At 35.2% G+C, this 122,948-nt stretch overlaps 2 protein-coding genes across 8 annotated transcripts; both read right to left on the bottom strand.

Moving 5' to 3' along the window:
* Positions 1 to 20,686: 20,686 nt before the first annotated feature.
* On the bottom strand, positions 20,687 to 42,822 carry LOC148947957 (uncharacterized). 4 transcript variants are annotated; one of them, XM_089095608.1, is made up of 4 exons: positions 42,759 to 42,822; positions 25,834 to 26,007; positions 24,130 to 24,207; positions 20,687 to 21,868 (listed from the first exon to the last, which is right to left on the bottom strand). In XM_089095608.1, the coding sequence occupies exons 2-4, from the start codon at positions 25,874 to 25,876 to the stop codon at positions 20,877 to 20,879; spliced, it is 1,113 nt and encodes a 370-aa protein (XP_088951734.1). In that variant the 5' UTR covers positions 25,877 to 26,007; positions 42,759 to 42,822; the 3' UTR covers positions 20,687 to 20,876. The 4 variants fall into 4 exon arrangements, with proteins under 4 accessions (XP_088951734.1, XP_088951732.1, XP_088951733.1 ...); XM_089095606.1 differs by having other exon boundaries at positions 42,660 to 42,793; XM_089095607.1 differs by lacking the exon at positions 42,759 to 42,822 and adding an exon at positions 36,904 to 37,080.
* A 15,825-nt stretch (positions 42,823 to 58,647) lies between these two features.
* LOC148947958 (uncharacterized) lies at positions 58,648 to 115,419 on the bottom strand. Of its 4 annotated transcripts, none has more exons than XM_089095603.1 (5): positions 115,377 to 115,419; positions 86,881 to 87,010; positions 84,483 to 84,653; positions 83,553 to 83,723; positions 58,648 to 63,197 (listed from the first exon to the last, which is right to left on the bottom strand). In XM_089095603.1, exons 2-5 carry the CDS (start codon positions 86,921 to 86,923, stop codon positions 61,873 to 61,875), a joined length of 1,710 nt encoding a protein of 569 aa, XP_088951729.1. In that variant the 5' UTR covers positions 86,924 to 87,010; positions 115,377 to 115,419; the 3' UTR covers positions 58,648 to 61,872. The 4 variants fall into 4 exon arrangements, with proteins under 4 accessions (XP_088951729.1, XP_088951727.1, XP_088951730.1 ...); XM_089095601.1 differs by lacking the exon at positions 115,377 to 115,419 and adding an exon at positions 104,358 to 104,471; XM_089095604.1 differs by lacking the exon at positions 115,377 to 115,419 and adding an exon at positions 98,233 to 98,298.
* Between the last annotated feature and the right edge of the window lie 7,529 nt (positions 115,420 to 122,948).

The following is a 122,948-nucleotide window of genomic DNA, read 5'->3' on the forward strand; positions in this document are numbered from 1 at the left end:
ACGAAGTGCCCTGGTCTAAAACCAAACAGAAAGTAAATAATACTTTGTGTTATGATTTATTTGTTTAACTACTGTTTCAACTTTTAGTTAGCATAATTTTTTGTTTTTACTTTTCTATGTTTTTCCATTGCAACTAATAGTTTAGTACTCATCTTTCGTCTTAATTTCGAATTTTGTTTGCTTTCTATCATTTTAATCCCCGTGCCACAGCTGTTATCCTTAATAGTAAACTTTGACTCTGACAAACTCACTCAAATGGTACCGATTTCTATCAAATTTGCTATTCCATTCGGAAATTGTCCTGGGTCAAGTATAAGCTGAAATATCATACAAACTATAATCACTGTTTAAATATCAAAAAAACTTTAATCACTGTTTATTCCCCTGGTTGCTTTGATGAGACCCCCTGCTCTAGTCTGTCATCTAGATATTATTCTTTGTAGATATCATACACGGGGCAATAGCGCTGCCTAAGTAAAGAGCTATGTGCACACATTGAATTTTTTTCAGGTCAGGGCACTGTGTAAAGGGAGTTGTTGTAAAAGCTTCGAAAGAGATTCATTCGATTGGAAATATAAAGTTTTAGTACTCTTTATAATAATCGAAAGTGATAAGAGGGCAACCAGCCTACCCCATTTCCATCATTTCCGCATTACATCCAATAAAACATATTAAGATAGCTATTCTTTTAAGGTAGTTGAAAAGTCGAGTAATTATGTCTTTGAAGGGAATCCTCCCAACAACCCCCAGGGCAAGGGTTGCGAGCTATTCCCTGGGGGCATTAAAGGTTCTTATGGGAATCTTTATAGTTTCATTCATGACGCCCTCTTTTCCCCAAACAGACGCGAAAGAAGCTGTGAGAGAACCATCTTGTTCACAATAGGCTAAAGAGCAAATAACAATGGCTCCAATGTGGAAACATCCCCCAGGGGCAAGGGGTGTAAGTTATGCCCCGGGGCATATAAGGGTTTCTATGGAACAGATGGTCGTATTAGCTTCAGATTCGATGGGACTGATTTGACTGGAAGTTGGAAATTCTAATGATCTTTTTAAGTATCAAAAGTGAATGGAGGGTAACCAGCTCATTGACCACAAGCATATCATTCCTCAAAACACATCTAATCAAACATTAAAACGCTTAGTATTGTGGAAAAGTCCAGTAAATGTATTTGGGGATGTCAACCTCCCCGCTACTCTCGAGGCAGTTTTTGTAAGTTAGGCATTAGTAGTAATCAAGGTTCCATTTTGCTTACTCTATGTTCCATCCTGTGTTATTTGTCCCACTTTACATTCCATGGCACCTTTCCAGTGCATGTACCTATGGATCTGGTTTGGTGGGTATAATCTATTTCATGGCACCTTTCCAGTGCATGTACCTATGGATCTGGTTTTGTGGGTATAATCTGGTTTGGTGGGTATAGTCTGGTTTGGTTTTTCAAAGAGAGTGAGTATTTGACATTTTTGCAAAAAGAGATAAGGAATTCGCAAATTGGACTCTATGAACGATATTAATTAATGTTTTGAATAATAGGAGTGTGAATGATTCTAATTAGTGATTGGATTGTATGACGGTGGAGAAAAAAAAGGATTAAACTGATTAACAGTTAAGGTAACCCCGAAGGGGTTGTTAACTCAGGTAAGTTGTTACTTGACCTAGCTTTACCTCTCCGATGTGGTCTGTATAATACACAAGTAACGTTTGAAAAGTATTGTCAATTTAAAATAGGATCTAACGTTCCCTTCGTTTCCCCATTTCTGAGGGGCAGGGGAGGGTAGGAGAGGGGGAGGGGGATTCAATTTTGGAGGTAACACATTCTAAATGAGAAATCGTAAATACCCGAGACAATGAACAAGTCCCAATATGGTAAGTATTTAGTTAATATAATGCTTGGAAGAGAAATTAAGTTTTGAGGGGGGTGTAAAAATTACTCAAAAGAAATTCATCAGGATTAATACCCCCGTTAAACATTTGACTTGAAATGCTTCAGGAGAAATAGACTATTGCTTCTTTCTGAACTGTCTGGGGAGTGGGTGGGGGCAAGTATTTAGTGAAAATAATGCTAAAAAGGGGGAAATTAAGTTTTGAGTGGGGTGTAAAAATGGCACTTATTTAATATCCCGGTAAACATACGACTAGAAATGCTTGAGGAGAAATAAGGGAGGTGTAAAAATGCTACTTATTTAAAACCCCGGTAAACATTTGACTTGAAATGCTTCAGGAGAAATAGACTATTGCTTCTTTCTGAACTGTCTGGGGAGTGGGGGGGGGCAAGTATTTAGTGAAAATAATGCTAAAAAGGGGGAATTAAGTTTTTAGGGGGGTGTAAAAATGGTACTTATTTAATATCCCGGTAAACATACGACTAGAAATGCTTCAGGAGAAAGAGACTATTGCTTCTTTCTGAACTAATCAATATTCCTTGACAAATATTTATTTTTATTATTACTGTATTGCTATTATTCAAAACATTGCATTGTCTATTCCATATCAAAGTAGCGAATAACTATTGTGGCTTCTTAGGGGTTCAATTTTTTTTCAGTGTAATTAATAACATAAAAAAAATGATGGAATTTAGATTTGGCTAAGCTCTATTTTGACTACTTTATATGAAGTGAAGGGGTTGGGGGCAAGTATTCAGTTAATTTAAAGCTAAGAAGGGGGAAATTAAGTTTTGAGGGAGGTGTAAAAATGCTACTTATTTAATACCCTGGTAAACAGTTGACTTGAAATGCTTCAGGAGAAATAGACTATTGCTTCTTTCTGAACTGTCTGGGGAGTGGGTGGGGGCAAGTATTTAGTGAAAATAATGCTAAAAAGGGGGGAAATTAAGTTTTTAGGGGGGTGTAAAAATGGTACTTATTTAATATCCCGGTAAACATACGACTAGAAATGCTTGAGGAGAAATAGACTATTGCTTCTTTCTGAACTAATCAATATTCCTTGACAAATATTTTTTTTAATTTTTACTGTATTGCTATTATTCAAAACATTGCATTTTCTATGCTACATCAAACAAGCGAATAATTATCGTGGCTTTTTAGGTGTTCAATTTTTTTTCAGTGAAATTAATAACATTAAAAAAATGATGAAATTTAGATTTGGCTAAGCTCTATTTTGACTACTTTATATGAAGTGAGGGGGGTGGGGGCAAGTATTCAGTTAAAATAAAGCTAGGAAGGGGGAAATTAAGTTTTGAGGGAGGTGTAAAAATGCTACTTATTTAATACCCCGGTAAACATTTGACTTGAAATGCTTCAGGAGAAATAGACTATTGCTTCTTTCTGAACTTTCTGGGTAGTGGGTGGGGGCAAGTATTTAGTGAAAATAATGCTAAAAAGGGAGAAAATAAGTTTTGAGGGGGGTGTAAAAATGGTACTTATTTAATATCCCGGTAAACATACGACTAGAAATGCTTCAGGAGAAATAGACTATTGCTTCTTTCTGAACTAATCGCAATTCCTTGACAAATATTTTTTTTTACTTTATTGCTATTAATCTTCACGATTACATGAATATACAGTGTATTTTCGAAAATACAATTCTCTCGTTCAAATGTGAAACTTAGGTCAATTCTCTGGTTCAAATGTGAAACTTAAGTCCAGTTTTGGATACTCATAATAATGAGGACTGATGGTTCTAATTCAAAATCTTTTTTTCATAAAAATATACTATTTTTTTTAAACTTCGAAATTATTGAACATTATTTTTTTTTTACGTATCTTAAAATGACAAAATATGCTTACGGCTCTAACAATTGTACTCTGTGATTGGTCAGAGACACAATGTCGCTTTCCCACTGGTATTTTATGTCCGGATATCGACACTGCCTAGTCTATTGCATGTATTAAATCAGTATTTTTTACGCAGTAGAACGATAAACACATAAGTCATATCTTTTAAAAAAGTGAAGATGGAGCATTTTAATAAAGTGTGTTCACATGTCAATGTTATTGTAGCCTTGAATGCTGACAAGGAGAAGTATTTAAACTATGAAACAAGTAAAAATGGTAGCACTATTGGAAATGTATGTGTGCATTGTCATGACAGTAAGGAATATAATTTCTTTGGAGTACCAAAAAAATTCAACTATTCTTATGGTGGATATGCAAGATTGAGATACCCAGAGATGATAGCACTCAAAGAAAATGCCAATATAAAAATAATAGTTGATGAAGAGGGACATCTTCTTGCCAGTGCTTGTGGTAACATGCTACCTCTTGTTGCACCCCATTGTCAACTTTCGGGTATTAGCATTCAACGGAAGATCAAAAGAAGACATGCATACTATTCTACTAATATCATAAACCATATCTTGTCGACGTGCCGAAACTGTTATCTTTGTAAAAATAATGTTGTATTAGACAGTGAAATTGCCGGAAAAATAAAAAGGCCATTGTAATAAAATATCACTAAGGAATATAAAGACGAATCAATGAAAACAAAAGTGCCAGCAAACGTCACTACCATTAATCAAACAATTAATGAACCAAATAATAGCAAAGATGAAGTGCATATTGAACAAGTGGATGACTTCCCATTAGAAATGTGTTCACATGTTAGTGTTATTGTAGCATTGAATGCTGACAAGGAGAAGTATTTGAACTATGAAACAAGTACAAGTTGTAGCACTATCGGAAACGTATGCGTGCATTGTCATGACACTATGGAATTAAATTTCTTTGGAGTACCAAAAAAATTCAATTATACAAAAGGTGGATATGCGAAAGTAGCATTTCCAAAGATGTTAGTACTCATAGAGAATGCCAAAATAAGAATAACAGTTGATGAAGAGGGGTATCTTCATGCTAGTGCTATAGGTAACATGCTACCTATTGCTAGAACCTTTCGTCAGCTTTCAGGTATTAGCATTCAAATGAAAGCAAAGAGGAAAAGAAAGGCCTACTCTGCTACTAATATCGTAAACCATATCTTGTCTACGTGCCAAAACTGTTACCTGTGTAAAAATAATATGATAACAGACAGTGAAATTGCCAGAAAAATAAAAAGGGTATTGTCAGAAAATATCACTATGGAATATAAAGATGAAACGATGAAAAACAAAGCACCAGCAAACGTTACTGGCATTCATCATACAGTCAATGAATCAAATAATACCAAAGACGAAAAGCATATTGAGCCTGTTCATGAGACACCAGTAAAAATTGTTAATGCTTCAAAATTGAATAAAGATTAGTCTACTGATTACTAAATAAGAGAATACGATAACTAAAAACTCCAGAGAGAACAGGGTGAACTATTTCATTGAACAGATTCAAAATGTCCAAAGTTAATCAGTTATAATAATAATGTATCATAATATATTTTTGTATTAAAATTCTACATAACATTATTTAATTAAAAATATTTCATTGTTATGTGTTCATTATTTTTTAGAGTAAGCTAGCATATCAAGCGTTTAGAATGTCTATTAAAACATCGACGATGTAAGAAAAGGAATTTGCGTACATCTATTGTCAGACACACGGGATAACATTGTTAAAATCTAGGTATCAGAATGAAAAACTGTAGGTAAGTAAGTAAGCAAGTAAGTAAGTAAGTAAGTAAGTAAGTAAGTAAGTAAGTAACAAACTCTTTCTTGAATTCACCTCTTGGATACACAATACAGAAATTTACATGCACACAGAGACAACCCACACACACACACACGCACAAACACAGATGACACACACATAGCGACGACACACGCACAGAGACGACACACACACACAGAGACGACAACACACAGAGAGAAGATACACGCACAGAGACGACACGCACACAGAGACAACACACACACACACAGACGACACACACATAGCAACGACACACGCATAGAGACGACACACACACAGAGAGAAGACACACACACAGAGACGACACACACACACACAGAGAATACACACACACAGAGAGTACACACACAGAGAGAGAGACAAGACACACACACACACACACAGAATCGACAAACACACATAGAGATGACACACACACACACAGAGATGACACACACACACAGATATGAAACACACATAGAGACAATACACGCACAGAGAGGACACACACACATAGACAACAAGCACAGAGAACGACATGCACACAGAGATAACACACACACACAGAAGACACACGCACAGAGACGACACACACATAGAGATGACACACACACAGAGACGAGACACATACACACACATAGAAACGACAAACACACATAGAGACGACATACATACACAAAGAGACGACACACACACACTTATACAAAACACACATAGAGACGATACTCGCAAAGAGAGGACACACACACAAACACAACAAGCACAAAGACACAACTCACACCCAGACAACACACACACAAAAACGACACACATCGCTACGATCCGCGAAAAAATACGACACACACATAGCAACGACAAAACAACGTGAGATTACACATAAACAGATAAGACACACACACAGAGAAGACACACACAGAGTTGACACAAACACACAGAGACCACACACACATAGAGACGAAACACACATAGAGACGACACACGCACAGAAGAGACGACACACACAACATAGAGACGATACACGCACAGAGAGGACACACACACGAAGACAACAAGCACAGAGAAACCACGCACACAGAGACAACACACACACAAAAAACGACACACACATAGAGACAACACACTCACAGAGACGACACACACCCAGAGACGACAACACAAAGAGAGAAGACAAATGCACAGAGATGACACACACACACAGAGACGAAACACACACAGAGATGACACACACACACAGAGACGAAACACACATAGAGACGACACACGCACAGAGGAGACGACACACACATAGAAACGACACAATCACAGAGATGAGGCACACATACACACACAGAGAAGACACACGCACAGAGATGACACACACACACACACACCACACACACAGATACGACACACACACATAGAGATGACACACGCACTGAGACGACACACACACAGAGACGACACACACACACACACAGAAGACACACACAGATGTGTGTTTGTCATCTCTGTGCGTGTGTCGTCTCTTTGTCCTCACTCAAAGTCCTCACTTTGAGTTTGTCGTCTCTTTGTGTGTGTGTCGTCTCTGTGTGTGTGTGTGTCGTCTCTGTCTGGGTGTTGTGTATCGTCTCCGTGCGTGTGTCGTCTCTATAGGTGTTTCCTCTATGTGTGTGCGTCATCTCTGTGTGTGTCTTCTGTGTGTGTGTGTGTGTCGTCTCTGTATGTGTGTCGTCTCCGTGAGTGTGTAATCGCTATGTGTGTGTGTCGTCTGTGTGTGTGTGGGGTCTGTGAGTGTTTGAGGTGTCTATGAGTGTGTGTTCTCTGTGTGTGTGTGTGTGCGTTGTCTCTGTCCGTGTATCGTCGCTATGTGTGTGTCGTCTCCACTGTGCGTGTGTCGACTCTATGTGTGTTTCGTCTCTGTGTGTGTGTGTGTGTCATCTCTGTGTGTGTGTCGTCTCTGTGTGTGTGTGTAGTCTCTGTGCATGTGTCTTCTCTCTTTGTGTTGTCGTCTCTGTGTGTGTGTCGTCTCTGTGCGTGTGTTGTCACTATGTGTGTGTCGTTTTTTGTGTGTGTGTTGTCTCTGTGTGCGTGGTGTCTCTGTGCTTGTTGTCTTTGTGTGTGTGTCCTCTCTGTGCGTGTATCGTCTCTATGTTGTGTGTGTCGTCTACTCTGTGCGTGTGTCGTTTCTGTGTGTGTTTCGCCTCTGTGTGTGTGTGTCATCTCTGTGTGTGTCATCTCTGTGTGTGTGTCGTCTCTGTGCATGTGTGTTATATCTGTGTGTTGTCGTCTCTTTGTGTGTGTCGTCTCTGTGCGTGTGTTGTCACTATGTGTGTCGTTTTTGTGTGTGTGTTGTCTCTATGTGAATGTTGTCTCTGTGCTTGTTGTCTTCTCTCTGTGTGTTCTCTCTGTGCGTGTTTCATCTTTATGTATGTGTCGTTTCTGTTTATGTGTGTGTCGTCTCTTTGTGTGTGTGTGTCGTCTCTATGTGTGTTTGTCGTTTCTATGTGTGTGTGTGTGTCTCATCTCTGTGTGTGTGTCGTCTCTATTTGTGTGTGTGTGTCGTCTGTGTGTGTGTGTGTTGTCTCTGTGTGTCTGTCGTTCTCTGTGCTTGTTGTCTTTGTGTGTGTGTCCTCTCTGTGCGTGCTTCGTGTCTCTGTGTGTTTCGTATCTGTGTGTGTGTAATCTCTTTGTGTGTGTGTCGTCTCTATGTGTGTTTGTCGTTTCTGTGTGTGTGTGTGTGTCTCGTCTCTCTCTCTCTCTCTCTGTTTCATCTCTGTGTGTGTGTCGTCTCTGTGTGTGTGTGTCGTCTCTGTGTGTATGTCTTCTCTCTGTGTGTGTGTGTCGTCTCTGTGTGTGTGTCTTCTCTATGTGTATGAGTCGTCCATTTGTGTGTCGTCTCTGTGTGTGTGTGTCGTCTCTGTGCATGTGTCTTCTCTCTGTGTGTTGTCGTCTCTGTGTGTGTGTCGTCTCTGTGCGTGTGTCGTCACTATGTGTGTCGTTTTTGTGTGTGTGTTGTCTCTGTGTGCGTGGTGTCTCTGTGATTGTTGTCTTTGTGTGTGTGTCCTCTCTGTGGGTGTATCGTCTCTATGTGTTTTTCGTATCTGTGTGTGTGTGTGTCTCGTCTCTTTGTGTGTGTGTGTGTCATCTCTATGTGTGTTTGTCGTTTCTATGTGTGTGTGTGTGTCTCGTCTCTGTGTGTGTGTGTCATCTCTGTGTGTGTGTCGTCTCTATTTGTGTGTGTGTGTGTCGTCTTTGTGTGTGTGTGTGTTGTCTCTGTGTGCGTGTCGGTCTCTGTGCTTGTTGTCTTTGTGTGTGTGTCCTCTCTGTGCGTGTATCGTCTCTATGTGTGTTTCGTATCTGTGTGTGTGTGTAGTCTCTTTGTGTGTGTGTGTCGTCTCTATGTGTATTTGTCGTTTCTGTGTGTGTGTGTGTCTCGTCTCTCTCTCTCTCTCTCTCTGTGTCATCTCTGTGTGTGTGTCGTCTCTGTGTGTGTGTGTGTCGTCTCTGTGTGTGTGTCTTCTCTCTGTGTGTGTGTCGTCTCTGTGCATGTGTCGTCGCTATGTGTGTGTGTGTGTGTGTTGTCTCTGTGTGCGTGTCGTCTCTGTGCGTGTGTTCTCTCTCTGTGTGTTGTCGTCTCTGTGTGTGTGTGTCGTCTCTGTGGGTGTGTCGTCGCTGTGTGTGTGTCCTCTCTGTTTGTGTGTGTGTGTGTGTGTGTGTGTGTGTGTGGGTTGTCTCTGTGTGCATGTAAATTTCTGTATTGTGTATCCAAGAGGTGAATTCTACAAAGAGTTTGTTACTTACTTACTTACTTACTTACTTACTTACTTGCTTACTTACTTACCTACAATTTTTCATTCTGATACCTAGATTTTAACAATGTTATCCCGTGTGTCTGACAATAGATGTACGCAAATTCCTTTTCTTACATCGTCGATGTTTTAATAGACATTCTAAACGCATGATATGCTAGCTTACTCTAAAAAATAATGAACACATAACAATGTAATATTTTTAATGAAATAATGTTATGTAGAATATTAATACAAAAATATATTAAGATACATTATTAATATCAATGATTAACTTTGGACATTTTGAATCTGTTCCATAAAATAGTTCACCATGTTCTCTCTTGATATTGTAGTTATTGTCTTCTCTTAGTTCGTAATCTGTAGAATAATCATTATTCCATTTTGAATCATACACAATTTTTACTGGTGTCTCATGAACAGGCTCAATATGCTTTTCGTCTTTGGTATTATTTGATTCATTGACTGTTTGATCAATGCCAGTAACGTTTGCTGGTGCTTTGTTTTTCATCGTTTCATCTTTATATTCCATAGTGATATTTTCTGACAATGCCCATTTTATTTTTCTGGCTATTTCACTGTCTATTATCACAATATTTTTACACAGGTAACAGTTTCGGCACGTAGAAAAGATATGGTTTACGATATTAGTAGCAGAGTAGGCCTTTCTTTTCCTCTTTGCTTTCATTTGAATGCTAATACCTAAAAGCCGACGAAAGGTTCTATCAATAGGTAGCATGTTACCTATAGCACTAGCATGAAGATACCCCTCTTCATCAACTATTATTCTTATGTTGGCATTCTCTTTGAGTACTAACATCTCTGGAAATGCTACTTTCGCATATCCACCTTTTGTATAATTGAATTTTTTTGGTACTCCAAAGAAATTTAATTCCATAGTGTCATGACAATGCACGCATACGTTTCCGATAGTGCTACCACTTGTACTTGTTTCATAGTTCAAATACTTCTCCTTGTCAGCATTCAATGCTACAATAACCCGAACATGGAAACACAATTCTTATGGGGGTCATTCACATGTTCAATATGCATATAACCTGTGCTAGTATGGGTCTAATTAAGTGTTTGTTGAATGATAGTGAATTTCGCTGGTGCTTTGGTTTTCATTTATTCATCTTAATATTCCTTAGTGATATTTTCTGACAATGCCCTTTTTATTTTTCCGAAAATTTCACTGTCTATTACAACATTATTTTTACAAAGGTAACAGTTTCGGCACGTCGACAAGATATGGTTTATGATATTAGTAGAAGTGTATGCATGTCTTCTTTTGATCTTCCGTTGAATGCTAATACCCGAAAGTTGACGATGGAGTGCAACAAGAGGTAGCATGTTACCACAAGCACTGGCAAGGAGATGTCCCTCTTCATCAACTATTATTTTTATGTTGGCATTTTCTTTGAGTGCTATCATCTCTGGATATCTCACTCTTGCATATCCACCATAAGAAGAGTTGAATTTTTTTGGTACTCCAAAGAAATTAAATTCCTTAATGTCATGACAATGCACACATACATTTCCAATAGTGCTACCATTTTTACTTGTTTCATAGTTTAAATACTTCTCCTGGTCAGCATTAAATGCTACAATAACCTTGACATGTGAACACACATTACTAAAATGATTTACCCTAACTTCATATAGTGATACGAATGCTGTGTTTATTATTCCACTGCGTAAAAATTCTTATTGGATAAGTGCTATAGACAAGGTAGTGACGCAATCTAGTAACAGAATACAAATAACACAGTATAACTGTGTCTGTCGCAGTTCGCAGAATAAAAATGTTAATGTTGTAAGCATATTCTGTCATTTTAAGATACGTACAAAAAAAATAAAGTTGAATAATTTCGAAGTTTAAAAAAAATAGTTTGTTTTTATGAAAAAAAAAATATTGAATTAGAACCATCAGTCCTCATTATTATGAGTATCCGAAACTGGACTTAAGTTTCACATTTGAACCAGAGAATTGACCTAAGTTTCACATTTGAACGAGAGAATTGTATTTTCGAAAATGCACTGTATATTCATGTAATCGTGAAGACTAATAGCAATAAAGTAAAAATAAAAAAATATTTGTCAAGGAATTGCGATTAGTTCAGAACGAAGCAATAGTCTATTTCTCCTCAAGCATTTCTAGTCGTATGTTTACCGGGATAGTAAATAAGTACCATTTTTACACCCCCCTCCTCAAAACTTAATTTCCCCCTTTTTAGCATTATTTTCACTAAATACTTGCCCCCACCCACTCCCCAGACAGTTCAGAAAGAAGCAACAGTCTATTTCTCCTGAAGCATTTCAAGTCAAATGTTTACCGGGGTATTAAATAAGTAGCATTTTTACACCTCCCTCAAAACTTAATTTCCCCCTTCCTAGCATTATTTTAACTTAATACTTGCCCCCACCCCCTCACTTCATATAAAGTAGTCAAAATAAAGCTTAGCCAAATCTAAATTTCATAATTTTTTTATGTTATTAATTACACTGAAAAAAATTGAACACCTAAAAAGCCACGACAATTATTCGCTAGTTTGATGTGGCATAGACAATGCAATGTTTTGAATAATAGCAATACAGTAAAAATAAAAAAAAAATATTTGTCAAGGAATATTCATTAGTTCAGAAAGAAGAAATAGTCTATTTCTCCTCGAGCATTTCTAGTCGTATGTTTACCGGGATATTAAATAAGTACCATTTTTACACCCCCCTCAAAACTTAACTTCCCCCCTTTTTAGCATTATTTTCACTAAATACTTGCCCCCACCCACTCCCCAGACAGTTCTGAAAGAAGCAATAGTCTATTTCTCCTGAAGCATTTCAAGTCAAATGTTTACCGGGGTATTAAATAAGTAGCTTTTTTACAACTCCCTCAAAACTTAATTTCCCCCTTCCTAGCTTTATTTTATCTAACTACTTGCCCCCAACCCCTCACATCATAAAAAGTAGTCCAAATATATTTTAGCCAATTCTAAATTTAATCAATTTTTTTATTTTATTAATTACACTGAAAAAAAATTTAACACCTAAGAATACACGATATATATTCACTAGTTTGATGTGGCATAGACAGTTCAATTTTTTGAATAATAGCAATACAGTAAAAATAAAAAAAACATTTTTCAAGGAATATTGATTAGTTCAGAAAGAAGCATTAGTCTATTTCTCCTGAGGAATTTATAGTCGTATGTTTACCGGGATATTAAATAAGTACCATTTTTACACCCCCTCAAAACTTAATTTCCCCCTTTTTAGCATTATTTTCACTAAATACTTGCCCCCCCCCACTCCCCAGACAGTTCAGAAAGAAGCAATAGTCTATTTCTCCTGAAGCATTTCAAGTCAAATGTTTACCGGGGTATTAAATAAGTAGCATTTTTACACCTCCCTTATTTCTCCTCAAGCATTTCTAGTCGTATGTTTACCGGGATATTAAATAAGTACCATTTTTACACCCCCCTCAAAACTTAATTTCCCCCTTTTTAGCATTATTTTCACTAAATACTTGCCCCCACCCACTCCCCAGACAGTTCAGAAAGAAGCAATAGTCTATTTCTCCTGAAGCCTTTCAAGTCAAATGTTTACCGGGGTATTAAATAAGTAGCATTTTTACACCTCCCTTAAAACTTAATTTCCCCCTTCCTAGCTTCATTTTAACTGAATACTAGCCCCTACCCCCCACACTTCATATAAAGTAGTCAAAATAGAGCTTAGCCAAAACTAAATTTCATAATTTTTTATTTTATTATTTACACTGAAAAAAAAAAATTGAACACCTAAAAAGCCACGATAATTATTCGCTAGTTTGATGTGACATAGACAATGCAATGTTTTGAATAATAGCAATACATGAAAAATAAAAAAATATTAGTCAAGGAATATTGATTAGTTCAGAAAGAAGCAATAGTCTATTTCTCCTGAAGCATTTCTAGTCGTATGTTTACCGGGATATTAAATAAGTACCATTTTTACACCCCCCTCAAAACTTAATTTCTCTTCCAAGCATTATATTAACTAAATACTTGCCATATTGGGACTTGTTCATTGTCTCGGGTATTTTACGATTTCTCATTTAAAATGTGTTACCTCCAAAATTGACTCCCCCTCCCCCACTCCTACCCTCCCCTGCCCCTCAGAAATGGGGAAACGAAGGGAACGTTAGATCCTATTTTAAATTGACAATACTTTTCAAACGTTACTTGTGTATTATACAGACCTCATCGGAGAGGTAAAACTAGGTCAAGTAACAACTTACCTGAGTTAACAACCCCTTCTGGGTTACCTTAACTGTTAATCAGTTTAATCCTTTTTTTCTCCACCGTCATACAATCCAATCACTAATTATAATAATTCACACTCCTATTATTCAAAACATTAATTAATATCGTTGATAGAGTCCAATTTGCGAATTCCTTATCCCTTTTTGCAAAAATGTCAAATACTCCTCTCTTTGAAAAACTAAACCAGACTATACCCACCAAACCAGATTATACCCACCAAACCAGATCCATAGGTACATGCACTGGAAAGGTGCCATGGAATAGATTATACCCACCAAACCAGATCCATAGGTACATGCACTGGAAAGTGCCATGGAATGTAAAGTGGGACAAATAACACAGGATGGAACATAGAGTAAGCAAAATGGAACATTGATTACTACTGGCATTTCGTTCATTGTTTAGCCTACTTATACTAAATGTTATTCCTCGTCATCAAGGTTCCCTTTATTACTTGTTATTCCATGAATTTCTTCCTCGTCACAGCTTGAACTTGGGCTGACCGTGTTAAAAACAAAAAATTCATAGCGAATTCTTCAAACTGATCAGTTGAGATTCAAATTTATGAAATCTAAAAGTTGGTAGAATTTGTAAAAACCACGTAAATATGATCAATAGTTTTTAAATGAGGCATTAAACATCTGTATACAATGGTGTATCAGCTTGCTATCGCTGCTAATGTTGCTGTAGATTGCTAGTGAAAAGAAATTTAATAAATCATAGTAAGGGAGGTTGGAGGGAGAGTATACTAGACGGGTATTTGTAAACCTGCAATTAATAGTTTTGGATTATAGCAATTACAATAGTACCGTTTCATACTTTGAAGCTTATCTACTTAAGAAGTGGCACCATGAGTTTTGATTTTTTTTGCCATTTTGTACTTGCAGATGGTGGAATTTAAAGCAGAAACGTTGATATGAGTAACAGCTTTTATATGAGCTGTACGATGTTTTCGGTAGCCCGCTAGCCCCACCCCTTGAGAAATTATAGAAAATTGCAATTTTTAGGGCCATATGTATTTGTATATTTTGGAAATTATAAAAAGCACGTATACATGAGAAAGAGCTTTTAAATAATCTATTAGACGTCTCTCAATAATGCGTGTATAACCAAAAAAGCGATTTCCTTTGATGTTAAAGGTGGGGGACTGTATTTCCACAATCAAGGTTTTCAACCATGTTGATTCCGTTGATATACTTTCCATATTGATTTGAGGCCAATTTTGAAGTTTCAGGCCTTTTTGAAATTAATATAAATTTCCTTTTGCAATAATTTTTACTTTAAGAGAAACAATATAATAGTTTCAATTAGTGAATAAGCAACAGTTGTTTTATTTTTTTTCACTTGGTAGTTTTTTTTTATCAAAGCGTCTCTTATAACTTTCGGTATTATGGGATGTGGTTCTCTATTTTCCAGGTTGCGGCTACTGTTGCAAGAATGACAAAGACTATGGAGTTTTTTAATAGAATCAAGCGTCTTAGATGTGTCAATGGTTCGGCAAGCTAGCGAGTGGCTAGTTTAAAACCAATAAAATGAATAATTTCTTGCAAAGTTTTACGCAAAACGCCGTCTATTCAATATACAGTGTAAATAATATGAATCCTGTGTCGGTTAAGATTTTACCCAAGGTGGTTAGCACAACAGGAAATTTCAAAAGCTTTAAAATTGTTAAATGATACCTCTTTTGAGATTACTTTTAATGTTTTTCAATCAGGCATGCTAGAATATTATTCAAGGCACGCTTGAGTTCTAGGACTGCCCGTTCCTAAACTTCAAAAATAAATACTTCAAAAATAAGGATTTATTCCCGCTTGAACTGTTATTTAGATCCATGGAAAGGTAGTGTGGTCTTTGAAAATGCCTATGCAAGTTTCATTTAGTATGATTATCTCTATCTCAGGTAGAAACCGGGAGAACTTAAATTGCTTTTCCTTTTGGTTTAGCGGAGATCTTTACTTTTCTTTGAAAAACTTATTTTGTGTGGAAAAAAATCTTAAACTAATCAACAAAAGAAGCCGATTTTTAGATTTAATGTTATCAATATTTAAGTTCCTATTCTTTCTTTATTGATAAGGATCGTTATTTACTTACTATTCATTACTGAAAAAGATTTAATTTTTTTTATTCCAACTAAAGCATACAAAAAATGTTTGAAAAAAAGGAGAGGGGTCATTTAGTCACAGATTAAAACTCATATTGCCTCTATTAAGGTCCAAAAACTATTGGCGGGCAGCCAACTATAGGCTAACACACTTTTTTTCCATTGTTTTCCTCTACCCTGCTCTCTTTTCTTACGTTTGATCATAATCACTTGATAGACCCCGATTTCCAGTGGAGTGGCCACGTCCTCTTCCCCTGCCCTCCTACTGCTTACAGTCAAAATGTGTTAAATTATTTTAAACGTATTATATTAAATTTATTAAATATATTAAAGTCAAAAATGTGAAAATGTTTCCTATGTATTTTGTTTTCAGTAAAATACATATTATGTTATGGTCTAGAGATGGCCTGGGGGTTGTCAACCCTTCTCATGTTAATTTTAGGTCGTTTTGAGTTTGACTCGTTTATTTATTGTAATTAACTTAAAAATATTTTCCACAAAATAAGTTATAAAAAGAAATCCCAGTACTCAACTGATACTGTTAATTTTCTGGAAACATGGCAATACCATACAATCAATACTGAAATGACAAATCTTAAAACAATTCACTTTAACTGAAACTCCAAAAGGAAAATGTTATGGGAGTAAAAAAGAAAATAAATTTGTCCATATACTCTAATAATATTGCTATTCTTATACAAATTACAAAGGGGCCAACTAGCCTACTCCATGGGACCTAATATCTACGTTCTGAGTATAAGTTCATCAGTCACGAAAAATTAGCTCCAACTCGGCGCAAAAGGTCAGTCTCCATTTGGCGGATCCTGCAAATATGCCATCTTGCAGAAAAAGCAACGCCGAAGGTTCCAGTATCTGCAAACTGCCAATGCGGAGCCGGAAAAGAAGTCTCCACTGAAATAAAATTTGCAGATTGGCGGTGCAGATTACACCCCAGAGGAAAGGTTGCTCACCTTCAAAATAAATAGACAACAATTTGCCCCTAAATCGTCAAACGAAGTACCTCTTATCCAGAAGCTAAGAATTTTTAATCAATCCTTCAAATTTTCCAAATGACCGTAGAAAACAAAAAATTGCACAGTATCGTAATTTTGTAATAAAGCTGTGACAATGATAGTTTTTAAGGTATCCAACATTTGTGCCGGCTCTAGTCCACTCACTTTACCTAGTATCCAGGGTAATTATATAAAGATACAGCAGCTAGGCCGCACTGTCCGAAACAGAAAAATAAATTTGAATTCGCGGGTATTTCAGTAAAGTTTGCAGGCTACACTTTTATGGGTTAATATTAAAAAAAATAAGACGCCTTTAAGCCATAATTAAACTAAATAAGACGCCTTTAACCTATAATTGTCCAGTCGCCTTTAAGCTATAATTAAACCAAATAAGCCGCCTTTAACCTATAATCGTCCAGTCGCCTTTAACCTATAATTAAACCAAACAAGACGCCTTTAACCTATAATTGTCCAGTCGCCTTTAACCAATAATAAAACCAAACAAGACGCCTTTAACCTAAAATTGTCCAGTCGCCTTTAACCTATAATTAAACCAAATAAGAGGCCTTTAACCTATATTGTCCAGTCGTAGATCAGCAAAAAAAACCAGCAACGATATCCCCCTTCTCTAGGAAAAATACCTTCAATCAAACTGACAAACTCCACTCTGACCATCTTCCGAAACCTAAACTGGGTTGAGGAATAATCACACATAATAGCCTACACAGAAATTCTAATCTTTTAATTGCAAAACCAAAAACAAGAAAAAATTTCAACTTAAAAACAAACTAAAAAAACAAACTGAGAAATAAATAAAACTGCTTCTTTCGCTGGCAAAGTAGATGCAAAAAAATCAAGGTTAAGGGTGAAATTAATGGTTTCAACCAGTTACCATATAATAATTTAATAATTTTACTAACACGCTCTCAAGTTTTGGACTTATTTATATCAAAATAGTACGTGATGAAATGACTTAGAATTACATAATATAAGATTGGATACATTAGGCATTACTTTTGATACATAATTAAAGGATTAAAATTTTTCTCAAACCAGAAATTTTAAAGACCAAGGATAAAAAGAAAAGAAAAAAAAAGAATGGTATGCTATCATGTCCAACAGAAAACTACACAAGCTAAGAGCAAAGATATTGAAAGGAATAACAAGCCATTATTTTATATTATTTTGCTCCTGGGCTTCAGCAATTATATTTGAACTGTAAGCCAAATTTTGATTTTCTTTTATAAAGTGTTTCCTGTAGAAAAAAAGACAACTATGATTTTCACCCTTCGTAGTATTTTTATGAAATTCGTGGTAACAAACTGTAAGTAAGGATCGACCCGGCTCAATAGTAACCGAGACTCTAAAAAACGGAGTTTTGATACCAATAGATACATAAAAAAAATTATATTTTAATTCTGATTTCAAATATACAAGTTTCATCAAGTTTAGTCTTACCCATCAAAAGTTACGTGTCTGAGACAATTTGCCTCATTTTTGAAAAAAGAGGAAAACACCCATTAAACGTCCAAAAACTTTAATGAAAATCACACGATCGGATTCAGCGTATCAGAGAACCCTACTACAAAAGTTTCAAGCTCCTATCTGCAAAAATATGGAATTTTGTATTTTTTGCCAGGAGAAAGATCACGGATGCATGTTTATTGTTTTTTTCCTTTTCTGCGGGGGGATCGTATCGAAACAGCTGTCCTAGAATATCACGAGAGACCCCATTCGAACGGAAATTAAAAGCTCTAGTGCTTTTTTTAAGTGACCAAAAAAATGGAGGGCAAGGCATTTTTTTCCCAAAGTCAACCGATCAAAATTTTGAGATAGTCATTTTTGTTCAGTATGATCGAAAAATACAGTAACGATGTCTTTGAGGATGACTTAATCCCCCACAGTCCCGGGGGGTAGGTCTGCAAGTTGTGAATTTTGCCCAATGTTTACATATAGTATTTGTTAGTGGGAATTATAAAAAAGTTTTCAGTGGGGATTTTTTCTGGTAGTTGGGGGGGGGGGGGGGTTACGTGGGAGGATACGTCCATGGAGGAAGTTTTCATTGGGGAAGAGACAATGCTATGAAGGGGGCGCCGGAAAACCAAGCATTATTTTAAAAAAATATCAGAAATTAAATAATACAAAAACAAATTTTTCAACTGAAAGCAAGGAGCAACATCAAAATTTAAAACAAACAAATATTATTACGTATATGATTGGGTTCGCCCCCTATTCATTACCTCGCTCTTTACGCTAAAGTTTTTTTTGTACGGTCATAAGAGCTATTTATTCTAATTAACGGCCTTTGTTATTAAGGGTCCAATCTTAAAGAATTGGAACAAAATTTGAAGTTTAGCGTAAGGAGTAAGGTATTCACTAGGGGGCAAACCCTCTAATTAAAGTAATAAAAATATACGAATATAGAAGTTATTTACGTAAGTTAATTTGTAAGTTACGTCAGAAAAAAATTCCGAGAAAGCCATTTAGCAAAAAAAAGTGCAAATTTTGTTTTAGTTATTCATGTACGGTGAGCCAAAATCAAAGCTGCATTAATTCAAAAACGTTCAGAAATTATATAAGAAAAGAAGTTTTTTTAGCTGAAAGTAAGGAGCGACATTAAAACTTAAAACGAACAAAAACTTTTCCGTATATGAAAGGGGCTGTCCCCACCTCAGCACCTCGCTCTTTACACAAAAATTGACTCTGTCATACAACTTTATTTCTGAAAACAATAAAGAATTGTTTTTAGAATATCTACCCTCCTTAAAATATCTATATACCTCAGAATATCTACCCTCCTCAGAATATCTATCCTCCTTAGAATATCTATACTCCTCATAATATCTATCCTCCTTAGAATATCTACACTCCTATACTCTTTAGAATATCTATCCTCCCTAAAATATCTATAGGCCTACTCCTATGCTCCACAGAATATCTATCCTCCTCAGAACATCTATCCTCCATAGAATATCTATACTACTATACTCCTCTGAATAACTATCCTCCTTAGAATATCTATACTCCTATAAACCTCAGAATATCTATCCCCTTCTTAGAATATCTATACTCCTGAGATTTTCGGCGTATCACCTTTAAATTTGGTGTTGTTTTCTTAGACCACAGACGTTCTAAGACGAATAAATAAACTTTTAAATGGGGATAAATCCATGTATTTAGACAGTGAAAAAACAGGTACAAAATTCCAGATATTTTGATCACATATACAGCGACCGTCTTCAGTGGAAATACTAAAATAATAAAATTAAAACTAGCATATCCTCCTTAGACCTCCTTAACTTCCGGATTATTCACTAGATTATTTTAAGAGAGAATTCATTGACAAAGTTCATTCAAAGTTGTTGATGTAAAATTTTCTTCTTTAATCTTGCCTAATTGTAAAACAAACTTCCAATGAAAGTGGCAAAGCCCTCCGTGTCTTCTAATTGCAAATCAAATGTTGAGTTTATAGATGTTTAATGAGTTTTTCCCCATTTATTCGACATATTTTCGACGTAACACCTTTGAATTAGGTGTTTCTTTTGTTTCATTGGAAATTTGTTTTACATTTGGGCAAGATTAAAGAATAAAGTTTTATATCAAGACCTTTGAATGAACTTTGTCAATGAATTCTTTCTTAATATAATCTAGTGAATAATCCGGAAGCTCATTATTTTGTGAATGACACGAAAAGTTATTTATTTTTTTGTAAATAAATGTGCTAGTTTCAATTTCATTATTTTAGTATTTCTACTGAAAACGGTCGCTGTATATGTCATCGAAATATCTGGACTTTTGTACCTATTTTTTCACTGTTTAAATAAATGGATTTATCCCCATTTGAAAGTTTATTTGTTATACTCCTCAGAATATCTATATATCGATATAGTATAAAAAAAAGACGACATAGGAGCAAAAAGAGTAGAATGGTATCAAAAATTGATATAGTATCAAAAAAATAAAGACGAAATAGGAGCAAAAAGAGTAGAATGGTATAAAAAACTGATAAAGTATGAAAAAAATAAAAACGACATAGGGGCAAAGTGTAGAATGTTCTTCATACGAAAACGTCAGAATTTTCCGATACCTCAGTGCTGAGCTTTTTCCTGCACACATTAGACTCTTACACGCTTACAAAAGTAAACGGCGTTTGGTCTGTATGAGTTTTTTGGTGTCTAGATAAAGCAGAACTAAAAGTAAAACTTTTTTCGCACATAACACACTTGAAAGGCTTCTCTTTACTATGAGTTCTTTGGTGTTCAGATAAATTGTAAATACGATGGAATCTTTTCTTACATAGATCACATTCAAAGGACTTTTCATCTGAATGCGTTTTTAAGTGTTCAGATAAATTAAAACTTAGATTAAATCTTTTTTTACATATTTTACACTCAAAAGGTTTTTCCCCAGTATGGGTTATTTGGTGAGTAGATAACCCAGATCTAAACTTAAAACGCTTCCTGCATATATCACACTCGAAAGGTTTTTCTCCAGTATGAACTCTTTGATGATCATATAGGTGGGCTTTTTGACGGAATGTTTTATTACATATGTCACATTCGAAAGGTTTTACACCAGCATGAGTTCCTTGATGACAGGATAAACTGGCGCTAGTGGCAAACATTTTCTTACAAATATCACACTCAAAGGGTTTTTCCCCTGTATGAGTTCTTTTGTGTCTAGAAAAACCGGAACTAGAAGCAAAACATTTTTCACACACATCACACTTGAAAGGTTTTTCTCCAGTGTGAGTTCTCTGGTGTTCAAATAAGTGAAAAGTTTGAGCAAATTCTTTTTTACATATGTCACACTCAAATGCTTTCTTCCTATTATGACTCCTCATATGCGTATACAAATCATCCCTTTTTTCGAAAGTTTTACAACACACTGTGCACTTATACAAATCTTCTCTTGGATATATATTCAACAGAAAACTTGTGCTTTCCTGTTCAATGACATTCGGTTCAGCAAATATATGAGACTCACTTGGCAGTTCACGGTCACAATCCCAGTCTACTTCTTGCTTCAGATATATACTCGTAAGAGAAGGCATACTAGGGGTTGAATATGTTTGTTTAGAGGGATCATTGTCGTGCAACGATGCTACAGGTACAACTGAAATAAATTTAAATAATTTAAATCAAATTAGTAACAGCTATGTTTCTTCAAAGTTATTTTATATTAGAAAACCAATATAGATTTTTCTCTTATTTTGCTTACAACGTAACAATAAGATCAGTTTTCGTGACATTTCCCTTGGTGAAAAATCAATCAAATAGAATTTGATATTTTAGGGGTATTAAAGTCAATTTGTTATTAGAATGACAGCTTTTACGAATTTACATGCATAAGGTTTTTCAAAAACTTAACAAAATATGGGAGAACAAATCCATAATTTTTTTTTTCAGGCGATAATAGCTAGAAATTTTGCCTTAGAAGTTGGTACTCAATTACAAATAGTTTTGTTTTGCAGCAGTAATTAGCAAACTTTTTTGTTTAAAGAACCAAACAGCCTTTTTATGACTGTATACATCCAATGAAGAACCAGAGGTAGAGCATAAAATATGGTCAATGAAAATGAATGCGTTGTTCGTTTTTAAAAATGACTTTCAGTTCAATATCTAATCAGCTAATCAATACAATATTAAATATTAAACCAAACCAATTAATAAAACTGAGTTTTTTCATCTTAATTGGGTCCATGTCTTATTTGATTTATCATTCTTTGTCTTAAGAATGAGAAAAATGAGAAGTCCACAACCAGTGATAGCTTTACTGGTGGCAATTTTTCCTTTGTTTTTTCGTTGTCTAACGTTCCCTTTTATTGTCATGCCCAACCAGTGTTATCTCAGAACTTGCTTGTAAAGCAAGTAGTTTTGATTAGTATTTTATAAGTAGCGATGCTGCCTCTAGTGGACTGTATCACTAGGTTTCGTTAACGTGGTAACGTTTTTCTGGATTTATTTAGTCCAGTGTTCTAACAAAAAAATCTTCAGCAAAAGATATTTCAAATTATAAGAAATATTGGTACTGGTGAATTATGTGGACACCGCGAAGAAGTCAAGCTTGGTTAATGCTAATAAAATAAAATAGGATGAATATATAATAATTAAGAAACAAATTTGAGCTATATATTTGCATATTAGGGGTGGGGGGTAAAGCATAGCATATATCAAATACATAACCTAGCCTTGGTACCTTTCTCCCTCCTAAACCCCCCAAAAAAATCGTTTAAATAAAAAGAAACCGCGCTTTGCCATCAATTTATCTAGCAACTCACTCGTTGTCTGCTAATAAAATAGCAGTTTGACGGGTTTTGCGACCGGTTTCTTTGATACAGTATATAGCGATGCCCGCATAATGCACCAGTACAGAATTATTTGTAGGATTTATTTTTCAAAACTGTTTGTATTATAGATTTTTAACTTGTGGCGAAGGTTTTTTATTCTAAATTACAAAGAGAAAATATATCATTTTGCACAAGGAGAGGAAGATAATGGAGAAAATTTGATTAATGGGGATATGGAGTCTTCTTTCCAAGAAGACTCCACAAATTTTAATCTATTACACCAGCCCACATGGTGGGATGAATACAGAGAATCGTCCACATGTCTAATACTGATTAAAGAGATCGTCCAGTAAAATTTGCCTGTTAGGCATTGGGCTTTGGAGAGTTCTCCTGAATATTTTCATAACTTTTTACTTATTAACCTATCTAATGGTGCTTTCACTACCTGCATCGTTTTAGACCACGTAATAGAATAAAATGGACTTAACAGAATGATAGTTTAAAAGCAAGAAGGAGAGAAAAAATAGCCCCCGGAAATATTGGGATCTAAAAAGGCCCCGTTTTAAGCTTCTCTGCAGGAAGAATCCCCCCACCCCACCTAAGAATTGGTTTTGTGAAAGTGTTACTTATAGTCTGTTGTGTTTGTTCATAGCTTCCAAGTTTTTCTTTATCTATGAATGGAAATATAATTTTGTGTTTTAGATCAATGAAACTTCAGTAGTTGTTCCATCATTCTACAAAAAACCTGCACAGGACGATGAAGAACCAACACAACGAATTCCAAAGGATCAAAAACGAAGAGAAGGCAAAACGAAAAAAAATAGGGTTAGGGTTTTAAAAGGGTTTTAGAGTTTTCTCCTTGTATCGAGCCTTACTTGAAGTTGCACATGGTTCAAAAGCTAGTTGAACTTCTCTCTTCCACTTCCTATTATCATTTGAATGTAGAATGAGACACAACATATTATTGTCGAACGAAACAGATTCTACAAGATATATCACTATCCTTAATTGCAAATGTTTAAACCCAATTTAAGTAGACATCAATCACGTTCTAGCTGGGTATAGAAGTCTGGAGAAAAAAGATTACCTTCATGTTGAGGCGATGAAATCAAATTTATACTTCTAAACAGGTCTTCGCTAGCATTTGGCAAGGTCTCTTCAAGTTCTAAAAATAGATGAAAGATAACAAACCAAATATGATTGTTACTTGATGAATTAAGGAGAAGTAAAACAGTATGAAAAAGATCTTTCCAGAAATTAAAAAGGTTTTCCAAGAATTTTAAGCAACAATCTTAAGTTTTCCTCAAAACACAGTTGAACAACTTGTCACAACAAAGGCAGTGATGTATTTTGAGGGGATCCATCCCTCCCCTCGAAATTCACAAATAAAAACTCAAGAGTTTAATATCTTGCTCTCGACAATTCCTTTGAAATTTTTGTTGCATACTCGGATGGAAGTGCATCGAAGCAATAAGATTTCTCTCCTATAAATATCTTTTATATATGTCTTGGCATAGGTCCTACATTTAAACATCTCTCTTAAGTCCTTAGCATAGAATCGTTACTCAATGGTCATCCCATCCCTCTGTTCGAGTCTCTGAAAAGTTGGAGTACTAGAGTGATTTGTGGACAGAGGGATGGGATGACCATTGAGTAACGATTCTATGCTAAGGACTTAAGAGAGATGTTTAAATGTAGGACCTATGCCAAGACATATATAAAAGATATTTATAGGAGAGAAATCTTATTGCTTCGATGCACTTCCATCCGAGTATGCAACAAAAATTTCAAAGGGATTGTCGAGAGCAAGATATTAAACTCTTGAGTTTTTATTTGTGAATTTCGAGGGGGGGGGATGGATCCCCTCAAAATACACCACTGCCTTTGTTGTGACAAGTTGTTCAACTGTGTTTTGAGGAAAACTTAAGATTGTATAATAATATTAGTATTAATAAATCTCTCTCCCGTTTTAAAAGGAACTTTTATCATCCTTTCGTTAGCATCATTGTTCGTATTAATGTAATGAAGAGTTTTTTTTGTCATGTATTTGAATTTTCAATGTGTGTTTGTGTCCTTCTTTTTCTTCTTTTTTTCTTTTTTTTTCTTTAGTGATTACTCCGTGTACTGTACCTTTTGTACCTTTTTTGACGAACAATAAATGAATAATAATAACAATAATAAAAATTGCAGAAATCTACACTTTTTGCGCCAATTTTGGTGCAAGTCAACCCTATTCTTATATTTTACTGAAACTATTATCACTCCCAGGGAGAAAAAATACATCCTGCCATAAAACTTCTCAGGATTAAGTCAAATTTCTTAATTTCTGAAAATAATGCTAGTTTTTTTCTGAATGATCCGTTTTAACAACAATGGCACTAAAATTGTACAAAAGAAAATAAGAGGAAAAAGTATGTTGTGTTGCTCTCCTGGTTGTTTATTGCTTTCCATAACTCTAAACTTAATATTTTTTTTCAAATTGGCCAGGGGTAAATTCTCAACATCCTTTGAGCTACAGAGGCGCATCCTAAGTTGTTTTTTTTTTTTTTTTTTTTTTTTTTTTTTTTTTTTTTTTTAAGCTTTGTTTATGAGGAGAAAATCCCATAACCTCTCTCAAAAGTTTTTAGTTTTCTGTGATTTTGTAATATACAAGCAATGATCCATCAAATTATATATAGGCCATACAAAATTACAATTAACAAGACATTCATATAGCATTGATTCTATTCAACAGATTATGAATAGCCAAAATAAGTGGAATATAGGCTCAACAATACATAATAATGATTACCTTGCTTAACAGTAGCACAGACAAGGAGGTTGCTTTTGTCCATGTTTATAAAGTTATTCAAAATTCACAGACAGCTTTCTTGACTGTATTATTCCTTCAAGTAGTTAGAAATCTTCAGACTGAATAATCAATAAATACAAACATTATCTTCAAGAAGTATACATACAACAAAACCTAGAAAAATAGCTAGTTGAGAGAAAATAGCATAAAAGACAACAAACCCTAGATCTTCAAAACTTAAAATTTAAATTTTGATTTATGTGATCTTTGTAAGGGTGTGATTTCAACTAAGGCTGATATTTTGTAGTATTTGACTCAAGCTCATCACTGTTACCTAAACTGCCAATTAACAGCTGATGATTTGTGCTGGCGCTTTGCATTATATAATCAATTACAATTGCAAAGAGTATACACAACAAGACACAGCCTAGCTTAACTCCTGACAGGATGTGGAAGAAACAGAGGTGGTCATTTGGTGTCTTTATACAGCATTCATTGTCTTTATAAAGAGCAGTAACATGCAAAACTATCTTTTTGGGGATTTTGTAGTGTATTAAAACCTTCCAAAGACTCTGGTGGTCCATTGAGTCAAATTCCATCTCAAACCAATGAATATCATATACATTGGTTATTCATATTCATATTACTTATTTGTATATATTTTTTTTTACTACAAGCAAGTTTTTTCAAGTCTATTTTTAGATAAAACTTCTGCTCATGGTGACCACCAAATGGAATCTTCTTTCATTTTAGAAAAATCATCAAAAGGTAAATTAGTGGTGAAAAACAGTAGCATAGCAACTACATCTATTTCTATCAAACAAAGCAATTAGGATACTTGTTTTTTTTTATAAACCAACTGGCAGGAAAGTAGCAGTCAGAGGTAACACTAGCGTTGCCTATAGTAAAGGCCATACGGCTCCAATGCTTTATTATTATTTTTTTTCCAGAGGCACTTCATAAGGAAGGGGTCGTCGTAGAAACTTCAAAAGGGGCTCATTCGATTGGAAATCGACAGTTCTAGTGCCCTTTTTAATAGTCGAAAATGATTAGAGGGCAACTAGCCCCCCCCGTACGCCCATCATTCCGCCCATCATTGTTCAGCATAGTTGATTTACAGATAGAAAATATATTTTTGAGGAGGATACTCCCCCACAACCCTCAGGGCAAGGGTTATAAGTTATGCCCTGGGGGCATATAAGGTTTTTATAGAAGGCGTTGTTGTAGAAACTTCAAAACAGGCTCATTCGATTGGAAATTCAAAGGGCTAGTGCCCTTGTTAATAGTCGAAAGTGGTTGGAGGGCAACTCGCCCCCCCCCCAACATTTCCCCAAACACATCCAATCAAAATTTTGATATAGCCATTTTGTTCAGTGTAGTTCATTTCTAGATAGAAAATATGTTTTTGAGGAGGACACTCCCCCACAACCCTCAGAGCAAGGGTTTTAAGTTATGCACTGGGGGCATATAAGGTTTTTATAGAAGGCGTAGTCATAGAAACTTCAAAAACGGCTCATTCGATCGGAAATTTACAGGGATAGTGCCCTTTTGAATAGTCGAAAGTGATTGGAGGGCAAATAGCCCCCCCCCCCCGCGCCGATCATTCCCCCAAACACCTCCAATCAAAATTTCGAGATATCCATTTTGTTCAGCGTAGTTGATTTCCAGAGAGAAAATATACTTTTGAGGAGGAAAATCCCCCACAACCCACAGGGCAAGAGTTTTAAGTTATGCCCTGGGGGCATATTAGGTTTCTATAGAAGGCGTTGTCGTAGAAACTTTAAAAAAGGCTCATTCAATTAGAAATTCATAGGGCTGGTGCCCTTTTTAATAGTCGAAAGTCATTGGATGGCAAATACCCCCCCCCACGCCCATCATTTCCCCAAACACAACCAATCAAAATTTTTAGATAGTCATTTTGTTCAGCGTAGTTGATTTCCAGCTAGAAAATATGTTTTTGAGGAGGACCCCAAACCCTCAAGGCAAGGGTTTTAATTTATACCCTCAGGGCATATAAGGTTTTTATAGAAGGCGGTGTCGTAGAAGCTTAAAAAAAGAATCATTCGATTGGAAATTCAAAGGCCTAGAGCCCTTTTTATAGTCGAAAGTGATTTGAGGGCAACTAACCCCCCTCTCACGTCCACCTTTTCCCCAAACACACCCAATCAAAATATTGAGACAGCCATTTTATCAAACGTAGACAAAAAAAAAAAGTTCAAAGATCACATAACAAATATTCCGGTGTTGACACAACCTTCCAGGGCCCGGGGGCAGGCGTTGTAAGTTATGCCCTGGGGGCATATATGGATCTTATTGAAGGAATGCTCGTATAAAATTCAGAGGGCTCATTTGATTGGACATTGAAAATTCGAGCTCACTTTTTAATAGTCAAAAGAGATCCAAGGGAAGCTAGCCCCCCCCCACGCCTTCTTTTTCAAAACACATCTGATAAAAATTTTGAGATAGACAGCTTGTTAAAAAAAATAGTTCAAAGGTCGCATTAGAAAAACTCCGGTGTCAGTACAACCCCCCATGGAACAGGGGAAGGCGTTCTAAGTTATGCCCTAAGGGCATGTATGGTTCTTATGAAAGGGGTGCTCATATAAACTTCATAGAGGGTTCATTTGATTGAAAATTGAAAGTTCTAGTTCATTTTTTAAGAGTCAAGAGAGTTAAACTAGCACCCCACGCTCTTTTTTCCCCAAACCCGTCCGCTACAAATATTGAGATAGCCAGTGTTTCTGAAATTGTTCAAAAATTAGATAACAAAAACGCCCCACAGAGCCCTGGGGATGGACATTGTAAGTGTTGTCCTGGGGCGTATATGGTTCTTATGAAAGGCATGCTCGCATAAACTTCAGCGGGGGCTCATTTGATTGGAAATTGAAAGTTCTAGTTCAATTTTTAAGAGTGAAAAGGTATCCGCGGGCAACTAGCCCCCCCCCCCACCCCACACCCTTTTTCCCCAAGCCCATCCGATAAAAATTTTATAATAACCATTTCATTAAAAATAGTTCAAAGGTCAGATTAGAAAAATTCCTGTGTCGACGGAACCCGCCAGCGCCCGGAGACAGGCGTTATGAACAATGCTCTAGGGGCATGTATAGTTTTTATGGAAGAGGTGTTCACGTAAAATTTGGAGAGGGCTTATTTGATTTGTACTTGAAAGTACTTGTTCACTTTTTAAGAGTCAAAAGAGATCGGAGTAGGGGTAGGCGTTGTAAGTTATTCCCTGGGGGCATATATGGTTGTTATAGAAGGGATGCTCGTATAAAATTCCTAAAGGACCCATTTGATTGGAACATGATAGTTGTAATTCTTTTTTTAAGAGTCAAAAGTGATTGGAGGGAAGCTAGCCTCCCCCAAAACTCCATTTATTTTTTTTCCCAGGGGCACTTCATATAGAAGGGATCGTCGTATAAACTTCAAAGGGGGCTCATTCGATTGGAAATCGAGAGTTCTAGTGCCCTTTTTAAAAGCCAAAAGTGATCAGAGGGCAACTGACCCCCTCCCCACGCCCTTTTTCCCCAAATACATCTGATAAAAAATTAGAGTTAGCCATTTTGTTAAAAATAGTTCAAAGATCATATAACAAAAACTCCTTTGCGTATGGTCATTTCGTTAAAAATAGTTCAAAGATCAGATAAGAAAAACTCTTGTGTCCAACCCCCCCCCTCAGGGCCGGGGCAGGCGTTGTAAGTATTGATCTGGGGGCATACATGGTTCTTATGGAAGGTATGCTCGTATAAACATCAGAGAGGGTTCATTTGAATGAAAATTAAAAGTTGTAGTTCATTTTCTCAGAGTGAAAAAAGATCAGAGTGCAACTAGCCCCTCTCGTCCTCCACGCCTTTGGGTGTATCGGAAGGATAAATCCATCCGATAAACATTCTAGGTGACCATTTTGTTAAAGATAGTTCAACCATCAGATATTAAAACTCCAGGGTCGACAAAAACCCCCAGGGCCCAGGGATAGGCGTTGTAAGTTAAACTCTGGGGACATATATATGGCTCTTATAGAGGTGATACTTGTATAAACTTCAGAGAGTGCTCATTTGATTGAAAATAGAAAGTTCTAGTTCACTTTTAAAGAGTCAAAAGAGACCGAAGCTTAATCTAGTCCTCCCACGCCCTTCTTCCCCAAACCAACCCGATAAGAATTTTGAGATAGCAATTTTTTTTTAAATAGTTCAAACATTAGATAATAAAAACTCCAAGGTTCACACAAACCCATTTTTTCACTTTGATAATGTTACTTTGATATCAGTTTGATACTTTGATGAATATTTGATATATTTTTTTTAAGTTTGATTTTGAAATATGGAATTTTTAGAAACTTTAAACTTTTTGCGATCATAACCGAATAAAAATTAATTAAAAAAAAACCTTTCCAAAAAACAAGTTTTTGAAAGAAAAGTAAAGGCCATTTTAAACTTAAGCTCAGCATAGAAGGGATGGAAGGGATGCTCGTAAAAACTTCAGAGAAGGCTCATTTGATTTGATATTGAAAGTTCGAGCTCACTTTTTGATAGTCAAAAGAGATCCGAGGGAAGCTATCCCCCCACGCCTTCTTTTTCAAAACCTATCTGATGAAAATTTTGAGATAGACATCTTGTTAAAAAAAAATAGTTCAAAGGTCGGATAAGAAAAAACTCCGGTGTCAATACAATCCCCCAGGGCCCGGGGGAAGGCGTTCTAGGTTACGTCCTAAAGGCATGTATGGTTCTTATGAAAGGGATGTTCGCATAAACTTCATAGAGGGCTCGTTTAATTGGAAATTGAAAGTTCTAGTTCACTTTTTAAGAGTCCAAAGAGTTAAACTAGCCCCCCCCCCACGCTCGTTTTCCCCCAACACGTCCGCTACATATTTTGAGATAGCCAGTGTTTTTGAAATTGTTCAAAAATTAGATAACAAAATCGTCCCCTAGAGCCCTGAGGATAGGCGTTGTAAGTGTTGTGGGGTGCATATGGTTCTTATGAAGGGGATGCTCGTATTAACTTCGGAGAGGGTTCATTCGATTTGAAATGGAAAATTCTAGTTCAATTTTTAAGAGTCGAAATATTTCCAAGGGCAACTAGCCCCCCCACACCCTTTTTCCTCCAAGCCCATCCGATAAAATTTTTAAAATAGCCATTCCATTAAAATAGTTCAAAGGTCAGATAAGAAAAATTCCTGTGTCGAAGGAACCCACCAGGGCCCGGAGACAGGCGTTATGAGTAATGATCTAGGGGCATATATAGGTCTTATGGAAGAGCTGCTCGTATAAACTTCGGAGAGGGCTCATTTGATTTGAAATTGAAAGTTCTTGTTCACTTTTTAAGAGTCAAAAGAGATCGCAGGGCGACTAGCCTCCCCCCTTTCTCCACACCCTAAATACATCAGATAAAAATTTTGAGATAGATATTTGTTAAAAATACATCAAAGTTCTGACAACAAAAAAATCCGGTGTCAACACAGCCCCCCAGGGCTTGCGGGTAGGCGTTGTAAGTTATGCCCTGGGGGCATATATGGTTGTTATGGAAGGGATGCTCGTAAAAATTTCCTAGAGGGCTCATCTGATTGGAAATTGAAAGTTGTAATTCACTTTTTCAGAGCAAAAAGTGATAGGAGGGCAGCTAGCCTCACCCCACACTCCATTTATTATTTTCCCAGAGGCACTTCATATAGAAGGAGTCGTATAAACTTCAAAGGGGGCTCATTCGATTGGAAATCGAGAGTTCTAGTCGAAATCCCCCCTCAGAGCCAGGGCAGGCGTTGTAATTATTGCTCTGGGGGCATATATGGTTCTTATGGAAGGTATGCTTGTATAAACTTCAGAGAGGGTTCATTTGAATATAAATTAAAAGTTGTAGTTCATTTTCTCAGAGTGAAAAAAGATCAGAGGGCAACTAGCCCCTCCCGCCCTCCACGCCTTTGGGTGTATATGATGGATAAACCCATCCGATAAAAATTTCAGGTGATTATTTATTTAAAAATATTTCAACCATCAGATATTAAAACTCCAGGGTCGATAAAACCCCTTAGGGCCCAGGGATAGGCGTTGTAAGTTATACTCTGGGGATATATATGGTTCTTATAGAAGTGATACACGTATTAACTTCAGAGAGGGCTCATTTGATTGAAAATAGAAAGTTCCAATTCACTTTTAAAGAGTCAAAAGAGACCGAACCTTAAACTAGTCCTCCCATGCCCTTCTTCCCCAAACCCAGCTGATAAGAATTTTGAGATAGTTATTTTGTAAAAAAGAGTTCAAAGATCGAATAATAAGAAATTCAAGGTGGACACAAACCCATTTTTTTACTTTGATACTTTTGCTTTGGTATCAGTTTTGATACTTTGATGAATATTTGATTTTTTTTTTTAACTTTGATTTTGAAATAAGAAATTTTTAAGAAATTGATTTTTTTTGCAATCTAAAACGAACAAAAATTAATTAAAAAAACAGTTTCCGAAAAATACATTTTTCAAATAAAAGTAAAGGCCATTTTAAACTTAAGCACAGCAGATACAAATATCTTTTAAAATTCAAACTCAAAACGACGAGAAATTACTATTAAAGAATAAATGAAACCCAAAACGAACAGAAATTAAATAAACAATCATAGCTAAAACATACAACAAGTAATAATATAAATGAATAAATAGATCTTAAAGCGAGTAATGGTTAGACTGAATATAAATATCAAGCTTAAGACGAAAAGAATATTTTCCTATTGAAGTATAAATGAAATTAAAAACGAACAGGAATTAAATAAACAATCAATGCAAACAAACATACAATAGATATTAATGTAAATTAATAAATAAATCTTAAAACGATTGAAACTTAAATTGAATATACAAATCAAGCTTGAAACAAACAAAAATCCCCACAAACAAGAGTTTGGGTATGACCTCCTTCTCTCAAGGTAAAAGTCTAAGACCTACTGCATCATTGGCACTTAACTGAAAACTATATGCGTCTTGAACAGTCTTGGAAAGTATAAACAACATCAAATTGAATATTAGATGTATAATGATATTAATTGTTGGAAGATCCATCATTTCAAGAATTTATTTCACTGTAATTGTATTTTTATTTTCAATACTGTAAGAACTGGAAAATAAATATTTGTAATATAATCCGTTTTCAGTTAAGCACCGATGACGCAGGAGGCTTATGGTTTTTATTTACAGTTAGGAAACGAAGCAGTATCCAAACACTTGTTTGTAGGGAAACTACATTCGTCTTTAACAACTTTAAAAAGAGCTAATAAATTAAACTGAATATTTGATGTATAATGATATTAATTGCTGAGAGCTCATCAGTTCAAGATTTTATTATAATTTTAATGTTTATTTTCAATGTTAAGTACGAAAGAAAATATTTGTCATAAAATTGGTTTTCAGTAAAGCACCAATGACGCAGTAGGTCTTAGACTTTTACAGTGAAAGAAGGAGGTCATATTCAAACTCTTGTTTGTGGTGATTTGTGTTTGTTTCAAGCTTGATTGTTCAAAACTATGATTGTTTAATAGTAATTTCTGGTCGTTTTGAGTTTGAATTTTAAAAGGTATTTGTTTCTGCTGAGCTTAAGTTTAAAATGGCCCTTACTTTTCTTTGAAAAACTTATTTTTTGGAAACTTTTTTTTAATTAATTCATGAAAAATCAAAGTCGTTTGTGTTGCTTTCCTGCCTGTTAACTGTTTTCTATAAATTTAAACTTAATGTCTTTTTTCGGCATGGTCAGGGGATAATTTCACAACATCCCTTGAAATTTAGCTGCAGTTTTCTCGGAAAGCTTCTTTTATAGAGGGGGGGAGTCTCCCAACCTCTCTTGGGATATAATAAATTTTCTGGGGTTCATTAATTTAAGAGCAATGATGTGTCTAAATAAATAAAAGCCATACATAATTACAATTAACAAGACACTCATACAGTGTTGATTCCATTCAATAGATTATGTAAATTCTTTGTAATATTTTAAGATATCATTTTTTGGAAGTGGGTTTAACTGATTTCAAATTTGTTAGAGCATTTTTGGGGCAACACTAGCCAAACATATTGACTAAAAACAATTCATAATAGTTACCTTGTTTAACAGTAGAACAGACAAAGAAGTTGCTTTTGTCATTGTTTTTACAGTTCATTAAAATACTTACCAGCACTTTTACCTTCATTATCTAAGCCTCATGAAGTAAATTTCACTGGAATGGAATGCACATTTTCCCTTGAAAAGGAAAAAGAAAAATCATTTCAAGAGAATAAATTCCACTTGAATGGAATGCACATTTTCCCTTGCAAAGGAAAAAAGCATTTGAAAAGAATAAATTTAAATGTTTCTATGCATGTAGCCTACTAGAATCTACATTAGTGTAATATCTCACCAATCATCTCAACAAACCAATGAAAAATAGAAAATGATTTAACATTAGGATATTTTATGTTCAGGAACAGAACATCTAGGGACAGTTATCAACCTTGTTCTTATAAGGTATGTCAAATTACAGGACAAAACTGTAAATGGGAAATAACTGGATACTGTCCAGATGTTGCATTGATATTTAGGCTACATGTCAGGGGAATTTATAAATGCCATTGATCCCTACTAGTCTCCAAAAGACAGGCATATTATTTTGCCAAAAACTTTTAAAATGCCAAATTTATGCTTAGACATGTGTGACAATGTATGATATTGCTGGTCCTGTTAGCACACTATTTGCAAGAGCTTTTACTATGAGCAATATTGCGAGCAGTTTTGCCATGCCAGACATATTCCAATTTGACAGAAATGCACTTCCTAATCATATAATTTGTTTCATGTTACTGATTATCAGGATGCAGAAGAAGAGAAAAGTCTACTACTGCAATTGGATAGCTGCATAGCTAAGAATGATGTTTTCAGTTATGCAGGACCCAATCCTGCATGTTCAGATGATGTTTTTCCAGAGAAGCTCCACTCTTTTTAGAAGGCAGGTGCTTAGCTGGCTAGTAAGAACATCAGGTCTTGGAAAAGGATGAAGAACAGGATATTGATTGAGACCCAAGAGAAAAGATCAACTTGAAGCAGATCTTGTGGGCAGACAAAAAAAGGATGTAATTCTAGAAAGGGTAAGAAAAGAACCCCACCTAAGAGATTTACATTTGCTGCTACTGCATGAAAAGCCCTGTTTCACAAGGAATCTTCTTCATCTGAGAGAGCTTCAGCTAGATAATGATTCTGAATTTTCATTAGAAGATATTACAGAATATTCAATGGAAATCAAAGACAATTGTTACGTTTTAACAAAAGTGTCATCATTAAAGGGAAATTAATTAAGTTTTTTATTGCCAGATTATTTCTCTTGTTTCAGCAAAGTAAAAGTGAAGACATTGTCAGTGCTGGTGAGGAAGATTTAGAAGTTGAATTCTTGAATAACAACTCTGGCAGATTTGTAACAGTGGCAAGCCTGCATCATTCATCAAAAGAAAGAATATTGAGCTAGTGCCACCTTACCTGTAGCAGTTGTACTATATAGTATTTATTTAGTACTGAACTATTTATTTATTTACTTACTAGAAAAGCTTATGCTTATTTTGTAATTGCTAAATCCTTGCTTGTGCATGCAATATTATTATTTGCTTATACTTGCTTATTTTGTAGGTGCTTGGGTCTAAATAAATTGGTTAATTGGACATCCTGTTTCCAATTTCTGCATGGTGTCAGAATGGACAGAGTCACACCACCTTCAATCAACTGGGAGACGGGAAATCTTGAAGTTGAATGGACAAAATTTGAAGAGTTAGATTTCAAGAAAATGAGAAGGACAAAGTAGAGCCATGTCTAAGAAAATTAAGAGACCATTGTGCACCAAAAAAAACAAACAAAGTGTTTGCAAGATATATATTCCAAAAACATAAATCAGCAAGAGAGAGACATTAGATAGCTATATTACAGATCTAAAACTATTAGCAAAGCCATGTGAATAAGAGAAAGCAAAGAAATGATCAGAGACAAAATAGTGTGTGGAATTTTGAACTCAAAAATATGTGAAAAACTCTTGGCTGAAGGAGATTCCTTAACACTAGAAAAGACTGTAAATAAATGTAAGATATATGAAACGACCCAAGCCCAACTGAAAACATTTGTGGAAAAATCTGATGAAAACCAAATTCAAATTAAACAAGATATAAACGCAATAACCAGAAGAAATTTCAAAACAAGTGAAGCCAACTCATCAGGAAACCGAGTCTATGAACAAAGAATAGGAACAGCAACTGCTTAAACTGTGGCCAAATTTTACAAAGCGACATATGCCCAGCAGAAGGTCAAACATGTGCAAAGTGCAAAAGTTCATTCACTTTGCTAAAGTTTGTTGTAGTAAAACAATGAATGCAATCATTACAGCAGAAACTCCCACAAGCAATGAAAAAAATTTATTATATGAAATAACCAAAGAAGAGAGATGAAATTTTTGCTCCACTATTAATAAATGTACAGATAAGCCTTAAATTTAAAATTGATACGGGAGTGCAAGTTGAAGTTATACCCCGCCATGCCTTGCAAAAAATGAATCCAGTGGCACAGATTATACCAAATACACAAAACCTCACAAGCTACAATGGATCAAGAATCCCAACCATTGGTACCTGCTCCCTATTGTGTAAATACAAGTCTGAAGTCCAAATGCACAAATTTTATGTGATAGGCTAGAAGATAATTTTGTACCTATTCTCGTGTTGCAGACTTTGAAAGAAATGAACCTAATCAAAATGATTCTGAACATAAATAAAACACAGCTGATAAGCTACTAAACAAATACCAAGAGTTATTCAATGCTATTGGACAGATGGAAGGTACCTGTGTATTCCTTAAAGATGGGGCAATACCAACAGTACACCCAGCAAGAAAAGTCCCAATTGCTATGAGATATGAACTAAGAAAAGAACTAGAAAGACTTGAGCAGCATGATATCATACAGAAGGTGATCAACCAACAAAATGAGTCAATTCAATGGTAATGGTTGAAAAAAAAACGGAAATGTAAGACTGTGTATAGATCCAGTTGTCTTAAATAAAGCAATACAAAGACCTCACTACCCTATACCTACTTTTGATGAAGTGATAGCCGATCAGTCAGGGGCTACCATCTTTTCCAAGCTTGATGCCACCTCTGGATAGTGGTCAATGGTTTTATCAGAATAATCTTCACATCTTACAACATTTAGTACCATCTATGGACAATATAGATGGAAAAAATATCCTTTTGGCCTCATATCCTCTCAGGATGAGTTCCAGAAAAAAAATGGAAGAAATTTTTGAGGGTCTAGAAGGATTAGAAATATTAGTAGACAACATCCTTAATTATGCCAATACCCCTGAAGATCACTGTAAGAGACTAGAACTAAAATTAGAAAGAGCTAGACAAAAAGGAATACATTTTAACAAAAGCAAATGTGAATTTGCAGTTAATTCTGTGTGCTATTTTGGACACATAATCAGCAACACTGGAATACAACCTGACCCCCAAAAAATACAAGCTAATACTGAAATGCCATCACCCTCAACCAAAGAAGAATTACAAACCCTGCTTGGAATGCTAAACTTTCTTTCAAGATATATACCCAATCTAGCCAAAAAAAAAAAATTGTCCTTTGAGAGACCTACTAAAAGATGAAATATTCATTTGGGAACAAGACCATAAAACAAGCTTGAACAAAATTAAACAAACTATTGTATCAAGCCTTGTGTACTTCAATAAAACCAGTTATATAATCCAGTTGAAAATCAATGCCTCTAAACATGGACTAGGGGCAAGAGCCTCATCTGGTGGAAATACATTTGGGTATGTTTCAAGGTCTCTAAACAAATCAGAACAAAATTATTCACAACTCAAGAAAGAACTGTTTGCAATTGTCTTTGGAGTCCAGGATTTTCACCATTACATCTATTGCCAGAGGATAGATGTCATCACTGATCACAGACCCCTCAAAAATATTCTAACCAAGCCTCTACACAAAGCACCTCCAAGAATCCAACACTTGATCAAATACATCCAGCCATACCTACCAGATACAAACCAAAAACTGCACAAAGATATAGATGTATATGTACACTCAATTATTCAAACCATCTCAGCAACACCAGAAAGACTACAACAAATCAAATATAAAACCTCAATAGATCCAACACTTCAACAGCTAAAAGCAACAATCTCTGAAGGATGGCCAGTAGAAAGGAAACAATCCCATACATCAATCTTACCATTTTGGAGTGTTATAATTGAACTTTTGACCAATGAAGGAATTATTTTCAAAGATGAACAAATTATTATCCCTGAAAAACTCAAACAAGAAACCCTGCATAAACTTCATTTTTCCCACTTCGGTCTAGATAAAACTAAGCAAAGAGCAAGAATGATCCTTTTTAGGCCTGAAATTAATAAAGACATAGAAACTTTGGCACAGGACTGTAAAGTTTGCACACAAACAATGATTTGCAATCAAAAAGAGACTATGATTTGCTCAGAAATCCCATCACTACCTTGGGAACGTGTAGGATCTAACTTGTTTCAATGGGGAGGACATGAATTCATTCTGAAGGTAGATTATTATAGCATATATTTCAAGGTAGATAGATTACATTCCACAACATCTGCAGCCATAATCACTAAGCTCAAGGGACAGTTTGCAAGACATGGAATTCCCTCAGTACTAACCACAAACAATGGTCCTCAATTCAGTGCCTCCAAATTAAAAAAAAAATTACAGAGCAGTGGGCAATCCAGCACAAAACCTCTGGCCCATATTATCTCAAGTCCAATGGACTGGTCAAAAAACGTGCACAGACTTGCAAACAGATTATGACAAAAGCAAAAGTAGGAAAACAAGACCCTTACATTGGAATACAGAAATACTCCCATTAACAGGTTTGCTGCACCTGCAGAATTATTAATGAGCCAGCAATTACAGTCAACACTCCCTGTAACCTCAAATCTGTTACAAAATAAAATTATCAACCATACAGATTTTGAACAAAAGCAAGTAATTGAACAAGACCAACAAAAATTGTATTAAGATTGTAGAGCAAAGCCCCTACCTCTGCACCTATTACAAATAGGTGCAGAAGTGAGTGTTCAAAAGACTCCTGATACTAGGTGGACTAAGGGGAGAGTTGTTGATGTAAGCCATTCACCTATTTCATATCTTGTAAAGATTGAAGACATTTCGATTATCCAACATAACAGAATCAATCTCTCAAAATGTGTGGAAATCCCCAGCAATCAAATACAGACAACCTAAGTGACAACACAGATAATACAACTACAGAGGATGATGCTGCATTCAATAAACACAAATAAAATGGCATCCCAACAGCTTCTACCACTGCCACTACAAATATCAGAACTCACTGGGATGACTAGTCATCAAAACCCAAAGAATTAATTTGTAAAACCAAAACAGATCTTTAAATTTTCCAAAAGAAAGAAGATATAGCAGCTGTGCTATGTAGTATTTATTTAAGGGATACCACCAGATGGCTAATTTGACAGTGTATATATATACAAATCTTTGAATAGCCAACTGACTAACCAGTATTATAAGCCTAGGAGTCCAGCTGGACATAAGGAAACATATTAAGAAAACAATTCCAACTCCATAATATGCAGAAAAATTCTAGTTGACACATTTTGCAGGGGGAGATCCTTTATCTTCACTTCTTTTCTTGTTTTTCCAGTTTTTCTAAGAAATTCATGGATTTTCTAGAACCTATATATTCACAGGATATATACCCCCACCCCTCTAATGTGCAAATATATACCAAACAAACACAACTTAAAAACAATAGGGAACTGTCTGGGAAAAAATTTCCCTAATTGTTTTTAAGTTGTGATTGTTTGATATGGAAAGGCAGTGTGGTCTTTGTCAATATTTGCAAATATATACCTAGAATTGCATCCTCAATCTAAATATAACATCAATTTGCATCACAAATGACATTTACTCCCATATTAGCCATGTGGTGGATGCCCTTTATTTAGTACTGTAGTATTTATTTATTATACTAGACATACTTATGCTTATATTGTAATTGCTTATTCCTTGCTTGTTCATGTGATATTATCATTTGCTTATTTTATAGATGCTTGGGTCTAAACAAATTGGTTATCTGAATATTGTGCTTTTAAATTCTGCATTAACCATCCATCAGTGGTGGAACCTGCTGCAAAGCAGATATCATTTCCTGCTGATCTGAGTGCCTACAACTTAAGATAGTCCACTGTTGATTCTATTTTGGGAAAATGTTTATATTAACAGACTATTCAGGTAGCTAAGAAATAAACTTACCTCCATAGTCAGATTTGCAACCTGAATCCAAATTTAACATTCATTTGAGTAAGAAATGAACTTTGCACCCACCCCTAAATATACCAGTTCAAGGTATAATAATAATAATGATTTATTTAACCACCATCTACAAAAGATTATAGTGGGGGAAGGAAAAATACAAGAAAAAACTAAATACATCAATAAAGAGAAACATTTTATTTTTTCTCTTAGGGTATATATTTGCACAATGGGGGAGGGGTGGGGATAGATAACTAACTTACTTCTACAGTCAGAATTGCATCCTGCATCCAAATTTAATATTCATTTGCACCAGAAATAAGTTTTACCCCCACCCACTGCTAATGTGCAAATATATACCCATAACTACCAGCCAACCAGTATTATAAGCCTAGGAGCCTAGCTGGACATAAGGAAGAATGTCAAGAAAACAATTCTTACTCCAAAAAAAGCAGGATAATCATAGTTAATACATTTTGCAGGGAGAGAACCTTTATCTTTACTTCTTTCCTTGTTTTTCTAAGAAATTTGTGAATTTCTTAGAACCTATATATTTACAGAGTATATACCCATACCCCCAGCCCCCTAATGTGCAAATATATACCCAGAATTGCATTTTGAATGTTAATATAACATTCATTTGGGTAAATTCTACTTTAGCTACTTTTGGCTATCTTGGATAGGGGTTAGGTTAGGAAAATTAAACTTTAAGGAGTAGGTCTATAGGCTAAACTATGTCCTGGGAAGGTGTTTTGAAGTACCTACCTACACTCCTTCTTTCTCTAGGGGCTCTTGACCTTAGATGACCCTTAGAAAGCTGTGTGTTATAAAATTAAAACCTAGCAAAATAGATCTTATGCTTAAACAAAGTACAATAAAATTGTTTTTAGCTTTATAACTTTGCTTATTCCTAATTTATAAGATTTTGAAGATTTGTAAATACATTTCCTAAATTTTGAAGAAAAAAAAACATTGATATGGCTTAAAATTCTTCTCAAATAACAGGAATTGCATTTTCAGAAGAAGCCAGAGAAAAAGAAACTGATAACTGAAAATTAAGGTTAAATATTGTTTTGTCAAATTTTTGGTAAAGTTCTATAAAATCATATTATTGAGTTAGGAATAAAGTGAATACACCATTTGATGCCTTTTTTTATGCTGATTGCAAATATAATAATCATTTCTATCGGAAATGAATTTCAGCCCCCCCCCCCTATATATATATATACCTAACCTAACCCTGAATTGGCATATATAAGGGGGGGGGGCTGAAATTCATTTCCGATAGAAATGATTATTATATTTGTAATCAGCACAAAAAAAGGCATCAAATGGTGTATTCACTTTATTCCTAACTCAATAATATGATTTCATAGAACTTTACCAAATTTTCAATAGAACATAGACCTGTCATGTTGGCAAATTCTATGACCCTCTAGAGAGAGAAGGAGTGAGGGTAGGTACTTCAAAATACCTTCCTGGGACATACTTTAGCCTGTAGACTCATCCCTGAAAGTTTCACTTTCCTAACCTAACCCCTTTCCAAGATAGCCAAAAGTAGCTAAAGTGGAATTATGGTGCTGGTAGAATCTGGTACTGTTAACCAGACTCTTTTATATAGTGCTAGTTTGGTTAATGCTAATGATATAAAATAAAATAGGATGACTATATAATAGTTTAGAAACAAGTTTGGGCTATATATTTGCACATTAGTGGGGGGGGGCCAAAGCATAGCATATATTAAATATGTTACCTAACCTAGGTACCTTCTCTCCCCCCAAAAAAAAATCCCAAGAAACAACACTTTAAATATTGTATACACAATTAAAATCATGCTATACATTGTATTTCTCTACAGTGGTGTCTTGTATCATCCTGTTCAAAAACAGGTTTTTCAATGCACCTCAAGTTTGAGATATAAAAAGAGTCCAGTTAATAGAAGGTAAATACTCTGAATATATATTTGCACATTAGGGGTGTTGGGGGAAAGTTTAAACTTACCTCTCATTTACATCAGAAATAAAATTTACCCCCACCCCCATAATGTGCAAGTATACACCCTGAATTGGTATATATATAGGGGTGGGGGCTAAAATTCATTTCCAATAAAAATGATTATTATATTTGTAAAGAGTATTAGCCATACACCATTCAATGCCTTTTTTTATGCTGATTATGAATATAATAAGCATTTCTATTAGAAATGAATTTCAGCCCCCTCCCTATATAGGCTATACCTAACCTAACCCTGAATTGACATATATAGGGGGGGGACTGAAATTCATTTCTGATAGAAATGCTTAGGCCTATTATATTTGTAATCAGCATAAAAAAGGCATCAAATGGTGCATTCACTTTAGTCCTAACTCAATAATATGATTTGGTAGATATTGACCAAAAAGGCATTGAGTGGTATGTTCACTTTATTCGTAACTCAATAATATGACTTGGTAAAAATTTACCAAATCCAATGGTAGGTCTACTAGGCCTACTTTTCAGTCATTAAGATGTTTGTTTACCAGCCTGAAGTATTTCGCATCCCACAAAATATGTGTTTGTCACTTTCTATAGTTTACAATAATTGAAAACACCAGGAATGAATAAATTAATTATTCAACTCTTTGTTTAGGGTTAAGCAGATGCCCAATTTTTGAAAATCTCATTATTCTATTCAGTGCTGTCTCGTGAACAGGGTTGCCACCGTGAGCTCGAAGAATTTACTAATCGGAGAGGAACCATTTACTAGATCGTATCTGTTTACTTACTAAAAAAATTTGCACGTGCACGCCACGCCGATACATCGAGTATCGATTTTCACATTTTTTTTTCTTATTCCTTTTTTCTTCTTTTTTTTTCTATTTTCCTCTTTTCTTTCGTTTTCATAGTATGATTTAGAATTCCGGAAACCTGCAAGTTCAAAAATCCTTTTTTTTGGATAATCTGGATGTACTGCTTGATAGGGTTTATGTTCCAGATGTGGTGTATGCAAGACGTCAAACAATAGTCTAGAATCTTGGATTCTGGAAATTATGCTGTTGAAGCCCGGCTTTAAATTTATCAATTTTCTTCTCGTCATAAAATACAGATATATTGAAAAAGTAAAAAACAATTAACGAAGACAAGCAGCTACAACTCCATCACGAAGCAATTCAGGCGATGAAGTGCTAAGAATCTGAGGTGTGTTTGAAAGTGACGGCTTTTGAAATTTGTCCCCCAGTTTCCGTTTTTAGGTTTGAAACCTAAACCCTTAAATTTTTACATTTTTAGGAGAAATTTGCCAGTTTTAAAACACTATTTGGGCCGGTCTTTAAATTCGGGATAAGCTGCTTACAAAGATGTCTGGCAGATTTTAAAGCAATTAATTTATGATTTTTTTAAACTGATTTTTTTCTGGATTTTTTCTCACTTTTATTCTATGGAATCAAACACAAAGTCAATCCAGGTAAATTCAAAATGTAAACTACGTGATCGTCGACCATGTTATTTGTGCAACTATGCAAGTTAAAAAGTATAGATCAAATTGCACTTGGGCTACCAAGATAAGGAAAACTTACATAGCATTCAAAAGGCTAATTAGTTTAAAAAATACCATTTTTTCAATAGTCTTCAGCTCGGGTAAATCAAAAATACTTTATAGTAAAAAGAAAAACAGGTAGTCATAATTAAAAAAGTCGGACTTAAAAGGCTTTCCTCGTCCACGTCCGAATTTAAAGCATCGGCTAGTGTCGAAACCTGACTGAAGTGATCAACCTGTTTCCATTTATTGGTAGCCTGAGACAAATCGCCAGGGATCAGCCTGTCATGGACTCCAGTTGGCGACCTGATGACAAGTAGCTTTGTTTTCATAAGGGCCGAAACAGTCGAGATATTTAGCTTATTCCGATTTTTGGTTTTTATGACGGAAAAAAATCGAGAAATGTCTCTCTGCTCCAGCACATGATTGGGGCAAGCTGTAGAGAGTCAGAAAGAAGTTTGGCAAGTATGGAAACAGTTCATTTCCAGCAGCATCTTTAAAAAGGGACAAAGCTTTCCAAAATTCGCACGGACTTTCGAGGTCAGACTGTGAAACGTGACGGAGAATAGTTTTCCTCCGTTTAGTTAACGCAAACTCAAGTTTGCGTTAATTAAACTTGCTCATAACGCAAGTTTACCGGATCAACCTTTTTTGCCCCCCCCCCCTAAATTTTTTTTAGGATCAACCTATTTTGCCCCCCCCCCTAAAAAAATCCTGGATCCGCCCCTGTGCAGACTGAAACCATATGTCATTTCATTAAGAAAAGAAGAATCATTCAAGTTCACGGCATTCACCTAACACAGTGGTCAGCAGCCATTTTAGTAAGAGACGCAAATATAAACAATGGGACGATTATTTAATATCTGACAACAATAAATGTTTATTAATGTATCAAACCTATATCATAGATTTAGACCTTAACTCAATTACGAGTGCCCCACCCGCAATTACCCCAACTCACAAATATTACTATTTACGTTAGTTCTACCCCAGGATGTAAGGATGATAAACTTTCTTTCTACAAGTAAAATGAATCATTTTATGCAATTCTGAAAAAAAGATAACTTTTTGAGAATGAGGAGATGCACCAAATTACCTTGGGTGGTTTTTGTTTTGAATGACTTTTCCAATAGATCCCCAATCACCACAAATGCAAGTATCATTACAGCTTCATTTTTAGTTGGTAAGATTTGATATAGAGACAGATTTTGTCGACCTTTAGACGCCGGAAGTGAAGTGTCTGTTTATGAAAATAGGTGACTGCTTGTCTGTCTCTTAAGAGACAGACAAGCCAAAATTATAAATTGTTATATATTTACGATAGTTTTTTTCTCTGAATTCATTGAAAATTAAAAAAAATTGTTCAATTTAAATCATGACTTTTTACTAGTTTTTACTAGATTTCGGGAAATTTACTAGATTCTCTAAATTTACTAGATTTTTTTTTTACTAGATCTAGTAAAATCCTACTGACGGTGGCAACCCTGCTCATGAAAGATTTTACTCCGCGGAAAAATGTCGAATATCATATGCTGGAATCATAATTATTACACAGCGAGCGCTGCCTAAGCAAACAGCAGTGTGGGCACAATGTAGGCTATTATTTTATTTTTTTTTGGTTTTTGTTAGACCAGGGCACTTCGTATCAAAGAAGATGTCGTACAAACTTCCAGTCAAACATAATGAAGAGCAACTAACCTCCCCCCTGACATCCTTTTTTCCCAAAAAACTTTCAACTGAAATTGTGAGATAACCATTTAGTTACCGATAGTTTAGAAATTATATAACAATGTCTCTAGTGTGGACAAAATCCCCCAGAGCCCATGGGCAATGGTTGTAAGTTATGCCCCTGGGGATATAAATTTTTATTGAACGGGTATTGCATAAACTTTAAACCGGATGGAGCTCATTTGATTGGAAGTCGGAAGTTTTAGTGCCCTTTTTGAGAGTCAAAAGTGGATGGAGGGCAATCAGTCCCCCTAAGCATATCATTCCTCAAAAAACATCTTATCAAAATTTTAAGAGGGCTATTTTGTTCAGCATTATCAAAACGTCCAGTAACTATTATTTTGGGGATGTCAACCTCCCATAGTCTTCAGGACAAGGGCTGCAAGTTAAGCAATTTGTCTATTCTTTACACATAGTATTTGTTTCTAAGAAAGGTATGTATGTTATAACTTTACTTGCCAAAAAGGCGAAGGGCATTTAAGTGAACCTTTCAGAGATTGCAGAGGGCAGTGTTATACTAAATCGAAACATGTTATGTGTAGACGGATTGTCAAAAGGGTGTAACACAGGAAGAACTGAGAATATTAATTTGGAAAATTCAGGTAATGATAAGGGGGATGATCAAAAGGCAATATTTGCATGCTCCCAATACTACTAAGACTACATCCACCACTACTACTAACACTCTACTCCATTTACAGTATTAAGGGACAAATTTGAACAAAATCAAAAGACGGTATGTGCATGCACACTGTCAAAATAGCGTATCTCAAGAATTGATTTATGTATTAAGTTGGAAGTTTCAGAGAATGCTTAAAGGGGAAGGTAATCTCAACAAGAGGCGGTATGTGCACATCCTGGGCGTACGTAGCTCTGTCATTCCAGCTTTTTAATTACATCTCTTTCAACCATCTACCTTTTATCAACTGCTTTTTTAGCCATTAACCTTTTTCAACTGCCTTTTCAATCATCTGTTTTTTCAACCATGTGCTTTTATAGCCATATCTAGTGTAAATTTGAAGTTCTAGGGGGGCTGACTCCCCCTCCCGGTTCCTTTTAGTACACCCATAGTGCATATTACTGCTAATTTTACTGTTAATGATACATTTACTACTGCAACTACTACTACTTCTATTGTAACTACTTGTAAGGCTAAGAGCATTGAGATAAACATTTTAAGAAGTATATTAACATACATGTTATCAAAAGGGAACATCAGCAATGTCATAGCAGTGGCTAATTGAATTAAGTTGAAACTTCCAGGACTTGATGTAAGGGATGTTCTACTGACCAAAAGGCAATATTTTAATACTACTGCTCCTAGAAGTAGCACTGCTATTTAAAACCATTACTTCTAATATCAATACTGCTGCTGTGACTACTATTAACACTATGCCCAAGGGTATTAAGGTGTAATTATGAATGAGTTTTGAGGATGGAAGGTCAACTGAATCACAATACGCCGTCCTTAGGCAGGTTATCAAAACAGAGTAACAGCAATATTTTAGGAACAATTTGGTGTGTGAAGTTGAAACTAACAGGGCTTGTTTATGGGGATGTTGAACTAACCAAAAGAAAATATTTGTATCCCAATGGTAATGAATCTACTCATACTTCTATTATTACTCATACTACTACTACTATACTACTACTCATACTTTTATTACTACTTCTATTACAACTGTTGTACTAAAGCCAAGGCTACTACTATTAATTCTACTCCTACTACTACTCCTACTACTAATATTAAAACTAAGGCTATTAAGGGGGAAATTGGGGATATATCGAAACTATATGGAACTAATTCGAAACACACTATGTCCATACAGGTTGTCAAGTGGACGCATCAGAAATGCTTCAGGAATGATTGAAGGTATTAAGCTGATACATTCAGCTTGTGTTGAAGGGGATGTAAAAGAACCCAAAGGTGCTATATGCATACTGCTACTAATTCTGCTACAACCACTGTTACTGTGCAAGCACAGGGTATTAAGGTAAAGCTTTTAAGGAATATTTAGGTGGATGTTAAACTAAATCAAAATAAACTACGAGCATGTGGTCTTTCAAAAAGATAACAAAGCATTATCGGATGAACAACTTATATTATTAGGTTAAACCTTTAAGGGTAAGTCGTGGGGGATTTTGGAGTAGCCAGAAGACACCATGTGCATACTTTTAATACTACCACTACAGGTGCTATAACTAATGACGCTAAAGGTAATAAGGTGCAACTTTTAGGAAATCTTTAAGAGGAGTTTCAATTAAACGAAAAAATTGCATGCATGAGGGTTTCAAAACATTTTCAAATATATTTTAAATGTTTTAACATTTATACTTTCATAAATAAAAAAATATCCGAACTTTAAAGAATAAATATCAGTATAGATATGTTAAATTGACAATCCACGGTCATTTTTTTTTTTTTTTTTTTAACAAAGCGCAAGTTATGTTCAGGTCTTGAGAAGACATGAAGGTTATCAGCCCTACTCATGTTAATCTTTGCTCGTTTTGAGTTTCGCTCTGCTATTTATTGTAATGTCTGCTCGTTTTAAGTTTCATTTACTTATTGATAGTGATTTGCGATAGTTTTACGCTTTGAAGCTAATTTGACTCGATATCAATCAGCTCATTTTTGATTTAATGGAGCTCTTTACTTTTCAATGAAAAACTTGTTTTGTGAGAACAGTTTTTGAAATTAATCATTAGAAAAGGCTAGACCACTATAACAAAACATTTTACTATTTCTAAAATTTACAAAACTAATTTAGTATATTTTTCAAGTTATTTCTATTCCCTCTACTATGCTCTGAATATGTCAAGTGACTTTTTATTTTGAGGCCCTCTACTTCTGGGTTTCATCAATCACAGTCATGAAGTAAAGGGGTAGGTCATGGTGATAGACAAAACGTATGTAAAAAAGATGTCCAACAGGAATAATTTTGTAGTATCAATCAATTTGGTAGAAAAGTCCTAGCCGAGTGACAAGCGCTCCGGACTTGAAATCCTGAGGTCAGGGTTTGAGTCCTGGTGTCGCTGATTCTTGGGATTGGAACGGAGGTGAATGGTGTGACCCTGTTAGCTCAGCCAGAGGCGACCGAGCTCTAAATAGGTACCTGGAGAAATCTGAGGGAAAAACACGAGAAGCGTCGGATGATTTGCCCCCAACCACGCATTGCACTCCCGGCCGAAGGCCTTGAATTAGGAGATTGGTACCTGCGCAAAGTAGACCTTTGGTCAGCATATGAAAAAGTTTTTTTTTAATGAATGTGGTGCTTGTATTTGTCAAACTTCAGTTTCTCAGGCTTCTAGCACCTAGGAACATCATAATACATAGTATGAAAGCATCTGGATACCCGACACTTTTTTTTAACATTGTAAGGTTGGGAATATTAACATCTGTATCATATACTTTTTGTCAGTGGTTATAGTATGTTAAAAAGCCTCGAGTCAGGCAAGAAGGACTGTTGGTCACTTTTATTTTTAGGCTAAATGGTTAAAGACAATGGGTATGATTAATACCAGTTGTACACTACCCTATGTAGCCTAAGTTAAGCAGCATAAGTTAAAAGATTTTACTTGGGTTTCTTTAAATTGAAGTTTCCCAATTCAGATTAGATCATGTATACTAATTTGAGTACTCCAAAAATACTATTTAGGATACAGGAAAGATTTAGAAATTTTATTTAAAAAAACTCAAAGAAAAAAGTCTGGCTAGAATTTGCAAAATGCATATTGCTTACTTCCCCCTATACTTTTGTCAAATGTGCGGGTAGTTCAAAGGGGCAGTGAAGGGGTGATTCAGTCGCCTTACTTTTTATTAAGTCGTAAAAGTCATTAATTTCGGCCTTATCGAGGCCCTAGGTACTCAATTCACAGTCAGTTTGAGTTGTATTTTCCTTCTCCAGGAATGACTATTGTATTATCAAACTTTTTGGTAGAGAAATGGCTCATTTTGACACTGCTAAGATTCAGTCATTGATATCGAACACGAAATTAACAAGTAAATAGAAAAACATGTTTTATTTTATCGTTCAATTTTAATTTTTATTAATTAATTTTTAAATAGTTGTTTAAATCAAAATAGGTTTAAAGGTACTAGAATGGCAGCGAATATAAAAAAAAAAATTTACGGGAAAGGAAAAAGTAACATCAAAACGTAGGTAGAACAGGAATTATCACGTATACCAGGATGGTTTACCCCATCCCCAATACCTTGCTCTTTACGATAAAGTTCAACTTTGAGTCCCAATTCTCTAAAAACAACAGCTGAAAAACAAAAGCCGTTTAATTTAAATTATAAGCTTAAAAAAAAAATAAATAAAATAAGGATACAGTGATTAGGATAAATCAACGATGGGGCAACCTCTCAGAAACTTAATAATTTCTATTTATTTTAAGTTTTGATGTCACTGCTTATCTTCAGTTGAAAATCTTTTTTAATTTAGTTTCTTTTCACTTTAAAATAATAACGGGAAATTTCGCCTCTCCTCCATTGAAAATTTCTTCCCCACACGGAAAAATCCTCCATCAAAAGTCCCTCCCCCCTGTTAGTAGCACTTCTTTCACTTCGTCAGTAGCTACACCCATGTTGATTTGCTTTTGATGAAAAAACCTGAACTAAGCTCTTGCAGCATGCAAAACATGAAGAGACAAAGAGAAAAATTATGACATTTTTTGGAAGTTGCAATACCCTAAGCGAGACATGGTATTGCCTTTGAGAGAACTGAAGAGCCAAACTAAAACTTTGTTCAAATTGTTCAATTTCTAGCGATATATGTGGTGGCTTTTGAAGCTTGGTTAAATGATACCCGACATAGACCATAAGAAATTACTTATTTACACAAAATTTCCCAGAACAAGTTCATTGATTTGCTTTCAGTAAAGAGGAAGCTACACCGTATCTGAACCAAACTGGAAGATCTGACTTCGATGCGACGCTAGCTGATGGTGAAACTTCTTTGCCAGTAAGCTTGTCTATTTCTTACTCTCTACTGCCAAATTTGACACTAGCTCAGAAATTAAATTTCATGAGGTTACATCCGTTTCAGGCAACACCAACTCAAATAGAAAAAAGCTTTGACTCGACTTTAACTTACAACCGAAAACTTACAACTGGTTCTATCTTGCGATCCTGGGTTACTCTTAAAACTAGAGAAATGACATTTAATCCAGTCTTTGCAGCATATGCACTGCGTTTACCGATGGAAAGTCGCAGTTTGTTTCTGGGTTTACCAATCTTAAGCGTAGCCCTAAGAAACTCCAGGGACATGAAAGGTCATATCAATGCAGCTCAAGCCTACGCTCAAATTGAAAATTGCTGACATATTGGATGATATATAAACAACGCTTTGGCCAGTAAACGGAAAGAACAAATCTTGCAAAACATTCAAGTATTGAATCATGTTTTCGAGGTCGTAAAGCTGTTGGGAGACAAGGATTACTTTTTAGAGCACACGGGAACCAGAAGAGGCTTGACAATCTAACAAAGTCAGGAATAAACCACGGAAAACTTCCTTGAAGTCATACTTTTGTTCTTGAATACTGATATCCTTTTAAACGAACATTTGGAAACGGCAATGGAGTATATCAGAAAAAGGAAATCGAACATGAATGCGAGCAGAAAATCCAGACACGCAGCTATGTGTAGTGGCTCACTAGTCACCTTTCTTTCTATTATGACGGTCCAGAAGGTGATAAGTAGTATTTTGAGACATGTGTGGAGAACTATAGTAAAACAAAATCAGTGAAACAGTTTCAGCACCCAAAAGGACACACTCAAGACGCTGAGGTTGTGGACCATGCTTTTATTGTGTTAAGATATTTGAAAGACAAAAATATTCACGAACGGCTTTTCACTGTCGTTTCTGTTCAAGATTCCAGTACCAAGGGTATGAATGACCGTCTACAAGCCAAGATCGAAAAACATGAACTTAAGGACGAAAAGATAGCTGGGGATTCGTTTGAAGGTGCTTATAACAGGAGTAGTGAATTCAACGGACTTCGTTCTCACACTAGAAACCGTGTTCCAAGTTTGGTTTACATCTGGAGCTGCAGTCACGTTCTAAACCTCTGTGTAGTTGGTTGTGGCACTGCAACAGAGATGAGGAATTATTTCTGCACCATGAACAGAATTTCATGTTTCATTGCTGAGTCACACAAACAAATGGGCTTGTAGCGACAACAAGTAGAGAACACAAAAGAAGGTCAGTCAGAGTTGAAATGGTTACAGAAAATCGGCGAGAGTCGTTAATAGGTAAAAAGAAAATCACTTGTTAGGAAGTTTTCCCGTGGTCATTGCCTTTATTTAGATATAGTGCAGGTTTTCCTTAGTGAGCAGTTATTTCGACTCAAAAACTGAATCTGAAGCCGACTCACTGCTGAGTAAGCTTACGGACTACAAAAAAAAATCCTAACCACTAACTTGTTTTTGAAATCAATGGCCCTATTCAAGGCATCTCCAGACCAAAAGAATTGAACTTCTTAACAGCCTAGAGCATGGTTGATAAAGCAAAAAAGGATCTAGAGAGCGTCTCCTTCAAAGTGTCAAGGAAAACGCCTCCAAGCTCGTAAAAAAATACCTGGGCGTTTTAAAGACCACTTTATTGGACCTTGAAATTAGTTCAGAGCTACCAGCTCGTCGCGTTGCCAAGGAAAAGTGCATACGGCAAGAAACTAAAAAAGATTCTCGACCTAGAAAACCGGAATAGTGATTTCTGGTTAGTAATTAACCAAATAACAACCATCCTGAAACAAAAGATTCAGAAAACAAACAGCATACTTTCGATGTATATTTCTGGCAGCGCACCACGTTCAGCTTTGTGGATCAAGGTCAAATGCCAGAGTCAGTCCTTCGAAATATTCCGGAGACGATTCCAGAGAGCATCATGTTCAGCTTTGTGCATCAAGGTGAAATGCCAGAGTCGGCCCTTCGGAACATTCCAGAGAGGGTAAAGGTTTTTTGTGACGAGCTGAGGTAAGATCTAAAAAGTTTTGCCTCAGTTTAAGACGAAATATTATCACGGGTCGCAAAAATAGTCGGATTAGACTTGGTGTAGAACATGACGATGGACTTGAACTTGGAGCTGAATTTGGAACGGATGATGAGGATGATTCAAGTTCCTACAGTTCGTGCAAGAACTGCATAATTTGCTTGTATGGGTTGCTATTAAGGCTCAGTCTGTGCACATCAGCTCACACTTTACGTATTTCTGGCCTATAAATATCTGAAGCGGTTTTGTTTTCTAAAGTCAGCTGTGAAAGATTCCTCAGCAAAATAAAGATCATTAAGACAAGATTAAGGACTAAAATATAAGATAATCTCTTAGAAGCATACATGTTGACGTCATGTGAGTGGGAGATGGTTGATTCAGTACCGTTTGAAGATGTTTAAGAAGACGTGAAAAGAGATTCGATGACTTTAATTTGACTACTAATTTGCTCTCCTCGCGGCTTAAAATATAGCGCAAATGATATTAAATAAAGTGTAGCTGGTTTCACCTATAGTTTCTATAAATTTACTATAGTTTTACATTAATAGAAATAATGATAAAGAAAAACAAGGAGCCAAAGAAAAAGAGGACAGTCAGTAATTTGTGCAGCCTATCTCATTTGTCAAATAATTTAGCTCATACCTTAGACACGTTTTTACAATTTAAAAAAGTCTCATTTATTAAGTCATATTATTATCAAGTCTCAGGTACTACTCTTGATGGGCTATCTCCACATAATCGTCTTGTTAAATTTTTTCTACAGTTATCTTTTCGTTTGCTGTACATTTTTTCTTTTTTTGTGAATTTCTTTTCTTATGTGTATTTAATGTAATAATTTTCTAGTTCTATATAGTCTTTTATAGCTTTATTTCTTTATAGTTTTTTTATGCGTGAGTGTTCTTTAATGATAAATTTTTTCCATAGTCATTATTTTTCGTTTTTTGTATGTTTTGCATTTTTTGCATGTATTTAATTGTTTTTGCTCAACATTTTAATACTTTTATACTGTTTTTGCGGGTAATAAATAAATTATTGTTATATTCTTGTTATTTTTTTTTTGGTACTTACTACTACTAATTCCTCTAATTCATATTGGTTAATGGAATTTGCAAAACAGATCAAACGTAATGGAATTGTGATATGTGTGATTCCCACAGCAAAAAGAAAACATTTCTTTAGCTAACATTCCCCTTTAGCTAATTTTATAAAGTCAAAATAATTTCAAGGAAAGAGTAGATTTTAAAGGTGCTTGTAGCCTTTGTATATTTATAAAAGCCTACATGATGAAAACACTTTGAAAGTTAAAAATTAAATTCTGTGTTCTCTTCAAATTAGTTCGATTCCTACAATTAGACTGTGAAAACTTCAAGTGAACATTCACTTTTAGGCTCACACCTCCTGGGTTTTAACATTAACGGTCATAAACTAAAACTAAAGTTTGAATTGTATGATATGAAAACCAAGGCGGCCCAGACTACCAGGTTCCTAAGATTTTAGTAGCCCTTTTATCTTATTAATTAAAAGAACTTTTCCCACAATATCAGTGATTCAAAGAAAAGTAAAGAACCCCATTAAACCAAAAATGAGCGAAAATAGAATTATGTAATCTATCAAGCGTAAAACTACTACAAATCACCATCAATAAATAAATGAAACCCCAAACGAACAAAAATTACAATAAATAACTCCGTCAAACTCAAAACAAACAAAAGTTAATATGAGTAAGGCTCACAAGCCCTATACCTTCTCAAGGAAAGAACGTAATTTGCATTTAACAGAAGAAATTAGAAATAAATACGCATTGTCAGTTTCATATACATGTGCTGATATTTATTCCTTAAAATCTTAATAGTTTTTTATTTAATAAAGTTATAAAAGTGAAAACATTTAGTTTTTTTACAGTGGAGTATAAATTATGTTCTTTCTTTACGAAGGCATAGGGGTTGTGAGCCCTACTCATATTAAGGTCTACTCGTTTTGAGTTTGACTCGGTTATTTATTGTAAATTATGTTCGTTTTGGGGTTAATTTATTTATTGATGCTAATTTGTTGTAGTTTTACGCTTGATAGATTGTTTAATTCTATTTTTGCTCATTTTTGGTTTAATGGAGTTCTTTACCTTTCTTTGAAAAACTTATTTTGTCGAACATTTTTTTTAATTAATTTCTGTTCGTTTTATATCGACATAGTCTTTCTAAGGGATACAGAAAATAATAGTTTAAATCTTCTAATTTTTTCTTTGCAAATTATAATTTGGCCTGTTGTTTGTGAAGAATTTTCAACAATTTTTAACAACATACATCCTTTTGAAAACTTTGACACAAAACGTAGTGTTCAATTTAGTTTTATACCTCCTCTAGTTGTCCTGAAAAATTACACTTAATACTATTCCAAAAAAAATTATATCAATGCTCTTTGACAGCTTGGATACGTTTATATTCTTTGGATTTTAGTTAAATTTTAAGAGCAGAAATATTAATAAAAGTATAAAAGTTTGAACTGAATATCTTCAGTTTTTCTATGGATATTGCTAAGATGTCTTATGACAACCAGATAATCACAGTAGGTTTTTATTTAATTTTAAAGCAACATTTAGCTTTTAAGCATAATGGACAAGTTGCATAATTGTGGGGGGTTGACCTACCCAATAGCCCTAGAGATGTAGTTGTAGATGTAGACCTTTCAGATGTGCTAATAAAATGTCTGTCTAAATATTTTGATTAGATGTTTTTGGAAAATTATGGACTAAAGAGGAGGTTGGATTGCCCTCCAATACTTTAGACTCTTAAAAGGACACTAGAACTTTTAATTTCTAATCAAATTATCTCCTTGAAAATAGCAATGATATACTAGCTATGATAGAGTAGCGCGGCCTATGATATTACTTATATACGATACTCTTTTAATACCTGCATGCTTTTAGTTTTTCCCGTTTAATTGAAACTCCCCCTAAGTGTTTCAACTTAATGCCCTTAGTGTCATTAGTAACAGTAGTCGTAGATGCAGTATTAAAAGTGTACACATAGTGTCTTCTGGCTTGTTCTAAATCCGCCACAACTTACCCTGAAATGTCTAACTTAATAATATAGGCCGTTATTGTGATATTGCTTTGTCACCCTTTTTGGCCATCTATTTGATCATAGTTCGTTTTGATTTAGCTTAAAATCCGCCTAAATATTCACTTGAAAGCGTCACCTTTATATAATAATAACAATAATTTATTTTTAACCCGCTACAAAACAACAAAACACAAGCGAAGTACTAGGAAAAAATAAACATAAATAAACTTCAATATACACAAATATAATGCACAATCACTCTCGGCAAAATAATCTAATTAACGGGTGAAAACAACCTAGAGAAAAAAAGCATTATGAGCTAAATTAGTATTTACTCTTTCACATGACTCAGTAATATCCGTAGCACCGTATTAACTAACAATGGCATGGTTATGGTAAGAACGAGGCAAATAAAGGTACTAAGAACGAGGGAAATAAAGGTACATGGTACTTCGGATAACGGCCATGATTAGCGACGATTTTCCTGTAGCTTATCTGAAGCTGTTGTTTAATGTCGACAAGAGCTTTTATATGGAGCCCAGAGAGTGTACTGCAAAAATGGACACCAAGCCACTTAATAACATTCGCACATCAAATATCTTTAGCTTGTGTAGTAGCAGTAGTAGCATTACTAACAGTATGTACATAGCACCTTTGGTATTTTTCACCATCCTTCAACACCTGTTGAATGTTTTAACTTATTACCATCAACCATTTCTGAAGCATTTCTGATACGTCCTCTTGACAACCTATGTGGGAATACGTGTTTCGGTTTAGCTCAATACAGTTTCAATATTACCCACGATTTTCACGTTAATACCCCTAGCTTTATTAGCTGTAGTAATAGCAGTAATAATAATAGTAGGAGCAGTAGTAGCTCTATGACTAGAAGGAGTAGTATTATAATACAAATATTTTGTTTGGTTAATTCAACCTTCCCACAACAAGCTTTGTAAGTTTTAGTTTCACACACAAAACTGTTCCTAAGATATTGCTGATATGCCTTTTTAGGAAACTACATACAGATGATGTTTTGTGATATAGTTTACCTTCCCCTTTTTAAGTTCTCTTAAAGTTTCACCTTCACACCCTTAGGTATAGTTGTAATAGTAGTTATAGCTGTAGTATTATGACTAAACTTAATACAATTAGCCATTGGTGTGACATTCTCGATATGCCCTTTTGAGAACCTGTATAATCATATACTTCTTGATATTTTCATCTTAATAATTTTAGTCTTAAAAGTAGTTGCAATAGAAGTAGTAGTTGAGCAATAATAATAGCAGTTGTAGAACTAGTAAATGTAGCAGTGGCAGTAGTATTAATGGCAATACATTGCCTTTTAGTCAATTGCATCTTCACTTATTCTTAAGATATGATATTTTGAAAATCTAAATGCACATAGTTTCTTTTGTTAGTTCGAATTCACCATCAATATTTTCTAGAATTTTATTTTCATAGACCGGTATCTTAATATTGCCATTATTTTCATAGACCGGTATCTTAATAGTGCCGGTATCACAGTACTTGCGGTGGTAGTAGGAGAAGTACTTGCAGTGTTGTATTAGTAGCAGTAGTAACAGTAGTAGCAGCAGTATTCATAGCGGTAGTAGTATGTACATCTTGCCTTTTGGTCAGTCAACCATCTCTATCATGATGCCCAGAATTTCACCTTGACACGGTAAGCCGCTCCAAAAATATTGCTGATGAGCGCTTTTGACCCCCCCCCCACCTTAATACTCTAAGCCATACAAGTTGTTGCAATTGAAGTAGTAGTTGGAGTAGTTTAGTAGTAGTAGTAGTAGTATTAGTAGCAGTTTTAATAGTGTTAGAAGTTGCATGTATATATTAACTTTTTGTCAATTGATCTTCCCCTTCAAGCATTCTCTGGAAGTTCCAACTTATTACCCAAATCCATTCTTGAAATACGCTTTTTTGACAATCTGCAAGCAAATAGTGTGTTTCTTTAATTGAGTTCGAATTTCCCCTCAAAATTCGGTGCAAATTTCTCCTTCATACACGCTACCTTAATTGTACTGTTTACATAGCAGTAGTGGTAGGAACAGTATTAGCAGTAATAGTGTAACATTAGTGGTAATAGGAGAAGCAGCAGCATTAATATCAGTAGTATCAGGTCCTTTTTACATTTTCGTCAGCTGAATATCCCACTCATTATGCCCTTAAAGTTTCCTCTTGAAGTCGTACCGAAAATATTGCTGATACGCCCGTATCAGCATATAGTATGATTTGATTTAGTTTAAGTTTCCCCTGAACGTTTACTCAGAGGTTTATTTTAATATCCTCAGCCTTCGTAGTGCTCGCTACAGAAGCAGTAGTTTTAGTGATAGCAGTGATAGTTTTGGTAGTGGTTGTGGTATCAGTAGAAAAAGTGGTAGTTGTAGTAGTAGAAGCGTGTAAATATTGCCTTTTTGGTCAATTGTTCATCCCCCTTATCATTTTCTGAAAGTTCCAAATTAGTGTGCTCAGTCATTCCTGAGCTACGCCCCTTGAATACCCATATAGAGACAACATGTTTGATTTAATTCAACACTCCCCTCAACATTCTCTGAAAGACCTAGATTAGAACTTTTGATTACCAATCCAATTAGCACCCTCCGACTTAAATACGTTCACCCTTTATAAAAGTATTATATGTTCTCATGCCATAGTTTCCGGAACCTTCAAAAGCAAGAATACAATTTGTGCTTTACTGAAAAAATTCAAATGAATGTGCATTGTCAGTTTAATATACATATACTGATATTTCTTTCTTATAACCTTGATTAATTTTTGATTTCTTAAAGTTATAGGCTAGGAGTGAAAACATTTAAAAGAATTTTTTTAGTAGAGCACAAATTATGTTCTTGCTTTTAGAAAGCACAGGGGTTTTGAACCCTACTCATATTAATTTCAGCTCGTTTTGAGTTTGACTCTGTTATTTATTTTAATCTCTGTTCGTTTTGGATTTCATTTATTTATTGATACTGATTTGTGTTAGTTGTATGCTTGGTATATTATTTTGTTCTTTTTTGCTCATTTTTGGTTTAATAGAGTTCTTTACTTTAAAAAAAAAAACATTTTGAGGAAAAAGTTTTTTTAATTAATAAATAAAACGCGCCTTGACCTCTACTTCTTGGGTGGTGTGGAAAAGGGGTCGTGTGAAAAATAACTTTCTTTGACATTTTTTAGGTAGAAGAAACATTGAAGATAAAAGAAGGCTGAAAGAGAGGGAAAGGAGGTTGTCCAAAACAGGAAAAGGGAGTCGGGAAGTATTAGTTTTATTTTTTTGTAACTTACAAGTTCATTATTGGTTTTATTTTTATGAAGTTGTTTCTTTTAACTTTTAGTTAATTATTGATTATAATGTCAATCATTTTTTTTTACTCTGCTGAAGACATATTTTCGCTCTTTACTTTTGCTAAGAAAAACTTGTTTTTTTTTATTTAATATTTATAAAAGATCGAATGATGAAAAACAAATGTGGATGTATTTCAGCTGAATAGTGTAAACGAAGAGTTGGATCTCCCGTATAAAACTAAACAAACTTTAACTATACAACTAAACGAAATATAATAACTATAACTAAACGAACAAAATTCATTTAAGAAATAGTTTTATGATGAAAGTTATGAGTGAAAATGAAACTTCAACTGAATTTTTTTAACAGTTCTGCCAAGCGTGCCATGCACTACTCTTAAACCTACATCCAAAAAGGAGGGGGTTTGAGCCTCCTTCCCCGACATGTTAAAACAAGAGCTCATTTAAAAAAAACAAAGTTCTTTCTGATGAAAGTCAAATGTCAAAAGAAAGTTAAAAGTTGAAACTTCAAGTGTAAAAGGAATATGCTTGTTCTAAGAATGGCATGCACAAGTTTAAAGATTTACCTCCCTTTTAGCAAAACTATTTTTACCCAAAATAATTTTCAATTTAATTTACTTTATATTGAGATATTCATCAGTTAAGAGTAAAACAGTAAAGAAAAGAAACATTCTCACACAATATCATAGGATCATACACTGGATCTTGCAGGATTAATCTCAGATCTTGGTTTCTTCAAATATTTTATAATTTCTAACAAAACCATTTTCTAATGATTCTGTTATGGTTCGAAATAGAAGTTTTTAATCACTTATAAATTTCACAAAACTATAGGATAATTAAATTGAAATATTACTGTCTTAAGTCAAGCTTGCAATCTCTTTTGAAGAGAATTCCCAGTTCCTACACCTTAGAAACAAATACACTGTTCAGGCTCATAAATTAACAGATATCAAAGATAAAATTCATTACAATAAAAACAATTTTTATGAGCAAAACCATTCTTGTATAAAATAAAAATGAGGACAACCTCAGAACCTCAGAAAAAAAGATAATTGATATGTGATCACTTTCTGGGTATTAAAAAGGACCAGACATCAAACGGTTCTAAGACAGCGGCTGATTGGCCTCCAATCGATTTTGATTTGAAAAAAATAAAAAAAATAATAGAACTCTCGGTAGTTACGTGTTAAAGCGACTGTACTAAAGAAGTGAAGTTATGTTAATCCTAATGAAATATACTAAATAATATAATGAAATTGATCAAATAAATAATAAAATAATATGGTGAAAATATAATACTTTACTAACAAAATTATGGATTAGTTACTCCAATTGATAACTGTTTTGTCACAGATGTTTAGCTCTCGGTCACACAAGGTCACATACGTCAATTCGTAAACTCAAGAATAAATGAAACAAACTGCAGCAAAAAAATAGTATTTTACTGTCAGTAAAACCACTTGTCGACACGCAAACCGACTTTCTTCAAAAATAGCCTAGTTAAATACTCCCAAAAAGGATACTGCTCGAAAGATTATAAGGTCATGCCTGTGTCCATTGACGCACTGTTTTGTTTTGAGCAACACCCACTTATCCTGGAAAAATTTAATTGCCTCTTCGTCAGTCCTTGGCAAACCACCAATCTTCATTTTAATATCTATGGCTAGACACTTCCCACCATCAGTATATATTGTAAACTAAATGAGTTTTATGGCTATGTTTCAAACAGGTTTTCAAGCGTGGTCACTATAACAAGCAAGTACCGATCTCTCAACTTCCAATACAATGAGGATCCTCCAAAGTTTCTACGACCATGGGGGTAGGTTGGGGATGAGAAAGGGGCATTCCCCCTCCTAAATGAAATAAATTATGTTCATTTTGGGGTTAAATATTACTCTTTACTTTTGTAATAACAACGTAGACCAGAATAATTCCCACAAATCAAGAATGATCATATACCACTTTCTACCTCCACCCCTTCCTAAAAACTAATTCTGTATTTATCTGAAGGCTCAGTGTGTAAGTTTCAACTTAATATCCTCAGCCGTTCTTTTGATATTGCTTATCCATCCTCTGGATAACTAGCAAGCACCAGGTATGTTTTGTGTTAGGCATTCTTCTCCAAAGCCGTGGAAGGCTTTTTGATCCTCAGAGGCATAGTTATTTGACCTTTAGACTATTTTGAACAAGATAGTTATTTGATTATCTTGATTGAACCTTTTTGGAGATAAGGCAGCTACAGAGGACACGAGAGGGAAACTACAGCCCCAAAACCCATTTAAAACACCACCTCAACAAGCTCTGAAATTTCCGCCCTTGCACTAGAGGCTACAGGACAAGCGGAAGGGGTTTGCCAGCCCTGAAGCCCTAGTTATTTGGAATCAGGACTATTTTGAATAAAACCGCTAGCTAATTTTAAATTTTGACAAGATTCCTTTGGTGGAAAAAGGGCATGGGGGGTAGTTGCCCCCTAATCGATTTTGAATTTTAAAGTGCACCTGAACTTTCATTTTCTACTTGAATCAGCCCCCTACTATGGTCATACGACCAAATTTTCCATAAAAACCATATATCTTCAAAATAAACAGCTTGCATAACTTACAACCTTTGCCCCAGGGACATGGGGGGGGGGTTGTCAACCCGGAAGCATGATTATTTGACTTTTCTACTATTTTTAACAAAACGTATAACTCAAAATTTTAATTGGATGGATTTGAAGAAAAAGGCGTGGGGGGGGGGGGGGCTGGTTGCCCTCTAATTACTACAGACTATTAATAAGAACACTGGAACTTTTAATTTACAGTAAAATGAGCTCCCTCCACAAAGTTTATGCAAATACCCTTTCCATATGAAATATCTCTGAAATAATTAATAATAATACGTTGAAACCTTCTGGCTTCTTACTTTAGGCAACGCTATAGCGTTGCCTCTGACTTCAGCAAGTAGTAGAACTTTTAATTTCTCTTCTAATGAACATCCAAAGTTATTAAGGAAGATTATTGGGAGGGTCTACGGATAATACAGCTCGTTAGTTCTATTCAGTCCATGTGCTATTTTTTAAAGACTTTCTAAGTTTTCATAAAAACTGAATCTTTTTTACATAGTTGACACTGAAAATTTTCTATTCTGTATGAGTTCTACGGTGTTTAGATAAATGAGAACTAGAAATGAAACTTTTTTCACACACTTGACACTTGAAAGGTTTCTCTCGTGTATGAGTTCTTTGGTGGTTGGATAAACATGAACTAGAAATGAATTTTTTTGTACATACTTGACACTCAAAAGGTTTCTCTCCTGTGTGAATTCTTCGGTGTCTAGATAACTCAAAACTAGAAAGGAAACATTTTTCACATACTTGACACTTGAAGGGTTTTTCTCCTGTATGAGTTCTTTGATGTTTACATAAATTGCCCCTAAGGGAGAAGCTTTTCTCACATACTTGACACACGAAAGGCTTCTCTCCCTTATGAGTCCTTTGGTGGTTAGATAAATCAGAACTAGAAATGAACTTCTTTTCACACACTTGACACTCGAAAGGTTTCTCTCCTGTATGAAATTTACGGTGTACAGATAAATAAGAACTAGAAAGAAAACTTTTGTCACATACTTGACACTTGAAAGGTTTCTCTCCCGTATGAGTTCTTCGGTGATTACATAAATCTGAACTAGAAGTGAATTTTTTTTCACATACTTGGCACTCGAAAGGTTTCTCTCCTGTGTGAATTCTTTCGTGTCTAGATAACTCACAACTATAAGAGAAACATTTTTCACATACTTGACACTTGAAAGGTTTTACTCCCGTATGAATGCCACGGTGTCTAAATAAACTACTCTCTAGGCTGAATTTTTTCATACATACCTCACACTCAAATGGTTTTTCCCCAGTATGCGTTCTTTGGTGGTTAAATAAATAGGCTTTAGAAATGAAACTTTTCTCACATATTTGACATTCAAAAGGTTTCTCCCCTGTATGCGTTCTTTGGTGCCGATCAAAATTGCCTTTAGAAGTGAAATTTTTGTCACATACTTGACACACAAAAAGCTTATCTCTCGTATGAATTTTTCGGTGTTGAGATAAACAAGAACGAAAAGCAAATCTTTTATCACATACTTCACATACGATGGGTTTTTTTTTCTTATGAGTTCTTTGGTGTTTAGACAAATCAGAACTAGAAGTGAAGCTTTTTTTGCATACTTGACACTCGAATGCTTCTTCCACAAGGTGTGTTCGTTGGTACTGAGATGTTATGGGCAAATTCAAGTTTTCATGGACACCGTTTTCAACAAATATATCCAAGTCAGGGGTCAGTTGCCGGTTACTTTGCGCTTCATGTTCACAATCTGCATTCTTTTCTTGTTTTAGAACCAGGGTGGTTAAACCAGGCATAGGTAATCCAATTTGTTGTCTGGGAAGATTATTGTCAGACAATGACGTTACAGCAGTGTCTAGGATAAAGAAAAAATTTAGTGAAACTCAAAGACTGCTTTTGAATTTGATTATTAAATTATTTGATATTTGATTTGGCATTCATAGAATATTCTAAATTATCTTCCAGTAATAAATTTATACCAAAGAATTTAAGACTTTTTATTAGGCTTTTTTCCAGGTCTGAAATTGTAGGAATTTCACCTGTTTTATTAATCACAAGTGAGATACAATAAGTCGAAAATTTAAATATGTCTAATTCAAATTTAAGAAAATTTAAGGTACAGATTTGGGGGAACAGACTTTCTCACTTCTGAAGTACAGATAAAAATATGCTTAAAATGCTTTTTAAATATATTTATAAAGCTTAAAATATGCTTCTCGCTTCGTTCAGAGCCCATTTGGGCAAACTAAACTAATATATACCAGAGACATTTCCTTGTATTCATAAGCTATTTTTCACCTATTCTGATACAAACAATGGGCTAGGGCTATAATGCGTTTTCTAGGACTATACTGAGAGATAGAATGAGATGGGTAGGGCATGTTCTGCATTTAAGGTACAGATTTGAGTATACAATTTTTCTCAGTTCTGAAGTACAGATAAAAATATGCTTAAAATGCTTTTTAAATATATTTAAAAAGCTTAAAATATGCTTTTTACTTTAAACAAACAAACCGAAACCCATTTATCACAAATAAAAACAAGTCCCCCACAACCCTCAGAGCAAGGGTTGTCAGTTATGCCCAGGGGGCATATAAGGTTTTTATAGAAATTATTGTCGTAGAAACTTCAAAAAGGGCTCATTCGATTGGAAATTCAAAGGGCTAGTGCCCTTTTTAAGGTCGAAAGTGATTGGAGGGCAACTAACCCCCTCTCACGCCCCCCTTTTCCCCAAACACATACAATATAAATTTTGAGACAGCCGTTTTGTTAAACGTAGTTGAAAGTTCTGGAAATTAAGGTCTTTGAGGATGACAACCCCCCCCCCTCCCTACAGCCCTCCGGGCAAGGTTTGTAAGTTATGCCGAGGGGGCATATAAGGTTTTTATAGAAAGTTTTGTCGTAGAAACTTCAAAAAAGTCTCATTTGATTGAACATTGAAATGGCTAGTACCCTTTTTAATTGTCGAAAGTGATTGGAAGGCGCCTAAAGCCCCTTCCACGCTCACCATTTATCCAAACACATCCAATCAAAATTTTAAGATAGTCATTTTGTTCAAAGTAGCTGAAAAATCCAAAAATTATATCTTTGAGGATGACACTACCCCCACAGCCCTCAGGGTAAGGGTTGTTAGTTATGACCTGGGGGCATATAAGGTTTTTATTGAAAGCTTTGCTGCAGAAACTTGAAAAAGGGCTCATTCGATTGAAAATTGGAATGACTAGTGCCCTTTTTAATAGTCGAAAGTGATTGGAAGGCAACGAACACCCTCTCACACCCACCATTTTTCCAAAGACATCTAATGAAAATTTTTAGATGGCCATTTTATTCGACGTAGTTAAAAAGTCCGGAAATTATGTTTTTGAGGAGGACACTCCCCCCACAGCCCTCACGGCAACGGTTGTAAGCTATGCCCTGGGGTCTTATAAAGTATTTTTTTTATAGAAAGCGTTGTCGTAGAAAATTCATAAAGGAATCATTCGATTGCAAATTGAAACGGCTAGTGCCCTTTTTAATATTCGAAAGTGATTGGAGGGCAAGCAACCACCCTCTTACGCCAAAAAATAGAAATGAATGTGCATTGTCAGTTTAATATACATGCACTGATATTTAGTAATCAAAATGTTAATATTACTTGATTTATTAAAGTTATAAAAGAAAAACATTTATATTTTTTCAATAAAGTGCAAATTATGTTCTGACCTTGGGAAGGCATAGGGGTTTTGAGCCCTACTTATGTTAATTTCTGCTCATTTTGAGTTTGACTCGGTTATTTATTGTAATTTTTGTTCGTTTTGGGTTTCATTTATTTATTCATGCTGATTTGCGGTAGTTTCACGCTTGTTAGATTATTTGATTTCAATTTTGCTCATTTTTGGCTTAATGGAGTTCTTTACTTTTCTTTGAAAAACTTATTTTGTGGGAAAAGTTTTTTTAATTGATCAGTATAAAAATCCGATTCTTTTGTTGTATCTAGTGGCATCAAAATTCCGTTTTATAGAGTTTCGGTTACTATTGAGCCGGGTCGCTCCTTACTTACAGTTCGTTACCACGAACTGTTTGAAACCCTAACGATCAAGTTGTTCATTCATTGACGCATTGTAGAACCGATTTTTTTCCGATAGTTTTTATCAGCTTAGCGTGAGACAAGACAAAGAAGTGATATAATAGATGAAAAATATATAATTTTGGCTATATATTTACACATTAGGGAGGAGGGTAAAGTATTTGGACATTGTGAATTTAGAAAACAAATCTTACTACATAATATGCAGAATACCTGTACCTAACACATTTGGCATATCACCAATTGATACAGAAGGACCAATTGGCATAGTTGGTGTATTTAACGAAAACGACAATAAAAGTAACCTATTTTATGCAGCCTACAAGCGCATAGGGAATGGGGATTCAAACATTCCCTCATCCTAATACTGGCCCCCATTACCTTCCGGTAAGGCCGTGTCCAAGGGAGTGGTGGTTAACGTAACCTTAACCACCCCCAACCCATCCTAAACGCACAGATATGTCAAAAATGAAACGAAGAGCAAAGACACAAACGATTAGAAGACATGCGACACCGAGTAAGTGAGCGAGTCAAAAATGAAAAAGAAGAGAAAATACACACGCGGTTAGAAGAACAGCGGTGGCGCGTCAAAAATGAAAATGAAGAGCAAAGACATATGCGGTTAGAAGACACGCGACGCAGAGCATGTGAGCTAGTCATAAATGAAAACGAAAAGCAGACACACGTGATTAGAAGACAGAAGGTACAGATTTTGGGGGGACAGGTTTTCTCAGTTCTCAAGTACAGATAAAAATATGCTTCAAATGCTATTTAAATATTTTTAAAAAGCTTTGTTTTTAACCTATTCTGATATAAACAAGGGGCTAGGGCTAAAATGCACTTTCAAGGACTATAATGAGAGAAAGAATGAGATGGGTAGGGCACATCCTTCGGATGAAGGATGACAGATTACCGAAGATTATCCATGTCAGCAAACTGTCTAGGAATAAACAAAAACCAGGTAGTCCCCAAATAGGGTCATAAAATGTCACGAAGACAAATCTTATTGAAATAGGACCTTCTTGGGGGAATGTAAAGTGGAAGGTTTTGAATAGATTGGGATTTAAAGTACAGATTTGGGGAGACAGTATTTAAATTTTAAATACTTTTTTAAAGAATATGCTATTCTTTCATGGTGCGCGACAAAAAGCTTCTCACCTGTACAATTAACTTTGCGAATAAAATATCAAAAGTTGTGATTTGATGTAGGCTTATATATACATCAAATAAATTTTAACAAAAAAACTTTTTTTCTGTTTAGGCAAATAAAAACCATCAATAATTAAATAAATCACCCTACAATTTAACCCTACAATTAAGCAAGCCTCCAGAAACTTTCATTTCAGCTTTAGCAGAGCATATTTGGATGCAACTAGATCATTTTGTAAAATTTGATGAAGCCTTAGCTATTTCAAATGATAAGGGTTACACCCAATGGGCGAGGGAAGCCATAGAAATTAAAAACATATGTTTGCTAACCTTTCCATAAATAGGGACACAGATAGTTTAAATATTGACCCAATTTATGATAACCTTCTAAAGAGTGAATCAACAGTCAATAAGGGAGTTAAGATATAAAATAATCACCAGGGGACTGGGACTGGTTTACCTGCTAGACCAAAACGATTTGCTTCAGTAATAGCTAACAAAAGGATTATTTCGCAACAGAATAATTAAAGTAATTTACATTTTTTTTTATTTTTCCTCAGTTACTCTGGTGCCCTCACTTAAGTAACTATATAATAGCATCTTTTCCCTACGTGGATCAGTTTGCGCCAATTGTACATTTTTTTTTTTTTTGTGTTGGGTTTATTGGTTTTTTGTTTTATCTTGTTTTTTTTTATCCTGTTGTTCTTGTGTTTCTTTCGTGTTGAAGACGCCTTGTTTGGATACAGGCAAAATATCCACTTTGTTTTGCATTTGTTGTTTCCTTTTCTCTCCACTGGCTATAGTCTCGTTTGTTTGTTTTTTTTTAGAGTTTTCTCTTTTTTGGTTTTTGTAATGGCTGGCCAGTTCGGCTTTAGATCTTTGATTCGTCAATTGTATGGGCAACGATTAGCTGCTTCTGTCAATTATTATTTTTCTTTGGTTTAAAAATGCGATTTTTTTAAATCAAAAAATTTTCTTAAAAAATTGCAAGAAGGAATCAGCGATTCCAAAATCTTTTAAAATATATACCTATTTTGGCATTGAAAAGTCTAAATTAAAAAACAAATTAAGCCTAATGGCTTTAAATCACGTAATTTATTAACAAAAACAGAAACGTTTTCAACTGTCTAAGGACTTAAATTCTGTTGAAACCCTTTTAAGAAATAACCTTCCATCTGAAATTTTTATGCGAATTAAGGAAATGGCTATTAGATCTTTTCGCCATAATTTTCATTTGTCCAAGGTTTGTTTGGTTGACAAGTTTCATAAAATTTAGTTTTAGAAGTTCCAAGATTCAGATGTTTTTATCCTCATTGTCTGGGTCCAGCAATTAAGAATTTGCCTTCTAAACCTCTTAATATTCAACAGGAAGCCGTTTTGTCGAAGGGTTCTAAGTTCTGTTTTCTAACACCAATCTCCTATTCAGAAATAATTTTAAAGGTGGAGTCAGGAATTATGGCTTCTATAGATAAAGTTGATACTCCTCAAGAACTTAGAGCCGAGATCGTATGAAAACTAAATACCTTCAATATGAACTTAATTGGTAAAGACATTTCACAAAAAAAATGACATTAAAATACTCTCAAATATGAAAAAGGATACATTCCTTACTATCACCAGAGCCGATAGGGGAAAGACGATTGTAATTATAAAAACACTGAAGACTATAATAATCAAATGAAATTCATTATTTCTGACACTATTGCATTCAAAAAACTTGATTTTAATCCTACAGATAAATATGTAAATCAACAAGAAAGGAATTGAAGTCAATGAAAAATAATTTGGAGTCAAAAACTATCAACTAGATTGAATAAAATGGATATCTAAAATTTTTGATTGGATGTGTTTGGGGAAAAGGTGGGCGTGAGAGGGGGGTTAGTTGCCCTCAAATCACTTTTGACTATTAAAAAGGGCACTAGCCCTTTGAATTTCAAATCAAATGAGCCCATTTTCTGAGACAAAGCTTTCAATAAAAACCTTACATGCCCCCAGGGCATAACTTAAAACCCTTGACCTGAAGACTGTGGGGGGGAGTGTCCTGCTCAATGGTATAATTTCCTGGACTTTGAATATCGTGGGACAAATTGGCTATATCAAAATTTTAATTGGATGTGCTTGGGGAAATGGTGGGCGTGGAAAGGGTGTTAGTTGCCTTCCAATCCCTTTTGACTATTAAAAAGGGCACTAGCCATTTCAATTTTCAATCGAATGAGCCCCTTTTAAAGTTTCTACAACAACGCGTTCTGTAAAAACCTTATATGCCCCCAGGGCATAACTACCACAAATCAGCATCGATAAATAAATGAAACCCAAAACGAACAGAAATTAAAATAAATAACCGAGTCAAACTCAAAACGAGCAAAAATTAACATAAGTTGGGCGCAAAACCCCTATGCCTTTCAAAGGCCAGAACAAAATTATCACTTTACTGAAAAAAATATAAATGTTTTAACTTTTATAACATTCAAAAATCAAATAATTTTAACATTTTGATTACTAAATATCAGTGTATGTATATTAAACTGACAATGCACATTCATTTGTATTTTTTCAGTAAAGTGCAAATGTTGTTCTGGCCTTGGGAAGGCACTGGGGCTTTGCGCCATATTTATGTTAATTTCTGCTCGTTTTGAGTTTGACTCGGTTATTTATTGTATTTTCTGTTCGTTTTGGGTTTCACTTATTTATCGATGCTGATTTGTGGTATTTTCTCGCTTGGTAGATTCTTTGATTTTATTTTTGCTCATTTTAGTTTAATGGAGTTCTTTACTTTTCTTTGAAAACTTATTTTGTAGATTTTTTTTATTAATTTCTGTTCGTTTTATATTGACATAGTGTTTTCAGGGAAAAAAATAACACTTTAAATCTTTTCGTTTTTTAAGACTTTATAGTTTGGCCTGCTATTTGTATGCTGGAGAAAAATTTTCAGCAATTTTTAACAACATACACCCTTTTAAAAATCTGGACACAAATAGTACTATTTAATTTAGCTCCATTCTAGTTGACCTGAAATGGAAAACTTGATACCATTCGCAAAAAAAATCTGTTTACTTTCTTTGATAGCTTGGATGCACTTACGCTATTTTGATTGGGTTAAATTTTAAGAGCAGAAGTAGCCCCAAAAGTTTGAACATAATACCCTCAGACGTTCTTATGATACTGCTGAGATGACTTATTGGATATTAGCATTATCACAGTGAATTTTGATTTAATCTTAAGGTAAAATTTAGTTTTTAAACATAATGGGAAAATGGTAGGTGGGGTGTGGGAGGGGGATTAGTTGCCCTCCAATCACTTTCGACTATTAAAAAGGGCATCAGCCCTTTCTATTTTCAATCGAATGAGCCCTTTTCGAAGTTCGCATGCCAACTTCTTCGATACGAAGTGCCCTGGTCTAAACAACAACAACAAGAAAAACTATCACTAATCACTTTCGACTATTAAAAAGGGCACTAGCCCTTTGAATTTCAAATCGAATGAGCCCTTTTTTGAAGTTCCTAACTATGCTGAACAAAATAGCTATCTCAAAATTTTTATTGGATGGGTTTGGGGGAATGATGGGCGTATGAGGGCTAGTTGCCCTCCAATCACTTTTGACTATTAAAAAGGGCACTAGCCCTTTGAATTTCCAATCAAATGAGCCATTTTTGAAGTTTCTACGAAAACACCTTCTATAAAAACCTTAGATGCCCCCAAAGCATAATTTAAAACCCTTGTCCTGAGGGTTGTGGGGGAGTGTCCTCCTCGAAAACATATTTTCTATCTGGAAATCAACTACGCTGAACAAAATGGCTATCTCAAAATTTTGATTGGATGTGTTTGGGGGAATGATGGGCGTGGGAAGGGGGGGGGCTAGTTGCCCTCCAATCACTTTCGACTATTAAAAAGGGTACTAGCCCTTTTAATTTCCAATCGAATGAGCCCCTTTTGAAGTTTCTACTAAAACACCTTCTATAAAAACCTTATATGCCCCCAGGGCATAACTTAAAACACTTGCCCCAAATTTTGATCAGATGTGTTTGCGGGAATGATGGGCGTGGGGGGGCTAGTTGCCCTCCAATCACTTTTGACTATTAAAATGGGCACTAACCCTTAGAATTTCCAATCAAATGAGCCAGTTTTGAAGTTTCTACAACAACGCCTTCTACAAAAACCTTATATTCCACAATGGTATAACCGTAACCTCTGTCCCTGAGTATTGTGGGTGAGTGTCCTCCTGAAAACAACTATTTCTATGTGAAAATCAGTTAAACGCAACAAGAGGGCTATATCAAGCCTTTTGTTAGATGTGTTTGGGGGAATGATGGGCGTTGGGGGGACCCTCCACTCCACCAATCACTTTTGACATTAAAAAGGGCACTAGCCCTTTGAATTTCCAATTGAATGAGCCTGTTTTGAAGTTTCTACTACAACACCTTCTATAAAAACCTTATATGCCCCAAGGGCGAGCTGAAAACCCTTGCCCTGAGGGTTGTGGGAGTGTCCTCCTCAAAAACATATTTTCTATCTGGAAATCAACTAGTCAACGCTGAACAAAATGGCTATCTCAAAATTTTGATTGGGTGTGTTTGGGGGAATGATGGGCGTGAGAGGGGGGTTAGTTGCCTTCAAATCACTTTCAACTATTAAAAAGGGCCCTAGCCCTTTGAATATCCAATCGAATGAGCCTGTTTTGAAGTTTCTACAACAACACCTTCTATAAAAACCTTATATGCCCCCAGGGCATAACTTAAAACCCTTGCCCTGAGGGTTGTGGGGAACTATCCTCCTTAAAAACATATTTTCTATCTGGAAATCAACTACACTGAAAAAAATGGCTTTCTAAAATATTGATTGGATGTGTTTGGAGAAAAGATGGGCGTGAGAGGGGGGGGGGTTAGTTGCCTTCAAATCACTTTTGACTATTAAAAAGCGCACTAGCCTTTTGAATTTCCAATCGAATGAGCCCTTTTTCAAGTTTCTAAGACACAGATTGCAATAAAAATCTTATATAAACCCATGGCATAACTTATAACCCGGGCCCTGAAGACTGTGGGGGGATTGTCCTGCTCAAAGGTAGAATTTCATGAACTTTGAACTGAATGAACCAAAATGGCTATCTAAAAATTTTGATCGGATGTGTTTGGGGGAATGATGGGTGTGGGGGAGGGGGAGCTAGTTGCCCTTCAATCACTTTTAACTATTAAAAAGGGCACTAGCCCTTTTAATTTCCAATCGAATGAGCCTGTTTTGAAGTTTCTACAACAACACCTTCTATAAAAACCTTATATGTCCCCGGGGCATGACTTACAACCTTTTCCCCGAGGGTTGTTGGAGAGTGTCCTCCTCGAAAACATATTTTCTATCTGGAAATCAACCAGCCTACGCTGAATAATATGGGTATCTCAAAATTCGGATTGGATGTGTTTGGGGGAATGATGGGCGTTGGGGGGGGGGGGGAGCTAGTTGCCCTTCAATCACTTTTTACTATTAAAAAAGGCACTAGCCCTTTTAATTTCCCATCGAATGAGCCTGTTTTGAAGTTTCTACAACAACACCTTCTAAAAAAACCTTATATGCCCCCAGGGCATAACTTAAAACCCTTGCCCTGAGGGTTGTGGGAGAGTGTCCTCAAAAACATATTTTCTATCTGGAAATCAACTAGCCTACGCTGAAAAAAATGGCAATCTCAAAATTTTGATTGGGTATGTTTGGGGGAATGATGGGCGTGAGAGGGGGGTTAGTTGCCTTCAAATCACTTTCAACTATTAAAAAGGGCCCTAGCCCTTTGAATATCCAATCGAATGAGCCTGTTTTGAAGTTTCTACAACAACACCTTCTATAAAAACCTTATATGCCCCGGGGGCATAACTTAAAACCCTTGCCCTGAGGGTTGTGGGATATTGTCCTCAAAAACATATTTTCTATCTGGAAATCAACTAGCCTACGCTGAAAAAAATGGCAATCTCAAAATTTTGATTGGGTATGTGTGGGGGAATGATGGGCGTGAGAGGGGGGGTAGTTGCCTTCAAATCACTTTCAACTATTAAAAAGGGCCCAGGCCCTTTGAATATCCAATCGAATGAGCCTGTTTTGAAGTTTCTACAACAACACCTTCTATAAAAACCTTATATGCCCCCAGGGCATAACTTAAAACCCTTGCCCTGAGGGTTGTGGGGAAGTGTCCTCCTTAAAAACATATTTTCTATCTGGAAATCAACTACGCTGAACAAAATGACTATCTAAAATATTGACTGGATGTGTTTGGAGAAAAGATGGGCCTGAGAGGGGGTTTAGTTGCCTTCAAATCACTTTTGACTATTAAAAAGGGCATTAGCCCTTTGAATTTCCAATCGAATGAGCCCTTTTTCCAGTTTCTAAGACAAATATTGCAATCAAAATCTTATATAACCCCAGGGCATTACTTATAACCCTTGCCCTGAAGACTGTAGGGGGGAGTGTCCTGCTCAAAGGTATAATTTCCTGAACTTTGAACTACGTGGAAAAAAATGGCTATCTTAAAATCTTTATTGGATGTGTTTGGGGAAATGGTGGGCGAGGAAGGGGTGTTAGTTACTTTCCAATCACTTTCGACTATTAAAAAGGGCACTAGCCCTTTCAATTTCCAATCAAATGAACCCTTTTTGAAGTTTCTATGACAACACTTTATATAAAAACCTTATATGCCCCCTGGGCATGATTTACAACCCTTGCCCTGAGGGCTGTGGGTGGGTTGTCATCCTCGAAGACTTAATTTCCAGAACTTAAAACTACATTGAATAAAATGGCAATCTCAAAGTTTTGATTACATGTGTTTGAGGAAAAGGTGGGTGTGAGAGGCGGGTTAGTTGCCCTCTAATCACTTTCGACTATTTAAACGGACACTAGCCCTTTGAATTTTCAATAGAATGAGCTTCTATGACATTTTTTAAAGTTTCTACGACAACGTCTTCTATAAAAAAAACCTTATGTGCCCCCAGGGCATAACTTACAACCCTTGCCCTAAGGGGGACTCCTCAAAAACATAATTTCTATCTGGAAATCAACTACGCTGAACAAAATGGCTATGCCAAAATTTTCATTAGACGTGTTTTAGGAAATGGTGGGCGTGGAAGGGGTGTTAGTCAACTTCAAATCACTTTCGACTATTAAAAAGGGGACAAGCCACTCCAATTTCCAATTGAATGAGCGCTTTTCGAAATTTCTATGACAACTTCTTTGATACGAAGTGCCCTGCTCTAAAGGAAAAAATTAATAAATAATACATTGTGCCAACGTTGTTCTCATATACCCCCAGGGCACAATTTAAAATACTTGCCCTGTGGACTGTAGGGGAGTGTCCTCTTTACTTAGTCCCCGTTTCTTGTCTTGTTCTCGAGTGTCCTCGTTCTTTACTTAGGCAGCGCGATTGCGTTGCCTGTGATTTAGGCAACAACTTTCTTTATAAACCTTATATGCCCCCAGGGCATAACTTAAAACCCTTGCCCTGAGGGTTGTGGGAGAGTGTCCTCAAAAACATATTTTCTATCTGGAAATCAACTAGCCTATGCTGAACAAAATGGCTATCTCAAAATTTTGATTGGGTATGTTTGGGGAATGATGGGCGTGAGAGGGGGGTTAGTTGCCTTCAAATCACTTTCAACTATTAAAAAGGGCACCAGCCCTTTGAATTTCCAATCGAATGAGCCTGTTTTGAAGTTTCTACAACAACACCTTCTATAAAAACCTTATATGCCCCCAGGGCATAACTTAAAACCCTTGCCCAGAGGGTTGTGGGGGAGTGTCCTCCTCAAAAACATATTTTCTATCTGGAAATCAACTAAGCTGAACAAAATGACTATCTAAAATATTGACTGGATGTGTTTGGAGAAAAGATGGGCGTGAGAGGGGGGTTAGTTGCCTTCAAATCACTTTTGACTATTAAAAAGGGCATTAACCCTTGGAATTTCCAATCGAATGAGCCCTTTTTCCAGTTTCTAAGACAAAGATTGCACTAAAAATCTTATATAAACCCAGGGCATAACTTATAACCCTTGCCCTGAAGACTGTGGGAGGAGTGTCCTGCTCAAAGGTATAATTTCCTGAACTTTGAACTACATGGAAAAAAATGGTTATCTTAAAATTTTTATACGATGTGTTTGGGGAAATGGTGGGTTTGCAAGGGGCTTTAGTTATCCTCCGATCATTTTTGGCTATTAAAAAGGGCATTTACCATTTCAATTTTCAATCGAATCAGAACTATTTAAAGTTTCTACGACAACACGATCTGTAAAAACCTTATATGCCCCCTGAACATAATTTACAACCCTTGTCCTGAGGGCTGTGGGTGGGTTGTCATCCTCAAACGCTTAATTTCCAGAACTTAACACTACATTGAATAAAATGACAATCTCAAAGTTTTGATTACATGTGTTTGGGGAAAAGGTGGATGTGAGAGGTGGGTTAGTTGCCCTCTAACCACTTTTGACTATTTAAAAGGGCACTAGCCCTTTGAATTTCCAATCGAATGAGTCTTTTTTAAAGTTTCTATGACAACACCTATAAACAACCTTATATGCCCCCAGGGCATAACTTACAACCCTTGCCCTAAGGGGGACTGTCCTCAAAAACATAATTTCTATCTGGAAATCAACTATGCTGAACAAAATGACTATCCCAAAATTTTGATTGGATGTGTTTTGGGAAATGGTGGGCGTGGAAGGGGTGTTAGTCAACTTCCAATCACTTTCGACTATTAAAAAGGGCACAAGCCACTCCCATTTCCAATTGAATGATCGCTTTTCGAAATTTCTATGACAACTTCTTTGATACGAAGTGCCCTGCTCTAAAGGAAAAAATTAATAAATAATACATTGTGCCAACATTGTTCTTATATACCCCCAGGGCATAACTTAAAATCCTTGCCCTGTGGACTGTGAGGGAGTGTCCTCTTTACTTAGTCCCCGTTTCTTGTCTTGTTCTCGAGTGTCCTCGTTCTTTACTTAGGCAGCGCGATTGCGTTGCCTTTGATTTATGCAACAACTTTCTTTATAAACCTTATATGCCCCCAGGGCATAACTTACAACCCTTGCACTGAGGGCTCTGAGGGGGTTATCATCCTAAAAGCCCTAATTTCCAGAACATCCAACTACGTTGAACAAAATGGATATCTCAAAATTTTTATTGGATGTTTTGGAAAATGGTGGGTGTGAGAGGGGCGTTAGTCACTGTCCAATCACTTTCAACTATTAAAAAAGACACTAGCCCCATCAATTTCCAATTGGATTAGCCCTTTTGAAGTTTCTACAACAATGCTTTCAATAAAAACTTTATATACCCCCAGGGAATAACTTATAACCCTTTCCCTGGGGGCTGTGGGGGGAGGGGTTGTCATCCTTAACGACCTAATTTCTAAAACTGACAACTACGTTTGGGGGAAGGATGGGCGTTGGGGGGAGGGGGTCTAGTTGCCCTCCAATCACTTTTGACTATTAAAAAGGGTACGAAAGTTCCAGTGCCCCTTCCTAATATATATCCTGCTTTTCATAGAATTGATACCGAATGAGTTGTTACTGACTACGGCGTCTAAAAGAAGTTCTTATTCTAGTTTAACGGCCCTTGCGTTTCAGTAGTTGTTCCGAAAGAATCCAGATGAATACAGAATTAGCTCTAAGGGAGAGGCGATGGGAGGGTGGAGGTATAAATTGATGTATAATCCTCAAGGCCGTATCCGAAATATCCTTTAGGGGGAGGGGGGCTCCGGAACAGGTACGGTCACCTGAATTAGAATCTAAGTCTGAAGGAGAGGAGCTAAATTTACAAGCAACTTTTTTATTTCCAGGGGTTTGGTTACAGACGAGGATGATGGACCTTTTATTATCCGAATATACCTTTTGAAGAGTCAAAGGGGTGAAAAGACTAATTGGTAGTTCATTTACCATGTATAGAAATTTTGGAACTGGGGAATCAAAAATACGGCTACTTAAAGCAAAATAAAAGGAGTTATGACCACTATTTGAAATTAAAGCTTTGTTTATATCCTATCTATCCTTTTAATAGGATATGCATTTACTTTTAATAAAATAATTGAATTGAAATGTCAGTCTTAACCCTATAGAGGCAATTGTTGTAGAAAAATAACACTGTACTTTTCGAGCTTATATTGCCATCTTGATGTAAAAAAAATATTGCTTTTAACAGCATCTTTCAATTGTGAAGAAAGATTGCAGTCAATTGATGCCTTCGGGGAGCTGCTGTGTGACATGTGGCCTAAACAGTGAGTCACCAAACCAAGGGATAAAAAAAACGAATGAAAAGGTAGGCATTTTCTAAGCTAGAAACTGGAAATAAAACGAAACGGTGGGAGATTCCTTGCATATCCTATGTATATAAAATATAAACTTTTTTGAATTATTATAGATGAACTTAACGATCTGTGCAAGAATTTGAATCAGAAAAAAGACATATTTCCTTGTGTTGGTTGTAAAAATACAACATCTGACAATCGTGGCTCAAAATTGTGAAACGAACAACTATATAAGACAAATAAAAAGGATCAAGAAAACAGTATAATTTTACATCAGCTATTAAGCAGAGGGGTCCCTCCTACATAATAGCTCATACCGCCCCTCAGGGATGGTGGATTATTGAGCAGGCAGGGTGTGCCACATGACTAATTTATGTTTTTCGCTCTGGATGGCGGAATCTTACGACAGACTAAGAAAACAAGCTCAAAATCGCCAAATTGATGAAGAAGAGGCAGCCAGGTATAATTTTGACCTTCCAAAAGAGATGTTGTCGGACTTGTCGGATGACGATGATCCAGACTTCCTGTCTCCAAAAGATCTTATCAATGATCCTGATGCAGACTTGTTGCCTCTATTGGACAATTGCCACTTCTTTTTGGGGCAACCGGTAACAGCAAGTACTGAAAAATCCAACAATAAATCGAAATTCCAAGAAAAATTTGGCTGGAGAAAGCAAGAGATAGAAAAAGTATATCTGTCTTGGAAATAAAAGCCTCGCCAAATTCCAGGCATCTTGGAGATTCCACTGAAATATTTCCAAACATTCTTTGACAATGAACTTCTTGAGCTGATAGTTGAACAATGTAACGTCTTTAAACTTCAAACTGAGGGATGTAACCTCTGCCTCACGGCGGAAGAGCTAAAAGTTTTCATGAGCATTATTCTATTATTGGGGGTGATAAAAGTTCCCTATTATCGAATGGATTGGGAAGAAGCTATCAGATACCCAAGTTTTGGAACAGTAGATGGTCAGTCTCCGATCACTTTTGACTTAAACAAAACGACTAGAACTCTCTATTGAATGAGCATCCTGAAAGCATCTTCAAGGGTTTCTTAGAGCATAAGGGAGAGGTTGGGGATGAGGAAGGAGCAGTCCCTCTTATATGAAACAAATTTTGCTCATTTTGGGGTTAAATATTACTCTAAATTTTCATAATAACAAGGTAGACCAAATATATTAATATATTACTAGAAAACAAGAGAGTTTAAATATCAATTTCTAACTCCACCCCAACCTCCCTCTTTAGACCTAGTTTTGTATTTACCTGACGCTCAGCGAGAGTTAGGATCTTTTACCACTAAAATACACCTTTTGAAGCCTCTGCCCCTCTTCCCTAACAACAAAACAATTAGAGAACCCTACTATAGAGGTTTAAAGCTCTCATATACAGATGTTTGGGAATGTGTTTTTTTTACGGAAAAAAGATCATGGATATATGAGAGACAGTTCGTAGCAACGAACTTTAAGTAAGGAGCGACTTGGGTCAATAGTAACCGAAATTCTAAAAAACTTAATTTTAATATCAATAGATACATAAAAAGAATCGGCTTATTTCCCTGATATTTGAAATAGAAGCGAAACACCCCAAAAAATTAAAGGAATCTTAATGAAATCACAACATCAGATTTAGAGTACTAGAGAATCCTACTGTAGAAATTTCAATCTCCTATTTACAAAAATGAGGAATTTTGCTATGTTTATCAGAAGACATATCAGGGATGCGTGGTTATTTGTATTTTTTCTCCATGGGTTATTGTATTGAAATAATGGTCCAAAAAGATCGGGAAAGGGTGCATTCGAACGGAAACTAAAAGTTCTAGAGCCTTTTTTAATGTCCAAAAACATTGGAGGGCAAGTGGGTCCACTTCTACGCCCATTTTTCCCCAAAATTATCTGATAAAAATTTTGAGATAGCCCTTTAGTTCAGTAGAGTTGAAAACTATAATTATGTCTTTAGGTGTAAAATGATCCCTCAAAGTCCTTAGGGTGAGGCCTGTAAGTTATGAGCCCACCTCAACGCTTCGCGCTCTCGGTACTTTTGTGTTACAGCGACCACACCAAAGAAGTGAAGTTAGGTTAATCTTAATGAAATAAACCAAAACATGATGAAAATATAATGATTCAGTAAAAAAAATTATGGATTAGTTTTTCCAATTGATAACTGTTCTGTCACAAATGCCTAACTCTCGGTTCACACCAGGTCACAGACGTCAATTGGTAAACCCAACAATAAATGAAACGAACTGCGGCAACAAATGGTATTTTACTGTCAGTACACCAATTGTCGACACGCAAACCGACTTTCTTCAAAATAGCCTAGTTGTACACTCCCAATAAGGATGCTTCTCGAAAGAGTATAAAGTCATGTTGCGTCCATTAACACACTGTTTGTTTTGAGCAACACCAATCATCCTGGAAAAATCTAATTGCCTCTTCATCAGTCCTTGGCAAATCCCGAATCTCGATAAAATATCTATGGTTAGACACTTTTTGATTAGTACACATTGCAAACTAAACAGGTTTTATGCCTTGTTTCAAAAAGGTTTTTGAGTGTGGTCACTACAACACGCAAGTACCTAACTCTGAATTTCCAATAAAATGAGCATCCTCCAAAGTTTCTAAGACCAAAAGGGTATGTTGGGGATGAGGAAGGGGCATCCCCCCTCCTAAATTAAATAAATTCTGTTCATTTTGGGGCTTAAAATTACTCTTTACTTTTGTCATAACAGCATAGACCAGCATAAGTCTCACGAATCAAGAGAGATCATATACCACTATGTACCTCCACCCACTACCCCACCCTTCCTAAAAACTAATTCTTTATTTATCTGAAGGCTCAGTGTGTAAGGTTGAACCTAATATCCTCAGCCGTTCCTTTAATATTGCTGATCAATTCGGACTTTCCAAGTTTTCATGAAAAGTGAATTTTTTTCACAAAGCTGACACTAAAAAGTTTCTATTCTGTATGAATTCTACGGTAAAATGATAAATGTGTGACTTTAGGCTGACTTTTTAAAAAATAAATCAAACTTGAATGGATTTTCCATTCAATGAGTTTTTCGGTGTTTAGATAAACAAGAGCAAAAAGCAAATCTTTTTTCACATACTTGACACTTGAAAGGTTTCTCTCCCTTATGAGTTCTTTGGTGTTTAGATAAATGAGATCTAGAAATCAAACTTTTTTCACATACTTGAAACTCATAAGGTTTCTCTGCAGTGTGAATTTTTCGGTGTCTAGATAACTGAAAACTAGGAATGATTTTTTTTTTCACATGCTTGACACTCATAAGGTTTCTCTCCTGTGAGAATTTTATGGTGTTTAGATAAATGAGAACTAGAAATGAAAAATTTTCACATACTTGACACTTGCGAGGTTTCTCTCACGTATGAGTTCTTTGGTGTATAGATAAATGAGAACTAGAAGTGAATCTTATTTCACGTACTTGACAGTCATAAGATTTCTCTCCTGTGTGAATTTTTCAGTGTCTAGATAAATAAAACTAGAAATGAATTTTTTTTCACATACTTGACACTCATTAGGTTTCTCTCCTGTGTGATTTTTACGGTGTTTAGATAAATGAGAACTAGAAATGAAACTTTTTTCACATACTTGACACTTGAAAGGTTTCTCTCCCGTATGAGTTTTTTGGTGTATAGATATATAAGAATTAGAAATGAATCTTTTTCCACATGCTTGACACTCACTAGGTTTCTTTCCGTTGGGGATTTTTCGGTGTCTAGATAAATGAAAACTAAAAATGAATTTTTTTTTTCACATGCTTGACACTCATAAGGTTTCTCTCATGTGTGAATTTTATGGTGTATAGATAAATGAGAACTAGAAATGAAAGTTTTTCCACATATTTGACACTTGAAAGGTTTCTCTTCTGCATGAATTCCGTGGTGGACGGATAAATTACTGCTATGGGAGAAGCTTTTCTCCCATACTTGACACTTGAAGGGTTTCTCTCCCGTATGAGTTCTTTGGTGGTCGGATATATTGAAGCTACTGGAAAATCTTTTCTCACATACTTGACACACGAAAGGTTTCGTGTGAGTTCTTTGGTGGTTATGTAAATTAGAACTAGAAATGATTTTTTTTTTTCACATACTTGGCACTCGAAAAGTTTCTCTCCTGTATGAGTTCTGTGGTGCTTATATAAATTGCTGCTATTGGAGAAGCTTTTCTCACATACTTGACACTTGAAGAGTTTTTCTCCCGTATGAGTTCTTCGGTGGTAAGATAAATTGCCTTTAGAAATGAAATTTTTGTCACAAACTTGACACTCAAAAAGTTTATCTCTTGTATGAGTTTTTCGGTGTTTAAATAAATAAGAACGAAAAGCAAATCTTTTATCACATACTTGATATACGATGGGTTTTTTTTTCTTATAAGCTCTTTGGTTAAGTAAAAAACTGGTTTTCTATTTAGACAAATAAAAAGGATCAATAATTAAACAGATTAATTCAAATCACAAAAAACCTTTGAGGTTAGCTACCAAAAAGGCAAGATTAGCAATAAAAACGCGTTTTTAATTGTTCTTCTTTCATTTCAAGGCATCGCCTAGTTTTACCTCATTTTACTTATCAGTCCTGGTTTAACTTCGTTGAAGAACGGAAACTGGGACTGTCTTAAACACATTTCATTTTAGGTTTATTGGTCAAATGTTGTCGTAAGTCTTTCTTCTTTTATATATTTTTGTTTTGGTGAGGACGGCCCTTGGACAAAGGGCCGAAATATTCATTCATTCAAATTAGACTTCCACTGTCTTCCGAAAAGAATTCCCGACTGTTCTTCAGGTTGTTGATGTTTGCTATTAAATACAAAAGAAAAATATTTTTTTATTATTTAAAGTCAAAAATCAAGATAAAATTTCTACTTTAATACCTTAACAAAATGCGAAAAGATGATTGATTTTAGTGACAATTCTCTGATGATGACAACCCTGACCAATGCAATCATATAACGTTATGGATAATGTTGAAACAAGACTAGACACACCTGAGCCGCGTTTTCAGGCTCAGCGGTTTCGAGCACGGGTTGTTCTCGTCTAGTTTCAAATTTCTAGTTTTTCGTCGAGTTTCAGCGGGTTCGAAGTTTCAACGCCATGTTTGATGCACTAGTTGCATTGATGCACAACGCTTGATGCACTAGACGAGAACAACCCGCTGAGCCGTGGACAATCCGTCTTCGAACACGGGTTTTTTTTCGTCTAGTGCATTAAGCGTTGTGCATCAGTGCATCTAGTCTATCAAACACGAGGTTGAAATTTCGAACCCGCTGAAACTAGACGAAAAACTTGAAACTTGAAACTAGACGTGAACAACCCGTGTTCGAAGACGGTGTGTTCACGGCTCAGCGGGCTCGAACACAGGTTGTTTTTGTTTAGTGCATTAAGCGTTGTGGATCACTGCATCAAACATCGGGGTGAAGCTTCGAACCCGCTGAAACTAGACGAAAAACTAGAAACTTGAAACTAGACGAGAACAACCCGTGTTCGAACCCGCTGAGCCCGAAAACACAGCTCTGGTGAAAGCACAGCGTTCACTAATTGATTTCAATTATTGCAAACTCAATCCAGAGAAGAAGTTGATACCATTCAAATCTACGACTTGAAAACATGGCATTAAATTCCACTTCACTTCAGTGATTCAAAAACAACATTTAAAAAACATATTTTGGTTAGTTAATGACATTTCTTATATTGATTTTTGATTAAATGTAAACAAAAGTTCTCAAATGAAAGTTAAAAGTGACTTTAAAACTTAAACGAACACAATATACTGTGTATATGAGGACTCCACTCCCTCTCTACACTATAGCTTTAATATGATTTAAAAAAGACTTGTTCTTCAGTTCTATTGACCTTGTCTATCAGTCGTAGAAAAGAAACAGGGAAAGTAACCTGAAGTTCAGCGTCAAGACTGGATTTACCACAAAAACATATTAAATAATTCCGATTCGGCTGAAGTTTAAGTTTTACACTTTAATTTAATTCTAAAATATCTATATTTGTTTTAATCTCATTTTGTACACTATCGAATTCCCAGGATTATCCTAAATACCAGAAGGGGAAACCCCCAGAACCAGACTGGAAAAATTTAAATTTTTGGAGAGGAATAATTCGAGTAAAAGATAATTTAATGGACTTGCTTTTCGAAATAAAATGCAACTAGCCATTTTCAACCATCCTATCTTGAATATGAGCGAGGGGGGTCACCCCTTAGTATACGTACATATTCAACGCTACAGTTATTAATATATATTCTATTATTTCATAGTTCCCATCAATATAACAGACTTTTATGGACATGTCCAATTTCTGTCTCTAAAACTATGCAAAGAAAAATCCTTCAAATATTTTTAAGAAGGGTGAAGTTTGGCACACCCCAAGAAACAAGAAGACATTAAACAAGGTATATAAACATGAAGTGAGAAATGATTTTACTATTTAATCTTAGTGAAAACAAAGCTCCAGGTGCCAAGCGTGAGAACTGTTATCAAATTTCTTTTTTACAGTTGTGGTAACTATTAGCCCGAGTTGCTCTTTACATTAGATCAAAATTTACATACGATGTTCATATTTCTTTTGTAAAGATGAAAGGGGGGCGAAATTAAATAAGAAAGGAGGCACAAGTAGACCTTTCATTTTATTCGAACTCTTACGAATAAATTATTCTATTTTGCATGTGCAAATATAAAGCTCATGATATTTGAAAATATACCTTTGTCTTTGCTAGTATTAATCTCCACTTTGAGAGAGTCAAAATCAGGCTCAACCTCTGCAGATGTGCCTGGAGAAAGAGCATAGGGGTTGCATTCATGTTTAGACAATAAAATTGGTTGCGTACATCTAAGAACCTTTTCAAAGTCACTAGAAAATGTGTCTTCAAATTCTGAAAGAAAATAACTTATGGGACACGTTAGAGGGATATTGAACTAACCAAAAGGCATATTATACTTGCTACCGCTACTACTTCTATTGTCACTAATTGCCACAAGTCTGATCCTTTCCAGAATTTAGAAGGCAACTCAATGGTCTAATCATTCAAAACAAGTATCAATGTTATATTTAAAGAACTGTAAGAAAGAAGCGATGCGGCTCAATAGTTACCAAACCTCAAAGAAACAGAATCTTGATAACAATAGATGCATCAAAAGAATAAAATTTTGATGCTGATTCAAAATATGTAAAATTCATCAAGTTTAATGTTACCAATCAAAATTACGAGCCTGAGAAATTTAGCCCATTTTTTTAAAAGAGGGTAAAAACCCCCAAAACTTAAACTGATCTTAATGAAAATCATGCCATCAGATTCAGCTCATCAGAGAACCCAACTGTAGAGGTTTCAAGCTCATATGTACAAAAATTTGGAATTTTGCTTATATGACAAAATAAAGATCACTGATGCGTGATTTTTTTTTTATGTTTTTTTGCAGGGGTGATCGCATCAAAACAGTGATCGTAAAAGTATGGGAGAGCGTTCATTTGATTTAAATCCAAAGTATTTCTTTTGTAAAGATAATAGGGGAGGAGGGGCAAAATTAAATGAGAGAGGAGGTTAAAGTGGTCCTTTTATCTATCTAACCTTTTACGAATAAATTATTCCATTTTGGACGTGCAAATATAAAGCTGAGGACATTTGAAAACGTACCTTTGTCCTTGCTAGTATTAAACTCCACCTTGAGAGGTCCAAAATCAGGTTCAAGCTTTGCAGATGGGCATGAAGGAAGAATACAAGGGTTGCATTCATGTTTAGATAATAAAATTGGTGGCGTACATTTAAGAACGTTTTCATTATCGCTTAGGAGTCTGTCTTCAAGTTCTGCAAAAGAAATAAAATATGGGGCATGTTAGGGGGATGTTGAACTAACCGACAGTCACATTATACTTGCTACTGCTACTAGTTCTATTGCAACTAATTGCCACGAGTATAATCCTTTTCAGAATTTAGAAGGCTAATCAATGGTCTAATCATTCAAAACAAGTATCAATGTTATATTTACGCAAAATTCCCTTAAGTTTTTCACCAAGGCCAGGTACATAAGGTAAAGAGATTATCTAATTGTCATTATCGATTCTGTGGACTGTGGTACTTATTTTATTTTATTATTGGTTATCCAATTAAATTTGTAAATGAAACAATAGAAAATATAAACAGTAAATATAAGGATACAATAAATAAGATAAATAAAATAAAAGAAGTAAATAAAATAAAACGAAGCAGGACTTCGATAGTACCTAGAATAGTTTCAACCATATAAAAGACCAAACATTAATCGGACTTTCAATCAATTAATTTCAATAACATGACACGTGGCCCTCAGTTCAAAGTTCCAATGTAAAACTATTATAAAAATTTTAAAAAATCGGACATTTGTCCCCGTGGAAGGACATACCCTAAAAAGACTCCTAAGTCAAAACCTTGATTCTTAAAAAGAAAAAAAATGTTCTGCAATTATTCCTCTTTTAACCAATAAAAACTATATGATATAAAACGAACAGAGTTTAATAAAAACAATAAAACTTTTTACAAATTTGTTTCCAAAAAAATGCAAAGAACTACATTAAAAACATAAGACAAGCAGAAGTAAAGCCAACTAGTGCTTCAAACTTAATCAAACATAAAGCAACTTGATCAAACACAAATTACTATACATCAATAAAATACGAAAAGAAACTACAAAAAATAATCAAACTAAACGTAAAATATATAGAAACTACAGCAAGCACAGTGCCCCTTACGCCTCGTTAAGAACCAAATACCATTTACATTTGACTGAAAAACAAAATGCATTTTACATTTTGTAATGAAATGCCTTTCAAATATGAATTTTAATATAAATTATATTGGTCGATATGTTGTCAATCCACATTTTATAAGATCTTTGTTCAGCAAACTAAGTATAAATATATATATTTTTTTTATATAATGACAAATAAAAATTCATACCTCAAACTAATAGTTGGTTTTAGTAAGGCGCAAGTGACGTTCTTGTCTTTAAGAGGCATAGGAGACATGAAACCTATGGTGATTTATTTTTGTTTTAGCTTTACTATTTAAGAACTATTAAGTTAATTTAAATACTATTAAGTACTATTTAACATAGAATCTCTTTGGTTTAAAATCGGTCTTTATATCCTTTTGGGAAGCTCCTTTGGTGGAGTTTGTTTTTACTTAACAAGATAAAAAAGTTTTGAGTGGAAATCGGCTAATTATAATAAGATATTTATCTAAATAACCTAGATAATTATTATCAAGGGTATCTTCATAATATACTGCAAATTAAACTTTTGTCCATCAAGACAGTTTCATTGAAGTTTAAGTTTCAATTATTGATGATATTAATATTCAGTTAATGATATTAACAGCAATGCTAATATTAATGTAGAGGTATGGGAGTCTTGACTTATAAACAGAAAATACTTTCAGAACCAAAGACGATTTATAATCAAATTAGCAAATTTTGTAGGATTTGTCATAATATAATAATTATAAAAGACTTGTCTATTAAGACAATTTCAGAAATGCCAAAATTCACTATGTGATGTATCAATAAAATACATACACAACTATGTTATTAATAATCATGCTAGTAAATTACATCAATTACTATTACTTTCTACTTTCCTAGCTCTGAACATTCCACTGGGGGGTGGTACTGAAATACAACTGTAATTGGTACTTTCCCAAATGGAAAGCAAATATAACAGTCTACGAAGCTGACCACCAGAGGTCTTGAAATTTCAAGCCATATATCTGTAAGGCGAATTCATACTAATTACAGGGAGTAGAGCTGTCCCTCTCCTTTCAAACCCTAGATCCACTAAAATTAGTGGGATAGTAGAAAGTGTGCAAAATAAATAACTATAGCAACAAATAAACAATACGAATTTAAAAATAAAGATTCTTAAACTTGCAATCACCAAGCAGTATCCTATAAACTGTTGACTTGAGGCCCTGCTTTGGAAAATGATCAATAGGATGGCCTACATAAAACTAGGAAATTCAGCTAGGAAAAAACTAGGAATTGCTGTAAAGATTTCCTTACCTTCCTTAACAGCAGCAAGATCATATAGTTTAGTCAGGTCCATTATCCAGCAATCATGACAAATTCACAGTTAGCTTTCCTGTTCAGGTTAACTAAATATATAGATTCTTAGATAGTTGAAACAGCAGCCCTTGAAAGAATACAAAGAGTAAAAAGCCTAAACATCCTTACTGATTAGGAAAGCTCTAAAATCCCTTTATGGAATATGAAAAGAAAAACAAGAACTTTTAGAAGTTTTGAATTGACAGTGAACTCTTTGAAAGATGGTAAATTGTTGATATAGATAATAAAATAATAAGTTTTGACTTTAGGGAAATTTCGACTTAAATCAGAAGATATTCTGAGCATCTGGACTCTAAATCCTGGCGTTTATCTTCATTCCGGAAGAATGAAGATGAACGCAATCTATTAAGATAAACACAATAGGGTGAATCGGGGAAAGTCCGACACCTTAACATGTTTTTTTTTGTTAAATTGACTCTCAAGATTTTTTTTTATGAGTATCTCATATCATCTTCTATCAAACTTTTTGTTACAACAGTTTTCCATATTATTAACTTTCTGATTTTCCCATATACTTTGCTTGTAGCCCATCACCAGGTCTCAAAGTTGGTGCAGTCTGCTATGTTGGACTTACCCCAGCTTTGGGGGAAGTGCAACATATACTACTAGCTTTTTCCAACAATATGTCAAAAATAATATGACTTCACCATCTTAAAGGGCATTGAGGAATCACTATAAGTACATAAGCAAACAATTTTTATGTCAAACTGACTGGCATCAAAAGGCCAGACCATACTTTTTTCTGCTGCTGTGGGGTAACTCCGACAGTGTCGGACTTACCCAACAAATAAACGTTACAAGTATCATAGCCGAGGTGCACAAATCACTGAATGTAAATGATTGCTTGTATTTTAAAAAGAAAAACATATCACACAAAATATGGTTTGACTCCAGATACAAAAAGTTACTCATATATGTTGTAGCTTACGTGTATGGGCATAAAACAAAGATCTACTGACGCTTGCTAGTAACTGCCTTGTACGATACAATAACCTGACGGATTTGGGCTATTTCAAATGGTCCGGTTTTCCCACTAAGTTTACTAGTCCTGCTTAATGTATTTGTCTTCTACAGTATCGAAATCGTCTTTCTTTGGCCAATTGAAAGAGTAGGTGGCAAGGCTCAAGCAGTGAAGAAACTTGAGCTTAACTTTTCCCTCGTCAGGAAAGTCTAGAACCCTTCCTATGTAACCTTGTTCGTCATTCCTTGCATCGTATCTAACTGCATAATACTTATTTAGCTTGGGAACAATCTTTTGCTTACTGGGTGTCTCCTTGTCATCACTGTCACTTTCTTGAATAGTATCTTGAATACTCTGATCATCCTCATCAGAGCCAAGTTCAAGGCTGATGTCTGATTCGCTATCACCCGTATCTCTATTGGCTTCCCTCTTAGGAAATATTTTTTTTCGATTTTATACCCTTCCCATCTCAACTTTTCTTCTTTCCTTTGCATTTTGCTTTCAAATTTTCTTCACTCTTAAGCACCTATAGATGCTCTTTTGATGTTATCACTTCTGACTCTCTTGCAATTTTATTCAGTTTTTCTATTCCTGAAACTGATGGTAGGTCGGGCCGCTTGATTGAGTGAAGAAGAATCTTTTCAAAAGTTTTTGATTGGTTGCCAAGCAACTTCTTTGGACTAAAGGTAACATAAAAGGTAATTTTTTCTAGTTCAGTGTTGACAGTGGTTGTGACTTTAGATGTGCCTGAATTTTTCTCCTGCTCCTTTTTCATTTGTGCATAGCGTCTCAACTTGGTAGGTTCAAACTTGGTTTGGTCAATTACGGATGGGTTTACTCTCATTGGAACACTCAGGTCAAAGATTCCAGTTGCTTTGAACGACTTTTTAATCAGACTAGGAGTGAAATAGGTATCCCATACCTTTGATAAGAGATATACAAAATCCTTCTTTGACAGAATGTTGCCAGGGTGCTCCCTCTGCCATTTCGAGAGATTCTGATCATAAGACACTTTCATTTCCTTGAAAACCACTTTATCGAGAGGTTGAAGCATGTGGAGGTAGCTTGAGAATTGTCACGTTAATTTCGTTTGCAAGTTTTGCAAGAGCAAGAGAAAGCTTTGCAAGTTTTGCAAGAGCATGTTTGCCATGTCCATCTAAGATGAGAAGTGCCTTTCCCTTTACATGAGGAAGAAACTGGAATTTAAACCAGTTCATAAAGAGATCAGACGTCATCCACCCTTTATTGGTAGATGAGTAAGATGCACCAGGGTAAGCTCCATCTACAGGTATCCATGAGGTCCCGGTATTCTTTGCAGAGAAAACTATTAAAGGTGTGAATTTTTCTCCGTTTGTACTGATACAAACCAAGGCAGTTGTATTTTCACGTCCATTACCACCTGTTCTACGAGTGGCTGGTGAGCCTTTGGCTCCAGCAACTTTCGTGTTGCCAGGATCCCTGCAGAAAGATGTCTCATCCAAATTAAACCAGCACTGGGGCTTTTCAAGAATATCCATCGCCGTGGCAGTTTCATATAACAGCTCATAAAAACCATACATTATGAAGGGGTCAGATTGCTGCAAAAGTCTTTTGTTTTCTAACCTCTCTGGTTTCTTTAGTGAAATTTTGTTTCGGCACTTGAACCCCACCCACCAGTCATGACCAGGTCGGTTGTCCTTAAATCTTGTTTGAACTTTGTTCTTGATGAGATAGTCTTGGACTTGGTCAAAAAATTCCTGCTTGCTCAGACCTATGCCCCGCTTTTCAAAGTATTCGGAGACCCTGAGCCATATCCTTTTCTATTTCAGCAGGAATTTCTTGACTCCTCCCTCCACCACAAACTGTTTTTTGACTTTTGTCTTCTTCATAAGATGGTCATGCAAGGTAGTGCACGGTATTTGAAATACTTTCGAACCCTGTAGCATAGACATTCTCTTTGAAGATATCTCTGCTAGCGCGTTTTGTAGCTGAGTTGCATCATATGTTCCTCCAACCCCGCGTTGTGTTTTCCAAACATAATTTCTAGGCATCTAGAAAAGACAAAGGAATTATGAATGAATGGATGAATTTATTCGAAGGGGAATTATGAATGAATTGATGAATGAATTGATGAATGTATTCGAAAACCTGTCACAAGCAGGTGTGCAAAAAATTCCAAAACAGACAGTAGCAGAATTCCAAAAGCTGCCAACACTTTAGCAGCAAAATCCGTGATTTGACAGCTTTTCTTTGAGCAAGAAGTATTTCTATAGGTAAAATTTTCAGAAAAGTAACTCATGTAACTTAGTATAGCTTGCGGTTAGAAATATCAATAGTTTTCTTAATCATATTTAATCATATTAAAGTACTGTCTCATATTTACTCTAATACTGCTAATGGTGTATAGTATTCAAAGTATCAAGTATACAGTATATAGCTTACTGCTGGTAGTTTATGGATTGAGTTGTACACTCCAATGATATTGGTATTATGAAAATAATACACACCCAACTGCATTCTTAATATTCATTGATCACTGTACTACAACTATAAAAAGGTCAGTATACTTTTACTAGCATAGGAAGAAAGGTCAGTAATTCAGTAATCTATGTCTGGTTTGGATGTGTAGTAAATAATTGAGACATAAACTTTTGAAAATAGTGAAAAAATTATTTCAAGTCAAGTGAAAGTAATAGTTACTAGGGGTGGATTGTCGTCAGTGATAAATCACTAGGGGTGGCAACCCTGAAAGAAAGGGGATTTTGGGGAACCGATTTTGATAATGTTTATGAGAAGACAGATTTTGGGGGAAATCCCCAAAAATTTGGGGATAGTGGAAGCACTGGTATTTTTGAAAAAAAAATGCCAACAAATTTTACAAGGCCATGAAAACTGTCCACTAGCATTGCTACTATGCTATCCCACTTTTTGCACGGCGGAGCACGACTTGTGTTTTGACACCTTTTCTTTGAGCAAAAATTATTTTATATGTAAAAAGCGTATTTTCAGACAAAATCTGACAACAAATTTGATACATGCCAAGTAGCATTTCTACTTTGCTACACTTTTTGCACGGCTGGTCACAAGTAAAGGTTAAGACGAAAAAAAAATTACAGGGGAGAAAGTTAAAGGAAAGCAGGCACAGAACTGCAATACATGAATGATCAACATAACACTACATTCCACTAAGTTAGTAAAGCCATCTAAGGATGGTTACTGGCTTCAACCTTTATTATCTAAAGCTTAGAATCTGTTCTACCATTTAAAATATCCATCTTTGGTAACATGGGGTAAGTCCGACACCCCAGCCAAACTTCCCCCGTAGGGGGTAAGACCGACATGTCAGACTTTCCCCAGATGGGGTTTATCGGGGGTAAGACCGACACCCCTCTTATCTGTTCAACTAATAACATTAGCTTGTTTTAAAAAATCAGGAAGATGCTCCTGGTCTTCTAGTTTCTAAGAAATGAAAAAAAAATTCTCTATCTCTCTTAATTTATAATCTGCATAAGTTAAAGTAAAGTCAGTTACCTGTGTTCCTAAAAAAACGCCGTCCAAAAACTTCAAAACCCTCTGAACAGAAGGCGTGCTAACTCTGCCAGAAGTTGATGGCACTGTTGCCTACTGCTACTAATATGGAAGAAAATATGAAAGCCTCCCACAGATACAATGGACCATAGACAAATTGAAGGTCGGTATCAGACTTACCCCACTGTCGGACTTTCCCTGATTCACCCTACCTGCAATATATTTTGTACATCAAAGAGGTATCCTGCTAAAAATACTCCTGTATTATTAGAGACATGTACCAGCTTATTATTTAGAAACAGGCAAAAGAGAGTGGGTGGTACGATCCATCCTTGGAGAACACATGTAGGAGGTAGAAAACTCTCCATTAAGTCCTTAGCTAGCCTGCACGTTGGTTCTTACCTTCTCATACATACTCCTTATAATATTGATAATACCTTAGAAAATCTTGTCATAGACAGTTAAATGTCATAGACAATCTTGCCTGATATGATTAAAGTAGATGAACAGTTGGTATAGTTCTTTACGAAATTCCAAATAGGCTACTGTTCCATGATCTGCTTGATCACAAAGACTTGGTCTATAGTGAATAGGCTCTGATGAAATCCAGCTTGATGCTCAAGTATCAAATGCCTTGTTATGTTTCTTATGCAATCTAGGAGTGTTTCCATGAAGATTTGAATGGGTTGCAGTAACTAATATAAGTCTGTAGTTGTCACAGCTACTTTAGATCCTTGCAGATGTTGACCAGAACTTCGGTAGTGTCTTGTTTAAGACACAACTATTATTATTTGATGGTAAAGATTGGTGATGACATCATATTCTACAATCAGCAATTCTACTTGTATACTGTCTATCCCAGCTTCTTTACTGTATTTAGAGGCTTGAGGGTGGTTTCTTACTTCTTTGTGCTGGGAACTACTGAAGGACTTCAAGATGGTTTTACTCTGAGATTTAGCTTTTCCTGAAAAACTCTTTCTAATTGTTTTGGATTCCAGAACAAATCGTAATTTTGCACCCATTTTAATCCAAGAGATCCAGGTTTTTTAATATCTACATAATCAGCTAGCTACATAGAGAATTTAAACATGAGGTTTGAGTTTCAAACCTCAGAAGTAATGAAATAATGATACTTTACTTTATTATGTCTTTAAATGCAAGGCAAGTTTTTTTGGTTTGGCATTTGAGTTATCTGAATCTATCATTGCTTTCTTGATCTTGCTTGTTTCTGAGAGTTCGTTCCTTATTCCGCATGTCAATAATCTCTTGTATAATCAATTACTTGCGTCCTGTAGACTTACTACAGAGTACAATCTTAGCTGTCTCACATACAGCCATGCAACTTGGCAATACAAGTTGATCAATGTTGGTTGGGCAAATAACACCATTTATGCAGCAGGAATTACCAGGATAATTTCTTAAACCACATTGGCCTGACATAACATAAAGAAAGAAAAAACGAGTAAAAATTGGGTTTTTAAAGGCCAAATGAAAATACTGAAAAACACAACAAAGCGAATATTTCAAGAGGACAAACGCCTCTCATCTTCAGCGCGAAACAAAACCCCATTTTTGCTCGTTTTTTCTTTCTTTATGAATTACCAGGAAAGTCCAAACCATATTAATTTTTTAACCGCTAGGAAACAAATTATCTTGAATGCATTGGTCGACTGTCTTCATTTTGACAAAGATTAAATATTGAAACTAAACCTGGCTTAGTTGAAGCAAAAAAAAAAAAAAAATTAAATTCTTCACAGTAATGAATGGTAAGTAAATAGTAATCCTTGCCAATAACGAAAGCATAAGAACCTAAATATTATATTAAATAAAAGAATTAGGCTATTAGGTTGATTCCAAATATGCATTTGTTTTGAGTTAATATTCATAGTTATAATAAAATTTTCTTAGTTATAGAAAAAGAAGGAAAATAACATATGCCGTTACATATTGCCAACAAAAATATGCTGTTAAATTTAGCATGCACGAACCACTATCTGAAGCCACTATAATCAGAAATATTTGATTTCGTATTTTCCCCAGAACAGATGCATGTTTTTTTTATTATTATTTATTTATTGTATTGATCTAGTTGTTCACTTGGATAAAACTTTAATGATTCATCAAATATATTGGTTTTGGTATTCAAAATTGAATTAAAAATATCAACATTACTCAGTAACATTCAAAACTTACAGCCTTTCTCAATATGGCCCAGCAGTAGAAATTCGTATTTGACTGTTTTAATCTTAGTTTCAATGCTTTGACTTTGAACAAACTCCTGATGAAAAAGCATCACTTTTTTAATAAATACCTAGAGTGAGAAGGCATTAAACATATTGGTCTTGGATTCCAAAGCTCAAAAATTGTTCGTCTCTAAGCTTTGATACCCATCAAAAACCAGAGAGAGAGAGCATTGAAATATTGAATGTTTTTTTCTGCGTTAGCGGAAGTATTATGTTCATAAAATTATATTATTTCATGAAATGCAATTAAACTAATAAGCTGATTTTTCTACTAGAAGTAAGGAACAACTAAAAAACATACAACAAAGTGAAATTATTCTGTACGTAAGGGGTACTGCCCGTCCTCAACTCCTCACTTATTAAGCTACAGTTTTTAGTTCTTTTTTTAAATCAATGACTCCTGTGCTTCAGCAAGATGCCCTTAAAGGCATGGGACATAAAGAAAACTTTGTAGTAATTTTCATTATTTTCCAAAATATGCCCAGGCCAAACCAAGATGAAAGTGGGATACTGACCCCTTAAACGCCCGGAGTATTGCTGTTAAAATATACAATCAATAATTGTAAATTGATTGAGTAATACCCCACTTTTTCTGCTTAACAATTAAAATTTTGATTTCAGTTTAAATTATAGACAAAATTTGGATAAACTTTAAAAATTTACAATCCCCCCAAATAAAATTATGGCAGGGCACATGATAGCCTACCTTGTTTTTTTCCACATATATGCCAGTAGAGCTAGGCATGGGAATTACTATTTTATGCTACACAGAGAAATATCTTAACTAATTCCTACTTCACCAATACCTCTTTCATCATTTACCTGAAGGCTATTGTAGAGTTAGCTGTTTGGGAAACAAAATCTACACTTTTAGGCTTTACCTCCCACCCCTGCCTACACAATGAAAGAACCCTTTCCCTTCATGATAGTTGATATGCAATTACACATCACCAAACATAATTTCACAAAAATAAAGTCAATCAACTTTGTAAAATCCAGTAGGCTACTGCTACCATGTGGTATTACTTCCTCTGCAACTCATAAGATAGAGGTATTTGATACATTTAAATCAATTAGGTTTTCAGAATCTTACATTGAATGCTGTTGAAAGTCCTCTTTGGAGCAAAGATGTAGTTTGGTGCCATAAAATGGCAGAAAACAGCACTTTACATGGCAGAAGCTTTATAGTCACATAAAAAGGAACTTTTAAGCTATGTTCAAATGGGCTGTCTTCTTATTTTATAGATCTCCAGTTAGTTTGCAAGACGTAAGTACCACATGGTAAGTTACCACTGGGTAATAAGAATGGTAAGTTTTAGGTCAAACTTACTGGTAAATTTCATAAGTGGCAAGTTTAAGTTTTTGATGAACATAAATGTTCTCAATTGAAACAAATCCATCAATTAGAGAGCTGCCACTTCACAAAAATCTATTGTAAAAAAAATTATTCATAAGATTCAATGCGTGAGTCATACACCTTTGAGCTTATACCAATATCACTCTGTTGAACTCCCTCTTTGTCATTTCTTTCCTGATTAAAAAAAAGATACAAGGGGATAAGTGATGGGTCATTCAGTCTGAATAAATAAGATGTTTATAGCAGAGGTCAATTTCATTTGGTTTTTGACTTTTTACTCAAATTTTCTTACTAACTATCTTTAACTATAGAATAAATAATCAGTGAATAATATATCCGACTATAATGCGGATAATAAGGCCTATTAATACAAAATATTCCCGTCCAATCTCTTCTAATCTAGCACTGTGATAATGACACAGCAGCAACTAGTGCCCAAACATAAATATTTCCCATCATCCCACTAGATTCTTAATTATTTCTGGATGAAGCGTCGTTATAAGGGAGTTTCCTCAAAATCAAATGGAAGCTTTTCTTTGGAATCTTGGTTTTCAAATGGATACTTATGCTGGCTTTTGCCAATGTTTTGACTTTTTATCTTATTTTTTGATCTCAGCCAAGTCTGCCTCAATGTCTTTAGTTGTTTTCCATACTCTATATCCGTCCATTGCTGCATATGTTTATCAAATACTTTTCATGATTTATTGCATTCGTTAGTATCAGGTAAAAAAAAAACATCCTTTTGATTTTTTAATTGTTAAACTGATATTGTTACCAGCTTTTATTCTGATTGGCGGAAGGTAGTCTAGAAAAGTTTTCTTTTTTGTTGTTTTTATTACGTAAGTTTTCCTTCTATAAAGACTATGCAATTAAAGTATAAAAAAGGAAAGTTTGGTATATAGGATGTAAAATTATTGCAGCTTTTTCTTAAAGGTAATATTCCATGATGGGTAAAACCATGCAGTTTCGAATAAATTGCACAGTTTATTGCATGGATTCGAGCCAGAAAAAAGTCTAGCAATGCGCAAGACGCTGCGTTTTTCGAAATGATTACCTATTCAACAACTGAGTTTAATATTCCAGCAGGACTTCCACTATCCCCAAATTTTCGGGGATTTCCCCAAAAATCTATGTGTCTCCCCGAAATAAAACTGGTTCCCCAAAAATCACCCAATCACGGTGTACCCCTAGTGTCTATCCCTAGAAAATATTACTGTGCATACCATAATTTTTCACTACTCTCTTGTTTGTTGATTTTTGTCTCCTGTGTTACTTTGCATAAAGACCAGATCAATACAATTTAAGTATAGACGGTTCTAAAAGTGTCTTTGATTTTTCACATTTACCTAACTCTTGCTCCCCCCGACAATAGTTGAAAAGGCTGGACTGGTGGGATGCTTCATTTCTTCTGCAAGGGTTTGATGATGTTGGTTTTTCATTGAATTTAATTTACACTATATGAATTATGTTGCATCCCATCAAAAATAGTTCCTTGTAGATAGCTTTCAACTTATATGGGACTATATGGGATAGCACTTGAACAAAATATGTTATAGTTTAAAAATAATTTTTAACTCTCAAATTCTTGTAGAATCATTGAACCACACGTGAATTCAATTTTGATTTTTTTTTTTTAACAAGGATTTTCACTGGTGGTTTGAAGTCCTGGAAGCCGCAATTCTTCTTGTTTTGGCTTCCGTGATTAAAATTTTTACGAACTTTGCCCTTTTGCAAAAAAAATAGTTATTGGCAACCAATCAGAAAATTCATTACGTCAGTGTTGGCGTTAGATCAACCAAATATTCATTGGTTTGAATGTTTGATTGGGCTACAAGGTCCACTGAGCTCACGGGCAGCTTTAGTTGGTAACTCGTTAATCTTAGCCAAGTAAAAAAACGCATAAAAAAATGTATAGGCTAACTAATTTGAAAATGTAAATATTCTAAGTAGTAAACACAAATAAAATTGGTGTCAGGTTTTCTTAGGATGTAACTACGCAATGAGCTTTTAGCACACAGATTTAAGCAAAATGAAAAAAAGGCAACGTGATGATCTATTCTCTTCATGAAAGAGTCGTGGGTACCTTTACAGTCTATGTCAATTGATAGAATGTGTGATATAAATGAGGGTATTCAGAATATCAGGAAAGTGCTTTTTGATGATGTGAAACTAGATCAATTAACAGCCTGTCTGAAATTCGTGAGGCCAATTTCCCTTGGCTGCCACTTCTTTGAAACAGAGGAAGCTCTTGCTTTGTGTGTCATCCTGTACTTCAATTTGCTAGACCGGCATTTCCTGGAGACTGTACCATTTTTGCCAGTCTCAAAGGCCAAGGAAAGGAAAATCCACAGGCTATTTGCGTATGATTCCACCCTATCTGCAGCTACTCTACTTGATCTACTTTTTCGTTCGGACTCACAGATACATGGTGGGTTTGCGGATATAGCAAGTTGAATCAATGAGCTTGCTAAATTTTCCTACCAATTTTGGAAGGATGGTGATTCATTTAACAAAATATCTGAAGCTGACTTTGTTGGGGTCTTGAACACAGAACTATTTTGATACATCTATAAAAGTGGCCCATTTTCCAAATCATTGTACTTTGAGAAAGCAAAAGCTGTTGAATAGGCAGCTTGCTGGTGGGCTGTTTTTTTTGTAAAGTTGGTGCTTACAGGAGTGGCTGTAAAAATTTCAACAATTTATGTTATTGTAGCCTCCTGCAACAGACACTGGTCAGGTTATGGACTTGTACAGACCCACCGCAGAAACCAAATCAAGCATGAAACAGCAAACAAAATTCTAATGGTCTGTCAGTCACCATAGGTCACTAAATAGCAAAAAAATGAGCATCACTGTCCAACTTCAAAAATGCATAGAAATCAACGTGAAAGGCTGGAAGGGATATTCCTGCTACCATCATGTCTTTCTATCAATAGTTCACTTCCACGTGATATTAGAAATGGTCTGGTGGGAGATGATCTGCCAGATCAAAGCATTTGAAGATCCAACAGATGAGGAGGAGCACCAGCAGTTCTGGCTTATCTCTTGTTATATCTTATAAAGAATTATCTGAAACCTAAAGTACATTTTATATAATTCCCCCCCCCCCCCGTGAAAACGAAGTAGGTAATAAACAAATAAAATGCTGCAAAAATAATATTTTGTCTCACTCTGAGAAGAGAGAATATTTTCTTTTAAATTCATGAGCATTTGAAACTTACCAAAAATACTGGTAACTTAATCGGTAAAAGTAAGTTTTGAAACATACTGGTAAATCTTGCACACTATCTTCAGTTTGACAAAATCACCCTAAAAAAGAAGAACATATAGACATGCATCTATATGTTCTCTTACATGATGAATCTAACAAAGCAATTTTCTCTAAGATCACTTGCTTTTTTGGAGGATGTTTCCCACATTTTTCAAAAACCAGGCAAATTTGTTTCTGATTTGTGACTTTTGGTTGGTAACCATAAACAGAATGAATTTTGTATATTTAGAATCACCACACCATAAAAAAAAATTCTATTGATGTGTCAATGGTCAAGAAAATTCAGTTTTTAGTTTTTGTGAAAATTAGTACAGGTTTGTCATTTCTTAAAGTTCAATATTGCAAACTATTTGATAAAATTCTCTTATGATAAACAATTTATTTGAAGCTGTTCTTTTTATTCAGTTGAATTGGAGTATCAAAACAAAGCAGAAGAATATGACAACAGGTTGTAAGTTTAGATTCACTTTTTCTTTTGCTATTATGTACTTTTTTTTTATAAATGTCTGAAGATATAGGGGTCCCAGTTTGATGGATAGAATTGCCCTGTTATGAAAGAGGTGTACTTGATATGACCATTATAAAATCAAAACATGGTATCTATGCCAGCAGGGTGAGTTTTTAGTACAAGTCCTTGGAAATGTAAAGATCTTGGCAAAACCCCACGTTAGGGGCTCTTGATGTCTTGGAGATGTGTTGATGAAGGGCAGGTAAATGAAAGTTAAAGAAATGAAATCATAGCCAAAAATAACCCCTTTGAAGCTGTTTTTAAATTCCTAACTCTACCCCTTCTGTAGCCTATTCTAAGGCTTGAGAAACTGCATAAGGACAAGTCTATTTATATGCACAATACTTAAATTTTCCATTTTATTTATTATTTAAAATGAAACAAAAAATGGAGTAAGCCATAGGCTTGTCTTGCAACAAATTGGGTATTGATTGGTACTATAATTAACTAATAAACTCCTTAGGCTCAACACATTACAAAAATAAGAAAATACACTAGAATGCATAAAGAGACAAATTCATTAAACTGTTTTTAAGGGCACTTAGTAAAACAAATCATACAAATTACATAAATATTATGGTTCTACACACTGTGCTTCATAAAAAAAATGTTCCAACCAAAGCTGTAACATTATTTCTTGAAACAACATGGTCAGGTAACATATTTCATGATCTGATGGACCAACTTACAAAAGAACCCTGTCAAACATTTCTTAAAACCCTTTTGTGATACAATTTTAACGAATTCTGCAGTGTGGCTGAATAATGCCTACACAGATAGAAATCACTAAAAGACAAATCATCAACACCTTTAATAATTCAAAATGCATTAATTAAGTCCAAACTATCCCTCCTGGATTGCAGAGATGGTAGGCTCAAATGTCTTAGTATGTGCTCATAAGGCAAGCACTTCAAGAAACAAACAAATATTGATGCCCGTTTTTGTACTTTTTCAAGGAGCTGTGAATCACATTCTCTTGTTGGATACCACACAGATGTGCAGCATTAAACTAATGATTGTGTCATTGTCTTATATAGCATAGTAAAGCTTTGCAGATTAAACTTTCTTTTGAAACAAAACACACTGTAATTAACTTTACATGATACAGCTAATACTTGTTTATCAATCCTCAATTGATTATCAAAATCAATACCACGGTCCCTAATGGAGTCAACAGAACATGTAAAAACTTCACCAATAGAATTCTGGTATACTACTCTATTTGTTAGATAATATACCACATGATAATTTCCCTGATTAATATTCATTGAATTTAAATTACACAAACTAAATAATGCATTTAAATCATCCTGTAGAAGAGCCACATCATCTTGGGAAGATAAGCCCTTGTAAAGCTTAACCTCAACTGCAAACATTTTGATTTTACTGCATTGAGTTACCTGTGGCAAATCCTTCATAAACATACAATACAGAACTGGTCCCAAGCAACTACCCTGAGGGACTCCATTCAAAAACTACATTGGTTAGATGAGGCTTTGCCAACCCTAACATTATGTGACCTGATTGTTAGGTAGCCTGTAATCCAAGCGAAAGTTCTCTTTCTAATCCCATACTTTTGGCATTTTTTCAACAGTAGAGGTATTGATACCTTGTCAAATCCTTTACAAAAATCAACATAAACAAAATCAAACTTTTGACCAAATTGGCCATCATTTTAAAACGTTTAATTACTTCCACTAGCTGAGTATTACAAGACCTGTTTTTCCTAAAACCATGTTGTGCCATATGTTGCAGTTTATTTTTTTCAAAATAATTTTCAACCCAATCAACAATTATTTTTTCCATGATTATAGAAAAAATTCAAGTGCTCAAAATAGGTCAATAATTACTTAAATTTGATCTTAGTCCAACCTTATGAAAAGGTTTTATTACTGCCTTTTTCCATGCAACAAGGTATTTACCAGAATCTAAACAAAAGTTAAAAAGAGAAGCAAGAGGTCTGGCCAAGCAAGAAGCCAATTCATGCATGACAACATTTAAAACACCATCAATATCAGGGGGTTTATCAACAGAAATATTCTGATTAATCTTTTCAACAAGTTCAGGTTCAATGCCTGAGTCATCAAACTCCAACTCTTGTTGCAGTAAAGGAGCTACCAGCATGGAATTAGGTTGCACCATGAGCAGCAGGATTTACAAAAAAATGATGAAAAAGTGTCATTAAAAATAGCTGCCTTTCTCCTGTCATCATCAATAGATACACCAGTGACTGGATCACTGAAGATTGTAGATGAGGGTGATTGGTCATTGCTTCCCTTATTTACATACTTCTTGTATCTCTTTGGACAACTTTGCAGGGATTCCATGAGAGACAACTCTACTGACTTAGTGTGTGATTGCAGAGAGATAGTTCAAACATTTCTTGCTCTCTTATAAGCACATCAAGATTTATCATTCTTAAATAACAGATAATGTCTCCAAAGTTTATTTTTCAAAGATATTGTATCCAGGACAAATTTATTCAGGCTCTTATATTTTTTACCAGCCTCTATAGCCCAGTGCTTTATAATAAATGACACTTTTCTTTGGCGCTAATTTCCAATACTTTCCCTTTATTTGCGCTATGGACAGGCAGGGGACAGGTGTTTAAAGCTCTATTCTGTTGACTGGGGCCCTAGCTCTCCCTTTTTTTTTGCCACAATACAACCATTTTTAATTCCTACATTTTGATCACTACCAGCAGTTCGTTTATTGATTTCTTCTATTAGTTTTTTTTGGTACTGTTGGGCTTACTGGTACACACAAAAGAAGTCAAGTATGGTTACTGGTAATAAAAAAAATTAAATAGGATGAATGGGTAACAGTTTAGAAACAAATTTGGGCTATATTTTTGCACATTATAGGGGTGGGGGGTAAAGCATAGCATATTAAATACGTCCCAACCTAACCTAGGTACCTTCCCCCCTAAATCCAAAAAAACAACAGTTTAAAAATTGTAAATTCAATGAGAAACCATGCTCTTCAATCAATTTACATAGCAATTACCCACTATATGGGTCTCCAGGACTGCATTCCTTTGATAGTCTATAGTGCTGTGTAGCCTACCATTAAGCACAACTGTACCATTTTTTTCTGTGTAGCAGGTCTTCTTTTGAGGTGTCAACATAGAAATGAATGTCCTCCTTTTTTATGCAGGACTGTATTAGAATGTCAATTTTCATTTTAAATGAACTAACTGAGAACAGTAATGGCTTTGGTTGATTAAATGAGCTAGCAGCATTGGAGTTGGGGTTAGTGCTTGGCAGCCTTTGCAAATTGGTCACTGCACCAACATCAATTTGGAACTTGTTTTTCAGAAAATTCTGTAAAAAATGTAAGTTATAGGTTTAGAGTGGGACACCATATGCAACTAAATTCATGCATCTTTTTGTCTGTCATTCTCTTGTAGCACTATCCTTTGAAATTCAATTTGTAGCTTATCTACAAAGGTTTGCTTGACTATCTCCTCAACATTGGCAACAGACACTTTAGATGAAATGATGTTTTCTAAGCTTTGCACTTTAGCATTAATACCTTCAAGAGAGGTATGTATTTCATTTTGAAATGTAACATACATATCTTTTACTTCATTACAATGCTCATTCAGAACATACTTCAGCAGCCAGGGAAGATCTTGCTGGGCTGAACCTTGTGATTTACACATGGGGCATACCCAGGTGCTACAAAGTTGGTTGTTCATTTTCTTCTATATTCAGTGGAAGACATTAAGAGGGAATTTGCACATAATCATTGATCATATTCATCATACTGTATAGGACAAGAACTGTTGCCTAGCAAACACCCAGCAACAGCACATTTATTTATGTTTTTTTCCTAATTAGTTGGTTTCTGATGTTTGCTACTTTGTGGAGGGGGCATCACACTGGCAATACTATACTGAATATAAAATTCAAAACAACCAGCAGGTGTGCTTACTCTATAATCAATAGTCAAGTATACTAAGGATACCTAGACTGCTAACATAAGGATAACACAGCAAAGTCCAAAAATTAGGGTACTATAGTTTGCAATACTCAGCTGTCCACAATTATAGGCTACTTAGTAAACATAGCCAGCAATGGCAGAGAATTAAAAAATTCATATAAGCTGACTAGTCCTAATTGAAATTTATCAAAATGTAAGAACAAAAAATCTTAGCCAATTGTCAAAAAATTGGCTTAAATTATAAGGTAGACTTTTATTATTATTTTTTTTTTTTGCTGTTGTTCAAATTATATAGCCTTGATTGACCATTTGGTAAAGTTCTGCCAAATCATATTAATGGCTTGCGCATAAAGTAGAATATACCACTTGATGCCCTTTTTTATGCTGATTATAAATATAGTAATCATTTCTATCTGGAAATGAAAAAACATGAACTGCCATCAACGGATACTAGCAAACAACCGTCGCTAGTATTGCTAGTATTTGCTAGTATCCCTTGATGGCAGTTCATATTTTTTTGATTTTGTGCAAATCACGGATATTGGTGAATAACTTGCTTTTATGGTTGTTAGGTATTTGGTTTTAATTCTGTTAATTTTTGGCTTTTATTGAATTTTATTCATCTTTTAAGTTTTTGTTTTTGGTTCTTTCACATTGACTTTGTGTGTTTGTTTTTTGTTGTTTTTTTCTTCAGCACTTTCCTTGGTTACATTATTTTGTTTTGCGCTGAAGAAGAGAGGCGTTTGTCCTCTCAAAATTTTTGCTTTGTTTGTTCAGTATTTTCATTTGGCCTATAAAAATCCCATTTTTGCTTGTTTTTCTTTCTTTATCTGAAATGGCATATATAGGGGGGGGCTGAAATTCATTTCCAATAGAAATGCTTATTATATTCGTAATCAGCATTAAAAGGTGTTCAATATCTACGAAATCATATTATTGAGTTAGGAATAAAGTGAATACACCATTTGATGCCTTTTTTATGCTGATTACAAATATAATAAGCATTTCTATCAGAAATGAATTTCAGCCCCCCCCCCCCTATATAGGCTATACCTAGCCTAACCTAACCCTGAATTGGCTTATATAGGGGGGGGGGCTGAAACTCATTTCCAATAGAAATGCTTAGGCTATTATACTCATAATCAGCATAAAAAAAGGCATCAAATGGTGTAGGCCTATTCACTTTTGTCCTAACTCAATAATATGATTTCGTAGATATTGACCAAAACGGCATCAAATGGTGTTTTCACTTTATTCCTAGCTCAATAATATGATTTGTTAGAACTTTACCAACTGTTTTGCCAGGAATCCTTGCTATTTAAAATATGCTCAGTTTTGTTTAATTTTGCATACAAGGCTAGATACTCTTTCTATTTGAGAATTTTGTCTAAATGTATTTTATAAAATGAACTTATGATTAAGAAAACTTATCCTATAATCCATGAAAATTTCAGTCATATAGCCTAGGACTGGTTGAACAGTTTGATGAGTCTATAAAAAACCATATAATCTAGCCTATAGTATGATGGAGGAATTATCCTGCAGTCCATTTCCATATCTGAAAATAGCCTATTGAAACATAAAATAAATAGTCTGAATGAAAGAAATGCTTAGCTATTTACCATGACAATAATGTTCTTTTCTACTTCTTCTTATTTTACACTAGCCTACTGCATCTTCAGAGATTTACCCTGAGTTCCCACTGATGCGACTTCCCACAAAACGGAAGTTTTTGCGTGATCCTTCAAATATCCTCCGTTTTTGCTGCAAGCCTATGCGTCACAATGATTCAATCACTACGTTGAACCAAAATTACTAGTAACTGAGGAACTAATCATGTTTATCAAAAGTTTTTCATCAATAATTGGCAATCAATATGAGGGCTGTGTCCTTCTAAAATGATATTTCAATAGACTAAACAACAAATAACAAGTGGAACATTAGGTATTTTTTTTATAAGACACTGGAACTCCGAACCTTAAAAAAATATTTCAACCCTAGGTTCATGGTCCGTCTTCAGCATAACACAAATGCAAATATAAAAGATAAACCTACACTAACATACTTTCATTAAAAAAAATAAATAAATTAAACAGTCCTAGCATTCTTACTTGAATGAAATTAAAACAAGACTGATAGATAATTTGAGTTGAGTCAATGCGTTTGATTCCGATAAAATAGAAATTATTAGATACACGCTTGTATACTCTGGTTTTACCAAATTTGTCATTGCTTATAACCTTAGGGTTCTACTGTTTATAACCATTGGTTGAACTTGTTGAGACGGTAATTTCAAATAAATAAACCATTGGTGAAGATATCCTTCACTGAATATAAAATTTTTAATTCTATCATTGCATACAATTGACTTAAATACTTGTAATTAGCCGAGTATGACTATATTTAAAATTTGTCCTTTTTATGTAATTCAGGTAAAATTCTAATTGAGGGGCTTTTTGCTATCTTGAAAAGTAGATGAGTTATGAGAATAGCACTTCAGGAATGCATTCAGCGCAAATTTGCCACCTGGTGAAAAAAATCATTAGATTCTTAAAAAAACACTAAGTCAGCCCATAAATCACTAGATTATTGATTAGAAATCACTAGAATTATAATACTTCCTCTTCTTCTCTTCAGTTATAGGCTTCAGATATATCCATTCAACCTTTTTCTTATTATCTGATTATTTCAGGTGCTTCCTGGGAAATAAAATGTAAATTTAGTCTATTATCGTTTAATAATAGAATTTATATATCATTGATAAAACCAGCTAAGTTCAGGCGGTTAAAGACATCTTTGGAAAATTCAGCATCATCAATTGAAGAGAGTTTGCTTTGTGTTAGTTGGTCAATATCCGGGGTTAACTTAAGGCGTTTGAAGATGGCAGATGACGTTAGCTATTCTTTTTTAGGCTTCACAGTTGCCACGATGCAATCAAAAAGAACGTGGTTGATGATCTTGTCATGTATTTGGCATAGGCGGCAAAGAGGGCTCTTTATCGTCAAAGTGGTTGTGTTTTGTAGACCATAAATTTGCCAGTTAAGACCAGTAGCATTGGATCGTATTCTGTGGTACATCTTTGAGTCTTTCCGGGAGGTAAATAGAGAAAGGTTTGGTGGGCTTTGGTTTGCTAGATGGATTTTTAGCCACCAATGTCTTATATCTCTTACTGGGAAGGGCCTTCCAGATATTATGTCAAACTGAAGGGTAGATTTAGCTATTTCATCTGCTATGTGGTTTCTTTTAATGTCCATATGACTTGGGATGTATTGGAATTAGGTTGATTTACCTTGTTTAAGTAGTTGGTTCAATAGTACAATAGTGGTAGAGGTATCATTGTTTGGGTCATCCAAATGCTTTGGTTGGATTCGAGTTGGAATAAACTATGAGAGGGGTGTTTCTTGTATGGTTTGGCAACTTTATAAAGGTTTCCAATAAGATGTTAATGGCAGCTATATCAGGTGTCATGATAGACACATCATTATGGAGCCTTTCAGTGGCTACTATACATAAAGTTGGGAAGTGGGCTCCACAAGCAGTCCTGGATTCCGTTTTTGAGCCATCCACAAAAAATGGGAGGTGGTGGTTATATCTCTGAGACTTGAATTCACGGAATAATGATTATACATAAGCAAGTGAGACATTTGCTTTAATAGCTGGCACAAACAAAAGGTTCACTTCTGGGTAGTGGTTACCCCAAGATAGAATCAAAGGGTATGTTTGAAATAAAGATGATGAATGTATGGAGAAAGTCATTTGAGTGGTTCCAAATTCCCGTTCAAGGTCTTTAAAAGCACCAGGGTTTCTTTGCCAATCATGTAATTTATGGAAACTGTTACCCTTGATATTTGTAAAGTAGCAGGCGAGTAGATTTTCTCTACGCATAGTAATAGAGATGAGACTACTTTTGCTGAGGAGGAAGTTGGTTTTGATGTGATTCCTGAGGTCAAGTATAGCATGAATCATAGTATTTTGGACAGTCTCCAGACAGCATAATAGAGTTTTTGAGCATGAGCCATAGACAATTAGTCCAAAACAAATCTGAGATCTGATATATGTTTTATAGTAATTTATCAGATTTTTTGCATGGCAACCCCAAGGCATATTAAGTAGCCTTTGCAAAATGCACATTTTCCTGAGACATTTTATTCTCACATTTTCAATATGAAGTCTGAAAGTTAGATTTTGGTCTAGAGTGAGTTCTAGATATTTGATGGTTGTTGCCCTTGGATGACAACCAGGGGGCGTCATTTGGAGGTGGCAAGGGGGCGGGCAGTTGCCCCCAATAATGTGGAGAAATAAAACATTATACATCCCTTGCCCTTTGACTATCAAGATATGGGCCCCTCTTGCCCCCCCCCAATAGAAATCATGGAGGGCAGGTTGGGGGTTCTTTTTATTATGAAACTGTACTATGGCTGATTTTGATGGGGCAGTGGGTAGGCATGAATTGTTGGAGAAACTTATAAAGGCACAAAGCGACTTTTGTAACTTGGATTGGGCCAACTCGAAATTATTTCAGGTAGACCATAGGACTATGTAATCTGAAAACTGGATATTTGTATGGGATAAATTCAGAGCCCATAAATATAGCAAAAACAGGAGACAGCTGAGGACAGCCCCTTGAGAAAGGCCTTTGGAAACAGTCTTTTAAGAAGAGATGCAGGAGTTTATTTGGAGAACAAAAGAACGTTCAGATGGGTAATTTTTAAAGAAATTCACTACAGGTAGCAGAAAACCCATTTTTGATAATTTTTGACATAGAAGTAAATGTTGGATATTATCATGTGCATTTTGGAAATCCAATAAGGCTGCAACTAAGATTTGGCTATCTTTCAGACACTCAGATATGGCATTGGTTATGCAAACAAATGCATCAGTAGAAGAATGATATTTCCTAAAGGCTGTTTGGGTATGTGGGATGAGGTGGTTAAACTCAGCAAACCAAAACAATCAGGAGTGAATTATCTTCTTATATAATTTTTCCAGAACTGGAGTAATCATAATGGGTCTGAAAGACCCATTATGATTACTCTTAAATAATACTCTTTACTAATTCACTTTACTGTTTAATAATAGTCTTTACTCTTATCATTACTCTGAAATAATACCCTTTATCATTGTTATTAATAATTGTTTTAGTTTTTTACCATGTTCTATACAGGCGCATCTACAGGAAGGGGGTAAAATCAACCCCTAGATGTTGAAAAATACCTTTAGACTAATGTTTTGTATTTTATCAAGGAAATTTACCCTTGAAATTTGAAGAAAATGCCTTTCTGCATCTTTATACAGAGAATACAACAAAATCCTTGCTTCCTCCCTGTATTTTCCCAAATTAGTACCCTTGGCTTATACACCATTCACTGATAATTGGCTATTGGTGGTCCAAACAAAATATAGAAACTATGTTTCTTTTTACTCTAGTTGAGCTAATATTATTACTGGAACACAAGGAACAATTTTGAAAATACCCTTTTTATATTTTCATAGAAAAAATGTGCCCCACTCTTCACACATTTCAATAAGCATCAGTCTATTTGCTTCTTTAAAGAAAGGGACTTGTTAATTATATGGACAAACCCAAGAAATAATGTTGTGTTAATCCTATTGAAATGTGCCAAAATATGATGAAAACATAAAACTTCAGTTTATATAATAATATATTTTGGGCTATAAATTTGCACATTAAGGGGGTGTAGGATAAAGTAACCTAATGTTACCCCACCCCCCTAATGCGAATATAGAGCCCAAATTATACAAGTCTAATGTATTCTGTTACCTGCTATTTGTCTGTGTGCTATTTGCTATGAAACTTGTTTTAATATATTGTACATTATTCTTGTTATCCTTAGCATACTTTCATCCCCAGACTTATTCTCAGGGGCTGTGTGTGGGTCATGTTAAATCTAAGGGTATAGTTTTTGACCATTTCAATTATGATATACAAAATGACTATCTTAAACTTTTGACTCAACAACTTTTGGGGAAAAAAGGGATGAGGAAGGGGGCTAGTGCCCGTCCAATGTTTTTGGTTCAATACAAGAAACACCAGAAATTTTAATTTTCTTGATGTTCTAGACCAATGGTTTGATACAATCGCCCCTGGAAAAAAACACAAATTAACACACATTCGTGATTTTTCTTCTGACATATAATACAAAATTCAACACTTGAGCCGATAGGTGCTTGAAACCTCTACGGTAGGGTTCTCTGATACGCCAAACCAATTTTTTATTATAACTAAAATTATTTTACTTGTAGTTGGTGTTTCATCCCTCTTTCAAAAATCAGGCAGACTTTCCCAGATTCTTAGCCTTTCATGGATAAAACTAAACTTAATGAATCTTATATATTTTGAATCAACATGAAAATCTGATGATATATTGATTGATTTGGTTACTACTAAGTTACTAGTTTTGGTTACTACTAAGCCTTGTAGCTTCATTCTTAAATTTTGTTGCCAGAAACTGTTTGCTATTTTAGCACATAAATCCAAAAGCTTAAACAATAGAGCGCTATCTGTGCTTATTAGGTGTTTCAATTACAAATAAGAGAATTTTTAGAATTATTGGAGTTTTGATTAGTTATTAGAAGTGAAAATTAAAATCATTAGACAATTCCCAGAGTGGATATCCCCCCTCCCTTAATCCCAACTAACTTCAATCATCAAACTACAATCAATTCAATCTATATACTTATATTACAAAACCTATTATAAAAAGCCCTAAATCTTATTTTTTAATGATTTTTTTTAGAATTATATTTAATGTGTACCTATCTATTTATTTTTCAATGACTTCATTTCTGTTCTATTTGCATATGTAGAGGGTGTATTCATATCCACCATTTTCAAACCACTTTCAAAGATTTTAACAGAAGAAAATCGAATTTAGAACTGATAGATTAAAGAGAAAAAAAACATAAATATGAAGACAAAATTCAACCCAGGCAAATATAGTAAAATAGGAAGTATAGAAAATTTTTTAATTTTGTGATTAACTAAGTTTGCCTATTATCTAGATGATAACACTCTGGAGTCTATATCTGATACAGACATATGGTGGGAAATCAGAAGTTTCAAAGGCAGTATATTTGCCGAAATTGCTAATCTGGAACATATTAGGAACTGTAGTGAATCACTATTTTTTATTTTTTTATTGATTAGCTTTTTGTGTGATTTATTTGACTGAATCATGAATCTATGCTCTGTATCATGAAAAATCACTAGATTTAGGAAAAATTACTGGGTTTAGAACAAAAATCGCTACAAATCACTAGCTAGAAGAAAATCATCAGGCAATGTAAAAAATCACTAGAAATAGTGATAAATCAAAAGGGGTGGCAAAACCAATTCAGGGTCATTATGCTTGAGGAAGGTGATTTCAACCTCCTATCTCTACTGCTTTCCCTATTTCTAAGGAATAAAAAATTACATGGAAGACAAGTCTAGGCTATCTTAATTAACCTCAGAAAAACTTCTTGATTATTTGTTAAATTTTGTTTGAGTCAGCTTTTCTTTGATTCTAGCCAAGGCCTAGAAAACATGATTCTAATGATATAAATGAGATTTTAAGCCACACTAAGATTTTTCCAATTCAAGACAGTCTTCCAACTTCTTTAAAACCTTATCAATCTGGAATTAGTAATCTTATGGGGCTCGAAACACTTTCCTTAGGCTTTTGGTGAGCTTTAAATCATTTGTAAAATTTGAATTTTTTTAACACAGTTTGTGTAAGTTTATCAAAGGCCAGTGACCTTTAGAGTGAAAAGGGGTGGAGACAGATATTCTAAAAGATCTTCCCAGTGTGTAGTTCATGGTTCTTGGCATTTATCCCCAGCAATTACCTCCCCCCCCCAAAAAAAATACCCCCACAGAACCCCCCCCCCCCCCATGGAAAATTAAGTCTTTCCAAATTTGATAATTTTATTTTTTAATTTCCATAGGGGGAAGGAATTTCGGTACTTGTGTATTATGCGCCACTCAAACAAGTTTGCACTGTGTATATTTCAAGAACAAATGGGTTTCTTTGTTAGTTTTTTTTCAGATTAGTGCAAGACAAGACAAAGACAAGTGACAGAATATATGGGAAATATATAATATGGGCTATATATTTGCAGATAAAGGGGGGGGGTAAAGTATTTGGATATTTTGACATCACAAAACAATAGCAAGGTATCTGGAAATTTTGTTAACTTAAAAAAAAAAAAAAAAAAAAAAAAGAATCCCAGTGTAAAGTAGTTTTTTTCAATGACCATTTTTCCAAATATTAAGTACGATTATTAGGTTAATTTGGTGTTTCATTTAAGTGTTTTACAATCATTGCTGATCAAAGTTTATGTTATTTTTGCCTTTCATTTGTATTATTTTACTGTATTCACGGCTGTATATTTGGCTTTACAATACACTTATCTGTCTATCTATCTAATATGCAGAATAACATACCAAACACAATTTGCATGCAAACCCACTATACTTTACCATCTCCTCCCTAATGTGCAAATCTATAGCCCAAATTTATTTCTGAAGTAACAAAGAAACTAACAAAAGAGACGGTGTGTTCTCAAATTTTACATAGCACAAACTTGAGTGAGTAGTGCATAATACACAAGTACCAAATTTCTTCCTCCATCCAAATTAAAAAAATAAAACTCAAACAAAATTTTCAAATTTGGAAAGGCTTATTTTCCATGGGGTATTTTCCAGGGAGAGGGGGGGTAGTTTCATTCACCTAATTTAACAGTAAATTTTAACCAGATCATATTATTGACTTACAAATAAAATGAATATACCACTTTATGCCTATTTTTATGCTCTTTCCAAGTATAATAATCATTTTTGGAAATGAATTTTACCCCACCCCTATATATACCAATTCAGGGTATATATTTGAAGGATATCTACTCTTTGACTATTGGAAAAATTTAGTTTATAAGCTTATATCAGTGGCATGTCCAGGATTTTGTTTTGTGGGGGGGGGTGTCAGTCTACTTTTTTATAGCAGTTATGTGAGCAAGAAAACTGTCTATCACAGCGCAAGCTTTCAGGCGGGAGGTAGGGGGGGGGGGTAGCTCGGTAAAGAAATTAAAAGTAAACACTTGTCATGAACATTTCTAGTTGTAGACTTTTTTTGTTTGAGAATGGATGACAATATTTTGCCAACAAAGTCAGAATTAAAAAAAAAAGTTAGAAGCAGTGAGAGTTTCTATTTTGGGCGAGTAGCTGTTTTGGAACTGCTACGAAGCAGAAGAATTTAAAAATATAAAATAAAGAAGTGCATTATTCCTCATGTTTGCCAATGACACCCTTGTCTTAGAGAACCAAGTAAATAAAAAATAATATTATATCAAAGACAATTGCCCAGAATTTGGTTTCGGAGGGGTGGGGCCTCAGTCTACCTATTATAACAGCCTTGAAAGCAAGAAATGTATTGATATTAATATTGTTTACAGAGGATAAAGCACAATTAAAATTTAAAAAAAACAGAATTGACTGCACTTAGAGAAACGAGCAACGAAAGCCGACCTAACCTCTCACAGTAACAGCCGCCGGTCTTTTTTGGCTGCAAATCGATCAAAAACTTGGTCAGCATCGACCTGGATATCGTGGTTCAGGGTCATGTGAGCTAGTCCGTTCAGACGCTCCTCGCCCGTGGAGTTCCGCAGATAGGTGTTTAATCGCTTAAGACAGCTAAAGCTCCTCTCAGCAGAAGCGGTAGTCACTGGTAATGTCTGAAAAATCGTCAAAAGCCTTCGAATGTATGGGAAAAATCTTGCATCGCATGACGCAAGAGTCGAAGCAACAGTTGATGGTTTCTCAGACTTTTCGAGCCACTTCTGTTTCCAAAGGACTAACTCACATTGGAGCGCACGTCTACCCCCGTGAAATCCCTCGTAAACAGCAACAGCGTTCACAAATTCATTAATATTTAATGACTCGTTAGCTGGCAAAAGCCTTCCGATTTTGAAAAATGCCTCCTGATGGCGCAAAAATCTTTGATCAAGTTCTTCAATAAGTGAATCAAAGTAAGGTTTGAACAATGACTCGCGATAAAAAACCTTGATGGACTCATTATCGTTGATGGACGTTCGGCGGATAGACCTTGGAACAGCCGGAGCCACATTTACCTCTTGTGCAAGCTCATAGGCTTTCTGAAAAATTGTTTCAGAATCATTTTGTTTTGACTGCAGTAAAGTATCAGAACATAGCTTAATGTGCCGACATCACTCAACTAAGTCTAAATCTTCAGCTTGCAGCGCCTTAGAGACAGAGAGCATTATGACACTAACAAACTCTAGCATAGCCAACGTGAACATAAAACTAAATTCGGTTGCTGCTGAAACCAACGCATTCGCTTTTGAAATAACTTCCGTATCGCACCGTATGCTACAAACTATTTCCTCAAGTACGGAAATAATCGCACAATAAAAAGACATAAAACTAAAATGCAATCGTGACGCTCCACCCATCTCGTTTCGCACAACTTCACAAGCTTTCTCACGTGACTATCAGGACAAACGACAGCGATCGCTTGTACAAACATATTCGTAGCGGATATTTTTTCCTAATTTCTGCCTGTGCACCAGAATAGCAGCCTGACATGTTGCTGGCCCCATCAAAACCAACCCCCACAAATTTCTCTATTTTTAAGCCGAACGCAATGAAGAGAAAACTGTAAAGCAACTGTCAGAAAAACTGTTACTACCAAGTTATTAGTCAAAAGCGGTAAGTAAAGCAACCAACTAAAAAAATAACTAGTTTCTCAGATGTTTATTGTCCGATTTCACACCGACCTCTGCATTGGTTTGTGGCGACTCACGTGGTCCTACTCGTCGGCCCTGGACCATCACCTGTTTTAATCGGTCACTACTCAGCTTCTCAGAGCTTTCCCTCAGAAGCCACAACAGCGTGGATTTTTTTTATTGGTGTTATGGAGCCGTCAGAAGTCTTGACAAGACAAAACCTAGAATCCTTCATGTTCGTCACAGGCTCACTAACCCAATTTCTCTCAACTTGGTGTTTCACACAGTGAGTAATCACTGGCAAATCTTCAAAGATGCCGTCACTTTCTGAGCCCGATTCAGTGTCAGTTGCGGAGGCCTTTTCCTGCTTATCGGACAGAGCATTTTCCTCTGAGTCATCGTCTGAGTCACTGTCGTGAAGTACAGAAAGACGAACATTCGGTACTTGGTGACCGAAAGCAGAAAGTACGTCGTGGGGTATCAAGGCTTTCATTATTCGCTGGCTTTCAATACGAGCTCGCCCTAGCCCGAGCTTTATTTCATCGTCCCTGGGCAAAGAAAAATCGGAACTGACAAGACACAACACCAATGGATCTAATTCGCTTGGCCTTGGGCAAGGACAACTGTTCATTAGAATATTGACCTTCAAAATCCGTTATACTTTCATATTGACAAATTCGATGTAGAAGTTGGAGGAACGAAAAGTTTATTACAGTACTGTAAGTGCTGGTTTCAGACCGCATCTTCCTAAAAAAAATCTTCACACGCTTGGCTATTCATGTCGGAGAGTTTGAAAAGACGTTCGAGCCCAAGCCGTTTGAATCGACGAATGAGAAGCACTAGGGAATGCATATTTACCTCTAAGCAATGGTAAAGGTTTGTGGTAATAAAATTCTCGTTCAAAGCATAATGTCCACTTTTTAGGACCCAGGATCTCCAATGTCGAACGCAGTAAACAACATGACCAAGTAAAGATAACCTATCAAGAGGAGAAAGTTTGCCGTCGTAAAAAACGCGCCGTACGCTTTCCATAAGCCAAAGATAAAACTGTGTTCCTTCGCTTCCAGTAACACGCTGTTTCAGGTGTGCCGGAGGCACGGAAGAAGGGACACTTGCGACGGTCAGTTATTACCCCTCAGTTGGAGCATCATGTAGTGTGACCTTAACATTAAAGTACCAAGAAAATGCTCTCTACCCGACTGTTCCAAGGCTTCAAAGATTCCCTTGGATCGTTAAATTACTCATTTTATTACTTATCTCGCTGTTCCTGGACAAACATCAATTTTGGCAATTAAATCATAATCGGAACATTTTTTCTCCCGATTTTACTAATGGTCGCAAAAACTCGTTTTCCTCGTAAAACTCGTAAAAACTGAAAAAAATTAACTTTTGTTAATTAAATTATTTGCGTACATGACTTGTTTGGTAGGTCCAAGTTTGCCCACCCCTCTCTCAAAAGTATTGAATTTTAGAGACACGGCTAAAAATTTTGGAACGGCTCTAAATGATCAATTCACACGGTAAAATTACCGTTTTTGCGGGATTCTACTATTTGTTTCTGGAAATACGGGAATGTGAAGGTACGGTATTCCAACATTAACCATGCTCATAGCTACACAAGAAATAGAATATAAAATGAATGAAGTATTAATAATCCCATTTTGGGCTCTAGAAAAAAGATTAATTTTCAAAAAGTTTGATCCCACCCAAATAATGATCATTTTTACTGTTTCCTTTAATTGATCATAGCTAAAAAAAATTCTTACGAGAAGATATCCAAATTTAGATTTGGTCGTCTTCAATCTAAATTGGGAATTGCATTTAATTACAAGTGACACATGCGTGCTTCAAAACCCACTAAATACAAACTATTGTCAGAATAGTAGTAAACTCCTTACCGTCATTGCTGGTTTTTGCAAGCTTTAAGAAATGCTTAATGCTGGGCTTGTGTCGCTTCATTTTCTTTCTTTCCTCTCACGCGACCTTTCTGTTTCAACCCTTAGTTTACACTGGAATTGCAGCACCATTTGAATGAACTATTGCCTCTTAGGCTGATTCCTATCGCAAATTAAATAAAAAAACAAGTTTTTAACTGAAAGTAAGGAGCGACATTAAAACTTAAAACGAACAGAAATTATTCCGTATATGAAGGGAATGTCCCCTCCTCAACGCCTCTCGATCTTTACGCTAAAGTTTTTATTGTTTTAAAAAATAAAGTTGTGAGACAGAGTCAAACTTTAGCGTAAAGAGCGGAGGCGTTGAGGAGGGGACAGTCCCTTTCATATACGGAGATAATTTCTGTTCGTTTTAAGTTTTAATGTCGCTCCTTACTTTCAGTTAAAAAAACTTGTTTTTTTTATTTAATTTTTGAACGTTTTTGAATAAATGCAGGTTTTGATCTTGGCTCACCGTGCATGAATAATTAAAACAGAATTTTCATATTAATTTACTTTTATTTAGTTAAATGGCTTTCTCGAAACTTGTTTAATTTTATTTACGAACGTTTTTATTAGTAATAAATATACGTAACTTACGAATTAACTTACGTAACGAACTTCTATATTCATATATTTTTAATTTGTTTATTAGGGTTCGCCCCTAGTCAATACCTTGCTCTTTAAGCGAAAGTTCGAATTTTGTTCCAATTCTTTAAAAATGACCGCTTAATCACAAAGGCCGTTAATTAGAATAAATAGCTCTTATGAAAGTACTAAAAAATCTTTGGCTTAAAGAGCGAGGTATTGACTACGGGGTTAACCCAGTCATATATGTAATATTTTCTGTTCGTTTCAAGTTTTGATGTTGCTGCTATTGCAGTTGAAATACTTGTTTTTTTTATATTAAATTTCTGATCTTTTTTTAAATAATGCTGGGAAGTCCGGCGTCCCCTTCATAGCAATGTCCCTTCCCCAATGAAAACTTCCTTCATGGAAATATCCTCCCACATAACCCCCGACCCACCCACCGCCCCACTACCAGAAAAATCTCCCCTGAAAACGTCTGTATACTTCCAAATAACCAATACTATATGTTAACATTGGGTAAAGTTCATAACTTTCAGCCGTCCCCCCGGGAGCTTCGGGGGAATAAGTCATCCTAAAAGACATACTTATTATATTTTCGAACTTGCTGAACAAAATGGCTATCTCAAAATTTTGATCAGGTGACTTTGGGAAAAAATTAGCGTGGGAGAGGGACTAGTTACCCCCCATTTTTTTTGGTCAATGAAAAATGACACTAGAACTTTTAATTTACATTCCAATGAGCCCTCCCACGATATTCTAGGACAAATGGGTCGATACGATCAATCCTGGGAAAAAAAAAATAAAATAAAAATAAACACGCACCCGGGATCTTTCTTCTGGCAAAAAATGCAAAATTCCACATTTTTGTAGATTGGAGCTTGAAACCTCTACAGTGGGGTTCTCTGATACGCCTAATATGATGGAGTGATTTTCATTAAGGTTCTATAACTTCTAGGGGGTGTTTCCTCCTTTTTCGAAAATCAGCCAAATTTTCTCAGGCGCCTAACTTTTGATGGTTAGAATTAAACTTGATCAAACTTATATATTTGAAATCAGCATTAAAATATGATTCTTTTGATATATCTATTGGTATCAATATACCGTTTTCTAGAGTTTCGGTTACCATTGAGCCGGGTCGCTCCTTACTTACAGTTCGTTACCACGAACTGTTTGATACCTTCATCGCAGAGAAGCTAGTGCTTATAGCTCCGGGGGTTAAATAGTGAGAAAAATATCTTGACATCTTGTTTGATTACAGGAGGTGATTGCACCTTTGATGATAAAATATTGATATAAGCTTGCCGGAGAAATGGATAGCCATTTAACAAGAAATGAAAAAAGGAATGGGTGTTCCAAATAACTTAAAAACGTGAATATTTCGGAACCTACTATATTGGCACTTAAGAAAAAAGAAGAAAAGAAATTTCAGGGAGGGGGGCCCTCCGGCCCCCCTGGATACGCTACTGGCTTATATAGAATCGTACTATCCAATCTTCTTATAATTAAATACATTTTAGTCATGTAGTTGGAAAATTTGGCCTATCTGTATAGGAAAAAATCTAAATTTGCAAACTAGTTGCCAATAAATGTTTCCCCAGCAAAACTTTTCTTTTCCAACTAGTTGACTAATAGCTTCTCCCCAGCAAAACACTCTTTGACTATTGGAAAAATTAGTTTATAAGCTTATATAGAGTTATTAGTTGGCTTACTGGTAAGCCAACTATTAGTTGGCTTACTATTAGTTGGCTTATTAGGTCAAACTTACTGGTAAATTTCATAAGTGGCAAGTTTAAGTTTTTGATGAACATAAATGTTCTCAATTGAAACAAATCCATCCCTTAGAGAGCTGCCACTTCACTAAAATCTATTGTAAAAAAATTTTCATTCATCAGATTCAATGCGTGAGTCATACACCTTTGAGCTTATACCAATATCACTCTGTTGAACTCCCTCTTTGTCATTTCTTTCCTGATTAAAAAAAAGATACAAGGGGATAAGTGATGGGTCATTCAGTCTGAATAAATAAGATGTTTATAGCAGAGGTCACTTTAATTTGGTTTTTGACTTTTTACTCAAATTTTCATACTAGCTATCTTGAACTAAAAAGTAAATAATCAGTTAATAATATAATCAACTATAATACGGATAGTGAGGCCTATAAATACAAAGTATTCCTGTCCAATCTCTTCTAACCTAGCATTGCGATAATGAGACAGCAGCAACTAGTGCTCAAACATAAATCTTTCCCATCATCTCACTAGATTCTTAATTATTTCTGGATGAAGCGTTGTTATAAGGGAGTTTCCTCAAAATCAAATGGAAGCTTTTCTTTGGAATCTTGGTTTTCAAATGGATACTTATGCTAGCTTTTGCCAATGTTTTGACTTTTTATCTTATTTTTCGATCTCAGCCAAGTCTGCCTCAATGTCTTTAGTTGTTTTCCATACTCTATATCCGTCCATTACTGCATATGTTTATCAAATACTTTTCATGATTTATTGCATTCGTTAGTATCAGGTAAAAAAAAACATCCTTTTGATTTTTTAATTGTTAAACTGATATCGTTACCAGCTTTTATTCTGATTGGCAGAAGGTCGTCTAGAAAAGTTTTCTTTTTTGTTGTTTTTATTACGTAAGTTTTCCTTCTATAAAGACTATGCAATTAAAGTATAAAAAAGGAAAGTTTGGTATATAGGATGTAAAATTATTGCAGCTTTTTCTTAAAGGTAATATTCCATGATGGGTAAAACCATGCAGTTTCGAATAAATTGCACAGTTTAATGCATGGATTCGAGCCAGAAAAAAGTTTAGCAATGCGCAAGACGCTGCGTTTTTCGAAATGATTACCTATTCAACAACTGATTTTAATGTTCCAGCAGGACTTCTACTTTCCCCAAATTTTCGGGGATTTCCCCAAAAATCTATGTGTCTCCCCGAAATAAAATTGGTTCCCCAAAAATCACCCAATCACGGTGTACCCCAAGTGCCTATCCCTAGAAAATATTACTGTGCATACCATAATTTTTCACTACTCTCTTGTTTGTTGATTTTGTATAACTTATGTTTTAGTGGGATATCAGTGATATGATTCAAATAAAATTTTTCCAAAAATTGGGTTTTCGATAGGGGGTATTCTTTTTCTTGTGTATTTATATTATTTAAAAAGTTTTCCCGTGACTTCTTCCAATCCTCTAGGTCAGCTTCCGACACAACTTGTATCTCTACTAGGCATGTACCCCTTTTTAACTTAATTACATCATTTTCATGTGTATTGGTTTTCCAAATGTACCCCTCTCCCTTTTCATAATTTATAACTTGTTCTTCACATGTCAAAGTTTTAGGGATATCCTCTTTTGGTGTGGCAATCCTAATTTCATTTTTGTCATTAATTAGTTCAATCATTTGGGATATTTAAACTCTCTGCATTGATTTAGGTGGGATTTTGGTTTTACGCACTAAGAAGGCATAGTATTTTTCAGAGGTTTTTGTATTTATTGAATTTAAAACAATTTTGTTAGGTTTATTATTATTAGGGGGGTCTTTTCTTATAATTTCTTTCCATAATTTGGTGATTTCCTGAATTTGGTTGTCTCTGTATTCTTTCATATCATTTATTTTTACCTTTTTTGAATTGTTTTGAACATTGTTCACTCTGACCCGTTTTTCTGACGGATAGATAAAGTTTGAATTGGCTACGTCTAATAGTATTTTGTTTGTTTTTAAAAAATTTGAGCCTATTATTGCTTCATAAGGGAAATTTTTACAGATATTAAATCTAGTAGGGAAACTTCTATTATCTTTAAGTACTGTCAGGTATATAAGTCCTTTAACTTCTAAATTATGTCCTGTCACGCTTGATAAGTTAGGACACGAATAGTTTATTCGTTGTTTGATGTGCCTGGGTAATGCATTAAACACGGATGTGTTCCTAACATTTACAGTGGCTCCAGAGTCTATTTGGGCATTAAAAGAAATATTTCAACACTGAAATTGTTAAATATAGGTAATATTTTGTTATTTTCTGCACTTAAAAATGGTATTATTACTTTAGGAGACCTATAAAATATTCTGCCGCCAAAATTAGGTCGTATGGGTTTTGGAGGCTTGTGCCGTTTCCCTGGGGTGTCCAGTTATTTGATATAGAACGTTCATTTGTTCTATTTTCATTATTCTAGTTGTTCTGCCAATTAGCATTGGTATTTTGATCTCGCCTGTTTGTAAAGTTGCCCCTAGTATTCCAATTACATCTTGGGTAACTAGTTCTGCCACGGTATTGTGACGTATTGCGTTGGATGTTTTGATTATTGTTATATCTACCTCTTGTTAGGGAGGTATTTCCTCTATTGCCTCTCATACCGTACCCGCTATTGTTTGTTCCCCTGAAAAGACTATTATATGTTCCGCGGTAATTTGAACTGTAATTGTTTGAAAAATAGTTCCTTGCTATGTGCCCTATGCGGTCACACGCATAACACTTTATTGGTTGGTTAATGGTTGTTGGCCTTGATTTGTTATTTTCCGACAAATGTATCAAACGTTGCCTTGGTGGGGTTCGAGTTCTAGTTAGGTTAGGTTTTGGCGATGGTTCTCGTGAGAAAAATCGCGGAGAGGGATCCCTCGAGGTTTTGGGTGTTTTCGTTTCTACATTGTTAATTGATAATTTTTTATGTTATAAGACAATATTATCAATTTCGCAAGCACTCTCGATCTCCTGGACCGCTAATTCCAGGTCTTCAATATTTTCGGATATTAGTAGACGATAAAGCTTAGGGTTGAGTCCCTGTTTGAAAGCATTAAGTATTATTTTGTCATATAGTTCTCCCTTTCCCGGGCCATATCGTGCCTCTGTCGAAATCCTAATCTTATGTAGGTATTCTCTTACATTTTGCGTTTGTTCGAATGTGACTATCCCATGTTTTAGTTTGCTCAAAGAACTAGTGTCAATGTATCTCTTTTGGAATTCCTGTTGTAATAGTTCTGTCGAGTTTATTGATGTGTTTGGTTCTGTACCTATTGAATGTTCATTTTGTTTTAAAAACGTAAGCGCTTGGCCTTTTAATCTTAAGAGTACCATGTCTTCTAGTACTTTTAAATCAACTTTTGTCATTTCTACAAATTGGGCCAGATGAATATTGAATTGGTCCACATCTGTGTCCCCTTCATATTCTAGAAGGGATTTTGCAATTTTTACTGAAGTTGCAATTAATTGTTGAGCTGTTAGAAGTTCTTTTTGTTCCAGTGCCATTTTAAAAATATGTTATTCTTATTTTTTTGTTTCTATCTTACTTTGTAATTGTTTGTTTTTAAAGTGAATTTTTAAGATACACATTATTAAAATTAACACTTACAGGAAAATAAATAAGAAAGATTTTTTTTGTATTGTTAGTTGTCAGTTTCTCCCGTGATTTTCTCTAAATTAAGGCCGCGCCAAATGAAACGGGGGTAATGTTTAAACTCATAAGTTGCTTTATCTTAAGGAGGCTTTCATTTCTTGAAGATGTTTTCTGACTTTTAATTTAGAGGTAGTATGACGAAGGGTTTGAATCCCTTCTCCTATGAATTGAATGTAATGGGATCTGATTGAGTTTCGTTACCTCTATCTTGAGACTAAGGATTACAGATTTAGGAATGCTTGCCGTCCTCTGATTCCCAGTGGGAACGTTACCTAGAGTACACGAGAGATGTGACTGACATCCGACAATACAAACAATAAGATCATAATAAACAATGGTTTTATTGTACTTAAATAAAATGACAATTGACAAAGTTGAAGATGACAATTCGGTAAATAAGCATAAAAATTGTCTCTGGATGCTCTTCTAAGACTGCTTTAAAAAAACCGAATTTTCAGTTTATATCTATTGTAAAACAACTGGTTTGCTGACGTCTCCCATGTGTGGGAAGATACAAAAAAAGGTTATCGCGATTAAATGCACATCTGCATCTGCAAAAAAAGTTGGAGGCGCAAAAAAAACATCATTTATCTGACACTCCCACGGACTTTAATTCGTTTCAAATAGATAAGGATGAAGGCAAAAAGCTTTAAACTTCTACTTGCAAAATTCCAGATGCGCAATACTCAGCAAGTATGCTATATTTTGCACGTAAGCCATTACCCATAGCTTTTGCGAAATTGTAGGGTGCTCTAAAATGATACTTTTTTCAAAAGATACAATTTTTGCTTTTGCGCAGAGGAAACGCTTTTCTTAGCTATGCAATACATTGCATTAGTTTTAAGTGAGCTTCAGTTTAGCAGTGATTCAATATCCAAGCTTGATTTTGCAGATGACTTAGTTCTTTGGTCAGCAGGTAAAGATGTAAACATTGTTTCCAATAGTATTAACTTAGCATTATATGAATTAGCAACTTTTTCTGCTGCATTTTCTCTACCTATCTCCAAGTCTAAGACAAATGCAATCATATTCCACAACAAAAAGTCTGTCATACCACCAAAATTATTTATCACCAATGTGGAAAAAGAATACGCCGCAGCCCCTAAATTTCTAGGAGTATACCTGGATCCAAGCTTTACTTGGAAAAATAAAATCAACTCTGTAAAAAATTCATGTATGCAAAGGTTACTCATCCTTAAGTGCCTGGCAGGGTCAAAGTGGGCTAATTCCCAAAAAATAGTCTTTGATTTTTACAAGAGGTGTATTCGTTCAAAGATTGAGTATGCCATTGTATCATATGGAAAATGTAGTAAGATTAATCTTGCCAAATTAGAAACAATCCGAAATATGGCTAGCAAAATTGCCCTCGGGCTTCATGATCAGTCCCTTTAACAAAGCGAAACACTTAACCGGCCTGCCCTCTCTTTTAGAAAGACGGAATATGCGGATCATCAAATATTACAGCAAGATACAAGCTATAGGTTATGATCATGATATTTTTAAGCTCACTTTTGCCGATGATGGTATCTCCCATAGTTTGACATCTATAAGG

This window comes from Artemia sp. Qi Xiang Cuo, chromosome 10, assembly GCF_049724085.1.
Source record: "Artemia sp. Qi Xiang Cuo chromosome 10, ASM4972408v1, whole genome shotgun sequence".
In the NCBI taxonomy this organism is placed as follows: Eukaryota; Metazoa; Arthropoda; class Branchiopoda; order Anostraca; family Artemiidae; genus Artemia; species Artemia sp. Qi Xiang Cuo.

Bases quoted from the DNA above. Each gene is read 5' to 3' on its own strand.
- LOC148947958 (XM_089095603.1), bottom strand. From the start codon at position 86,923: ATGGACCTGACTAAACTATATGATCTTGCTGCTGTTAAGGAAG. The intron at 84,654-86,880 runs GTAAGGAAATCT...TTTCTTTTGCAG, and splicing joins TCTTGCTGCTGTTAAGGAAG to AACTTGAAGACAGACTCCTA. The intron at 63,198-83,552 runs GTATATTTTCAA...TCTTTATCCTAG, and splicing joins TAATACTAGCAAAGACAAAG to ACACTGCTGTAACGTCATTG.
- LOC148947957 (XM_089095608.1), bottom strand. From the start codon at position 25,876: ATGGACAAAAGCAACCTCCTTGTCTGTGCTACTGTTAAGCAAG. The intron at 24,208-25,833 runs GTAATCATTATT...ATCTATTTTTAG, and splicing joins CTGTGCTACTGTTAAGCAAG to AACTTGAAGAGACCTTGCCA. The intron at 21,869-24,129 runs GTAATCTTTTTT...AATTTATTTCAG, and splicing joins TTCATCGCCTCAACATGAAG to TTGTACCTGTAGCATCGTTG.